The sequence below is a fragment of the Rhamphochromis sp. 'chilingali' genome (assembly GCF_963969265.1).
Source record: "Rhamphochromis sp. 'chilingali' genome assembly, chromosome: 11".
Taxonomy (NCBI): Eukaryota; Metazoa; Chordata; class Actinopteri; order Cichliformes; family Cichlidae; genus Rhamphochromis; species Rhamphochromis sp. 'chilingali'.
Genome location: NC_137938.1, coordinates 30,569,602 through 30,713,780, shown reverse-complemented (window position 1 = coordinate 30,713,780; position 144,179 = coordinate 30,569,602). Strand labels below are relative to the sequence as shown.

The 144,179-nt window shown below is 38.3% G+C and overlaps 9 protein-coding genes and 1 long non-coding RNA gene across 17 annotated transcripts in view; 4 read left to right on the top strand and 6 right to left on the bottom strand.

Moving 5' to 3' along the window:
• Positions 1–16,814: 16,814 nt before the first annotated feature.
• Positions 16,815–25,513, bottom strand: rhbg (Rh family B glycoprotein). Its single transcript, XM_080895892.1, has 10 exons — positions 25,160–25,513; positions 22,346–22,532; positions 21,427–21,577; positions 21,135–21,282; positions 20,677–20,843; positions 19,565–19,702; positions 19,135–19,268; positions 18,384–18,505; positions 18,021–18,094; positions 16,815–17,462 (listed from the first exon to the last, which is right to left on the bottom strand). The coding sequence occupies exons 1-10, from the start codon at positions 25,335–25,337 to the stop codon at positions 17,370–17,372; spliced, it is 1,392 nt and encodes a 463-aa protein (XP_080752018.1). The 5' UTR covers positions 25,338–25,513; the 3' UTR covers positions 16,815–17,369.
• A 13,337-nt stretch (positions 25,514–38,850) lies between these two features.
• On the top strand, positions 38,851–45,130 carry hapln2 (hyaluronan and proteoglycan link protein 2; the record flags this gene model as incomplete). The annotated part of the gene is made up of 6 exons (XM_080897523.1): positions 38,851–38,884; positions 39,040–39,144; positions 39,833–40,189; positions 40,554–40,670; positions 40,761–40,943; positions 44,577–45,130. 6 exons carry the CDS (start codon positions 38,851–38,853, stop codon positions 44,852–44,854), a joined length of 1,074 nt encoding a protein of 357 aa, XP_080753649.1. The 3' UTR covers positions 44,855–45,130.
• A 2,060-nt stretch (positions 45,131–47,190) lies between these two features.
• bcan (brevican) lies at positions 47,191–74,201 on the bottom strand. Of its 3 annotated transcripts, none has more exons than XM_080896358.1 (15): positions 74,033–74,201; positions 65,032–65,114; positions 62,101–62,493; positions 59,749–59,923; positions 59,188–59,315; positions 57,775–58,068; positions 56,681–57,553; positions 55,280–56,020; positions 53,695–53,937; positions 52,584–52,688; positions 52,314–52,472; positions 50,678–50,760; positions 50,359–50,503; positions 50,061–50,243; positions 47,191–48,429 (listed from the first exon to the last, which is right to left on the bottom strand). In XM_080896358.1, exons 1-15 carry the CDS (start codon positions 74,035–74,037, stop codon positions 48,314–48,316), a joined length of 3,726 nt encoding a protein of 1,241 aa, XP_080752484.1. In that variant the 5' UTR covers positions 74,038–74,201; the 3' UTR covers positions 47,191–48,313. The 3 variants fall into 3 exon arrangements, with proteins under 3 accessions (XP_080752484.1, XP_080752485.1, XP_080752486.1); XM_080896359.1 differs by having other exon boundaries at positions 53,695–53,934; XM_080896360.1 differs by having other exon boundaries at positions 62,101–62,460.
• Positions 74,202–80,292: 6,091 nt separating this feature from the next.
• On the bottom strand, positions 80,293–85,129 carry isg20l2 (interferon stimulated exonuclease gene 20-like 2). Of its 2 annotated transcripts, none has more exons than XM_080897632.1 (4): positions 85,060–85,129; positions 83,123–83,850; positions 81,922–82,122; positions 80,293–81,523 (listed from the first exon to the last, which is right to left on the bottom strand). In XM_080897632.1, the coding sequence occupies exons 2-4, from the start codon at positions 83,726–83,728 to the stop codon at positions 81,404–81,406; spliced, it is 927 nt and encodes a 308-aa protein (XP_080753758.1). In that variant the 5' UTR covers positions 83,729–83,850; positions 85,060–85,129; the 3' UTR covers positions 80,293–81,403. The 2 variants fall into 2 exon arrangements, with proteins under 2 accessions (XP_080753758.1, XP_080753759.1); XM_080897633.1 differs by having other exon boundaries at positions 84,788–85,103.
• A 587-nt stretch (positions 85,130–85,716) lies between these two features.
• Positions 85,717–94,492, top strand: mettl25b (methyltransferase like 25B). Its single transcript, XM_080896044.1, has 8 exons — positions 85,717–85,836; positions 87,004–87,122; positions 87,407–87,623; positions 87,708–87,770; positions 87,985–88,122; positions 89,008–89,822; positions 90,684–90,868; positions 90,956–94,492. The coding sequence occupies exons 1-8, from the start codon at positions 85,735–85,737 to the stop codon at positions 91,042–91,044; spliced, it is 1,728 nt and encodes a 575-aa protein (XP_080752170.1). The 5' UTR covers positions 85,717–85,734; the 3' UTR covers positions 91,045–94,492.
• A 5,422-nt stretch (positions 94,493–99,914) lies between these two features.
• LOC308405616 lies at positions 99,915–100,945 on the bottom strand. Its single transcript, XR_013973367.1, has 3 exons — positions 100,922–100,945; positions 100,274–100,427; positions 99,915–100,165 (listed from the first exon to the last, which is right to left on the bottom strand). It is a non-coding gene; the product is annotated as an uncharacterized lncRNA (long non-coding RNA).
• A 4,204-nt stretch (positions 100,946–105,149) lies between these two features.
• On the top strand, positions 105,150–112,500 carry LOC308406557 (uncharacterized protein). Its single transcript, XM_080897637.1, has 11 exons — positions 105,150–105,648; positions 106,313–106,672; positions 107,503–107,859; positions 108,716–109,069; positions 109,198–109,215; positions 110,185–110,248; positions 110,339–110,382; positions 110,717–110,867; positions 111,203–111,316; positions 111,614–111,681; positions 112,364–112,500. Exons 1-11 carry the CDS (start codon positions 105,259–105,261, stop codon positions 112,385–112,387), a joined length of 1,944 nt encoding a protein of 647 aa, XP_080753763.1. The 5' UTR covers positions 105,150–105,258; the 3' UTR covers positions 112,388–112,500.
• A 943-nt stretch (positions 112,501–113,443) lies between these two features.
• On the bottom strand, positions 113,444–130,140 carry LOC308406556 (NACHT, LRR and PYD domains-containing protein 3-like). The gene is made up of 12 exons (XM_080897636.1): positions 130,067–130,140; positions 128,544–128,634; positions 127,042–127,149; positions 125,561–125,668; positions 124,871–124,934; positions 123,696–123,924; positions 121,420–123,217; positions 121,157–121,330; positions 120,633–120,806; positions 118,721–118,894; positions 118,483–118,529; positions 113,444–113,974 (listed from the first exon to the last, which is right to left on the bottom strand). The coding sequence occupies exons 2-12, from the start codon at positions 128,618–128,620 to the stop codon at positions 113,448–113,450; spliced, it is 3,480 nt and encodes a 1,159-aa protein (XP_080753762.1). The 5' UTR covers positions 128,621–128,634; positions 130,067–130,140; the 3' UTR covers positions 113,444–113,447.
• Positions 130,141–136,701: 6,561 nt separating this feature from the next.
• Positions 136,702–141,338, top strand: LOC308405626 (uncharacterized protein). Its single transcript, XM_080896323.1, has 6 exons — positions 136,702–136,869; positions 137,306–137,514; positions 137,965–138,130; positions 139,097–139,708; positions 139,845–139,912; positions 140,423–141,338. The coding sequence occupies exons 3-6, from the start codon at positions 138,094–138,096 to the stop codon at positions 140,513–140,515; spliced, it is 810 nt and encodes a 269-aa protein (XP_080752449.1). The 5' UTR covers positions 136,702–136,869; positions 137,306–137,514; positions 137,965–138,093; the 3' UTR covers positions 140,516–141,338.
• Positions 141,339–144,014: 2,676 nt separating this feature from the next.
• The window catches only part of LOC308405112 (uncharacterized protein), a 5,778-nt gene continuing 5,613 nt past the window's right edge, over positions 144,015–144,179 (bottom strand). For all 5 annotated transcript variants that reach the window (XM_080895539.1, XM_080895542.1, XM_080895541.1 and 2 more), the window contains one exon: positions 144,015–144,179. This exon is cut by the window's right edge and continues 86 nt beyond it. In XM_080895539.1, the coding sequence (XP_080751665.1) occupies positions 144,057–144,179 (123 nt within the window). In that variant the 3' untranslated portion in view covers positions 144,015–144,056.

Below are 144,179 nucleotides of genomic sequence, written 5' to 3'. Positions count from 1 at the left end.
CACGGTTCTTTGAATCAGCGTCAATTAGGGTTATGTGGGAGGAGTGAAGGGCCTCTTACATATCTGTGCCCAAGATCCCATTGTCTCATAGGCTGTGCATGGTGCCAGCTAGATAAAGAGTATAAAGACTTTTTTTCTTTTTTATATGTTGTTAGCGTACAACAATACCTCATTGTGAGTTGTTTTAATAGGAAATAATACTGATTTTTTTTAAGAAAAGAAGAAATATAAACATTTCAAATTTCATAAAAATAGCAGTTTGGGGGGGAGGGGGGGTGGAACTTAACTGACTGAAGACCACGCACTATAGAAAGTATACTGCTGCTACTAGGTTATATGGCCTTGTACAAAACACACTATTATTGTTATTATTATAATTTACTTATTTAATTAATTAATGTATTTATTTATACAGAATCGGTTTTGACTCATATTTACCTGATTTTGTCACACTAAAAGACTGCCATCCGTTCGTATTCACATGGGTCCTGTTTTAGCGGTTGTGGCATTCATATGTTGTGAGTCTCTTGAGTCTTTTTAAAGCGTGAACTAATCCAATAATAACCAGAAACACATTCGTTATGCTGATCACGACTCATCAGCAGCACCAACCTGCTCCATCATGCCTCCTTAGCTAAGACGACGGAGGGTCGTACTTTTTGCTTTTGTGGAAAGTTTAGCGTATAATGTTTTGCGCATTCATGACCGGAATTGACTGATTGGTTGATTGATTTCTTCCCCCCCCCTGTGTTTATTTATTTAGTTATGTCCTTGACCTTTATTCACTGAAACACTGAAGCCCAGAAGTGATTTGAAGAAGGCATTTAATTTTTATTTATCATTTCAAAATAAAGTACCCGAGACTTTTTATTTTGAAATAAAGTTTTAAACGATAATAAGGATTAATTCCGTGTAGCAACCCAAATGTAAGTAGATCTCCAGCCTCCTCGTTTTATTCAGTCTTAATTCCTATTTTGCATCATCCGATAGCTCATGTGTTGGTATAATATGATATCGATACTTCAGAAATATAGTAGCAGGGTACTACAAGTATTAAGATTTTTTTTTTAACTTAAATAGAGGAGAAAAAACTAAAAGTTTATCATAAATCAGCTGCTGGGATTATGAAAATTCATCTAGAAAAATGAGTTAACTCTGTCCTCTCTTAGGTTGGGAAATAAGTTTTTGTCCTACATTTTTCAATCAGTAAATGTGCTTAAACTGAATTTGCGTCACATATTAATTTTTATGATGTTACAGTGACTGTAAAAGATGAAAAGATGAAAAATGAAGAAAATATACATTTTCCAATGAGAAAAAGATAAACTAGAAAATGATCATTTTTTATTAAGAATAATGATGAGTGAAATCTCCTGCTTCGGGCAACAGGAGTTTCAAGCAGCTCCTTGTGTACTAACAGAGCTGATCTGTGTGTCCTGTAATCTAATATGGCTGAAATAATCACAAAGATGTATTCAAATGTTCAAAAACGAAAAAGCGGGCCTTTATTTGTGATGGTCACCGGACAGGAGCTCTTCTCTCAGGGCCTTTTCTTTCTCTTTGCAGGCCCCGCACTCTCCCCATCTCTCTTTCTCTTGCCCTGTCTGCTGAGGGGTGTCTAATCAGGAAAGACAAGCGGCTGACGGAATGACGATGCTTAATTGGCATGGAGTCGTGGGAACGCGTAAACAAACAGCTGCCATTTTCATTTTGCTTGTTTCCCCCTCGTCCCTCTTCCTCATGAATAAAAGCCGCCGCAGAGAAGAAGTGGAACAGCAACCTGGCAGCTGCAGAGAGGCTGAACTGAAGGAACGAAAAAGAGAAGAAGAGGAGGAGGAGGCCCGGATTGGAGATTAGCTTCACTTTAATCCGCCCTCAACCTCTTCCAGTGATGGGAGGAAAAGAACACCGCACAGATATACCTTTCTGAACAACAGAAAAATCTCCTTTTTACATAAAGGGGAACACATTTCCAAGAAAAGTCCTGCATGTGATTATCCCTCTTTTATACAAGCACAGATATGCCCTGTAAGGAAACAAAATACCCCTCTCCCCCCCCAAAAAAATAATCAAACATTTTTCTCAAGAGCCATGAATTGCTCCATATAAATATAGCGTATTGTCTGTCCTCATGGCGCTATATTCCTTTAATATCTCTGTTATAATGGGACACACAATTTAAGGTCATCTTTTTATACTACACATAAAGATTTTAATTGCTCAGACAACTTCAGTACACAAAAATTACTACAATAAATTAGAAAATAACTATAAAAGTTTAAAGATGCATAAATGAGGTATACATGAACAAAAATGCCAACTTTTCTTTCACAAAAAGAATGTTTTGTATGTTTTTTTATTTATGTATTTTTTACATTGAATACATTTTATTGGCTATTTAACTATAGTGTCCACCCAAAATCTGTCAATTGATTTATTTTGTGCCTGTGAATTGATCACACTAATAAACAACAGCCAAAATGATCCCATAACAGATCAAAATGTACAGAAAAAAGTGTACAACTTAAAAAAAAGTTTACATATTACAACTGTTAGATTTAAAGTTCTGCATCAAAGGTAAGTAAGTACATTTTATAGTCCTACATAACTCTTAAAAACAAATATTTCAAAGTGCTGCATTGAAAATAAGAAAAACACCAGACTAATAACAGATGCAAGTGCATTTCACCAAAGAGATATGATGTAAGCCAAAAGACCAAAGAATCATATGAGAAAAATAAGGAATTTAAAAAAATATTTAAATATTATTGTTCATGGTAATGAAGGAACATGCTGACCAGTTCAGCAGTGGACCAAGTGAAGTTTTTAATTGTTCTATGCTCCTCAGGGACAATATATTTCTCTGTGGTATTCACTGGCAATTAGAAAAATAAGGTAGATCACCGATTTAAGTTTTCTTTGCATGACTTCTTGCTTCTGTGAACTGTTGTCCCTGATGTGAACTTTAGCCATTATAATGCAAACATACTAAACTTTACAAATAAATGCATGTTATCCTCCAGCACTGAATATATGAAAAGGACCTGTAAAGGTCTGACCTTCTATACATGTCTCTTTTCTGCTCTTCAAGCTTTAAATCACATTGGTCAGTTAAAGAAGAAACATGCATTATTCATCTGAGCAAAAGTCCACTAACATGTCCTGCTTACTTAAATTTATCAACATGAAACCAGCGATTGGAGACGTCTTCAAATTCATTATCTCCATTAACAATGCCATTCATTCGAATGGAAGCTGCCTGTTTCTTTTCATAATGTGTTTTGATGGAAATCCTGTAATTTCATCAACTTAACTGAACTCTGAATAAAGCCATAACCGCATATTAAAGTTAAAATGTCACATAAAGAATATTTTACCATCCATGTCTTCTGCGAGCCAAACTGACAACTGCACACTTATGGCACTAATTTATCTCTGAAACATGTTATTCAACAGTTAGTATAAATCTCCACATTAGCTGCTCTTCTTCTTTGAATACATTCTTATTAGCATTTCATTTTCAGCTATTTAATCCCCGCATATGTTCTATCAGAACGCCATATAGTGCCGAGCAGACATTAAGATTAAGCCTTGATTAAAAATGAGAATTAATTAATTCTTTTGAAGTTACACATGTTCTGATTGGCTTTTGTAGTGAAGCAAAACTTCATCCTGAAATGTGAGATCTGCTCTGACAGGGCTCTGCAAAGGTAGTACAAACAGGAGAGCAGTGCACTAACACAAATGTGATATGTAGACTGTATTTATAGAGAAAATCAAAGCAGAAAAGAGATATCCAAAGTTTCTCCTTGCTTAGCAGTTGATGCAGTTTTACACAGCTTGTCTATCTTTGATAGTGCCAGTTAATTAGCCCACTTAATATACACAAAAAGGGAGCTTGTGCAGTGGGATGGTCGAGTTAAAAGTCATCATGACTGATTCCTTTCTTTATTTTCTATCTGGATAAAATCAGAGCGAGAATCTGCACCTTCAGGGTTTGATTCTAATGTCTTAACAAGCTTAATGCATATCAAACTTATCTTCCTCAGCAGATGGGGTTTGCATAGCTTTTACTTTTCTGAACACTTAAACAGCTTCCAATATTTTGTTTGTAGTAGTTAGAAGTGTTTTACACAAAGAAATGTAACGCTTACAACATGCTGCATTTTCTATTACTTAATTTGTATATTACTATTACATGAAATTTCCCCTGTCAGAGGGGGCGATTAGAAATGTGACTGTATGTTTGGGATAAATGCTGTTTGGCTTGTCTTGTAGTGTACTATTCATCTCTGAAAAGGCTTATTGGTGGACATGAGAAATGTTTTTGAAAAGGAGTCCAATCAGTAAGCGAACTCCCACTGCTTGAAGCCAATGATAGGTGGGATGAACGGGGAGGGACCGTAAGCAGAGCTCTTCTTGTAAGGATTTAAGAGTTTGACGCACCTTTGATATGTTTCTTTAAATATAAGGGAGCATTTTCCTTTTTTTGTTTCCCGGAGTCGTATAATTGAGTACGGAAGCAGAAAGGGGACACCTCTGCAGAGACACAAATTACACCATTTGCAAAGCTGTGCTGTATTTTCTGCTCATAAGAACATGAGGTGGTGTTGGGGGTGCAATAGGAGAAGAAAAGCAACACGACCACAATTGGACCAATGAAGCATATCACGCGCATTCACTTTGCATTTGCCACTTCCTTCGAGACTTTTCTTTCTTTGATTTCTTTGATGCACTGCGGCACTCCTCACAAGCTAATAATAGACTTGTCCATCAACTGTCCCCACCCTTGGAGTTAATTGGCGTTGTGCAAAGGGAGCCAGTGTTGCTCTGAAGTCGGGCCATCATTAGATCAGTGGATGCTGACCATCCTCTGCTCACATACATCGCTCTGATCTGCACACGCTCCCCCATCTCTTTTTCACCACCCCACCTGCTCTCACAGCATGCCCCCACCCCTGCAGAGCTGACCCTCCCTTTTGCCATCCCGTGGTGTCTTCTGAGAAGGTCTTGAGAAGGCCGACCTGGCTCTTTTCACATCTTCGTCTCAGATGCTTCTGATCTGATCTCACTTTAACTAGATAGCTCTCTTACAGTACCCCCACACCCCCCTTCCCCCAAAAAGCTAGAAGAGGGTACTCATTCTACAACGGCAGCTTGGTTTTACCTTCATAAAATTCTCTGAAAATGCTCTGTGTTCGTCCGTCAAATTTTTCCATTCAAAGTCTTATTGGATCACTTGTTTCTCTTATTCTATTCTCCTTCTTATCTTACATAAAATCTTTTGCCAGTTTGTTGAAATTACTCCCACATATTCTTACTGGTTTGGTATGACTGGCTACTTTTTTTTCTTTTTTTTCTTTTTTTTTTACCATTTTTTTACCCTTTCATTGAAATGATTGATTAAAAAACGGATAGTTAGATTGATTTTTCTTCCCATGTTGAAAAGCAATGCTTACAGAAGTAGCCATGACATAAACACACTGACTGCCAAGTTCATGTGTGTGTGTGTCAGTGGGTGGGAGTGTAAACATGTGAACCTTTGGTGCACACAAATATACACAATGCATATGTGTGCCAGCAAGTATCGTCCTTGTTTTTGGCTTCTACTGTGATGTGTATGCACATCTCCAAAAGTGTGAATCTTCACTGGCGTTTCAGTGATTGATATTGGTGTTTTAGCAGGTTATGGTGGATCATTATTTAAACATAGAAGAGATGTGGTGGTGTCCACACAAAGGCAATGACTGGAGTAGTAAAACAAAACAAAACCCTCAGAAGAAAAACAGGAAAATGTGAGATTTTCATGGAGTGAAGAATTTGGACATCCAGCATAGGAATAAATTGTTTTTACAGTCGTTTATTTTATGATATTTTCTTTTTTACTCTCATTGGTTTATTTTTTGTTATTCGCCTGCCACTTTCATGAAAAGAAAGAAAGGAATTGAATCTATGCCAATAACAAGTATTTTATTTGTATTCAAAGCCTAAAATATCTTGCTTCTCTGTGCCATCGAGCTCCATTGTTGTCCAAAAGCACATTAAAAACACATCAGTGAACCATACTGTTGCATTGGGTGACATGATCCTTCATTACCATGAGAACGCACAAATCTTTTTCTATCCCACATGCACTGCGTTGCACAAAAACACTCCGTAGATCACTAAATGTTGATTAACGCACAGCTGATAAACCCAACAAATGTCTTTCTGAGAAATATGTCACAAAAACTGCAACAAAAATGATTTGGATTTTTTCTATGACAATATATAGATTTCTGTAGAAGATGTTGGTCTTTAGTAAAATAGTAACTATTACTGGCTATTAACATGTTGTTGGTCCCTGGAATTTCATTATTTGAATTTTATATGGCAACAAAAGAAGGGAATAAGATCAGTGTTTTATTCTTAATATGTGTGAATCTGTGGGGTTGTATTTAGATAGGCGGTTTTTTGAAAAGTTCCATAAGAAATGTGTTAATAAAAAAATTGTGCTGAATACAGAATGAAAAAATAATAATTCAGATCTTTGTTAGAACAAAACCTCTAACAGCTAATGCCTAAAATATTGGCACTAAACTTAAAAAGCCAGCAGTAGCTGAACCCTGCTACATACATGCAAGCCCCAATTTGTGCGTGCAAGAGAATAAATGTGTCCTTTTGGGAGTTTGTGTATGTATATGCACAGCAATGAGTTTCGAACACAAAACACTGCCTCATGCCCTCTTTGTCCCATCCTCCCCTGCCCTGGCAGCTCTCCCAAGATGCCCCTGCCCCCGGCTTCCTGCCTCTAATGGCCGTCTCTGTGTGCCATCTCGGGAAGCCTGACATCCCCTCCAGAGGCCGAGGGCCTGGCGTTAATGAAAGCCATTGACGGGCGAAGAAAGCCTCTTTTGTGGTGCCGGGGGCAGGCGTGGGCACCCGTTTGCTCAAACACAGCTTCCCCTCCGCACACACTGGGCCCACCGCTCAGAACTGAGTGCCAAGAGCGGAGATCGAAAGACAGGAGAAGCAAAGTGCCCCCTTACCAGGGAAATGGCAGAAAGCGATGGGTAAAGCCGAGGGAGAGAGGAAGGGAGGGGGAGTGCTGGTGAGAATGAGAGAGGGAGGGTGAAAATGACAGGGGGTTGCGTTGGCAAAGAAGGGGAAAGCAAAGAGGAAGGGATAGGTGGGGATAGGCCCGAGTGAGAAGAAAGGCCGAGAAAGAGCATTAGAGATTAGCCCAAGAAGACAAATTCAATTGGCGCATAGGAGGAATGAATAAAAAAGGGGAAATGGGGTACAAACCTCGCAACCAAACACAGAACACCAGAGAAAGGAAACCTGGAGAAAAGGGAAATTGAGCAGCAAAAACAAAGAAACGGAGGTTGGACTTGTCCATGTAAATGAAGCTGGGTGGCCTTGAAGGATAAAAAACAGTGGCAGGGTGCTGGAGGTCTCCCTCTGCCACTGTACAGCCTGTCAGCTTCTCACTAGCTCACACCCCTTTTGGTGATTTATAACACCTGAATTGTTCTCCTTTAACAGAGTTGTGAATGGGAGAGAAAGAAGAGAGCTGCCAGCATGCCAAACAGTCGCTCCATTATTGATAACCAAACAGATGTGTCCAGTTTGGATTTAACATCTGACGCTAAATCTGGGCTAACGGTTTTTGTTGTCAGGGAAATACTGTAAACTGGCACCCAGACGCTCAACAGAGATGCAGAGTTATAGTGTGTAATATTGGCTTCATTCAGTTCAAATCAAACCTGTGTTTGCTTGTACATTGCCTTGCAGGTGAGCTCCCTTCCTTGCTTCATTGTTGGCTGTGAAAAGCCTTCAGCAGAAATCTAAAATACACCTTTTTGATTACGTTTATTTAATGACACCTCAGGTTTGAATGCACATTTTGAGGTTTATGCATGGGGAAAAAAGAGCTTTTGTGCAGCTTTAAGCTTCTTTGACTCAACATCGCCACCTATTGGTTTGACATTCACCCCATCAGCCACCTCTTGTCTCCCTGCTGTGCAGCACACAGCCTACTGTATTGTTCAGGCCACTAATTCATCCCAACAGCTCCTGCTGCTAATTTCCAACCACTGGCAAAATGCCATTGGCGGAAGTGGCAGTGTGCACTGCCTGTATCCATGCGCCACCGTGGGAGAGCAGCAAGAAAGTAGTGCCATATTTGTCCCAGTATGTCATCTGTTTAACACGCCTGATTGGCTTTCACACCATAGCCTTCTAATTAATATGCAGTGGCCCCTCGCCCCGCCTCTCCTTGCCATGCCCTAAGACAAAAGCGTATTGTGTGAGCACCTCCTGTTTTAATTACGCTCAAAAGGGAGCTGTGTGAAGGTTTTCAGTGTGTGTTCGTGCTGCATTTATGAATGCATGAGCAGCACTTGTCCACTTGTTTGTGTATATGTGTGTGTACACACGGTATGAAAAAGTACAGTATGTGCACCAAGGGAATCATAAAACAAGCACATTCGTCGTCATGTCATCCTGCACGTATGCTCCTGCTTGTGTGTGTGTGTGAGTGTGTGTGCATACTAAAATGAGAAGAATTGCAATTCCATTGCTAGGGGAGGAGCTGCTGCTGTTCTCTCCCACAGGAGAGAAAAAAGTGTTGTTGCTTGTTGCTTTTATGCAAATAGGCATCCAATAAAGGTTTTTTGGGAGAGCCACAAAGAGGGTTTGTGATCGGAGCACTGGGGAGAATGGGAGAGGTTAGGAGGGGTTATGGGGAAAAGACAGGGACAAAATTCCCATCGGCGTACCCAGACCCATCATGTTACATCTCTTCTCTGACTTTCTTTTTCCTCCTCTTTCTTTTCATCCCTCTTTTCCTCACATCCATGACCCAGTTATTAATTTGGTTGAGATTAGTCACTCGTTAATTAACGCACCCCCCCTCAAATCTTTTAGTCTTTCATTCTTTCCTTCTTTTGATTGTATCAGATTCTGGCTATTTTCTTTTCCCCTTTTTTGTCTTTTCGGTGATGAGAATGAGGTAATGCACGGTGTGAGGGGAGTAAGAGAAGAGGCTCCTCGATTCCATCAGGGAGCCTTTCCAACACAGATAGTGAACACTTTAAAATAGGATGGTCTGAACTACTGAATTTAAAATTTGATTTCATAGACAGCTGAGATCTGGACTGATTGCTTAGATCTTCAAACAAATTCACTGAATTTCATCCTGGAAAATGACACACAGAACACGTTTCCACCTCTAAAAAGACCTTGTCTTGTCTTTATTCTTTTGTAGCTCTAGGATTTAGTGAAATTGAGCTCAGGGGTCTCTAATATGAGGCATACAATAAGATATATGCAGTAGTATTGAATAAATCGAGTCTGCTGTGTAAACAATTAAACAGTGAATAGTATGACCAGGAGCAAGATTCAGCTTGGAAAATTTTAAATTTAAACCCCCAGAATCTAGCTGGGAATATGTGTGGTTTGGCAAAAGTCTCTGACATTGTCCTGATTCTTCTGATTCATGTATGGCTTCCTGTAAAGCGGTTGTCTTGATGTCTTCTTCAATTCTCATGAACCAGCATGTTTAGTTGGTAGATTATGTATCGTAGTATTTCCTTTTTGGTTAAGCATATAGATGATTAATATTTCAGGCACACCCTTATCAGTAAGAACTTGAAGAACTAAACATTCCAATAAGACAACATTTTTTCTGAAACCAAATACAAAACGTTCCCTATGGACATAGAAACAATATTGTTGTACGCTATATATGTATGTATGTATATATATATATATATATATATATATATATATATATATATATATATATATATATATATATATATGTTTTATTGCTTAATTGAACTTTTTCCCAGTCATCTACTGTGTATATCCTGTGTGCAGTATTCAGATGACTGCTGTTCTTCCAACTGTCTCAAGCTCTTTAAATTCAGGTATTCAGTAGTTTTTATTAACATGTGGCCAAGTTTGAGGATCAAATGCTGAATACTGAGCGTCATGATAACTTTAGACCGAGACCTGAGGTCAGCATTATTTACTTATATTAGCTTTTTACTTTGTTGTTAAAAGTCAGGCACAATAAAATGTTTATTATCCAACAAGGTGATGTTATTGATAAGGTCTCAACAAGAACGTCTTTACAAAGGAATTTCATTTAGAAAGGGCAGGTAAAAATAAATAAATACAAGAGTTTCTTTTATATCTGGATTCATAAGGGCCCAAATTAACATTAAGCTCAATACTGTAAAAGCAGACAAAACTAGAGACGTGATGGGTTCTGCTGTTCATTCATACTGTCATCTCTCTCTCTCTCTCTGAGCTTTTCCTGCTCTGCCAGCTAAACTAGCGTGACTTCATAGCTGCTCTCAGCCCCTGGTCTGGACATGCTGAGCCACATGCTCCCTCAGTGGCTCACTCAATTAAAAGGCCACAAAGCCCCCAACCTCTCCGACCTCTGCCGACCCCCTTGTGTCACGTATGTCCACAATGCAGCACAGTGGGATGCGTGCGGTGGAAGTGGCTGATCTGGAGCAGAGGGCTCATGAGGGGGTTGGAGGTTTGTGGTGCTGGGGTTGGTCAGTCCGCTTTTGTTCCAGTGGTGTCCAGCTTGCCCCCCCCTTCACCCCTGGTGTCTTTCATAAGGAGTGTGTAATAACTGCCTTTGTTGGTTTTTCCTCTTGTAATGGGTCCAGTGGGAGGCCTTGTTAGTGCACAGGGTGCTAAGCCAGGGGACCTCGCAGGAACTCTGGGATTAGAGGCTGCCCCATTCTGCCCTAAATGTGATCCTTCTCTGTCAGAATGGTCATTCAACCAGTGGATGAATGTTATTCTTTAGATCTTCCTAATTGCAAAAGCCTTTTTTGTTCTATCTAAAGGTCTTACGTTTCAGTTTACTTAGTTATCTAAGGGAGAATTAAAGGCCCAGTACGCAGCCTGAGGAAGGATAAAGAGAAGTATGAGTTATAGAGTGGCACATCAATGATATACTGACCTCAAAGAAATGAAGTAATAGAGACTTGTGGAATGAGGTCATAAGAAAGCTGTTTAGTAGCAGTAGCAGAAATTGACTTGCTGTTTCTGTGGATTTGAGATAAGACTTGGATGCATTTTGGTGTTGATGGGGGAGGGGGAGGGGGTAATTCCAGCACTTGGGTCTTAGTTTTAAAACAACAAGAAACTTTGGTTTCAACCACTTTTTATGTTTGATAACATTTTTTTCTTTTTTTCATCTAAGCTTGCTTTAAAATGACTTAAATGCCTACTTTAATTGCATTTTAAATAGTTAGCAACACTCTCAACTCTAATATCTATAAAATGGTGTTGAATTGATACAGTTAATTTAATCGTAAAAACCAAGAGGATAATAGTATTAAAACAGTGCTAAATAATGCATCCCTAACAATTTGCAACACCTCTATTTTTGAATCAGTTGCTATTAAGTTGCAAGTGACACAGTGATTATAACATATATATCAGGTATTTGAAGCTAATGATGGCTAAAATATTTATCTTGGTTGAGAAAATTTTAAAACACACTTCCCTTAATTTCCAAAATGCCCGGGGATAGGGTGAGATAGATAGCTACATGTGCCCTACAAATTCATGGTGAATTTCTAACCCATGTTTGCATGTAATTTGGGCCATTATGAGTTCAACAAATCTTGAATTTTGTTCAAGAGAGAATATCTTCAAATCAGTATTTGCTCATGCTGGACTTGACGGGAGGTCCAGGTGTGACGGGTTGCACTCTGCTTTCACACGCAGGATTTGTCGACCACAGGCAAGCTATAAAAGAGGCCCATATTTGAGGGGCCCGAAATTAACACTGCCTCTACTTTTGTTGATTTGGCATTCATACAGCTAGCCATTTTTCAGGGAGGAAATTCAAGTGAAGCACTCCCATGTACTTGTGAAGCACACTGAAGGCAATTTCCCCTCAGTCAAGAGGCTAAAACCCACTCAAACTGAACTACTTCCTGCATTTAGTCAACACCCCACCACCGACACTGCTGCTCCATCATCACCCTGCTTAGCTGGCATCAGTCATAACCTCTTACTGGGGCTCTGCTCTTTCCAGAATGGTGACAAGGAGGCTACAACAACAGCTTTGTTTCTGAACCTAAACCACAATCACAGACATAAATCTCAAATGTGCATTTAAGTTTAGTTTTTGCATTACATCCTATGGTTTGTTTTCCCCTGCGAAGATTTTAAGTTGTAACGCTCAAGCAAAAATGTTTTCTGTGGTGTGGTGATTATACACACAGCTGACAAGTGCTGATTGGAGAGCTGATATGGCTTTTGGGATGACTTCAAAATTATAAGTGTGTGTTAAATTAACATTGATGAGTGTACACTTCTAAATGTACCTACAAAGTGTTTATATTTGTACTTGTGAGTGCAAATCGCAGCAAGACGTTTGCTTTTGAGGGTCTCAGCAAAGGCCATAAGCAGATGGAATAATCATGCAATCAAAAGATTATCACTGTAAATTAAGAAGTTAGGTAACCAAAGTGCATGAAGTTTTGCACTTTTAGATTTTACTTTTTCACTCAGGATTCAGAATTCATCATGGAACAAAGAAAGCACTGCGGGTTATGAAGAGACTCATCTCTGTGCTTGTCGTGTTAGGCCTCAATGCAGTAGTGCTCAATATTGTTGATTTTAATACATAGACTAAAATACACTATTGTTATCAAAGTAAATGCACAACAGTGGTTTGAATTATATCCATCATTCACAGTTGCAGAGTTCCACAGGTTTCTGTACTGGGACCAATAGTTTTTACATTATACATGCTTCCTTAGACAGTATCATTAGGAAACAATGCATACACTTTCATTGTTTGCTGATGATGTCCAGCAATGTCTAGCTATGAACCCAGATGACAAAAATCAATTAATTTAATTGAAGGGTGTCTTAAAGACAAAAAGCCCTGGATGTCCCACTATTTTCTGACAAAACTGAGCTTCCTGTTCTTGGCCATAAATATATTACAAACATGATGTCTAACCAGGTACTTACTCTGCATAAAATTACTTTGGCTTCCAGCAACGCTGAGAAATCCTGGAATCATTTTTGTTCAAGATATGTCCTCCAGTGTTTACAAACAAATGTAGGTATCGCTAAAATTAGAAACATTGTGTGTCAGAGTTATGCTAAAGAACTAGTTCATGCATTCATTACTGCTAGGCTAAAGTATTGCAATTCATTATTATAAGGTTGTTCTAAAAGTTCCCTAAAAAGCCTGACAGAGATATACACTTCTCCCATACATGCTTCTCTTCATCATCATCATTACTGGCCAAGGTGGCTAGCAAAACGACACTCATCTGTTACGATGATGTCAATGAAGCTCATTTATTTGCTAATGCTAGCTGTGTTTCCACGCAAAGTGCAGATAACTGATCTCAGAGCAGTGAAAGCTGAGCCAGAGGCAGTTTGCCTTGCACACTTGTCTCCTATCAATTTACAGTCAAAGACAGGAGGTTTATCCACAACATGCATCTACAATCAACCAGAAAAATGCTACCTGCCAAGCAGCTTGCCCAGCTCTAATCACTGTTAACAGGAGACCGACACGCCCATACGACAGAGAGAGCGATAGTTCCTATGAGCGTGAAACACGTGCAGTTTCCAGTGACAATAGCTGACTGTGGCCACATGATGGCAGTATTTTAAAGGATGAACTTTATTGTAGCCCTGTCCGAGATAAGAGGAGAGAGAAATCAATTTACTTTGGTATGTTAATTTATGTCTGTTGTTAGATTTAGCAAGGCAAGTACTGCTTAACTTGCTTGTCCCACTGATTCAGAGAATTTGTAATTAAAGAATGGGAGGTAAAGCCAACAGCTATTAGGCCATTTCCTGTGACGCCAGCTCCCAGTTTGGATTAAAGAGACAGATATTCGTTATAATTTTCAGATTAAACTCAAAACTTTACTTTTTAAAAAAAAACAAAAACAAACAACCTTATAGTTAGACCTGGATCAGATAACCCTAAACTATCCCTTGTTTTTCTGCTATAAACTGACCTGCTAACCTGAACCTGAATTTTTGTACAATTTTTGTATTTATTTTATTTTTTAAATTTACATTTAACTACACTGGATTTTACACTTTTACTGCTCTATACTTCTGGATGTATTCCAAATACCACATTATAAAATTATCAAACTCTGATGGCCTTGTTTGCGAAAAACATTTTGAATTTCATGAATTAATAATTTGTGGTTTGAGGTACATTTCATGCTATCCCTTCATAAATGATGTATTTTCTTATAAATCTTATCAGGGTCTGATATCCTGTCAGTGTGTCAGATCAATATAGCAGTGTAAGCCTTACCCCATTATGGCCTCCACAGGACTGCAAGCAGACTAAGGGCTCCCACAGGGGACCAGGAGATCCTGAGGGAGCCTATTAATCCATTATGTTCACCTCCAGAGCAGTGTTAAGGATAACAATCACATACGAGCCGGAGGCAGGGCCACAGGAGGCTACAGCTGCTTAGGATGACCCGTGTTGCCTGGGGGGACTGATCAGCATCATTCCCATGCTGTGTCTTGCCCAGTGACCACATGTAGAGAAGTACAGTTATAAGGTCAAGAGCATATTATTTGTAGAAATTTGGATGAGATGTTATACTGCAAAGTGAAAAATCATGTGTTTTTAAAATTATATTTTACTGCTATATCAGAAAAAGTTAATATATTTTAACAATTTTACCAAAAAAATTCCATCATCATAATAATTATAAAAATGAATGAAGACAAAGACCTAAAATGTCCCAAAAAAGGAGAAAATATGGCCTTTCCTGTCCAGGCTTTATTTAGATTTATTATATATTTATTTATATACCAGCTCCCTAAAGGATCTACTTTGGGCAGTAGAGATTTAGTATCACCATTTTTTTTTCTATTATAATGATAGCTTTTGTACAAGCTTGACAACCTCAAAGGATCTTTACTTTTTTTTTTTTTTGTCATTGTCTTCAACATATTGCAGGTATGATGCCAAAGAAGCACATCACCAGAAGACATATTAGACAATAGAATAATTACCATAATCATGATTATTTTTCCTTGCATTTTAATTAGCCCTATGAAGCTCAATTAAGCTCTTCACTATAAGCGCCTATTCAGTAAACAGCTGTCCACCTGTCTTCTAGTTCTTGGGAAAAGGCTGTGGTGCCTGTTCACGCCAAGGAAACCATCACCAAACTGGGTGGGGGGTAAAACAAGGCCCCTGCAGCCTGTAAGGGGCCTCTTATATGAAGGGTGATTAATGCAATACAGTGGCAGGAAAACAACAGGGACATGGACTATATGCATGTATATAATCCAGACTGAAATTTGATGTGACTGATCAGAAAAAAAAAATTATAGATTGAATTTTGCTTGTTTAAACAAGCAAAAAGTGTTCTTGGCAAAGTTATCGGTTTGAAGAATACAATAAAATAAAATACATATATTAAAAAAGAATTAAATATTTTTTGTGAAATAGTATATAATATGTAACAATATGATCCAAAAAAATAAAAGTTCCACTATAGTGGACATAGTTATTATGATTGGAGCAAAGGAGGAAGTTGGGATGTGGTCAAACATTGGACTGGAGGTGGTCAGTTACCTATGTCACTTCTTGTCTAAAGCATGACATAAAGCATGTTGTTCTGTTTTACTTGTAATGTTCTAACTTGTTGGAATAAAATCAGGTAAAGTGGTTATGTTTCTAGATATAAACCATACTGCTGGAACATCCATACTAGCATCTCTTAAATGTATTGATGCATAAAATGAAGGCAGAAAAAAACCCCATTGTAGCTTCTGTTTGTATTCTTCTTTCCATTATTTGTAATAAACCTGTGTGTGGTTACCATCAATCAGTCCTGCAAAGAAAATATAAGGTTGCTATTTTTGTATATGTGCATTGTGAAAAGACACGCTGCATTAGGTACAAGGGTTCCTCATTGCATTCTAGAAAAAGAAACAAAGATGTGTACAAGTATATCTTAGGCACTGTAGACAAAGTTTGATAGTCACAAGGCAACATTTAAAAACTGATTAAAAACCATACAAATAAGAAGAACTCTGTTTTTTACATGATATACCATAATTATATTTATGGACAGTCATCTCAATGGACAAAACTGGATACCAATTGATAACTGATTCTACTGACTGGGGGCTGATGCAAGGGAATAAGTTATTACAGTATGTGTCCTTTTTTAAAAGTTCTTCATCACGATGCAAATCCTGTCAAGTCTTTGTTGCTGCCAACAATAAAACAAAGTTTGCACACATGCTTTGTTTTTGATAGCGTTTCTGTACTTCTTTAGTGGCATTAAGCACCTCTCATACAGAGGTGACCATGTCTTGTGAGGACACCTGCTTTCTTTGGTTGTTTCATCCTTGAAACAGAAACTGTGTAAATTACTTGTGAGAGACAAATCCCATATGAATTGAAAGCATTAACCCATCCTGTCATTATTGCTATGCAGTCATTAAGCCTTCAAGACAAAAGAACTAATGATGACTGGCCTTCATCATAATAAGCAGAGACTTGATTACATAGCTCCTTGCCTTCCTACCATATTCTATAAAATTACTAAATCTTATAAGAGGCTAAAGAGAGCCAGACCTTTCTATGTTTCATTCTGATGGCCATTTTTTGATTATGATGATCAATAACTGAATGCAATTTGTTTTTATCCCTATTGTTTTTGACCCCATTAACAAAAAAGTGCACCCACGTAGTCATAAATATTAAATGAGACACAATGCACATTTGAAATATTTATTTTGCCAAAAATATTACGATATTGCCTTTCAACTTCAGATGTAACCTTCCTTAGGTCAGTCTCGTAAATGTTAAAATGTGTGTCATACTAACCAAATAGATGTACATAACTATAAAAAACAACATATTGTTGAAGAATAATAGTGGTAATAAGTAATGCTCTGAAGGTATTTTTTATTAGATGTCTGTCTTTGGTTTGGATTGTCTGTAAAACTTGTATTTTGTAACAATACCTTGCTTTAGGAAACAATTACAAAGCACCTTTCATCAAATGGACACCTCATTTGGAAATGCAGCCTTTCCGCAGGCCAGTAGCACACAGTGATGGAGCTCTAGATCGACATCTAGTGGTTGAAACTGTCTAGATTAAATGGACACTTGTGTTCTTTTTAGTTTTAGTTTTTTGGGGATTTTTTGAAAAGCAAAGATGTGAATAAAAATGTAAAGCCTTCTAAAACAGCACATTTTGACAAATTTACATTAACATTAGTACAACATAGGTAGCTTTATATATTTTCTTAGAAGGGTCTAGGTTGCTATAATCTCACAGTGTGTGTGCCTGGTTCTGTCTTTCTGTGTCTTTTTGTGTCTAGTTGAGCTTCTCAGTCTCCTCTGGCTTTGCGAACTCTTCTGTCTTCACAGTGGTCAACTGGCCCTCATGACCTTCCTCGTCCCCTGGTACCTGACAGATAGCAGGAGATTATTGAGTTTCCAGACTTACGATATCAACTGGTCTCAAACATCCTTCCATTTCCCACTATGTCACGATTCAAGGCACTCATTAGTAGCTGCTTCTTGGTTTAATGGTATTAATTGTCTACTGGTTCACTGTATCTAAATGTCAGATGGATTGCAAAAATGGAACAAATTCTTTTAAACGTGTGGTAATTCAAATATTCATATACACAAACTCAAAAGCACCAAGGGCAACACAAATCTAAATGACGTCAGCCCAAAGTAATCAGATTCTGTGTAATAAACCAGGCTGATCATAAATTGTAGTGGTGAATTTGCTCCACCTGGTGATTCAACAGCTTTACTAGCTATGAACATATAACCGTCTTTGACATCTGATTGTTGGTGAAACACTCCCATCTTGTGGCAAAATTAGGTACTGCTCTGTTTGCAGCAGGGAAGTCTGAATCTTAAACTCCACGTAGCCTGTAGTATAGTTGCAGTGTTTCTTTGGCTGTGGACAGATACAGAGTTTAGAAGTTTCTAAAAGCTTCTTTGAACTTACTTCCCAGTAGATGCTGTCCTCAAAACACGAGGCGTCAGAAGGAGCTCCATAGATGGGCAACTTCATAATGAAACCTAAACAAAAGATTATCTGTATTAATCTTTTTTTCTTAATTAAGATTTTTAAGAAGTTATTAAGATATAAGTTGAAAGCAAGGTTTTGGGTTTCTGCTGACTATTAAATTATAAATCTTGAGATATCGTTTACATAACATTTTTTGTTTTTTACTGATCTGGTACCTCACAGGTCACAAAAGTCCAGTAGATTGTATTTTATGTTTTGTATCAGGTACTTTAAAAGTACCTGATATTCAATCAAAGGAGTATTAAAAAAAAAAAAACTAAAGGAGGGATGTGAACCTACCAACAAGAAGCCCTCCCACCAGGGCCATGCCTAAAGTGACAGCAAGGGAGATGGCCTGAATCCCGCCTTGGGAAGATGCGCTTCTCCCATCAGGTGCCACCATAGGGAACACGTCTTCCAAACTAAAATTGGCACAGAGGAAAAATATCAAGTAAGTTCACATTTAATTTATAGAATGGCTAGATGGATTTTTCACTCTAAAAATCGCACACCTCCACATCCAAAATATTTCCACCCCATTGCAATCCCCAACAATGAAAGGAGCAGGTTGACGAAAGCCTTCAGTTTTCTGCATGATGATTTCTGATTTGTAAATCATCAAAAGAATGATTAATATGTATATATGATTACATTTTATATATATATAACATTTTAAATCAAATATTTTTAATGTTCTTTTATATCCTGGTCTTGACAGTTCATAACTTAGAACATATGCTAAAGTACATATTTGTTTTGTATTTGTTCTTACAAAATTATGTTTCAAATTCTATTTTCACTCGTGTTCTTTGCCATATGCTCTCAACTCAGATCGCTTCAAGATGTTTATTGGTAGTGCTCCTTTTTTCTCTATACTAGTAGAAGTAAAAAATTAGATGTTGCTGTGTTCCTTTAAATCAACATTCTGTATTGTTATTTATGTTCTCCCTTATCTTTTATTGCAATATTCTTTGCGGGGGGAAAGGTCAACATAATATTTGACCTTACACCTTTTTCTTTTTTTCAAACAAATACAAAAAGAAATTTTTACCCGTTGCCATAAATCTCCTTGGTAGCCAGAGAAGCAGTGACCGCTCCCACAATAGCGCCCATAACACCGGGCATACCATGTAGGTTGTGAACCCCACAGGTGTCTTGGATCTTCAGCTTGCTCTCCAGGATGGGCTGATGGAGAGAAAACAAAATGAGAGGATTATGTGGCAGTGTTTGTTTTGTGGATGAAACTGTTTTGTGGATGAAACCCATTCAAGTTAATAATATTTTCAGTAAAAATGAATTCATTTTAGTGTTTTTTAACCCACTTTTTTAATAACCTGAAAACATAAATTAGCACATACATATTTTTGAAAAATTCACCAAAATTGTGTGTTTTAGCAACCAGTTTTTGTTTCTTTCCCTTCCACAAGTACATCACAGTTCCTTGTCTGATTTATTAAACATGAAAACTGAATCATCCTTACTGAGAGGTACTTGTAGCCCAGAACAGAGATGATACCAGCCAAGAAACCAACAATCATGGAGCCAAAAGGAGTCAGCATCATTTCTCCAGCTGTTCCTGCTGCCACTCCACCGGCCAGTGCAGCGTTTTGAATGTGGACCTAAAATAGTGACAGAAGGACTTTTAATAATGCATCACATAATGCAGAATGTAAAGATTTTAATATGTGTAGAAGAGACCTACAAAATAATAAATGAACAGATGAGACCATCAGACGTGAGCACCAAGAACTGTAAGATAATTCATCTTTCTCTAGCATACTGGTTTTGCACCACGTGCTAGTAAATAGGTGGACGATATTACAGACAAGCTGATTCCTTCCAGTGATTGGTTTGTCTTTACTGTCAGCAGGTTGTGTGGCATGTCTGTCCCCTTTGTCAATTTCACGAGCTGTTTATATTTCCCTCTTTGGTTTGATTCAAATCAGCACGGGAATGTCTCGCCTTGACTTCTTACTGTTAACAGATGGGCTTGACAACAAGCACATGTGACTAACTGACAGTGTCATCTTTGAGGAGGGAGTGTACCGTCAGCTGACACGTTTGTCAGTTTTTATCACAAGTGACTCTGTCGTGACCCGGATCAGCTGACTTTGACATTGCTGACAGGAGGGAAAGACCTAGTTCTTTCATTACTTTGTCTTGACCACACCCTCCCTTCACCGTGTTAATACTGATTGTGCACTTCTTCTGACCTCTACAGATGTTAAGAATATTTTTAATTATATTTTTTATTCTTAAACCTTTACCCCATAAAGAAGACATTTGACAACCTCCCCTAAACCATTATACTAAGTTTCACACCTTAGTATGGATCAATAAAAATGTGGATTGATGTCCACTAGACTGCTTTCTGTGTTTTACTAAGGGTAGCTGCATAGGCAGAGACCACCCAGGCTAACTTCTAATGCAATCTCAGTTCCACATCTTTGTTCCAAAAGGAGGCCTGAAATATGACAGTTTAGAAATAAGCTTCAAGGGAAACTCCTATTAGGCTTTCAAGTGGTAAAGAGTTAAGGTGAATTGCTTTTTGAAGCTACAATTCAAGTCATAAATTATAATTTTGTATCCTCACCATGTCCAGTTTGCCATCATGAGCTGTGAGGGCAGACATGGCATAAGTAGACAGAGTGCAGGCTGCCAGGGAGTAGTAGGTGTTCAATGCTGTACGATGCTGATCGTCTCCGTGAGCTGTGATGGCAGAGTTGAAGCTGGGCCAGAACATCCACAGGTAGAGAGTACCTATTTACAACCAGTATAGAAAAGACAACATTTTAATATTTCATCAATACAGTAGTTTTGATTTAAATATACACTTTGAAACTACTCAAAATATAACTGTTCCTGTTTCAAATACTATAGAGTGCTTCTATGTGTTGTTATTTGGGTGATTACAGACAGTTCATGATAATAGCGCCTGGCAAGCACCTGGCAGCACAAGTGACCAAAGAGTTACTATTAAATTAGACAACTATACATATAATAAGGAACATTTAGTATTTGTATTTCACAGAAGTAGTTGCAGGTGTTTACCGATCATAGCAAACATATCAGAGTGGTAGACTGAGCTGTTCTTGTGTTTGCTCTTGTCCAGCCCGGGTCGGTACAAGACTCGAGCCACCATCAGGCCAAAGTAGGCTCCAAATGTGTGAATGGTCATCGAGCCACCAGCATCTCTGGTCTGGAACAGGCCAGGAGTAATAATGATGAAAATAGGTGACAATTCAGATATGCATTGTGCATTTTAGGCCAAAGTCTTCAGTCCCAGTCTTTAATTATGTAGTTAATGTTTTCATAATATGAATATCTTTATACAGTAACTTACTCCAAGAAGGCTCAGCAGGATGAACTCATTGACTGCAAACAGTGTGACCTCAAACACAGCCATAACAAGCAACTGGACAGGACTTGTTTTACCCAGAACAGCTCCAAATGAGATCAGCACAGAGCCGGTGCAGAAATCAGCGTTGATCATACTGAAAGAAACAAAAATGTAAAAAAAAAAAACCCAAAAAAACAATTGAATTCATTCAAAAAATGAATTTCAGAAACATAAACTTCACAGCACAAAGACAACATAACAAAATACAATGCATCTCTTCTAATCCACAGATTTATTTTGTAATTTGCATGATGTGACATATTTTGTAGCATTCCAGTTTTTCTCAGCATTTAGAAAACCTTTTCAGTATGTTCATACTCAAAACTACTCTTGCTACCTAGAGTAAATACCAATTTTTTGTTTTGTTTTGGGTTTTTTTGCATTCATCAAGTGATAAGAGTATTGACAGTTTACTACATCCAGGTAACCAAAGATGTATTCAGGCTGCTTTAAATGCAGGATATGCAATTGGTCACACAGTGAAGGTGAACAATATTTCTAGGAATTGCTTAACCATGAGGCATTAACACTGCAAAAGTAGTTAGCCACTCCTATAGTTTTGACAAAGAATATTCTGTCCCCCTTGTCATAAGAAAAGGCTAAAATAAGACCTTTATTGCCATTATTTTATAGTACACAATGTGCCAGTCTCACAGGCAGAAATCAAGACTAGCTCTAGAATAACAAATGAAACTGATTTGTTTGTACATGTATTTGCACGGGTTAAATTGTTTGCACTCGTGTTTATGATTGTAACTAAGAGGATTAAGCGTCAAGAAAAAATTCTATCCTTATCCTATGTATTTTGCATATTCTGTATGTGTTTGGGTGCACATTCATATATGCATGGTTATCCACATACCTCTCCACTCCAACGTGGATTTTGCCTCCATGCATACCATGGAAGAAACCCTGCATAAGTGTGGCCCACTGTAAGGCTAAAGCTGCAATCAGGAAATTGAAACCAACACTGCTGAAGCCATAACGCTGGAGGAAAGTCATGAGGAAACCGAAACCAATGAAGATCATTACGTGTACATCCTGGAAACCTGGAAAGTGTGGATGAAAAGAGTTAAAAAATGAGAAACCAAGTGGTGAAATAACGAAGTACCTATGGCATTTAAAACATTTTCCCCTCATGTTTTTTTTAAATCAAACTACAATTAATTTTTTGTTGGTCAGAGGAATTCCAACAGCACTTCAGGGAGGATATCACTCGCTTGGATTGGTCTGGAATGTTTTCCTCAATAGCTACTCTCAACAAACTCACTCAATCATTGCCAGCGACACTATGACTCGAGGGCTTTGTAGTCTAGAAAAAAACACAAACTGAATGGCTACTTACATAAGCTTTGGTTAACTGGAACAACAGGTTAAGCTGTGAAACATCCTACTGATTCTTGGATCATCACTTTATCACTTGTATTGTGTGAAAAACTAGCTTTTGCGACAAGAGAGCATATGAAACTGAACTGTCTAAACTTGCACCCGGGTGTTTCCATGTATGTTTATCTATTTGTCTGATATTCCCAAACACAAAATTGCACTGTGCTTTGCCTGCTGTCACTATGGTAATGGTTAACTGGCAGGACCATGCAGAGGTGTTGTCTTCATTGCTGTTTTGGCCCAGATGCAGTTCTCAGTAGTTCCTAGTTGACGCCATACAGTAAAAGCAATAATACGCTTCACTGGGTTGAGTTAGATTCTATTATTTGGCTTCTGCTTAACCTTTAGTAATAACTATATAACCCAGCTTATTTGTATGTTTCCACATTGCATTGAATTCAAAACGCTAATATTGTCACTCATTTATTTATTTCTACTTTGGTTTAAAAAAAAGAAATAGTTCAGGTAAACTATTGCACAAGAGTTTGTTCAATAGCACAGTTCTCAACTATAGTTCCTCGGTTAGATCATTTCTGTTTTTTTTCCAAACCTACCCATGCAAGTGTTTTTCCAGTGAAACTTATATGTCACTGGTTTTCATAAGAGCATATTTCAGAGAAAGTCCACATTAGGTCTTCATTTTAACTATAAGTTGTGACCTGTGTGTTTGTCTTTCTGGAGGACAGTCCAGTAAAACACAGGCTTTGTACAGTGTAAACTTCTATGTTTACTGTACATTTTTTTTCCTAAGAATGAAATAAGGGTAAACCATGTAGGTTTTCCATACACACAGGTGAAGTTTTCTTTCATCTCCCAGGATATTGAGGGTGTCAGACTTCAATACACCACTATGAACCTTTTGTCTCTGCTTATTTTTCTTATTTTATGAATTTTAATCTATTAATCCTGTACTGTTTGAGGCAGAGCTGAAGAAAATAGTTGTTATTTGGTCAAAGCTTTGTTAAAAGTACAGTTTGTAATGTTTCATTTTGTCCTGCGACATTTCACATTGATTGATGTGTCAAAATGCAGTGGCTATGCTAACCAACTGACAACAGTCAAGTTATTAGTTTAGCTCACCAAACACATTTCCCACGTGTGGGACTAATAAAGGTGTATCGTCCAGTGCAAAATTAGAGGGTCATGTAATAACTACGTAAAAAAATATTGCTGACCTTGTGGCTTTATTAGTTCCTGTAATTCAGTTTTGAAGTCACATGTAACCTAATTCTGCTGCAGTAGGTTCTGAAAGGTGACTTACTAATAGGCCAGGGCAGGATCAACACCCAAGTTAGCTGCCTGCAGGTGGGAGGTGGCTTGTAAAGACGAGGGAATTCATCTCCCCAGATTCTCTTCGCAGAATGCTGTCTGATTTGTTAACACACGCCCAGCCTAACACAAAGCTCCATCTTAACGAATATGCCCAACTGCTAAGCTAGAACTTTGTGCTCCCTGACTTCTAAGAACTTCAGTGTTAAGTTTACCAATGTAAATGAAAGAAACAAAACGCCTATTTTCCATTATTAAGTCTACAACATTTCATTTTAGGTTCGGCTTAAAATATAATTCCTTCCTGGAAGTCCTATATATTGTCCTCTTGTGATAAGCAAAATGTGTATTTTATTATGGCTTCATGTTGATTAAATATAAATAAAATTAAATGCAATAAGAGTGGAAATACAATCATTTTAAGTTACTACTTAAAACTGACCACAAATCTATACTTTTATGTATCCAATGAGTGCCCCTATAAAAGTTTTTTGTTGTTGTTGTTGTTGTTTTTGCCACTACTGGGCAACGTAAATCACAAAGTTAACAAATAGCGAGGACAATGTTTTTGCCTGCATGCGACAGCAGTGGACTGGAAGACATTTCCATGAAATGTTCACTCATAATGAATAGGACTCTTCCAATTAGGGAAAAGAGAGCTGGTGAAATGCAATTCAGCAGATTTTTCCCCTTTAATGCAGATGAGAACATTTGTGTTTTGTTGAAAAAACAGTTGCATGCAATGATGAATTACGCAACAGTCCTAAAATAAGTGCACAGTGAGGCCATGTCTCAAAACAACAGGTAACAAAGAGAACCACTTTAACATATATCGGCCTTTGAAACTCTTAAATAAATTGCCGATAGGCTTAAGAACAAGGCAGAGGCAAGCTTACTATTACTACAGTATTATTTCGTTTTTTGGTTTACACTAATCTGTAATATGCTATGTGCAAAAATAACGTTATATTAAGTAGGAGCAATGCACAAATTTTCCTTTCCATATCTACAAAACACTCACTTGGGTAGCGGTAGTAGAAATCGTTGTCATATTCACTGTGGTTCGAATGGTGCCACTTCTTTGCATCTGTCTCTTTGTCATACTCCACCAGCACCCCAAAGAGGATGATGAGGATGATCTCCAGGATGAAGCAGGTGATCGGCAGTTTCAGCCGCATGTTGGTATTTGTGTCTGTCATGTTTTCTTTCCGGTGAGATGAAGACGAGAAATTTAATGAGGCTTGTTCTTCATGAAATTAATTACAGCTCTAGCACAGAGCGTTGGACACACTGTCTCTCTCACACTCAGGGGCGTCCTGCAGAGACAAGAGGATGTTTTGTGTGAGAGTGGAAGAACTAGCTCACAGACAAACACAAACGCTGATGTGTTTTTCATCTCTTGGGACACACCTACCGGACCTAAAATGGCATAATTAATATTATTCCCGCCCCCTTCTACTTTACTTTTTAAGGTGGTTTGAAGTGCTGGAGTTCAGCAAATACGTTTATAATAAGTAATAATCCAGTACTTTTGATAGATACAGCTTGGTAATTTGTGTTTCTAGTGTTTTAGACACTAATTTATGGCTAATAAGTTTAAGCTAGTTTAAACTAGTAGCTTAACACTTAGTTAAACCACTAGTTTATGGCTGCTGGATTACCACATTTTAGCCAGCAGCATGAGATTTAAGTGTCATTTTTATTTTCTGTGTGCACTTGCCATCATATATTATTGCAATTTGGCAGCAGCCACTCCTTCATTCATACAGCATACAGTTTGAGACAGTTTCTGTTCTGTATTTGTGTTTCATGCTAAAAGCAGAGATAATGCATGAACAAGTTCCTGAAAGTTCCTGAGACAATTCACTCACACACTCACTCTGTTTGGATAGGTTTGCCCACAAAAACTACTTTGCTGTGGTTACTGAAAAAATATACCGTTTGGTTGTGAAGCACCCCAATTAGCATTAAAAAAATTAAGCCACTGGAGTTCCTGGATTAGCCACTTAGGGCTGACTCATATGTTTACAGATGGGTAAAGAAAAACAAAAAACAACAAATAAGAGGTGACAAAAAGTCCAGACTTAACAAAACTTAAAGCACAGCTCTTTTACTCAGTGTGATTGTTTTTAATGTGCTCTTAATTTGATCTGTTATTGTATATTTTACACATGTTTGTATGGGATATTGTATTTGTTTTAAATGTTATATACCTATGTGGTATGTGACTTTTGTTGCTATGATGCCAGGTCTCTCTTGTAAATGAGATTTTTAATCTCAATGAGATTTTTACCTGGATAAATAAAGGATTAATAAAAAAACAGTCATCCTGTCTTTGAGGATGCACAGCGGATCTTCTGTTCTCTCAGTGATCAAAAAAACTGTAGCCACCACAGCCTACTACTCATACAACTGTCAATTAAAATCACACAGGATGAGTTCAGAAGGAAAGGGGCAAGAAGCCAGAATCAGCAAATACATATAGGGTTTTATCATTTAAAAGATTTGTAAATGGTAAATGGCCTGCATTTGTATAGCGCTTTTCTAGTCCTTAAGGACTCCAAAGCGCTTTACACTACATTCAGTCATTCACCCATTCACACACACATTCACACACTAGACCATTAAAAGAAAAAAAAAAAACTTATTTGCACAAAGTATTAACACCAATTGCCCTGATTTAATTACAAATCCACTATAAATAAATGGGATCCCACAGGAACTCAACACCTCCCCACTGCAACTGTTGCTAGCACTGCAACCAAATTACACAATCCTATACACAGAAAATCCTTACATCACGAACAATTATACAAAGCACAACACCTACATGGTATTAGCTCCAACTCAGGAATTGCGCCATACCCAACTATAATATTGCACCATTGCCAGGTGACAGAAAAACAAACCAAAAAAACAACATCCACAGTAATAAAACAAGGGCCTTTTAGCCTATAAGTATCATATAAGTATCACATAAATTATGTGTCATATAAATAAATGACACATAATTATACTTAGTAAAAAGTATACATGACCTAAAACATTCATTTTGCACCTTAAACCTGTACTGAAAGGTCTGTATGGCAATCAAATCTTCTCTAACGAGTCTCTGTTTGAACACTGCTGAGATAAATGCACATAGTAGAAGCAATAATCGTGATATTCTCACGTGATAAAGCTACAGTTCTTCAGCTGCTGCATTGCTTATCATGACTTTGTAGCATCCCACAAGCACATTTGCGCATAACCACAGTTCTGCATCAGAACAAGAGAGAAACGATGAGCCTCGCTACTACTTCCAATTTATACTATTCCTTCTATCTCCTGGTTCCAAATAGAGTCTGTTTTGAAAGGTCACTGTCCCTTTGATAAGTTACAGCCAGGGCTTAAATAAATGTGGGACCATAAAAGTACTGACACCATCAAGGATCAGTGGGTTTCTAGTTGGGCCATCTGCAGTTTTATTTACACAGTGGAAGATGAAACAGATTACAGTGGTTTCCTGCGTGGCGTTCTCACTTGGGGTTGGCTCTCACAGTGGTGTTTTTGTGTCTGCTTAGGTGTAGCAAACTTAATTAAAAACGTATAGATAATATCTTATTTCATAGTGTAATCTTCACATTTTTTTTATCCAAACACAATCTCTGTTGATTCACCCATTGATTATATTCACAGTATGGCCCCTATAGCCAGTGTAGCCAAAGGTAGTGTGGCCACTATTAACTCTTCTCCAGCAGATTGTACCAAGCAGCAGGAAAAACCTGATCACTAGGTGCCCGTGAGGAGGACGTGTAGTCCTAAACAGAGGCCCACAGCACACGACCAACCCATTCATGTCTCTCATCCTTGTCCCCCAGTCTGTGACACACCCACTGAAGAGACGGTAACCATCCTATTTTGGATAGAGCAAAATGTGACTAAATAGTTTAGACCAGGAAGCAAATGTAACAGTGTAGTATTATTCCACTTGCCACAAATGTTACTGCAACCTAGCCTCACCTAACTGGCCACACCAGGGGGTGTGGCCAGTTAGGTGAGGCTGGCTGCAGTAATCGCTGCCAGTCTGCCGTAGCCGTACGACAGTGTGCTATGCGGAGTGGTGTGGGGTCAGCCCTTTGATCTGATACAACACCGTTGTGCCCATTCAGGAAATAAAGTAGCAAGGATAGATCAGAGACTCCTTGTCTTCTTAAAAACGCAACACAACGCAGAGTCGAGGAGTCTGTTTGGGCTGAACTGTTGCAGCGGGGTGAAGCAGAAACCGGTTACACAAAGTTGCAGTCTTACACGCCTCTCTGCAGCTTCGTTCCTCTTGTTATTCCCCTAAAACCATATCCCCTTAGAGACTGTGTCTGCTCTGAATGTGTGCTAAAGAGTAAAACAGTAAAATGTGAAACATTAAGCATTAGGTCTCTTTCTTCTGAGTCCTTGTTAGTACAAAAACGAATAATCTCCTGTTACTGCTGCTTAATGCAATTTACCGCAACACTTGCATGCACGTACATTTCACACTTTAAAGAGGTCTCAAACAAAGACCTGCTAATTCACTTCTTATGCTTTTGGCATCCTACTTATGTTGCCAGACTTTAATCACATACAAAAAGACAAGATAAGGCAAAATGGCAATGTCCATCTCCGCCTGGTGAGACATCTATAAACTGGTGCTCACTGCTTTGTACTTTTAATGGATTAAAGTTTAGTAGACTGCATCAGTTTGTTGGAAGATGTAATTACACACTAATCAATGTATGTTTATGGGAACAATATGACTGATTGCACCTAAATAGCATCATACCTTAAATTTATGGAGTGACCATAGATATCAGTGCTGATTTTTTCCCCCACAATTGCAAGTTTTCTTCCTTTTACAATAGAATGTCTGATATCTGAAATGAGAGAGTTCAACAGAAACAACAGAAAATGAATTCACCAATGTTGGTATCACTCTTTTTTATGTAAAAATCATTCCCATGAGTGTTATCACTCAGGCATTTTTTCCCAGAATCAGTAAACTAAAACCACAAGAGCATAGACCATTTGCTATGCTGTTTACACTGACAGAGCTGTGACAGACACGAGAGAAAACAGCTATATATTTGTGAAAGGACTGGACAAGCTGAGGTTGTACAAAGCTAAAGGAAAATTTCATGTGCCTTCTCTTCCTCTTGCTATAATGTTTCATAACATATGTCACTCACACCTGTATCTTCATCTTCTATCAGCACAGGCTGCTTTTTCTTTGGAGCTGGCAAGAATGCAGTTATGTTTTTGAAGTATTTAAACTATTACCACGAGACACCAGGAGAGTCAAAGAGAAGCCATAAACTATGCAGATACAGATAACTCTTTCTGCCAGGTTCCTGTCACAAAGTCAAAACATCACTGATCGGTATTCTCCTGCATTTCATTCAGTCACATGATGTCATGTGACAAATTCAACATTATATAGTAATATAAGCTTTATGTCAATGAAAATATTTAAATTAACTGTGAATTCCTATGTGTGACATAATATTATTTATTATTCCTCTGTACCAAAGATTTAATCTAATATGTTGCTTTTTGAGCTGAATTCATAGAAAAAAATATTATATTCACAAATATGCACTCTTTAATGTGTAATTGAGTCTTCCAACAACTAATCTTTTTGTAAATTTAGAATTAGTGGCAGTGTTGGCCCGCAATCTTAAATGGAAAATCACCATTCTATTTGGCTTTTATGTGTGTGGCACCACACACATAAAAGTTTTGAGTTTGTGTGCCATGGAGGTCTTTTTAATTCATATCTGCACCTCCAGAAACCAAATATGAAAGATCAGGCTTGCAACTACTGTTTCTATCTGTTCATGTTTATAAAGTAGAATCACTGTTGCAGTCACTCTGAAGGCTCTTTAGGCTGGTTTCCAGATTTGCTTTGCATTTTTGGCTTTATGTTCATATGTAACAAGTACAAGAAAGATCGTATCCCCCTTAAACTTTAACTTCAAGTTTAATGTGTAATACATTCCTTTCTTTAATTTCGAGCCCAACACTGCTCTGAAATGAGCTTCATGACTCATCAACTTGGTTTCCTTTAAAGCCTCCTCCAGAGTAAATAGCTAAATATCTCCTTTTGTACCTTCTAACAGAAAACAGAAGAATACATTTAATTCAACATTCAAACAGGTATAGTGTTGTTTATGGGGAAAAAAACCCATTAGATATGTCATGTTTTATGATTTATAACCTGAATGAAACATAAAACTTCAGAGATAAGGACCTACATCCAGACATGCCTCATCTTGTCTTTGCTCTTGAACTGATCCTGTTCCTCATCGCTTTATCTTAGCCATTAGAGGCTTACATTTAAAATCAACAAGCTTTCTAAACTTGAAGCTCAAACTTTGATTAAAGTTCACAACTGCTGCTGCTGTTAGCAGGAAAATGACAACATAGAGACCTCTCAGCTATATGAATGTGATGAGTGATGTGCAACAGTCTGAAACAGAAACTGAATGAGAAAGATCTTGTTAGAAATGTAAAAAAGAGAGGGTTGTTTAGATATCACAGGGAAACTGACATCTATCTCAACAAATGCAATCTAAACCTGGGACAGCAACAAAGAGACATAAAAGAAAATTAAAGTTTTATATAATACAAACAAGGAAATGATTTACAACCAATACAGGGAATGAATCCCCTTCTCTAATAAGCATCCATTACTTTAGAGAAAAAAAATCATTATTTATCATGGCAGTGAGATCAATATCAGTAAATCAGTATTTATCACATTTCTGTAACTCCTTGTATGTTAGTGTTAGCCAGTCTTCCGTGTCTCAAAATGCTGCTGCACGACTTTTAACTAGAACACAGAAGAAAGAGCATGTTACTCATGATTTATCCTCACAGCAATGGCCAGCTTTCCATTTTAGAGTTCATTATAAAATTATTTTCTTTGTTTTAAAGTGTATAAATAGCGTTGCCCCCATCCTACCTCTTTGAGCTGCTGCACTTCCACTCTCCTTTCCAATTGCTCAGATCAGCTGACCAGCTGTGGATGTGCCAAGCAGACAGGGCTTTTGCTGTATAGCAGCTCCCCAATTCATTTCCATTTCACATTAGACAGACCTCTTCATTTTCAATTTTTAGATTTGCTTTTAAGAGCCATTCTGGCATTTATATTAGATTATTCTCAACCATTCCAAAAATTCTTAAAATCTCACATTAATATTGCAACACTTAAGATACTTAAGATAATTTTACAGTTAAATTTTGTGGCTCGTGGTCCAGAAAGTACTTAAATGTTTTGACGTCCCTGACTTTGGATTTCTTACACAAATTAGTTACTCCAAAAACACAATGAGTAACGATTTTTTTATACTGTTTGCTGTAATACTGTTTTTATCAATAGATAATACAACGTGGCACAGAGCAGGTAAACCCAAGCTGACATATATCCACATATCGCTCTTCACAATCAAAACATCTGGATAATCCTTAGCCTTGCAACTTTCAGTGTTTATTTAAATGGGATTAACCTGCAAGTGATGCATGTGTAAATCTCACTCCAACAAGTGCATCTAAAAGTGTTGAGGGAGGGGAGCCACATGTAATGAATGTTGTTACCTTGCTCAGTCGTGGATCTAGAAAATTTTCCAGGTGAGGGGGCAAGACGTCTAGACAGGGTGGCACATACCTCTTCAGTGAGGTATGTGAAAATCCCCTATATGTAAATGGAGTCAACAAAGTACCCACAAAAACACTATTTCTTGAATCATCTAAGAAATGGTCTGTATTTGTATAGCGCTTTACTAGTCCCTAAAGCGCTTTACACATTCAGTTATCCACCCATTCACACACTGGTGATGGCAAGCGACATGTAGCCACAGCTGCCCTGGGGCGCACTGACAGAGGCGAGGCTGCCGAACACTGGCGCCACTGGGCCCTCTGACCACCACCAGTAGGCAACAGGTGAAGTGTCTTGCCCAAGGACACAACGACCGAGACTGTCCAAGCCGAGGCCACCGGCAACCTTCCGATTACAAGGCAAACTCCCAACTCTTGAGCCACGATCGCCCAAAGGTTACAAGCGGCATTTGTACAAACAAGCAATTAGTTATTAACACCCAAACACTTTTCTGACTGAAATGAGTAGTAGCAACAGTGCTGTATAAATAAAAATGAATTGAATTGAATAGCAATAAATAGTAACTTCATTGTCTTCATGAGTAGATTTAAGCTAAATGCTAACTGTGGTGTGACAATATGCCCACAACCAGCTGGCCAAGTTCAATGCCCTATCGTGTAGTTATAAGTGTAGTGCAGTGTAGAGAAGCTCTTCCTCAACCATGATTTGATCAAAAATTTTGGCCAGTTAGCTTTCCTGTCCCCTGATGTCAAAACAGACAAACCAACCGACAGACAAATGGGCACCAGACTTAAAAGATACCTCAGCTGCACTTCTTCAACGATAAGGCTGAAACGCTGCTGTGTGAGATAAATTTAGAATGTTTGATATCTTTTCCAGATCTTACAGGATAGAAATGCATGTGTGTCACCTGACTCATTGTGAATTAGCCCCAGAGGTTCAAGCATGCATACCACAGTTTGTTTTGTAGTACTGTGTTACTATTGTCATTCAATCAGTGCAGTACTGGCTGCTCTGATGCACTGATAACACAATCTCCCCATCAGAGGCAGCATAGTAACAGCAAACAGAAAGAGCTCCAGCACCACATGAAAAGAGATAAATGCAAGCCTAAGCTTGCCTGTTATGTAAGACTGAGATAGTTGACAGTGGGAATCTATACTGGTACTTCACACTTTTATACTGTACTCTGGGAACTTTGCCAGGTCTATGTGACCTTTTAAGGTGCATCTATTAATTGATCTTAATAGATGCATGAAGTTTCTTGTTATAGCGTTTTTGTTATAGACACAGACAGTACCTGAAAAAAAAAATATAGCTTCCTGTACAAAATGCCTTAAAATGGCATGAACACATATGAATTCCTAATGAGTTCATAGTGTCATTGCTGGTTTCACATCTTGTTGAACACAACATAATGTGCAGTTTGAAAAAGAGGATTCCAGTAAGAATAAAATAGTCGACATAGTATGAAGCAGGGTATGCTTTAGGGTGTGGCTATTTTTGATGGACAATCTGCTGCTGCATGAGCATGCAGTGCTCCTTGGTTTCTCAGTCAGATCCACCTCTCACGCATCACATCCAGCTTTCGAGACGTCAAGGTGGAAATGACCAGAATGCTCAACTTGGTTGACATCACACTGGCTATTTTCATTGTTTAAATTCAGTCCATGTCACTCATCTGGATGTACAATATCATATTTTGCAAAATCTTCAATGATTTTTTTCTTTTTCATTATAATACCATGTGTTATACCTGCAGCACAAAATGTCTTGTCGCAGTGTAAAAGTGACAAAATATATGTCTTTAAATAGTAGCAATTAGTGGCAATCATTGCAGGAAATACTTAAAGGTTAAAAGGTAAATGATTGATATTTGAGCTGAAAATATCGACTATATATATACTAGTTACCTAAAGAGTGTCCCTACACACACACACACACACACACACACACACACACACACACACACACACACAAATAACGATTCTGCACTTTGTTGTTTTTGGTTTCCAGTTCTGGCATGAAACAACCTGGAGGTGCTCCATGCTCAAAGGGGGAAAAACATGTATGGGAACGTTAAGTTCTCTCTCTCATCTTTGCTGTGAGATTCATATCTACTTCTATGACTGTCGTATGTGTGTTACACAACTAACTCAGCTTGTGCCTCAGGCTCATTATTAAATCACTCCATGTAAAGGACAAGGGGTCAAACAACTCCTGTCGTTTTTAATATATTTATATTTAATATATTTTTTGTTGTATTATGTACAATGCTGTACAAAAGTATCCCCCCCCCCCTTCTTGATATAATGCAGATAAAATGATAAAATGTCATTTTTAAATTATTATTTCATTTATGTTTCAGTGGTGAGGCTTCCCAGGAGTGGCCAGCTTATCAAAATTACTGACACTGACAAAATCCAGTGCTGATCAAAAAGAACACCAAGACATATCTCACATTTGTCAAACAAACAAACAAAAAAACCCTTCTTCATCTTGATGTTCCTCAAGACCTTTGGGAAAATATTCTGTGCAGTGCAAAACAAAAATTGAATTTTTTGGAAGCTTTGAGTCCTATTACATCTGGCTTAAGAACATCACACCAACACGCAAACATGGTGCTGGTAGTGTGATGGTGTGGGGTTACTTTATTGCTTTAGGACCTGAATGACTTGCTCTATCAGTGATTGGAAACACATCAGCAAGTCTACCTCTTATTAACTTCAAAAAGCAGTGTTAAGGACTGTAACAGTGTGTGCAGAAACTTGAAAATGTCTTTATATAAATAAATAAATGTGTAGCAGTTTTGTTGAAAGATTTTGTTCATCAAAACTAAGGAATGTTGAAGTGTGATAGGGTATGAGTACTCTCATTAGAATGAGGTATCTGAGCAGCCAACCAATGCATGATCCGCATCAGTGCTTCGAGACTAGCAAGTGTCACATGTCTTATATCGCAATAATCAGCATACCATGAAAACGTGATTTGTAGAAAATAATGGACAGAGTCAAATGACACACCACACCGATAACTTGACAACCATCAGCGTACTACAGAAGTGGCATTACGGGAATGTTTAAATGCTTACAGCACGCTACTTAAATATGACACTATCCTATTGACATTCCAAACGCAACCTTACACAACGTTAATTTGTATTGATGTGAAACAGTAACATCAGTGATAATGTGAAAGGAAAAATAAAGACACAGTCAGCGCGACTGGCACAGAGAACAAATATCCTATTCAAAGTCAATGTCGTTTTTTTTTTGTTTGTTTATTTAATTTTTACACAGTGCAAACAACAAGAAAATGCTGCTAAATGTTCACTGGTAACATTTGAGTCAACTGAGCATGGAAAATGTGAAGGGATGTGAATGGGTGAATGATAAGTATACAAAGATAAGTAAAGGACTGATAATAATGACTGGTGTTTCCATCCGGCAGCCTGCATGGTGTAAAATGTGTTTTGTTTCATGTAAAAACATTTGCCCTTACTGATGAACTCATCTAAAATTACAACCTGACTCTGTAGTACACCTCAGCTCTACATCTTACAAGCTTGTGTTTGTTTTAAGTACCAGCAACTTCATTTTCAGTGTAACAGTCAGTTGACATTTCCTGATAACTGTTTTCTAAGAAACAGTGTGTGCCCATATGGGGTTTATGGTTACAAGGACGGTGAAAGTTTACAAGGACCTCTGAAAGTAACAGGGAAAAAAACCTACATTATTTCTCCTAACAGCTGTCTGTGAAAAAGAGACATGTCACTTTTGGTCTCACACATTTCTGCTGTAAACTTATGCACATTACTTGGTGTAAAATTATACTAGCGCAGGAAAGGAGTGGAAAACAGCTTTCACATTTCTTATAAAAGATCATTATGCATTATGCCTCATAAGAATCAAAAGGTCAAAAGCTTTTATTTCAGACTCCTGGTACTTAGATGAAATGCAAAGACAAAAAAGCCACCTACACACAAGGAAGACACGGGAAACCTAGTCAGACAAGGAAGTGCCTCCAGTGACTCCTTAGCATTGGATTTTTTTTAAACTGTAAGGAAGGTAAATCTGTCACAAACTGTCACTCTCTGCAGTGGATTCAAGAAGAAGGGTATTTGTAAGTATGTTAGAAGTTAGGGTGATGTGTCTTTACATGAAGTTTCAGAAATGTTGGCAAAAAGTACATACTTTTACCATGAGGCACTTTCATGACCTCAGCACTTTTTCACAGATTTTGTCAACAGAGTCACGCATCAGTACTACATCAGGGCTGCAGGCAGGTCGACCAGCTCTCATATTAGCCCCACTCATCAACTCTAGATGGACTGAGTGGTTATCAAATGTGTAGAGATTAAAATGTTGAATGCTTTTAACTGACTCTGTGATTTGCAGCCCTGCTTAGAGCTTCAGAAGTAAATTGCGAAACACCAAAAACACATCCATCAACAAAATTGAAATGAACTGTCACAGAGTGCAAGAGCATTTACCTGCAGGCTTTAATAAGTAGCTTTGAGCCTTAGGCAGCTGCCGAGTATAAGAAAATGAGCCAAACAGTTGAAAAGTGAAAAAAAGAACAAAAATAGTTTTGTGAGGCTTTTTGAACTGTATATTTTTCAATAAAGAATAATTTAAAAAAATGTTGAAAAATATAGATCACAGTTTGGCGTAAAAAAAATGTATTAAAACTACCACATGATGGCACTATGACAAAATAAAGTTACTTATTGTCGTTATTATAGTTAAACTGCAGAGGGCAACATTTCTTTCTATGCAACATAAATTCACACTAACAGCACAAAGCCCTGCAAGCAATATTCAGCTATCTGTTACAATGCAACCAGAATCTGAAGAACAAATATCCTGATGATTTTTGATTTTCTGTTCTATGATAAATTGGTGTAGCTGCCCCAAAATGGCATAACATTGTGTTTCTATTCATAGACAGGAGATCAACACTCACAAAGACCATGAAAGGCTGCATTTTCATAGGAGTCCATACGCTTGATTAGCTGATCATCAACAAGTGTGATCTCCTATATATACTGTAAGCAGGAGTATATGTAGTTTGCTGATCTGGAACATTCAGGTCTGTGTTAACACAATGCAAGACTCTTCATAGGCAGTTCACCCAAAAGAGGTTCTACAGCAGCGGTCCCCAACCCCTGGGCCTCGGACCGGTACCGGTCCGTGAGTCGTTTGGTACCAGGCTGTGAGAGTTAAGGCTGAGGTATGAAATGTATGGTTTTCAGGGTTTTTATCGGTTTTCAGCGTTATTTTGTTATCGTTTTTATCGTTAACTCGGTTTTCCTGGGTCTTTTCACGTGTGTTATGAATAAATCTTCTTTTTTTCGGTACCGGTACTAGTTTTATTTTGTTGTATTTATCCGCGACACCTTAAAGGCCGGTCCGTGAAAATATTGTCGGGCATAAACCGGTCCGTGGCGCAAAAAAGGTTGGGGACCGCTGTTCTACAGGATTTAGTTTGAATGCTAAATATTAAACCTATGAGAGAACAATTATAAAACAAGCCTGAATATATTGGACTTGTTGGAAGGGTTACCAGAAGAAAGCTTCTCTCTATTAGGAGCATGACAACATAGCATAGATTTGAAAACTTTGATTTGAATAAATCAAAAGACTTCTGGAACAGTGTTGTTTGGGGACACCAGCCACAGGACACATTGAGTCAACCATGAACTCTTCTGTATACCAGTAGAATGTGAGGCCAGGTAAAGCTTTTTTTTTCAGCAGGCAAAGTTACTGAAATAAGAAAGAATCAAAGAGTTGTAATCATCCAATCAAAGTGCAGAAGATAGCTGTGCACAAAAGAATACCTTCAAACCTTAACAAACTGAAGCAACGTAATGAATGCATTGGTACTGTATATGGAGAGAGTTCTGTAGAGCCACTTGGTTGTTGTCACCTAGAGGTGTTTGTGCGAATACTAATTGGAGGACATGAAAGAGTCCCATTGATGACGGAGCACAATAGGGAAGCAACACCAGCAAAAACAGAAGAATCCCATCATTTAATCTTTTTTTCCACATTGGACGCTGTTTGTGTGTCTCCTGCCTGCTGTCACTGTGTGGAGAACATAACCCTCACAATGCTGCCCTTGTGCCGAGGACCGTGGTGGAATAGGAAACTAGGTCCGACACAGCTTCCTCTCCCACTGCCCCCAGAGCCATGTGGGCAATAACAAAGATGGCTCAATCCGCACTATAGTGCTCTTTGGCAACGACCTTATGGGAAAGGTTAGAATACACAGGCTAACTTGTTGTCTACAGGGTTCAGAGATGGCTCATCACTCGGTGCACTTTATTGTACAATATGTTTTTTGACAGCACAAGAGAATGTAAGAAAAGTGTGCAGATTTGATCAAAGTTAATACTTTTCTTTGTTTTAATGTGTAATATTAAGGTTCTCCTTCTTAAGTGTTCTTAAGAAGCAACACACAAAACTTATCTTTGTATATATTCATTGTTTCTTCAGTCATCTAAAACAGGAATTGAATAAGATTATAGATACTTTGCTATCTGGTAATTGATCAATCAAGACATTGATGGACAATTAATAAACAATTCATTTATTCATGTTCTAAAGGTAACGTCTACCACTGACAGATTTAGTATGTGTCAGCTCAAACAAATCAGATAATGGCATGTTTTACAAATCAGTGTTTGCACCTTGACCTGTAACACCAAAATGTAGAATTTTAGGTGCTAATGCTGGTTTCATTCATAGTTATAATCCTCTGAGAAAACTTTTTGTTGTTCATATTTTGTCTCACATTTAATAAAAACAAAGAAAAAAAGACTATTAACGAAAACAAACACAAAAGCTTGTGAGTATCAGATCTTCGTATGGTTACAAGAGTCACACTGTCGATTACAGAGTGGACCATATGACCAGAGCGAGGGAAGAGAGGGAGTAAGAGTTAGAGACCGATGACAGCTGAACATTTGATGATTGGACAGAGAACCCAACAGAGATAAATAGTAGAGAAACAAAGTCAAGCTTTATCCAGAGAATTTTCTGATTGGACACTGAAAACATTGTGCTGGAGGATGCTGGAGGATGACCGAACGGCTGTATCTTCTCAATTACGCAGGTTTTTGTCTTTGTCTTTGCCAATTTCCGATTTAAAATTTGGGAAACATATTGGACTGTAAAATGTACCACAATTTTTCTTAACTTAAAGTTTTATTGATGATGCCAGGCCATCTGTGACAACAAAATATTATTCTGTTTTCTCATGAAACACAGGAGGAGGAAGAGTGACACCCTTCATAATGAACTGTGCAGTGATTCTTTTATTGATATCAAGGTGCTTCACCTGGTCTTCAGCTTTATATACACCTGAGAGAGCAGGTAAAATCCCATTACTATCACATGATGGGTGATGTTTTGGCAATGGTTTGCAGTTACATATTCATGTACTGACCTGAGATTACTTTACATACTTGTTAATTTACTGCCTAACGTACGTCATGTTTAATGATGCAATCTGTGAATTTATCTGTGTAACAGAAGAAAATGAATTCATATTTGATGATGTTACCAATATTGCCCAGTATTGAACTCCTGATTGGTTTGTCTTATGTAAAATGCAAATATAGGCTAAATTTCATCTTCAGCACAGTATTTATTATGAGGAGAATATTTTTTATCAGTGCAGTGAAGTAAAGAAAAGAATATATGTTACTGTATACAATGTAGATGGCTACTTCTAGTCATAGATGGAGTGGAACTCAATCAGAGCACTTAAAGCGCATCAGGGAGAACTTGGGGGTTTAGTATCTTGCTCAAAGATACTAAACTTTCTGGTTGGTACTGACACGCTATCAATGCAAATATTTTTGCCAAAAAAAGTGTCTTGTGAAGAAAATTTTAAAGCTTTAACCTGAAAGGGTAAAAATCTAACTTTTGCACTGCAGAAAAATTACACTGCACTGCTCGGTGTAGTGCAAACAAGTTGTTCTTTTACCCAAAAAGGTTGTCACATGGGAGGCTGATGTTAGTGTTCTATTTATGATGTTCGATTTTCTTTTGCCCACAGCTTCCAAGAAACTAAAGTATCTTCTTGAGCCGCCTGTGTCTGCAGACGTCACTGGTCAAAGAGGAGATAATGTCACCTTACCATGTATCCTCAGAACCAAACCCAGCCATTACAAGGTTAAATGGACAAAAATTGAACCAGAGAAGGTTGGACCAGAAAATATTATCATGATATCCAATGCACATGCATTCAAGCCATACGGCCATCTTGGACAGCGAGCTTTTCTGCGTAAGGCTCATGCCATGGACGCCTCCCTGCACCTCGGCCGTCTTGAGCTGGAAGATGAAGGCACGTATCGCTGTGAGCTGGTCAATGGCATTGAGGATGAGAGCGTCACCATTACTTTGAGGATTGAAGGTAAAATATTTTTTGTATCTGCTTTTTCAGGATATTGGTACATGTCTGATTATTCGTGTGGTATACACTAGCTAAAAAAGGCTATTTCTGGTAAAATAGTGGTTTGAGCTATTGGTAGGTCATGGGGCAAAAACACACACATGAGAATAAAAATGATTTTTTTTGTAAAGAAAATAAGGTTTACCCATGTTTTTATGGTTCAGCTTGGATATTTTTTTCTCCTGCTTATCAAGAAAAATAGTCTGAGAACCGCTGATGTGAAAGATATACAGGCTATTTTGAAATGTTGTCATAGCTTCATAGGGGCACTCATTTTGCATGGGCAGAGAAAAACCAGCACTGACAGCGGGCCTTCTCTTTGTAGGTGTGGTCTTCCCGTATCAGAGTAAAGATGGCCGTTACAGATTCAATTACCAAGAAGCAAAAGAGGCTTGTGCTGCACAAGATGGCACATTAGCCACATACAGCCAGCTTTACAGAGGTACCCCACAAACTGTTCAAAGCATTTATTCCGAATCAACAAATGCTATCTACTGCTTGTCCAGCTTTATTATTTTGTCTCTTCCTGCAGCTTGGACTGAGGGTTTGGATTGGTGCAACGCAGGTTGGCTCCATGATGGCACTGTTCATTATCCGATTATTCACCCACGACCAGTTTGTGGAGGCGAGTTGCCTTCAGGCATCCGCAGTTATGGCCCAAAAGATAAAAACAATGATCGGTTTGATGCTTTTTGCTTCACTTCGCAGACATCTGGTAAGTTAGGAAACAAACTTTTCTACTCTTCCAGTTTTTTGTGTGGTTAAATATTTTTCAAATCTCAAACTGTTTGAAATATAGAATCACTGATCCAAATGCTATTATTTATTTATGTTGTAATACACTTGTTTAAAATCACAGCATCCTGCGTTTCATTTACAATCCTTCACATAAATTTCTTTTTGGGACACTGTATCTTCAGAAAGAACCAATGAGCAGAAGCCGAGAGAGTCACATAACAAGGCGTGGAAGTATTGAGAGGCTAGTGTGTGTTTGGTCTTCACATGGGAGTTCTTCAAAATAGAAAAGGAATCAAATAATACTAACTCTTTAAGAAATAATTTAACACCAGATAAAGTACAGAATGTCACACAATAGACTGTTTATAAAAGATGGACATAGACATTGTGACCATACCCAGTGGTTTTATATCCTCATTAGCCTTTTGACTCCTGGAATGTTGGTTTTGTGAAACCTAAAACAGCCTATTTTATTTGTGAGGGTGGAGTGTGAAGTTAATTTAACTCACCAAAACTAAAAAACAAGCTTCATGTACCACACAGCAACAAGTTATATTTTGTGTAATTCAATAAAAATGACCCAAGTTGTCTATATCAACACTTAACAAAACAAGTAAATTACTAAAATAGAAAAAAAACTGTCACTCATCTTACAGCTGTTACCAGTTGAGAAACGGCCTTGTGTGACTTTTCCAAGAAATGCAGGTTTTAGCGCTTTTAAGCTGGCTTCCTCATCCTGCCTTAGGCACTCCTGTAGGCTGTATGCACTCTTGGTTACACTCGTAATTATGAGAAAACAATTCTGAACTTCTATGAGTCAAAGTGACAAAATAAACTGACTCAACCCACAGTACTTTTGATGAATCCTTAGAAAATATAATATTTTTTGTATACAGTTATACAGTGTTTAACAAATTTATTAAACCACCAGAGAAAAAGTCATAAAAACAAGAAAATTCAAAAATCTATGCAGTGATCATTTTAAAAAAGAGTTCCCCCTTTAGAAACCCGAGCAGTGCACCTCAAACACACCCAGATCCCAGAAAGTCACCACACTTTGGATTTCTTGGTGACGCCAGTAGAGCCATGGTCTACAGGGTGTTGCTTCTTAATTTTTTATTGATGATTGTTTATGTTTGAGTGCAGTGATACTGAATCCAGATTCTCAGTAGAAACAATCTGCCCTTTAATACCTACCACACAAAAGCAGTATTGATAGTAGGTGCTGTTGTGACTAGTGATGGGTGAATGAAATGGCTCTTAGAGCCGGGTCTTTGAAGTGAACGATGCGAGCCGGCTCCTTATTGGGAGCCGTGGGTTTTTTTCTTTCTCTTGCCCTCTCTTTCACTTTTTTTTGCTTTACGCTGCAAGTCACCCTTGTGTTTGCGCTGAGCAGAGACGCCAAACAGGGACTTGCGTTTGCGCCCCTCTGCTCAGCGCTGAGCTGAGCTGAGGGGGCGGGGACGGTAGTTACACTCGCAACAGCAGTAGCACACAACAAGAGCAGGAGGGAAAGAAAGACAGCCGGGAGCAACAACAAGAGACAACACCGTCACATTGGAAAGGTACAGTAAAGTAAATGAGTGACACCAAGAAAAGAAGCAAAGTCTGGAACCATTTCAATCGTATTGACAAAACAAAGGCAGAGTGTAGAGTCTACAAGAAAAGGATATCATATAGAGCTCCACAAACAACATGCACAGGCACCTAAGAACTGTCCACCCATCAGTGCAATGGGAAGATAAAACGCAGTCAGTTGAGTGTGATATTAATATTTCTAAATGCCAACCTTTCCCTTAATTAAAGATCTGGGCGTTCTTTTTTTCCCCCTTTTTTCCCATATTTTAATTTATATTTTACTGTGTTGTGGTTTGCAGTGTTTTGTGTTGTTTCACTTTAAATTTGTTTAAAAGGAAAAAGCTGAAAATTTAAGTAGTTAAAAGTTGAAATGTATGAAATGTAAATAGTTGGTTTTTGTATTTTATAATTTATTTATTACATTTTATGTGGAGTGAATAAATAAAAGTATATTTACAGTGGCCCCTAGAGACAAAGCACGTACAAACTCCAAAACACAACGGAAGTGCTCCAGGATGCTAGGAGCTGTGTTGAGCTTTTGTTACCTAGTGGCTACACAAGCCAGGAAGTACCAACAATCGGATTGGGTGTGTGGTAGTAACAGGTAAATGAACTTTTTTTTTAAAAAATATATTTTTAAAAAAAAAAAAAAAAAAAAAAATATATATATATATATATATATAAAAAAAAAAAAAAAAACACCCAGCACGCCCCTGCGGGCGGTTTATCCTTCAAGCTCGGGTCCTCTACCAGAGGCCTGGGAGCTTGAGGGTCCTGCGCAGTATCTTAGCTGTTCCCAGGACTGCGCTCTTCTGGACAGAGATCTCCGATGTTGTTCCTGGGATCTGCTGGAGCCACTCGCCTAGCTTGGGAGTCACCGCACCTAGTGCTCCGATTACCACGGGGACCACTGTTACCTTCACCCTCCACATCCTCTCGAGCTCTTCTCTGAGCCCTTGGTATTTCTCCAGCTTCTCGTGTTCCTTCTTCCTGATATTGCTGTCATTCGGAACCGCTACATCGATCACTACGGCCGTCTTCTTCTGTTTGTCTACCACCACTATGTCCGGTTGGTTAGCCATCACCATTTTGTCCGTCTGTATCTGGAAGTCCCACAGGATCTTAGCTCGGTCATTCTCCACCACCCTTGGGGGCATCTCCCATTTTGACCTCGGGACTTCCAGGTTATACTTGGCACAGATGTTCCTGTACACTATGCCGGCCACTTGGTTATGGCGTTCCATGTATGCCTTGCCTGCTAGCATCTTGCACCCTGCTGTTATGTGCTGGATTGTCTCTGGGGCATCTTTACACAGCCTGCACCTGGGGTCTTGCCTGGTGTGATAGACCCCAGCCTCTACATCAGCTGCTGGATAGCGTAGTGGTTAGACTACACGCCTTTGGAACAGAGGATCGCAAGTTCGATTCCTGCCTGGGGCGTCTGTATCCAGTAAGGGTCCTAAGGCTAGACCCCCTATGCTAAGCAAGCCTACCGCAGACATGAGCGAGACAGATAAATATATATATATGTGTGTGAGTGTTTGTGTATTAATATTGTGCTTTGGAGTTTGTACGTGTTTCGTCTCTAGGGGTCCCCATAAATATTTATATATAAACATACATAAAGAAAACCACGTTTTTTTACATTACTAATTCCTTTTGTGCATAATTTTATATTGTTGTTGATAATTAATTAATTAAAGCAACAAAACAACCTGAAGAGCCGGTTGGGAGCCGAAAGAGCCAGCTCTTTTTAGTGAGCCGAGCCGAAAGAGCCGGATCTCTAAAAAGAGCCGGAAATCCCATCACTTGTTGTGACATGATGGAAACATGTTCAGTGGGAAAATGCTCGTTTGTCTCTCCAGCTGGAAAGCCCTACTGATACTCCCACTCTTACTGTTGAAAATATGACAGACATGTTTGGACTTGTAAAACAACAAGGACATTTAAATAGTTGCATATTTTCTTTTTGTCAGCATTTAAATAATTACTTATTCTTTATATCTCCTACAAATGTTTCCTGCTCCCACAGGCTCCGTCTTCTACATAGCTGGGGCTTTCTCCTTCGAACAGGCCGGACACACTTGTAAAAATCAGGGAGCTGAGATGGCATTGGTCGGCCAGCTTTATGCTGCCTGGCATTTCCATAACTTTGACCAGTGCGATGCCGGTTGGTTAAAAGATGGCAGTGTTCGGTTTCCCATCAGTAACCCCAGGGAGCGCTGTGGAGGCATTCCAGAGGCAGGAGTACGGTCATTTGGATTCCCAGACAAGAACACACATGTTTATGGGGTCTATTGCTATAGGTAATCCAAAAGCACGAGCAAGAAAGACAGAGAGACCTGAGAGACCACAATACATGTGTATACAGCTTTATATACCAAAAGATTGTCCCAAATAAGAAAGTTCATATCTGAGGCTACAGACACGTTGCACTATTGTTATTTTCAACATTATAGTAAAGTAACTATGAGTGGGTATAATAATGATTAAAAATAACTAAAAGAATGAAAGTTCAAGGAAAGTTCAACAACTAGTAGATTGCAGGTAAATGTTATAAAATAATGTTTATATGCACAATCATCTATCACTAAGCCTTTAATAATAACAGCTCTGCAAACACGTGATGTGTCTACTTAACATAACTCTTGCTTTTATATGAGCATACTCTAATGAGAATAAACACAAAGGATAAACTGATTTATGTGTAAATTAATGACACATAATTTAATTTGCTGAATAAAAAGATGACCTGTTATCAGTTTGGATGTTTTTGTATATTTTTTTCCTTACTTTCCAAAAATATCTCAGCTGCTGGAGCCTCTGTCCTTATTTATCATAGAGTGCCTGGATGTAGCCTAACTTTAAAATACTCATTTTTGACATGCATCTAGATGCCATCAGTCGTTGGAATATAAATGAAGAAAGGAGTAGCCTCTTTCTAAACTGCACAGATAAGGTCATGATGTCAAGTTGTTAATGATTTAAAGTAGCAGCAACCAGTTAAATTGCAGTTTACTGTTAAGTTTTCAGTTTCAGTTTAGCTGCTAGGTTTCAATGTGGGTCCAAGGGTGCAAGGGAAAGCTTCCTGCCTCAACAATGCATTGAAAGAAAATATTAAAGCAAGGAGGGACTTATTTAATGAGCCTTGCAATAGAAGTTAAAATAACAGGAATTATACATTTTTACACATATTTATGAAAAATATATAAAATAAAATAAAATATAGCAGTGATCTGCTTTCCTATTAAATCTCTAATGAGTACCGAGACAACCTGGTAGCTTTATGCATTTGTCTACATGAAATTTCTCTGATTTCAGGGTTGGTACTTTCCCTCATCTAAAGAAATACCAAAATTAAAGGGAATCACTGATGTCCCCTTCAAGAAAACGTTAACATAGTTTCCACATGGTGTTTAAATCAGTTAGACATGTTAGAAAACAAAACAAACTGCATCTGATTAAATCTGGAGCTAGTGTGACTCACGCTTTAATGTGACCTTATCTACATGTAAACTGTATCTATACATTCTTAAGTGATATAAAAAGAAATTTCCAAAGAAGTTCCCACCTCTTCCTCTTATCTCTGCCTTCAAGCAAGAAAACAACAACAGATGAACCAGTCCTGTGAACACAGAAGAAAAGGAAGAGCCCAAACAAAAGGGTTACTCCAGGACAGTCCCACTGTCCTGGAGTAACCCTTTTGGCCCACAACATATTACCCACAACATAATCGTGTTTCACCTTTATTAAAGGTGGCCCACAACATATTACTCCATATTGTTTGGATCAATGGATAAATTTGTCATCAGTGGGCAATCCTATGGCTACAAATGAGAGAAACTTAAATATTCACACTGTTTTTGAGACATAACGTCTTTAGCAATAAACCACTTGACAACAACGCTGATCATGTTTGGGGTTTTTTTTTGTTGCTTTTTTATGTTCACTGTATTTAATGTTGTGGTTAGTTTCGTTTGCTATTATAACTAATATTACATGGAAGATATTTCTCAGTTGCAAGATTCTTCAAATTCAAATATTGTATCGCAAAATATACAGTTGACTCACAGTCAAGTGAGTAGCCAAGTCTAAGCAAAGAATTTCCAAATCTTCGTTGCAATCTTGCTTGTTGTGTTGACAATTTAATCACATTGTCTAAAGACTAACACTACACATTGCCTTGACTTACCATTTTTAAGTTTGCTTTTCAAGCCCACACATTTTTTTGTAACCTATAAGGATCTTGCTACAGAGTATACCACATAATTTCCTTTTATCTGAGATGCACTGCAATTTGAGATCTACTACCCACTTTCAGTGAAAACAGAACGCACATGAAATCCCTTTTTTAATAAAGGTGAAAGGTGAAACAAGATTGTGTGTTTGGAAATCAGCAAAGTTATAGCAGCTTCAAGAGCAATTTATAAAAGTAAAAAAATGTGTCCATTTAATGAGCAGTTACATGCTCTTTCTCCCAGTAAAGAAGCATTGTGCTATATTAGAACAGAATAGCAGCACTTCCTCGAGTGCAGCTACTCTAAGACCTCATTTGAATTTCTTTGATCGTTAGATATGTGTGAGCTATCTTAGGTTTGACACATCAGGTGGAGTTTTCAATATTAAAATTCACAGAAAACCTTCACTCATAAAGAAAAACAAGAAATCCATCAGACTGTAAGAACAACAGATTTTAGTGAATGTCAGACCAGCTGATGCTGACAATCAATTCACACTTTGCTACATTTAACACCTATCAGAAACTCATCAAACTATCATGAACAGCAGTTTGTTACAAATATGTTAAAATTACAGTGTGTGGTAGCAGCAGTCAAATTCAAGAATTCAACATTGTCAACAGGTTGATTTCAATGTCTGCTATCGTCACCTAAAACACAACAAAGGCCAGCTACAGAACGGCTGATTGTGAAAGTAAGTTACATCAGTAACAGTGTTACTAAGTCATAACTGGCTACAGTTACTGGTTCATAAATATTCCTTGATCTCTTAGCCGCCCATATCGTATTAACAGCTTGGGTCAAAAAAAATCTTTCTATATCATCTACTTGGTACTTGGTTTCCATTTGATTTGGTGTATTTCAGGTATTACAGGCTAATCATCATACATAGATACGCAAGACCTAATTGTTTCCATAATCTACAATTATTGTTCTAATTATACAACAGATCTCTCATCTTCTAACTGATTCTAATTGATTTGTATAAAAGTTGTCCACCTGCTTAAAAGTTGTCCTTCTGTATTAAAAGTAAGAATGTATTTCTTCCATACATACGCTAGCAAAAAATAGATTTTTTTTTTCTTTTTAAACAGAAACCCATTTATTCAAAAAAGGAGGCGGATGATTGTTGCACCAAAGTGTCATCTACTGATCCAAAATGCGTGTTGGATCCTACTTTATCTTTTGATAAGGTTCACTGGAAAATTATTCTGGGAATCATATTTTTTTCCATGCATGTCTAGATCGAACTGCATTTTTAAACAATATGAACAGATTTTCCTTGATTTCACAAACATTTTAGACACGCTTTGGTCAACACTGTAAAACGCATATTTAGATTAGAGCACTTTTCCAGAATTGTCCATTATTGCAGGAACTGTAACCTTGAGATGATGTTAAAATGAGCAACTTGTTTTATTCGGGGCAATTTAATGCAGAAACTGGGCAGGACTAACTTATAAGAAACAAGAAAAGTGTGAAAACAGGAGAAGGAATGTTTGATTTTTGCTTTAAATAAGGCAGGGTGGCTTTAAACATTCCAGTTAATGTCCCAGTAGAGCGGGGCTGCTTTCTCTGTGGCTGTACCCATGGCCTCCTCGCGCTGCTCAGCATGTACGGTAACTAGGTCCTCTTCTTCTGAATGAGCTAAATGTGTAAGGAAACAGGGAAAAAAGAAATGATTGCAGAGATTAAAAGACTGATTTACCATATTTTTAGGACTTTTTTCCATGTAAGTTGCTTTAGATTAGTTTGCTCTCTATAATCTTTGTATAAATGAGCTTCCTGTACTCAGCTGACACTCCTACAGCCTCATAATTAGGGATGGGTATCAAAAACCGGTTCTCGTTGAGAACCGGTCCCACTGTTTCAATTCCTTGGAATTGTTTGCCATTTTTGCAAAGGATTCCCTTATCAATTCCAGTCGCCCCAAATGACGTCACCACATTGCGGAGCATCATTTACCTGGCAGGAAACATGGCGGCTCAAACGCTCAAAAGTTTGATTATGCTTTACGAGAACGGATGACATCAGGGCAACTTGCAATACTTGTAAAGTAGATATTTCATTTAAGGGAGGAAACACTACGAATATGCAAAAGCATTTGCTCACAAAACACGTGATGACCTTAAATGAATGTCATGTTTTTAATTCCACTCCGGACTCGTGAATCTCAACCCAGCAGCAGCGGTAACGTTTGCACGTCCTCTCCCGTTAATGTGGCAGGTAAATAATCAACTAACAGTGCATATTATGTTAGCGCGATCTGCCTTATTACAAAACCTGCCATTACTGTGCATTTAGGTGACCATGATGAGAGAGACAGACAGAGTCTGGCTCAGATGCTGGCAGTTCTCGCTGCAGTCTACCGGTAGCGTCTCCTTTCAGGCCAGGATAGACGAATGTCACCGAGCAGTGACTAAGTTTGTGCTTAAAGGCTTGCACCCATTTGCCACAGCAGATGCCCCCGATTTTCGGTAAGTGAATGTGTTTAATTGTAGGCAGGGACATTACTGGATATTCTTGTGTAATTGCTACAAAATAATTTATGTTATACTTTGTTATTGCTACAGAAGAATATTTATTTTATTATTTTACATTTACAATTTTTTTCCTGGGGACCCTGTGACACCCCATTGAAGAGCCACAGGCTGGATCTCTTAAGATCTCACTGTTGGGTTTGTAAGGCCATGTTACTCCTAAATTTCTATCTTATTCAAAGAGAAGATATAAAACAAAGTTCTAAGCTATTCGACCTTAGTGTTCTCCTTTTTTAAAAAGAATCGATAAGAGAATCGATAAAGAATCGAATCATTAAACAGAATCGAAAATGGAATCGGAATCGTGAAAATCTTATCAATACCCATCCCTACTCATAGTGGACAGTCTCAGCTGAATCTAAGATATTCTTTCTTGCCCAAAGTTGGTATGTTCAGTACACCTTAACACCTGCAGACACTTTCTTTTAGTCCCACTCTTGGCCATTATGTCACGTTACTTCTTGTACTACAGAGGTCAATACATGCATGTCTGATTTTCTATTATATTGTTCACTCAGACTGAAAAAATATCTTTTTTAGGGACTAAAAATAGAGCAATATTTCACTGATCTGATATCTGAAGATATTCTGTTGTAAGGCTTTTAGGTAAAAAAAAAATATCAGAAAAGTGCTTTTGTATGTAATTTACATTATAGTCACATATTACATTGCAGAAGCACGTGACTGTTTTATAGTAATAGGTGTAACTAATCATACTCAGACATATGATGGACTTACTTGGCATGCAGGTAATTTGAGGCTCTTCCCACTGGCCACCTGGCAGGCATTTAATGACAGGATTCATTTTCTGGACAAAATCCTCTTCACAGTAGTATCGCACTTTGGTGTTTGTCTCGTAACGCAACCGCTTTTTCCCAAACACCTTGGCATGGGGAACATGGGGGGGCTCACCACAGGAGGCTGTTGGAAACCACTTTGAGTCTTAGATCTTTACTCTTTTTTTTTTCTTTTTTTTTTTTAGAAAAGGAGTTTAAAAAAGAAGGAATTAGGGGAGATTAAAATGAGGTGAACTCACTGACGCCCTTCTTGCAGGTGTATGACAAGTGGTAGTTGCATGGCACGTCGCTCCAGCGGCCTCCATCATGCCACACCATCACCGCACAGTCCTCACCAGACAGGAAGTAGCTGTCAGGCTGCCCTTTGTACCAGTTTTCATAGAGCTGACAAAGAGAAGTGAGCAGATTTGAAATTACATAGTAATCTGGTTGATTGTGCTCTCATTCTCACAGTCATAAATCAGGTGACTAAACAAACCAAATGTAAGAAAATCATGTTAAACAGCTGATAAATCCTCTGAATCTCAAACATGTCAGGTCAAAACTAATAAAACTCACCAGTGGGTTTCCATCTGACCAGCGGAAATCTCCCTCAATGGTTCTGTCATTTAGTCCAATCCACTGATATTCTCTGTATTTTTCTAAAATTAGCATAAGAATATATGTATTATATATATTGTTTATTAAGTCATTGCACTTTTTTAGGACAATTTGTAGACAGTTTTCTGTTTGTTGCCATTTTTTTTTTTCAAATTAGTAAACCCTATTTTTACTTCTGAGAAACACTGCCACTCTAAGATGCTCGTCTTATATCCAATCACCTTTTGCCAATTAACCTAATTAAATTATGTTTGTCCAGCTGTTTCTGTGTTGTACTGTGAATAATGCACTTTATGACATTTGCAAATCATTCTGTTTTTATTTGCATTTTACACAGCATCACAACTTTTTGTTGTGATAAAAAAAATGCTTCATGTTCCCAATGTAACATTTATCCACAGCATGTAAACAATATACTAATATATTTTCACACTTAAACTGTTTGTCAGCAACAATAATTTGAATTAAAGTATGTTTTGTGAGAAAATTATGAAAGAAAAAAATCTTTTGTGGTACACATTCCTGCTTTAAAGTTCTCTGCTGTTTTGGGAAGCCCGGCTGCTTTTCACATCCTTACATAAGAGTATCAGTTAATAGGATCAGTGCCCACTGCCTGCCGAGCACAAGGAGCCGCCACCACAGCGATGTCAGATAACGATGTCATCGCCCCTTAGCAAGACAAAATACCAACAGCAGCTGTGAGTCACTGCCATGTTCTTGGAAAGAAAAACAAATTCCAAGTGATGAAAGACACGAGAGGTTATTGTTGTGTCTTGTCTGGAGAAAATCTCAGCGTCTCGTTCCTAAAACAAACTCATGACTTTTCATTTTTTAACAGTTTGACTCATGTTGAAGCATGAAAAGTGACTGGTTTGACACCTGCCTCTGCATGGCAAGGCACAAAACCCAACTGCACAAAACCCAAAGAGAACTCAGCTATTAGAAACAACAAAACTCATACTGTCCTTTGATTGGGAATGTGACTGTTTTTTACAATGAATTTTAGATTTTATGCGTGGAGAACAAAATATATTATGCATTACTGACCACTGTGCCAGCATCTACCAACGTTTCTCCACTGGGATTAGGTTACGGACATTTGAAACAAATGAACAAAAATATTTGTACTTATTTCAGTAACTAAACTTAACAAGTACCATTAAGTTTTTCATGGGAGCAACCCTCATACTCAACTCTGCTGCTCAACCCACACATGCGGGGAAATAAACAGGTTTTCCAACTGTATAGGACTTACTGCCACAAAGCATTATTACAACAAAGAAATAAATGACCAAATACATACTTTCTTACTTTTTGTGACAGGTTTATTTTTTAATGTTGTGTAATTCAGTGTATGCTTCTTAGACATGAATTGCATTTTTCAAGTAAGTATTTCAAAGCTTTGCAAGATTACCCAGTGCAAACATTAAAAATATACAGACAATCTAAAACTTTGTCATCATTATTTGTGTGATATACTTGACGTTTCTTCAGCTTCAAGAAGTAACATTTAACTCGTGCAGTCAAATGATGTTTTTGCTTCCTGATTACAAAATCTTTGATAATCATATGAGTCACTTGAGTCATGTTTTACCATTGATGTAGTCCTGCTCCTCAGGAGTCATGACAGAGAGCAGATGCCCGCCGCACATCCGACAGTGCTGCTCAGCTGCCTCCCAGCTCTGCCGCTTGCTAAAATGACGATAACAATATCCTTGAAATTTCTCCCAGCCTGGCTCACACATCTCCAGGTCTGAGACAGAAGAAAGGACAGAAAAATATCAAGAAATGTATTAAGTCTGAATAAGTAGAAAGGTTGGCTTATGTTTGGAAGATTGTACATCTGTATTTTATGGTGCTATACCTTTCTGGCAAAAGTCTCCTCCATAACCAGGTAGACAAAAGCATCTTAACGATTCACCGTCAACACAAGTGCCTCCATTCAAACAGGGATTCTCCAAGCAGGAGTCTGTAGATATGAGAAATGACAGTTATAACAGAGATCCAGAAATATTTCAGATGTGTGCATTATTCTGTATCTGTGAAACTAATATTTATGAAATTAAAAAAAACTGCATACTTTATTCATTGTATTAAATTGTCAGAGTCCATGTATACAAACATTAATTTCCCAGCTGTTTTCTATGTTAATGGGGATAAAATTGCATATATGTGTCTTATTTTATTGACAATTATACAACTTATTGCTTAAAAACTCAAAATACACTTAAAAAAAAGGAACAGATTATAAAGATAAAACTGCTCAATTGACTAGTAGGCTGTCTGATTTTCAAATGTAAAACCCCTTCAAAGACACACCAGCAGAGGGAGCTGTTGCCTCAAACATGGTTTCTCCAAATTAGTTTCCAGTATTTACTCTGTTAGTCAAATTTTAATATTGCAAGTCATTTAATGTCATTTTAAAAATGGGTTTCTTTTTTAAAAAAAACAAAAACAATCTAACATTTTTAATTCCCTGAAGTGATCCTGCACATTAAGAAAGAACATCCTTCATTCCAGACTTACACATGAAATACAATATTTGAACTATAACTACAACAAAATCAACTCAAGGGATTTATGAGTCCGTGATGACATGACCTGGCTGTTCTTTACACTAAAATAACGAAATTATGTAAATAACAAATCTAATCTAAACTAATAACTGATCCATCCGTTGAGTTGTGTCAGCCTGAAGTCTTAAACCAGCAGTATAGGACTGGGCTATTTGATGAAAATCTAATATCGATATATTTTGGGGGGCTCTATCACAATGCACGATATATATCGCAATATGTCTTGAGCCGCAGCGCCCCTGGTACCGGGAGCAAGCGGGAAGCTACAGTTTAACCCTCTGTGCAGTATAAAATAAAACTCCACATTTGGCATTTTCCTAATCACACCTTACTCTTCCCAAAACACTGATAAGCATCAGCTGCTGTTTCTATTTGCACTTCTTTCTGGAGTACAGATACCTGAAAAGCCTCCTTGTCCTGCAGCTGAAACTTTGGCAGCAGGCAGGGAGGCAGCCATGGCAGTCTGCTCGTTCCCTTCAAAATACACAGGGTATATGGTGGGAGCAATGATAGTCATATCACTGTTGTCTGTGGTCAGTGCTGAGCTGGAGATCTCCTCCTCTTCAGGACGCCATGTGCATATTTTAACTGAAGGCTCGTCTGTGCCGGTCACCTCCATACTACCATGGGATCCATGTTCTGCTGAGACATTTCACAACATGTTCACAAGTTAATTTTAAAATCAGACAACAACTTTCTTGGAGTTTGTGTAAGTTGTCTAGCTCTCCGTGAGTAAATAAATATGTGGCTTATTAGAAACAGATATGTCCAGACTTCAGTACAACGCACTATGTAAGACGGTAGAAGAGGTTACTGTTAGATAAACAAAATATTTTTTGTGAAGTATCTAATTAAGACCTTTAGAGGAGACATATTATTCACAATCTACTTTGCCACTGTTGTGTGCATAATTAGGTATCCCCAATGTGTCAAGACACATAAAACATGAGAAAATAATATTTCTTTGATTTCTTTCATTTGGATCAGCAATCATATCTGTGGACCAATAAAATTTGCAGCTGTGGTGGCAAGCACAGCACTCCATCCATAAATAGATATGCCTGAAAAGCAAGAACTCATAAATGAAAGACAAACTAAGGCAGTTTGCCACTGTTACTTCACTGCTACAGCCACCAGAGCATGTCAAATGCTGTGCTTTTGCTGAACGAGCAAAGCTGGGTCCAAGTATTTGGAGGACATTTGAAAAGAACAGAAGATTCATTGATTTACTATTATTTTGATAGAAAATGGAAAATCTTAAGTGTGCCATTACCTTGATAGGCCGAAGATATGCCAAAAGAAGTCAAGAAGCAGGTTGCAAGTTTTTGCTTAATAGGTTAATAGGGCACAAAGTCCTGCTGTTAGAGTGATGTTACCAAGGACGAATGACCCTAAGGTTCATTGATGCTTAGATAGAGTGGCATATGCAGTAGTCACATCCACATGAATGCCAGTATCTGAACTGTCAGAGCAGAACATTGCTTGATCTCTTCTAATAGAGGTTTTCTCATCTACATTTTTTTCTTAGTTTCTTGTGACTGAAATGTGACATATGGTCTAATTAACCACCCAGAAGCCGCTTTCCATTTTTCTATAATAATACTATGTCTCACACATGACTTATGAATGACAGTGATTTCATACAATGGTCACTTAAAAAGTAAAAGTTTGTCATTAAAAGGTTACCATTTCCATCAATGTCAACTGACTCACAGTCAACTGAAGGAGCTGTTACTCCCGTTTGCAGCTCTACTGTGTCTGACAGAGATGTTATTGTAACAAACAGCAGCTCTTTTGGAGTTATAGCTAAAAACATGTTAAAAAAAACCCCAACAACAAAAACTGGATGGTACAGGCCTATAAACAAGGGTTTATGAATGATCTGCATGGTTTCTTCAGCTAAAACTTACAATACACATACTGGGAACATGTGCGCCCTACATTTATTTGTTAGAAAGGGGTGTCGGACCCTTTTAAACTTTACCATTAATGGTCCCGGTGTTGATCTCTTGCTCGTTAGAAGCATCATCAGTTTCCTCAGGAGCAGCAGGAGGCTCAGCGCTATATTCTCGATCAGACCGAGACTCCTGTGGTGTGGCAGGAGAAAGCTCAGGTTCCCAATTGGGTGTGAGTGTTAAATGAGGGATCAGAGTGATTTTTATCTCTGAATGAGGTGGATTCGTGCCAGCATCACCATTAACTCCTTCTGAATTGGTGTCCCCTGAGTTTTCTGGGTTTTCTCCTGACGATTTACCTGGTCCTTCTGTGACATCTTTATCGGTCTCCTCTGGTGCAATATTTGTGATATTTTGGGCTGTATGGAGGATAATCACTGAGCTGTCTCCTAATCCCGCCATTTCAGGTTTATCCTGAATGTCGTCCAATGGCTCAGCCCCAGATGAAACGTTGCTTTCTGGTATGTAGGTTATTATCTCTGAACTGGCTTCAACTTCAACAGGAGGAGGAGATAAGGTTGCAGAGATTGGGGATCCCAACAATAAGACAGGTTGGTTTTTTAGAACAGGAGCGTCGATGCTGAGGCCTGTGTCGTCTGAGAAAGTGATGACCTCCGCAGTTGAGATTACAGTTGGAGGGTTGTGTCCACTCTGCTCTGCCAGATCATCTGTTGCCACGTCTCCTGAAGTGCTACTCAATTCCTCAGCGCTATGCTCAATTGGGATGGAGGACTCCGTTACATCTGAGTGGGCTTGAGTAGGATCGTAACCTGCAAACAAAAACAAAAAAAATCTCTACACTTCTGAAGCAATTTAGACTGATAATGGGGAAACACAATGCATGGTATAATGCTAAAAACTAGTAAAGTAGCAAAGAAAAGTAGCATTTTGGGTATTGGAAATATAAAAACCGTTTACAGGCCTAGACAGAAAATTGTGTTTAAGATATACATAATGTCACTGTGGGTCATTTGGGCAACTTTTTGTTGGATGCAGATGTGGACAGGCAGGTGGGCTGACAGTACCATTTAATGGTGCTCAGAAATAATGTAGCAGTGTGCAGAACAACATACACACACACAATCTCTACCAGTAGATGAAATATACAACCTTTAGAACTCTAGAAACTCTAGAAAGAGTAACTCTTAATGAAAATAGACTGCCATTTACTCTGAATGACTAATCAAACAATTTAAACTACAGCTCTTATTTAACCATGTACTATTTTTTCTATATTTTACATATTTAACCACATCTAATCCATGGCTAGTTTTAGAATCACTAGTTAACACTTTTGGGAAGAAACCCCCAGACACAGATGGAGAATGACTGCAGCCAGGGTTCAAACCTTCCTGCTGTGAAGGCACAGTGCTAATCACGGCACTACGACCCGTCTTATGGGCTAAATTTCACATTTAAATCTCACTTACTTGAATCAAGGTTTGACTTAGTGACCACTTTGGTTATGGCAGTGGTGTCCAAATCGACTGTCACAGAATGCTCCTGTTCTTCATCTGGAGAATCATCAGCTGTACTTTTATCAAAAGCAAAAGCTGGCATCGGTGAAGTGGCAAGAACATCTGTTACCTCAGTGTGGAGTGAAGTCATTGCCACTGATATCTCCTCAATAGTACCAGTGCTGGCTTCTTCTGGCTGTTCTGAAGCATCATAAGAGGTGCTCACATAGACAAGCTCAGTCACTGAGGCATTTTCCTCAGGGACATATGGAGTGTGGTCCTTTTGCAAAACAGGTAAATCCCACTCTTGATGCACCTCATCAGCTCCAGATGTGGCATTACTAACTGGCACATCTGGATTTTCAGTCATAGAAATATGATGCTCTGTGGGTTCTCCACTTTCTGGATCTGCCACATCAGTTATGGGTATAATGGAGTAATAACCAACTGTAACTACATTATCTGTGTTTGGAGAAGGGGATGAAATTATATACGACTCCTCGTGATCTGTGTCTGGATCCTCTTCGGGTGCTGGCTGATAGGACTCAGGGTAGTTGGCTTTCTTTACCAGTTCCCAAGTGTCATTGGTGGACATGTGCTCTTGGTGATCAGACAGAGGAGTTGCAGTCTGAGGAATGTCTGCTGTCAATTGTGATATTGTCACTGTGTGAGCATCGACAGTACCCTGCTTTATTGGATTTGTAGTCTGGGCAACTCCATCTGTCATTGCTTCACTTTTGCTGACATCCTCCTGCGAGGACGTAGTTACAAAAACAATATCTTGGCCAATATCCTCTGGCTCAGTGGCTAAAACCTGGGGAGAATCTGTGTAGGGGCCATTATCACCTGGAGAAAGAAACATAATTTGAAAAAAAAAAAACTGAATTCACAATATCCTTATGTTTACTGGGATCTTCATGGCAATAAATGTAAAATACCAAGTTGAATTTTACGTAATAAAGCTATATTTCTTTTCTGTCCTTTTATCCATGAAACTACCTACAAAAGCACCGGCACTGAGGGGACAGAATAAACTCAAATAGAAATTACACGACTTGCTCTCTTACTTCTGAAGCAGTAGACATCATGTCGAGAGTGGGTCTCAGGAAAGCCCGTCTGGTTGCTGTATCTGTAAACGGTTCTGACCCCAGGTTCACCACCTCCACAGCGCTCTCTAGGGGTGACAATGGGGTACCGCACACTCCCGTCTGCCAGCCACCCTGGGCTGCAGTGATTTAGTCCGTCATTCCAAGCTGCATAAAGCTGAGCAGTGGTGGCCAACTCTGCACCATGACTGAGACAGTAGGCCTTTGCCTCACCAAAGGTGAAACGCTGGGGGGTGGAGCCATGGAACACCTCACCTTTCAAACAGAGAAACAATAATGTTGACATGTTACTTTTGCTACATTTTTACTAGTGATGTGCGATACCACTATATTTCCTTTCCGATCCGATACCAAGTAAAATCCAGGGTGGTATCGACGATACTGATCTGATACCGATACTCTGTACAAAAACTTAATGCTTCATTGTATTTCATAATACAATATATAATTGTATTATGTAATTGTAATAATAATATAATAATATAGCTTCATAATGATTACAGGACATCAGACTACTTGTTCTTATTGCTTAATAATGCAGAATTATCATATAGAAATTCAGTTCGACTCAACATAAGCTCATCATATTCTGTGATATGATTTACTCTGAGGTGTTTGACGAGGTCAGTGGTGTTGCCACAAAACCTCACTGTCTTGCCACATATATCGCAAACCATGTCTTGGCTGTTTGTGGCGGTAAAATACGTCCACACATAAATCAGTTTACGCTCAGCTATTGTTGCGAGTGCGCACGACAGGGGCTGTAACACATTTATACAGCCATATTTCACATATGACTATGAAAGGTGTAAGAAGTAGTTCCTTCCAATTTAGACGATCTGAATGATATAGTTTCTTTTCACTGTGTTCCTGTTGATGAAAAACTACAAATTTACCCCAAAGTACTAAAATATGAATATTTTAATATGAGAATCGATTCTAGAACATAAATTGTTGGTATCGGAAGAAGATCCGCACACCACTAATCTTTACATACTATGTCTAATAAAGCGGGCAATTGCCATAAAGGTATTTTTGATCATTAAGGCATGCTTTAAGTGCAACTAGGCGGCGATATGCTTGCTCAGATTTAGCAAAAGTTTTTACCAAAGTTTTGAGAACCCCAGTGATCCTCTAAAAATAAATTGTTACTAATCATAGAAATCGCTTTTATGCTAAAAGGAAAGAAACAAGCAGGTTTTACACATTTAACACATCACAGAACCATATCATATTACTGAATCTGCAGTTATTAAAACTGGTGACAAAATATACAAAAAGAGTACAAAAATAAGACACAGGTTTTATCATAAAATACATTTAACATTAAAAACTTGTGAAATGCATTTTACAAGTTTTTAATAGTTGTATTACCATGAATATTCTCCACATAGCAGTACACGTCATATAGCTCATCGGGCTCTAATAGTCCATAGTTCCTCACTCCTGGCAAGCCATCCATGTCTCCAAAACAGCCCTCTCTTGGCATCTGAATGGGGTATCTGTGGATGGAAATGCCAAACATCACTGAAGCACCTCTTCTTCTCTAATGGCAGCACTCTAAACATGGCACTTGTGTAAGTACATTTGTGAGTAGGTCTTGAAGAGCTGAAATGTCTGGTTTGAGATCAGATGAGTGACTCTCAGGTACTTGACAATCTCTGTGTTATAATGTGGAGAGCATATCAAATATTAGCTATCTGAGTGGAGCACTATCATCCCCCGAATGACTGACCTCTACACTAAATGCTCTTTTTTCTACATAGAAAACAACAAGTCAATCTACAATGTCAGGCCTGATGTTTGTTTGGAGCTGAAGAAAGGATTTGGATTGATTGCAAATGTACGCTGAAAACAACCTTGAATTAATTCACATAAAATGCTTAAAAGGCCAAACATTGCCAAGTAATGTGCCCTGTCCTCTCAGGTCCTCACCTCACAGAGTGGTCTGAGAGCCAGCCTGCATCGCACTGCTCATATCCGCTGTTATAAGAAGCAAGTAGCTGCTCTGGGGTAGCGATGTCAGCCCCGATGTCCTCACAAGCCTCTTTAGCCTGCTCAAAGGTAAAAGCGTAGCGGCTGGATGCATCGCGGTAGTGAAACACCACACCTGCAAAAAAAAGAAAAGCTTTGTGAAATCTGTGCAGATCTTGTAAAACATGTAGTACTAAACAAGCACTCACATAAACAGATATCACAAAGAAAAGTACATTATTGCAGAGCACATTATCAACATGATAAAATCAAATCATAAAATTATAAAAAAAAAATAACTTAACTAACTGCGATAGAATGCACTTTGCAGTTTAATCTTTTGACTTAGCTTTAAGATTCCTGTAATGGTTTCATTACTCCATCGGTGGCTGTTCCAAAACACAAGTATATTTAAGCGTAATTGGCTTCAGCTGAGCATATGCTGCTTGGCTACCTGCTGAGAATGTCACCACTTAAACAAAAGATGGGCTGCATGTTGTATTCACCGTGATTGGGATTCGTCTTGTATATTAGAAGGGGACATGAAACGCTATACATATAAAGGCTAATATACACCATTGAGCCTGCTCTTGAAAAACAGACATAGGTGTAACATTGTCTGTGAAGCTGGATTTAAGAAATAAGTGCTTAAAGTTTTAAAAACATGTTTACGACCATCTTGTGTCTGTGAGTGTGTCATGACATCATGTGTTTGGTTGGTTGCGGCTAACAGACTTAGTTTAAGCTAAATAGTGATAGAATCAATACCTCAGTGGAAAACAAGGACTAATGTAAGTCTATTAGCCGCAGCCAACCATTCAACCACATGACGTCACGTCCCCTACTGACAGAAGACAGCAGTAAACTTTGGCTTCAAGGACTTTTCCAGCTTTAATCCGGCATTACATCTATGTCGGTTTTTGAGAGCAGGGCTCAGTGGTGTATATTAGCCTTTATATGTGTAGTGTTTCATGTCCCCTTTAAATTAATTAAATGGAATCTGAAATGAATTCCTTTCTTCTGTTAACTACAAGAAGAAGTTGGTTTATTTCCTTAAATTTACATCCCAACAGCCCAACCTTATTGTGACCTTAGTGAGCAATACAATGGAATTCTTGTCATTATTTAATGCAAACTTCGTGAAACCAGCATTCAGAGCCTGATATATTAGCTCACAAATTACTGTGGTCAGAATATCCATATTGTATTGCTTTGAGAGGGCAAAGTCATTCATCACACATGCTGAAACTGTGCATACTATTGATACAGAAACAGGAGAGAAACAGCAGCTTTTCTTTTGTTCTTTAGGGAACGGTTGACCTTATTCCTTTTCATCGTATTGACTGGGACACTTTTCTTTGACTCGGAGTCAAGACACACCTGACTTACACCACCGACTCACTCATACCTGGGCAAGGCCATTTCACTATTTTACTAAGTCATTGTGACATTATTGCTTGTGGAATAACTACATGATGTGGTTCGCTCTGTTTATTTTAGTACGAAAGGTGGCACGCATTGCTTTTTTGTCTGTGTAAAAAAGTTGTGCTTTGAAAAGCATCATGCACAGCAAAATGCACTAAAAAGACATTGAAGGAGATTTTGCCATTCATCTAAAAGAATGTTGATATTTATTTGAAAAGGGAAGGTGAAAAACTTTCAGGTCGCTGAAAACATCTCTTTACATAAAGTCAAACTCCACTACAGGCCTGTTAAATAAACTCCCAGTGCACAGATTTCTTGATAACAGCTAGATATAAACTCCAAATCTGCTAAACTTTCACCTCTGAACCAAAGTTAACCTGATTCTAGCCTTAAATGATTGGAATTATGTTGAATTCAATCGTTCCCTGTAGTGTTTCAGACTAAAGACCAGATTTAGCCCAGAAAACAACATTCATGGACAAGTGATGCTGGAGGTATATCTGTGTAGTATCTATCATTATACTGTTAACAGTAGGAACATTTCACAGCTAAACAGATAAAAACAGATGTTTTAAATCTCAAGTAGCAAAACCTTGACCATCAGATGTATAAATAAGTCAGTTTCTAATAGATTCACGACTATCATTGATAGAAATTACATTTGCGTGTTATTCACTGTGTGAAAGCAGCTAAGAGTAAAGTTTCTAAAATGATTCCGAACTCACTGCACATGTTCATAGTATTTGGTCCATGGCCATTAATTCATAAACAATTTAAGTGTAGCTTAATTTTAAAAGGGAAATTCTTAGTATGTTTATTTATTGACCACATTATATTATGTTGTTGACTGACAGTCTGATAAAAAAAATATATATATATATGTCTCACCTTTGACCTTGACCTGCACAACATCATTAGCATCCTCGAGACCTTGCTGCACCTCACAGCGGTAAAAACCAGTGTCGTTCTGCCTCACGCTCTCAAGACGCAGGGTGAGGTCAGCGGGGGAGTAGGCATAGTTGAACAGAGAGGCCCGTTCCTTGTAGGCCTCACTGACCCTCACTCTGTCACCACGGGCCACCAGGATCTCTGTCTCCATGCCATGATTCAGGATACTCCATTTAATCCGGGGGACAGACAGCACAGCGTGGCGACCATTGGTAGAGGGGGATGGCGGCGGGTGTGCCAGAGACACCAGGCAGGGTAAAGTCAGAGAGCCACCGAGCACCGCAAACACAGGTTGGGTGGCTGGGATGGTTACATGGAGAAGCTTCGAATCATCTGAGAAGAGGCAAGCTTTAAAGTAACAAGCGACCTTTTGTAATGCACTCTAATTTTTTATAAGAATCAGATGAGAAGGTCAAGACCACTGTCATGTTTGTGTGTTAAGTACATATCCAAACCCTCACAACCATGCCTTTCTAACTTTCTCTCTAAAATGCTCAACCTGAGATGCCCCTTATATACATTCATATCTGGTCACTGTACAACTCTGCTACCTTTAGTTTTACCTCCTGTCTTTTTGCTACCATATCCAAACTAGGCATCATAGTGTAGGTCTCACTGCCACCTTCTAAACTGTCCTTTTTCACACTTGCTGCTATCCTTCTGTCACATATCTTCACCTCTTTTATGCACCGGCTGACCCCAGGCACTCATTCACCTTCACTACCACCATATTTGCATTATCTACCACTGAAGCAGTAGAGAGCAGTGATGTGGCTGTAGTGAACACGTATTTCAAGGTGGATTCGGGGGGAAATGTAACTAGGCGTAGGGTGACCTTGGACGGGAAGAAGAGGTAGTGAGTGAAGGTAGATCCAAGGATGAAATGGTGGAAGTTGAAGAAGGAAGAATGTTGCAGGGAATTCAAGGAGGAAGAAATTGGGCGATATGGTAGAGTTACCAGATGCATGATGAAGGAAGCTGCCAAGATGGTGTTTTGTATATCCTATGGACAAAGGAAAGTGGATAAGGAGACTTGGTGATGGAATGAGAAAGTACAGATAAGCATTGAATGGAAGATTTTGGCAAAGAAAAAGTAGGATAGTGAAGGAGTAATTTGAGGCTGTGGTTTACAGCAAATAGAGAGGTGGTAAAAAAATGAAAAAGGCTTATAGTGATTTGTATGTGAAGCTGGAGACTAAGGAAGGAGAAAGAGACTTGCAGCATTTGGCTAGATAGAAAGACTGAACTTGAAAGGATGTGCCGGAGGTTAGGATGATTAAAGATATAGGTGGTAACATACTAACAAGTGAAGAGAGTGTATTGAGAGTGTTGAAGGAGTCGTTTGAGGAACTGAGGAATGAAAATGAGAGAGAGAATAAGGCAGATGGAAAAAACGGTTCCTACAAAGCAAGTGAGGGCAGCTTTGGAGAGGTTGGAACTAGGAATGTGATTTGTCCAGAGGATATGCCTGTGGTGGTGTGGAGATGTCTTGGAGAGAGCGTAGTGGACTATTAAACCAGATTTCTGAACACAAATTTGGAGAGTGAGAGGATGCCTGAGGAGTGGAGAAGTGAACTGGTACCGATTTTCAAGGACAGGGGTGATGTACAGCGCTGTAATAACTACAGATGGGATAAAGTTGATGAGCCATATCATGAAGATATGTGACAGAGGTGTTAAAGCTAGGTTAAGCAGAGAGGTGACGATCAGTGAGCGGTAATATGGCTTCATGCATTACAGATGTGAAGTTTGCTTTGACAGGAGCTGCGCTGTTTCTTTGCGTATCTAGTGAAAGCATATGATTGGGTGCCAAGAGGGGAACTGTGGTATTGTGTGAGGAAGTTAGAAGTGACAGAAAGGTATTTGAGGTTGGTGCAGGACATGTATGAGGACGGTGAGACAGTGCTGAGGTGTGTGATAGGAGTGACAGATGAATTTCAGGTTAGCACGAGATTACATCAGAAATTGTCTCCAAGCCCTTTCTTCTTTGCGATGGTGATGGACAGGCTGACAGATGTGGGCAGGCAGGAGTCTCCGTGGACTGTGATGTTTGCGGACAATGATGTGATTCAGTCACTGGTAAGTTCAAAATCAAACTCTGGTGGGTAAAATATGAAACATGGCTGAGGTTTTAAATAACAGTGTCGGTGTCCAAAGCAGAGGAAAGTTGACTTAAAGAGAGGGAGACATTACATTTAATTCATGTTTGTCAGACAGTGGATGAACCGAGGGTGTGCACCAAAACGCAGAAGGAAATGTGAATCACATAAAATTACTCTAGAAGAGCCCAAGAATAAGAAAGAAATGAAACTAGAAATGAGCATAAAAGGTCAATTTTAATTAGCTACTTCTTGGGTTATTATACATACTATTCATTGATGACAATTGTGTAAATATTTGTGTTTTAGTAATATTATATAAATTAGGGACACACAAACATGGCTCAGCCACTTCTCTTAAACGTAGACACAATGATGTTTCAACAAAATCTAATGTTAGCTAAATACAGTTACAGCTTTCATCCTGATGATGGTACTAGATGAAAAGTTAAGGGATTGCCTGTTGATATACAAAATGAGCCATTTGATTACTTTTTCTTTAATTTTCTTATTCTTTTGCTGACACAACGAAAGAGCTACATTTACATAGCGGCATCAATTAACCTTGATTTTTAGCTGGAACACTCAGATACCTTTGAGCATGGCTTCCACAGGGTGCATGTCAGCAAAAACAATAGATGACATCAAATGATTTAAGAGGACCCTACTGCCCTAAAATGTTAGAGGTCAGGTGTGATTTAATGAAGCTGTGGATGTCAGTAGTGGATGGCAGTGGTGAAAGTGACGGAGATAGAAAGGGAGAGGTGCATACCAGGCTCATGGAGGGAAGTAGAGGGCGATAGCAGGACAAAGAAACAGATGGCGCACAGCAGCGCACGCAGAGGCACATCCAGCCTGTGGGTAAAAGACAAGAAAGGAGACAGAGGGACATAATGTGTGAACCTGAATATGACAAGGAGTTCTCCAGTTTGAACAACATGTCTTTTAGGCATACTACTTCCTAATACCCTATCTTCACTTTCAGTTATAGTACCCAGTGCATTAAATTTAAATCCCTTTTCATCAAACAAACAAAGAAAAAATTCTAATTAAATTAAAAAAAATAAATGATGAGTTGAAGTGCAAAAGAAGCAAAGGTTCTGTCACAGGAAGGATTATTGTCATTATTTTTCTTAATAAAAACAAATAAAACATATTTTTTGTGTTACAATATTGTGAATTAATCTAATGCTTTACATGTTATCATTTGTTTCTCAATTTTTGTCCAAAACCTGCTAAAATACATCACTGAGGCTTCCCAACAACAACAGTAAAAACAGATAACTCTTCTCTCTGGATGATGTAACATTCAGAGCTACTTAGGTGCTTGCATGTCTTTGGTAACTTCAATTTCACAAGCCGATGAAAAGCCTTTTTTTTTTAACATTGACACTTTTTCAGTTTTCTTTCTTGTTTCTATTTTGTTTGTTGTTAGGTTTTTATTTGTTACTAAAAATGACAACTGCAGTCACCCGTTTTTGAAAGGGTCAAACACTTTTGATGTCAGCCGCTGAAATGCAGCTTTTAAAGAACTACAAAACAGTGTGAACTTGACTTCTTGTGCCAATGATGCAGCCTCACTGAAAAACTTGAAGGCAACTTTTTAGAGTGCACTACTTTTATCCTTTTTTAAGCATTCTTGGTTCATGACATTGTAGACAGCTGCAGCTGCTGTTCCACAACACCTGACAGCAAGTATCTGCAAATATGAGTGTCTCACTAAGGAGAGAATAAAAAAGACACGCACTGATTTGAGAGATTCATCAAACTCAAAGCAGACAGGTAGTGACACCTGCTTTCATATCATGTTTAAACTGTCTAATAAAGCCAGTGAGCGGATAACATGAGCATCTTTGCAGGAAAAAATGAGAGAATGATGAGCGTAGCCATCAAAAGTAATGCTGATACAACCACAAAAGATACAATTTAGAACACTGCAGATAGGAAACACAAAGGACTTTTTATAATATTATTAAAATAACACCTTCAAGAATAAACTAAAAGCCACGAGAGGCTAAGACTGGGCCTGCATACTTCAGTGATGCATTATCCAAGAATAATGATTCACTGAGATAGAACAGCTTCAGCTGTTTCACCTTACTGACTTTTAGTTAATGATTTCCAGCTTTTTTCATTACTTTAGCTAGCCAGATTCATTGTGTTTATAACTAATAGTTTTATTTGTTTACTCTAAGAAAATGATTTTCAGCTGTTAGCCATGCATTTAGTGAAATGCTTCAACCATTATTTACAATTTCTGACTACATTTTCTATTGACTATGTGGGAAAAAGAATCATGCTATTTGTGGATAGAATCAGAAAATACAGAAAAACAGAACAAATTTATTTATTATTTAGCTCATGATATTCATGGGAAACTACACCCAGGTGTTCTGAGAAAAAAAACACAACCTTGAGTCATGATAAATAATATTAAAACAAGTAGTTGTGCAGATTAAATTTTTATATAAATTAATTATGAACAAGTTTGTTCGTGACCGGCTGTCACAATCAAATATTTTCATCAGCACTGTTGTTTGTGTTACTAATTTTTAGTTATATTGGGTAAATATTTTGAACTTGTATGTGTGGGTGTGTGTGTGTGTACAATTATCATTCTTATTCTTAGTTTGAGCTTGATGTGAGTTTAGTCTTCAAATTACAATTACAATGGCAACCTTCTCACAACCCTTTCGAGGCCTGTTTGAGAGTTAAAACTTGGTTTTAGGGTTAAAGTTAGGATCAATTTTTAACAGACTTTTTTTCAAGTCACGGTTAGACTGTTAGGTGTGATAGTTAAGGTTATTTTAAGGGGCTATGCAATGTATTATGTGAATGAATGTTCCCATAAAGCTAGCTTTTCAAACATACCCGGGTGTTTTCGCTTTTGTGTGTGAGTCTGAGTGTGTGTGAGTCTGAGTGTGTGTAGGAGACAGAGAGAAGGACTGCCTGTGTGTCCTTGGAGCTTTGTGGCTGCTGTGAGTCAGACTTCAGGAGCTGTGGAGTGTGAGCTGAATTCTGATTTCTAGAAAACTCCCCGGAGGGTCAGACTGAAACCCAACCTCCAACTTAACTAGAGTTACCATTATTAGCACCCGTGTTACCCTGAGCATATTGTCTTTTGCTTTTGGTGTCCTGTTTTCCTTTGTTGTATTTTTTGGTAGTCCTAAGGGTATGTTACACCATTTTATGTTATCTCCTATCTGCTTTTTCTTCACAATGGCAACTAACAAACAAAGTGTGAAAGGCTTTTATCCAAGAGGAAAAGGCCTTTATATTACGAAGAGTTGCAGACAGGCTGCCGAGCTATAATATTACATTCTTTCCTCAAGAACTCGTCATGCAAGTTAAGACCAAAACTCAGTCAGTTATTGATTATACTTTAATTTCTACTGTAACAGCTTGTGGCCTTAGGACTTAAAATAGTCTTATAATCTGTTTTTTAGTAAAGAAAAACCTTCATGAGTTTGTAATTTATTTCTAAAGCTACGTTGAGAATAAAAAGCAACAATTAAATTCAAAACCTCTTCTATCTCTTTTTTCTTTTTTTTTTAGTTAGAATTATCAACAGATGGCAGATTATTGGCCAGATGATTCAACCACAACCAAGCAAAAACCGAGCAGGTCACTCCTTCCCACAGGGGACAAAACCTGACAACACTTCGCCGGTGGGTCTGCATTAACGAGAGGTTCAACAGGAGGAAATAAATGAGGCTGAATGAGAGTAAATGGTTCATTCAGACTCTTAGATCTTTTATGCAAGCTCTTTTTACAAGTTGCCTGTGGAGAGGAGAAGAAGGTGGACTGTCTGTCTGCCTTAGCTGAAGATGAATGTGCAACTCTGGAATCAGACAGTTGTGTCAGTGAACGTTTCCTTTTGACTGAAAGGAGTATTAAACACGTGATGACGAGAGAAACTGAAGTTTGTTTTATAGTCTCAGCAGAGACAGACTTCTAATCAAAACAGGATTAATAAATAATCGCTCAAAGGCTCTTATAATGGACAAATATGAAGGCTTTGAAGGCTTTGAAGGGAGAAATGCCACATGGGATAAAGCTGGCCGTTCAAATCAATTTAACCGAACAGAGATTTAGACTGACAGGTACCGATATCCACTAAACTTAAATGGGAACGGGCTAAAGAAAAGAAAAGTGAAATTCACTAAAAATTTGTCATATGAGAAAGAGTGCCCTTGAGAAACATTTACATGTTACATAAAGATTACCAAAGTACAGCTCAGCACATAAAAAGGTGTGGGTAACAAAATAAATAAATGTAATTTAGACAATTCAAACAAGTTTGATTTTACATGAGTATTTTTATTTTATGCAACTTAATATTTTACCACAGAATTTACACGGTCCCTTCCCCTGCTTTTGTTTAGCGTACATCATCACTATAAAAGAGGGTCTCCAACAGCTGCTCCTCAAGAAATCCCATCTGTCGCTGGCATCAGCATTGAAGCCTGGGCTGGCTTCAGTGTCGATGCCAATTACGAAGCACGATACTCAGTTCTGTCTATTCTATTGCACCAACTATTGCACTTTTTACAAAAAATAAATATGTGGACTGATTGTCTGCTTGATTACCAGCTATAATCTTAAAAAGTTTAAACATAGTTGCACAAATGAAATGCTGATGTCTGATGTCTGACACCTTTTAGTCAATTAGCTTATTTGACTGGCTGACTTCAATATCTCCTGGCCAAATAGATAGAACTCAATTCTATCAATGGGAATTTTGCATATGTAATATTACTAAGTGTTACTGTTAAAGAGTTCCCACATTTGATGAGCAAAGTAACCAAAAGCAGAACACTTTGCATGACACCTTAAGGCTGTCAAAAGCAAATGCATTTCCAATTTCACCCACAATCTTACTGGTTGCTGTTTTTTTTTTTTTTTTTTTAATATAACTGGGATGTCAACATCTCATCTACAAAACTAGGATTTATTAAATGAGCACAACACCAGCTAGCTTGACTTGCTGATAAAATCTGAGACGCGAGAGATTTAGATGTCTCACATAGAGTATCAATGAATAAAAAGCAGCATACAAATATGAAAATATTGTAAAAACAAAAGAAGAAGAAGAAGAAGAAGTTCTTACACATAAGTATTCACACAAAGAGATATTTTATTAAGATCATTTCAAATTCTAACATTAATAACTTCTATAATAGTTGAACAAGCTTGAATAAATAAGACAGTAATTGCATCTTCCATGCTCATTTTATTCATCTTCAGGTCACACTGATGTGAAACTTTCTGCAAACTATCAGCTATCTGTCTCCCTCACTTGATAATTCAGCTCCTCTGTGGGCGTAGCCTCCCACCATGACCACATTTCCACAGGGCATGAAGTTTATAGAGACACACAGAGTGAAGGAGAAATAACAAGAGAGAGAGCTCTTTTTTGCCAGGCAATGGATGCATTCTGGTCAACAACAGAAGTGCAAAGTCAGGCATCACAAGTGACTGAATAGTCAGTGACTTCACCTTAAGGGAAATGCAGTGAGGGCCAAGAGAGAGGATGTTTGACCGCTAAGTATGCCAGGAAAGGTCATTTGAGGCTGGAAGGGAGGTAGAGGGGGTGAACTACATTCTTAAGGACTGCACCAGCTTTGTGAGAGTTTGGCCCATTTGTCACTTTACCCAGGATGTGATGAGAGGGCTGATGCTCCAGCAGAAAGCTAAGTGCAGCACACATGCTGACATTTCTGTAAACGGGTTGACTGCATTACTGCATCTTTAGAGCATCAACCACAGTTAAGTGTTTGCAAAAAAGAAGACATTGGAGTTCTGTCATTGTGAATTTCAAGGAAAATCTACCTTTAGAATTACACTAAGCTTGACACACTAAAGGTTTATGACAGCAGTGCTAAGTTTACAGTTTTTAGAATTATTTCACACTTTTTCACTTTTTGGAGTTTTTTTGAGTGTTAGGTCTTAGAATACTGCCTCAGATATTTGGAAATTATGTGATGCTCTTAAGTTCATCAGTGCTCCAGCCTGATAAGATTATGAATACGAGGGGTAAAAATTAGCTTCCAAAAGGTGTCTTAGTCTCACCCTTACAGATCGTTTTCACTTTGGAGAAAGAGTTTGTATTTCCCGAAAAGAACTGGAGGAGTTGGCTGAGGAGAGAGCGGTCTGGGCTTCTGTGCTTGGACTGCTGCCCCGGTGACCCAGATCTTTACTGGCAGTACAAAGGGGATGGATGGATTTAGCTTTCCTTAGCTCTTTTATTTACAGTAAGGAACATGCAAATCTACTTATGTTAGTTAGCATCAAAGCTGTAAGAAGAATTTACACAATAGTGAAGATCAAACAATTTTTTCTCTTACTGAATCATATTAAAGCTGTGGTATGTGTGCTTTAGTGACCAGTAGAAGAAGCTACACTTCTGAAAGACACTAGGACCTTGAGTTGTAATACAATCAAAATCAACTTAGAGGTTGTTATTTCATGTATCTATATAATGTCTATTTTACTACTGTAAAATCTATATTTTACTACTGTATTTTTACAGCAAAAACATCCTATTGTAATAGCATTTACAATAAAGTCGCTTTAAATTTTTTTCATTGTACTGTAATTTCATTTGCAAGAATTGTATTAAAAATAAAAACATATTAAAAACGTGTTAACATTTTTTTTACAGTATCTTACTGCTATCTAGCCTCCAGTAAGTTACTGCTGAACTTATGATAACCTGTTCACAGTTTGTGTACAGTTTAAAGTTACTGTCACTTTTTTAAAAAAGTATTTTCATATATATATATTTATGCTAACCGACATCAGAAATTAATTATGAAAAAAGAAGAAGTTTAAACAGAATTTATAAGTACTTTTATTAAAGGATTCGAAAATAATAAATGCAAAGGAACTCAGTAGCACCGAAAGCCTTTCACCACACAGTCTAAAACTGCCTCTTTTTGCTGCTGTCATTCAGATTTAAGAATGGATTCAAAAACTACTTGCCAGCCCATCATTGGTCAAACCTGACCTCCACTGTACCCCTCCATTTTCTCTAAGAAAGGACCCCCACAGTAAACTCCTGTCGCCCCTCGGCAGATCCTCACTACCCCATCCCACCAGTCCCACATCACACCACCTAGAATGGATCAGCCTGCCCATCTCCAGGGGCAACCTGAACACCCCCACCTCCCACCCCGAATAGACACAATCTGACAGGAAGCAAGGAGCAGCCAGGGAGGGCTGGAAGCAAGAAAAACCTCAAAGAGAATAGGGGAGGCAGAAAAGAAGAAAGAGGCTCCATACAGCATGACTGAGTGCTGAGAGAGATGTTAAGTTCACAGGAATGATTTGGAACAGCTCACCAGGCAGCCTCAGGCAGCAGTCATGTCTTGTTAGCTGTTAGCCGCTGACTCTGTGCGCTGGAGGGCAAAACTTTTAAAGCAGTGACAAAAGCCATAAGCTACAAGTCTCTGGGTGTTAGCTACAGCAGCCGTTAGACTTGTGTGAGTTTGTGTGTGTGAGTGTGTTGTAGTCTGTGTGCCACAAGCCGATTAGGCAGATCTGCTGTGAGTTTTAAGGGCTTATGCCTCAGACAAAGTGAGAAAAAACAACAGCACTGGTTTCATTATATACTTTTTGGAAGAGATAGAAACTTGCTGCTGCTTTAGAGAAGCAACACCTTTTGAAGTTATGGGAAAGGGCAGTGAACACAATGACCTGATTGCTTATGGCCCCCACAGAGAGCCAGCTGTATCATCTGTTGCTGAGAGCCCACAACTAATTGATTGAGTTAAAATTTACCCTATTGGAAAACTCCACTCGCCACATGCTTAAATAGAAATTAACAGCAACATTTACATTACATTTACCATATCCACTCAAAAAATGAAAGGAAGTGATCAGATATGCACCAAGATGTAATGCCTTTTACGATTCTAGAATAAAGTAAAGCTGATCAATACAAACAGATTAGCCAAGTCAAACCTTGGTCCTTACATAAAAGTGGTTATATAAACATGGAAGGGTTGTTACATTCTCTAAAATCTATTATGTGCTGGGTTTGTACAGATGCAGTAATTCCATTTGTATAACAGCCATTTCCTTGAGGCAATGTGTGAACATTACATTTAAAGGTCAAAAGAATAAGTTTCTTAGTGACTCCCATATGTGCAGAGCAATCTGCATATCAAATTTAAGTTGATGAGTTTCTGCAATGTTCAGAGATCAAATTGTTGGTCTTAATTTCTCTGCAACAGGTTTTTAAGAACAGTGCGTAATATGGTCTGTGATCGTGTAAGTATGTGAATCAGTATGTAATGGATTTTAACAGCGCTATAAATTGTCTTTCCAGAACTCTGTTGATCTACTGAAACCTCTAAATTTAAACCGCTGGATCAGGCTTCACATATAGAAGATGAATAGACAGAAGTAAAAAAGTTCACGGATTATGATACTGTACACTTTAGATGTTCAGAATTTGGAATGAGAAATAGATTCTGTATAAAGGATTGTTGGTTACACAGAATTCAAATGAAGGACTGTTTCTTTTTATTTTTTAGTTATCGAAAAGGTTTGACTTTGGAAAATGAACTTAGTAGTTTGTTAATATGTAAATTGGCCCCTAAAATAAACAGTAGATCTGCATGAGTTCTGGTGCTTTTCTTTTCCCGATTGCAAACGTTCACCTAACTGCCCAAGTTTAAATCACCCTATTTGAATTCCTATATATGAGACTGACAAGAAAAGACATTCAGTGATGCTGTCTGAACAAGTGCAAGCTGACTTATATTATAGAGAAAGGTATTTTCAATTATTATATGAATATTCAAATTAAGGCCTGTATAAGTAAACAAAAGCGGAGAGCTGCAGGATAACAACCAGGTAACAATTCAAACTTTTCTCATTGAGTGTGAATGTAAACCCAAGATTCAGCACTTTACATAAATGCTGAATTTTGTATTTTTGTATTTGTAATTTCTGATGCAGCACTGAAAATTGATGCATACACTTGTACATTGTGTTGAATATATGTGACGTTTTTACAGCTAAATGAGGAGAAAACACATCTCAAACCTGAACTAATTAACTTTGAAACTGTTTCTCCAAAGAGAAAATAACAAAAAAGGAAATACATCAATAAATAAATAAATTTTTAAAACTTTATTTCTATTAAGGTATTGATTGCATGTTAATGGCACAGTTATTTCCACTGGCTTATACTTTTTTCTTCTTTTTTTTTGTGCCATAATTGATTTATTTACTTACTTACTTACAGGTTACATATATTTATATCTACCAGGTGCAACATAAGGATAACAAATTTGGCTAAATATATAAGACACAAAACCCTGAAAACAAGTAATTCTGCAAGATGGGCATTTCACCTTTGATGCCTGATGCACAATGTGCTGATTCTTTTCCTTCTATTTCTAGCCTATTTTTAAATTGTGCTATCACTACTTTTTTCTTTACAACATCCGATTATTACATCTAGCTCTGCACATGCTATCACTAAACATCTCTGGGGTAACGTTGTGATGCTGAGGTTGTTAAGTGATGCTGTTAGCGCACTACTTTGTATTACCAAGCTGTATCACTCATTGTTCGGCATTTCAAGTGTAACGATCCCAAAAATTCGTTCCATAGAAATGCAAACGGTGTTTCGAAATAAAATGCATGCGTAGCAAGGTCAGAGGCTTAAACAAATATCAAACACGGCACAAAAAGAAGTCGAAAACCTAAAAGCGCGTTTTACACTAATGAAATTCGCAAAACAGATATAAAGGACTTACTTCATGTTTAGACTTCTCGGCTTGGTTTTGCAGAAATTAATCGGCGTCTCTTCTCGAAGAAGCCTCGGCACAGGTGCAGGTGTTTGTATCTATTTCCCGACCGAAATTCCTCCAGGAGTCTCTCACTGCTGAAGCGACTGCAGATGAGAAGTAGAGATTTTCACTCCCGTCCTTCCCCGCCACCAAAATGAGAGGAGGTGGAGAGAGGAGAAACTGGGATGTGAGCACTTTTAAAAGCCCAAGAACTCCCTCCTCCTCCTCCTTCTGCTAAAGAATGAACAAATGAGGATACTTATCATCAGTATCATAAGCGGGTCGTCCCCATAGCCCATAATTTGATGCTGGTAAACTAGTTCATGCATTCATTACATCTATAAGACTATTGTCATTCAGTGTTATCTTTCCCCCCCTAAAAGTTTCCTAAAAAGCCTCCAATTAATCCAAAACGCTGCAGGGAGAGTGTGACCAGGTGCAAGAAAGAGAGGTCATATTTCTTAAATACTGGCTTCTCGTCATTGGCTCCCTGCTAATTCCAGAATATATGCTAAGTTTAAAATAGTTCTCCTGACATATAAAGTGTGGTCTCAACTTTTAAGACTTAAAACTTTCCTTTTGATAAAGTTTATAGTTAGGGCTCAATCGGGTGAGCGGAATCATACCTTACTTATGCGGGACTTCACGTGATACACCATGCAATTATTCATCTCTTACCTCTTTTCACCCCACTGCAGCATGACATTAAATGTTCTTCTTCTCCCATAGCGTCGACGGTTAAAGAGTCAATAATTGACATTTATGGCCACTAGGGGGAGGAACAATTCCATAAGAATCTGACAAAATGCTCTAATATATAATGCCCTTATTAAGGCCTAATGCCTGCAGTCTAACCCAGATTTCCAGCAGACTCAATAAAATTAGCATTCAGCTGTAGTCTCAAAACATTACCACTCACAATCATGTCTGGATCTCCAAAGAAGGAAAAAAGTGACACGTTTTCTGATGATTTATGCTAGAATCTTGGGAGATCTGCATCTCATTTCACAAACTGTGTGTCACATAATTACAAGATAACATCTCAAAATATAATTAGTCAGTATTCTTGCATAATGATATTGTGGTTATCTGACTTCCTGTTGTTTGTTTCTTCACTTTAGACACAAATTGATGTGACTAATTCATCAGTGGCAATTTGAATGTCAATTACAAATTGCAAAGTCCGTCTATGTGCTCACTAGCTAATTTGGTGTTTAATAAATATTTTTCTCTGAGCTTTTGTTTTGGCAAAGAGCTCAAGAGTAGTGATGTTGAGCCATATAGTAATATGTGTATCAAAACTAATGCTGTAAGAGACTAAAGCGCCACAAAGCTGGAATATGATTGTAAATGTAACTTTAGCGACCAAATATTGAGGTAAGCTGGTAGTTTTAGCATGTTATAAGTGCTTGAAGTCATGAGATCACCATCCAAAAATTAAGCAATGTTCATGGAATTTGTAATTTCTAAAAATAAACATGTTTGTTTATTAGTTTATTTATAAGGAACCCCATTAGCTTCCACAACAGTGGTTGCTAGTCTTCTCAGGGCCCAAACCATCAAATACAATCAAATAAAATATTACACAAAAAGTGGATGCTAAATATCTGCAATAAACAATAATAAACTGTTAAATAAGAAAACAATCCAAAGGTCATATAAACCAGTTTTTCCACTCACAGGTTAGCTCTTTGACCCTAGAGTCACCTAGTTCATGTTGCATATTTATTAGCGAAGCTTATACATTTAATTATTCTATGAGATCTTTAAATGTTACAGGGGAGCAGCAGTTAAGAACAACTTTGTATTCACTGCTGGGTACTTGAATGTCACTGGACACAGTAAAAACCATTAATGTGAGATAAAGTGAATGAGTGAACGAGTTATAGGGAATTCAACCCTATTTTATAGTGTATTTTAAACAGATTTGTAATAAATCTAGAAAGTTGCTTATTCCAGAGATTTCTATTTCCTCCCGCATAGTTTTCATAACCCACATGCATGACACTATAAGAACCTAAGCTTCCACATATCCTGACCCTGCTGCCAACCCACTGTATGTACTGTAGGTTAACTACTGTAGAAATCTGCAAAACAGACAAATTCTTGATGGCTTGGACGTGGGCAATAAAAACTGATTATGCACATAGAGCTGAGGCTGGGCCATGACTAATATATTTGCTGTGTGATATGTGTCTGAAAAGGGTAATCTGCAGAGTCTAGCTCCCAATAACTTGACCCCGGGGCAATAAATTCCATAAAATCCATATTGTATGGCATAATGACACACACCGTGGTCTTGCATGTATTCCAAGCTCTAATTAATCCAGCAGGTAGTCACTTAATCTTCTTTAATTTCAAAATTCAAGAATAATTTAAATCAATAATGTGCAATCACATTTAAGAAAGGGAAATGTTGACCAAAAGAATCAGTGAGCCAAAAGTTGTTTCTCATTTGAAATGGTCAATATAAAAAAGATTTAGAAAAAATATTAGACTTAATACAGCTACAGAAGAAAATCCAAAGCCTCTTTAATTTAAAGCTCTGGCTTTCACTTTTGAATCTAATAACAGGGAATAAAATCAAAGTATTCACATTATTGGCCAGACGCAAAGAGATTAAGAGGGGATAAACAGCAGGGGATAATCTAGAGAATGGATTAAACCACATGTCGCTTCACAGCAACAAAGGGGCTGTACGTGGTCTGCAACTATATTTACAGTAGATGGATGATAGTGTCAAAGTTACATCCACATGAAAGCCAAGGCCCAAAGTTTCCCAGTAGAACAAGATGAGATGAACGATATTCATTCCACTTGTCAATTATTTTAATGTTCTGGCTGACTGGTGTACTTAATTACAGTGGTCTGTGGGGGGGGCACCTGCTTTTTGGGACATTGATTGATTTCCTCTCACAACTTCTGCTGGTTAAACACTGTTATCCTACTCTGTAATGTTACTTATGTGCTTTTTTGTTGTAGCAAGTGTCTTAGCCTCTGTATCTAAAACATGTATTAATATACACTCATTATATTTGGAGTATTGTTTCTTGGTTGGTTCTGGCCTTCTGATATCTATGTCTCAGTTTAATATATTTGTTGAAAATAGAGGAGAGAAATGTTATGTTATATTACTTTCATGATTTAAATAGTTGTGTTACCAGTTGCCAGTTTTAACAGTCTTACATTTTCAAATGTAAATTTCCCAGCATTGCACATGAATTGAATAACATTAAATTTGGCAGTTAGGTCAGCAATAGTTGTCTTGTTTTGCCAGAATTTTCCAGATACAAAGTTATGAGCTCAGTTTGCCAGCTGAGAAGCCAAAACAGCTGTTAACAGATTATGAAAAGAAGAAGAGCAAAGAAGGACGTGAATAGCTTGGTGTTAACTCGTCTGCCATGGATGAAGTTTTTTCAGTGTTACATCCCTGCAAAATTATCGAGATAAATTTGATTAAAAACCTGTTAAAAAAAACACATAACATTAAAATTTCAAGTTAGGACATGAGTCTTCAAGGCTTCCTGCTCCTTGTGAGTGCCCTTGTGCTACCACAATCACATTAAACAGATCTGACCCACTGTTGCTAAGAAATTACCCCAATTAATACCAGTATAAAACAGAGGGGATGTGTGCTGAATCCAATAAATCTGTGCTGCTGAGCTCTCATGGTGTGACAGCATGGTGTTTTGGTGTATGTAGAGATTTTCTAACAAAGACCTAGAAAGTGTTGGTGAATCACTGTTGGTGTTTGTGTGCAGTATTACCTGTGACGTTTGGTATGTTCTTACTATTTTAATGAGCTTCTCTGCTATAGCAGATGTGTCTGGTGTTGCTTTCTCAGGAAGGATGGCATTCTGTATAATTAATTCACTACAGCTGAATTCACAGTGGGGAAAAAAATGCTGATACGTTCACCTTTAAGGACAAACAGCTGCCAAAGGGGACATAAAGTGGAACAGTATGAGACTGTGGAAGAATCGTATGCTTACACCAGCAAAGTGGTGTAAAGTTGGAGGAGTAGAAATATGTTGATGCAGCTGCTGATGTGCTCTGTGGAAAGGCTAGCCTTCAATAAAACAGGGAATTCATACGCTTTGTGCCATTTGTCAGATCTGACATTTGACCAAGGTCTGTTCTGTCAAAAGACTTTTAAAAAGGGGTGAAATCTGAGACGAAAAGTAACACTAACAATAAGTAATCTCAGAACTCAGCTATCAGGCCATTGGAGCCATAATGATTGCTGTTTTAGATATAGACATCAATTCTATGCATCTGCAGGAAGTACCAGAATGCACTGGAACATACAAAAAAGAATAATTATTTTAAATTTTGTTCTTCAATCTTTGTTTTGGTAAAAGAATCATCAACTGGCAGCGATTATACTCTTGTAGACCTTTGACATTCAGCATGTAATTTATTGAAGGAATCTGGAACAACATAAGTTAGAATTGCTGTGCTCTGCTTTTCATTTTATGAGTTTTTTTGTTTGTTTGTTTTTTTCAAATTAAAAGCCAGGATATGTGGAAAACAATGTTATGCATATATATGACTATGCCGTAGACACTAGAAGTCCAGACGCTTTTCTTTTCAAGCTCCTTAGACTACGATGACCTGGACTGAGAACCTTCACAGACATACTGTAGACACTATTGACAGAACATGTATGCAGTATATGGTGGGCTGGTTCCCAAAAGTGCTTAATGGGGTTGAAATCCAGTGACTTGACTCCAATACAAACAGAGTACCAGCCCACAGCTTCTTTACATACTTTTTGCATCCTTTGGAGCTTTGTCATTGTCCTATTGGAAAAACAAACCCGCTCCAATCAACTAGCATCCACACTGAAAAATAGTCAAACTTTCCTTATCATGATGCCTTTGATCATGCAGAAATCTCTCACTTTGCCTTTATATTTCCCCACCAAAAGGAACTGGAAATGTAAAGGTATTTCCTGACAAATGGCATCTAGTCTTATAAATGAACCCGTTAACCCAAAATCTTATTTTCTTTTTGAATTTACCTTGCCCAGTGTTTGCACATTTTTGCCCATCTTAACCATTCCCTCTATTGGCTAGGGCCAGACAGGTCTTTTTTTTTTTCTTTGCAACTCTGTCTACAAGGCCAGTTTCCCGGAGTCGACTGCTCACTGTTGATTTTGAGACTAATGCTTTGTAGAGGGTAATGAAGCTGCCAACAGAGGACCTGTGAGGCATCCGTTTTTCAAACTGATGTACTTCCTATTCCTCAGTCGTGTATCAGAGACTACCATAGAGCTCATTTATGCTGTTCAGATGAGGAGATAGTATCAAAGTCTTTCTAAAAGAATTTTAGAAAGGTGCAGACATCAACAGACACTTCCAGGCACCTTTTTTGGGAAGCAATTTTAACCTTTAGTTTAAATAGGTCATGAATTCACTGGGACAGGAAATCTGCATTCACAGACTCACTAGCTTCATGGTCATATTTGGGGCTCTTTATGTGCTGCCACTTATGAAGTTTCTACACACTGATGCAAACGGGCACTACAAAGACATCTTTCACTACCTCAAATGGCCACAGATGGCACCGTTGCTTGTTTTTTTTCCACATTAAAAAACGAATGTGGAAAAAACAGCGAGGAGTGTTTCAAACTGAAAAGTTAAACAGTGTTTTGTGCACATAAGTATTTGAACGTTATCTCAGTTTTGTTGGTTTCTTTACACCCAATTACAGTAACGCCACAAAATTACTGCTGTAATGATTTATAGATTTTAAAATCAGGATGACAGTAGAGTGAATAACATATTCCAACAGACATTGCATAGAAAATTGCACAAATTCAGAAAGTCACCACTTATGTTTCTTGAACTTGGTGGAAAAGAAGTTGAAAGAGGGAAGATGATTAACTGGGCACTCAGACCACTCCTGTAACAGGAGAAATGGAAGATCAAACCAGTGGCTAGCAGTGTGGACCCTGAAGTCTAAACAGAAGTATTTTGGGGAATGGGAATGAAGTTGATCAATTCTTGATTTTTGTGTTTTTTAATGATAACTAACTCCAATAAATTTAACAATGCACGCTTTATAGATGTCTGTGATATTAACAATTCGGTCCTTAAAACATATTAATAAAGTCTACACAGATGACTCAGGGGTTAAGTCTTTGTTCTATGGTCCTGAATAAAATTAGATGTTTGACTAACGCTCTTTTAGTCAGGGCTCACTTTCTTTTTCACTGGCGTTCACATGGTAAGAATATAAGACCATTTATTTGCAGTGTTTACATGACTCTTGATAAAATGCGGTCCTACTACAGCCCAGTGCTGATTTAGTAAAAAAACAACAAAAAAACAAAAAACATGTGAAAAGCTAGAAACTGTTTACATCACATAATAATGTTCCAGCAAAGACATGACTGCCCCCAAGTGGCATGAGCACCATTTGAACACAGTGTAAAACCCTGACACAAAATGTAACTACTGCAATTAAAGCTTGATTTATAGTCCTGCACTGAATCTCTGCAGGACCATAATGGCCATTGCAGCTTTTGCATGTTTACTTTTGGAGTTTGGACAAATGCGTCTTCATTACTCTTCCATTAAGGATGACACTGAGCTCATCTTGTTGGACTTGCAGCAAATACATATAAAACACTCATCTTTACTGAAACAGAAAAGAGAAGTGTCTTCAAAAACACCTGCCTCTATACCAACACCAACGTCCTTCTAGAAAGTCCCAGCAGTGAGCAGACTCCTCCTGGAATTTACTTGTGCAATTATTTACAAGCATGTACAGAATTACTTCTTACATCTGATTAAACTTAATTTAAAAGCCTTGGTAGTTATACTTCTACCAATATTTCTGCTGCAGTGCTACCATATATTTCAATGTAGGCTTCTTTAGGTCGATAATATATCTGTCTGTATACAGACTTTCATGGTTTAAAAAAAAAAACACTGGCTGAAAACTGGCAACTGTGTTAGCTTTTTTGAGAAAGCCAGATACAACACATTGTTTCAATGAAACAATATCATTGTGTGACTCACATATTTTACTATCAAATGGACCAATCTAGATACACTTCTGGGACGATACAGATGTAATGGTAAGGCATAGATTTCATCAAGTAGTACAAATCAAGCTTAAATTGATGTAGAAGAAGTTTCAGCTCCAACAGATATTCACATTCTTCCCCTCCACTGACAACAGTACAGTTTTATTTAAATTCAGGCAGCTGGTAGAAGGTTATCCGGTTTGTTGAATGAGCAATTGCAGTTCTCCTGGTTTGGTTATTCACACAACAATGGGACAGTTAAATTCCGCTGTCCAAACTGCATGCCCGCCATATCAAGTGTTTTACCCCAACATGGCCGTTGAGTTAGCAGCAAGTTGCGTCTCCCACTCATGTTCCACCACTTTGTAAAGCTCCATAGTGGCTCTAGCATCCTCCACAGAGGAGTGGCCTTTGTTCCCAGTCTGAGGACACAAGAGAGGACATGTTAAGCATTATGTTGGTCACATTTATATAATCATGATGACATTACATGATATTAACCTTTTAGTTGAAAAACTGGTTTTCTACCCAGGTTTCAGTTTAAATTTGTCATTGACAACAGCCCACTACATGAAAGAGGATTCCAGGGTAAAAAAAAGAAGAAAATAATTCAAAACCAAAAATCTTCTATGGTAAATATTTGTGTTGAATTCGATATAATTCTGTGAGAAAAACACTGTTGTTAGTGATTCACATAAAAAAAATTACTGGTGTCCTGGTGTGTAATTAATGTCAATTATTATAATTTCTAATAAACTAGCTCCACTAACTGTACATATCTTCCATTTTGTATTCAACCAAACAGAGAACTCTGTCTTACCTGAATGTCACGGTTGAAAATGGCCTTCGTGAGCGTCTTCAGTGAAGTGCACTTATTCCCTTCAATGCCGGCCATCTGGTTCAGGAGAGGAATTCGAGAAGTGTCCCTGGTCAGCTCGGGGGGATGACAGTAACCAATCACCTTGAAGTCATTGTGGATGGCATGGCCAACCACCACCTTACCCTTAATCAGCGACAGTATCTGTAGTACCAACGGATAAAAAAAAACATCTTATTTACTAAACTCATATGGTTTATACAGAGTAATGGACGCTGCAAAAATCAAATCCTACAATGGAATGAAATGATGTCTAAATTAAAGTTAATTTGGACATCTTAACCCAGTTGTGATTCTTTTTTCAAATTAAGACCATTAAAAGGAACCAGTAAATAAATTTAAACAGTAAAACATATATAAATTAACAGTTGGTTTACCTAAACAAATTAATTAATATTAGCACCGGTCTGCATGAAACTGTGAAGTTCCTTTCAAGGATACCTTACCTGACCATAAGTGTGCTCCCTTTTTAACAACAGCTTTTTATAAAACTAACAACAAATACATTTAACTACCATAAGTGTTAGGAAACTTAATTATCATTTCATTTTATTTTTGTATTTTTAATTTTCATTAGTGGGTCCATACTCCAAACGCATACATGTTAGGTCAATTGGAGATTGTATTTTGTGTGTAAATGGTTGTCAGGCTCTTTGTTGTTAGCCCTTTTAAAACCCTGTGATAACCCTGTGATAGCAGCTAGACAGCTACAACAGGCTCCAGACCAACTGTAACCCAGAACAGGATAAACGGACAAAAATGGATTAGGATGATAAATTATTCCTGCAGTTGTCTTTAATTGCTGTTATTTACTGTGTCTTTACACTAGCTCCAACTTGTATGGTACCTCACACATGTTGTGCGTTCATCCGGATTAAAATGTGTTTTATCTGACAATATATTTTAGTGCTGGTTAGCTGTCAAATTAATAACTATATTAACTATAACTATATAAATTATATATTAGCTATAATAACACTGGTACTTACATATCTTCCAGCATCTTTGCAGTTGTTGAGTTCTCCTTTACATTTAAATTCAATATTTTTGCCCAAATCTCTCTCTCTTAACTCCTCTGATGACAAGCATTTTACAATGTAAAAGAACATGCTAAATCGTTTAAAAAAAAGTACACTTTTCTCACCTCCATCCTGGCCTTGGTGAATGGCATGGCATTGACGAGGTCACGGCGTCGGATGCCGCTCCATCGAGTGCGATAGTCTGTGACTCGTGCAGAGGGCTTGATAAACTTATCGTAAATCACATCTCCTTCATAGGAAACTATACTGCAGCGTGCAAGCTCACTGAGGCTCTTTGGTCCTGTGCCAACCATCTCACAGTCAATAGCGACATACTTAGAAGGGTTCCCTGATGACATGGTGATGGGCTTACAGGTGCTTGATACTGAGGAACCAGGGCTGCTGGCTGATGATTTCAGGGGCTCCTTTGGTTTTTCACCACATGGAGGCATGGAACTACTGTGTGCACTGGCCAGATACGATAAACTTTTGCTTTGTGTGGAAGTGGAAGCTGGTGGGCATTTAATGGACGCACCATTCTGAAGTGGTGTTTGGCTCTGTCTGAAGTCTTGCCTATACTGGTTGTTCTTTTGTTTACCTTCCCTGTACCCCTTTGCTCCACGGTTGTGCCTCTTTCTACGCAGCCACTCTTTTTTCCTGTTTACCTTGCCTGCTAGAGCTTTTTTCGGTGCAGTTTCATCATGAGATAAATTAATCCAAATGTCTGACATGTTTACATCAAATTAAATAATTTCAAAACACACACATTCCCACAAAACAATCTCATAGATCTGCTTATTTGTAATCCTTCAACAGGTCCTTGTTGGGTTTAGTCCAGTTTAGAAGTCTCATCCTGCAAGGCAAACACAATATTATCAAACTGTGCCTGGATTTGCAGAATTATAACCAATCAGACCGAGTGCCTGAAAATGCCTGCAAATTTTCAGATACTTTTCTAGGCAAAGAACACTTCAGGAAATCATTGTTACTGTTCTCTGTGGAACTGTCCAATAACTCTTCTTTCTGTGAGGTGAACACACTTCTCAGGCACAACATTTTACAGATATATCTCAGTATTTTACTGTTATACAGTCGTTTGTTAGATTTGGAGTGTATATATCATTCACTAATATAATTTTCACTAATTTCTTGCACAATCTAAGTCTTATCTTTACTTTTTAACTCATTTCATTTCTTAAAATGCTCTGTTTTTAATCCCTGTAGTATATATAAAAATTTGTGCACTTTTTTTCACTCAAGTTGTAAAGTCATCACTATGAGCATGTAGCATTTTGGCTTCAACTATGTTGCTTATAACTGTAGACTGTACTATTTTTATTCTTTATCCTGTTGTTATAACACAATAATTTTGCTCGTAAAATTGAATAAAGTATCCATATATCTAATTATCTAACCAATTTGGGGACGTAACATCAATCTGGACTTGTCCGGGAAACTAGAAAACATTGAAGTTGCCAGATTGACAATGTAAACATTGGTACTGTTCCATCCTTTCACAATAGATGTTTTCTGTTTTAATTGTTTACTTTTTGCGACCTGATAGTTTGTGGTCGTGGATGGAAGGGTCAACACTTTTCCCAACTTAACATGGCAACCTGAGGGATTCTGGAAATATAAAATCTTAAAGCTAACTTTATACGGGATTTATAAGCAACTGGTAAATGAGCAGGCACAGTAACTGTCCCATCGTGTCGCAGATTCAAACTTTACAAACCGTATTGTTTATAAAGTTGGGGAAACCTGAAGGTAAGGAAACCTGATTTCCTTACCTGGATGACTGAGCAGGCATCAGGAAACCTCATCAGCTGCACTTGGTGGATGCCACTACTGCTAATACTGCTATATCTTCTAATACTAACATTAGCTAATAACTGCTAAGGTTAGCCCGCTAACGCTAACGTTGGACACCAAACACTGTTTATTGACAGTCTCTCTCAATGGACAGTTTCTCTTTCTGCTTGTGAACATTTGGTCGGTCGATAGCGATATATACCCTCAAAGGAAATGTCTAAAATTAACTTTTAGAAACATAAAACCAGACCTGCTACACGTGAACCGAACGAATCCTCCTGCCCAGAACAGATGATCTACATCCGGGGCATGTTGCCTTTGGATACCCTTTGTTCATCTTGAAAATTCCAGATTGGTTTGAATACTTTTATCTCTGGTATCTCAAAGCCTCTCTATTATATTTCTTTGAAATCATAAAATATTTTAAAACTGACATGCACAATAACTTTGAGTAATATACTAAACTAAAACTCTTTAAACGTCTTTTGTAGTATCCTTTCCACTAATTCCTAAATAATGTACTATTTGCTCACAGTAGGGAGTGATTTATTATAAGTTATTAATAAAACCACATATCAGATGCATATAAGGAACCAAGTAGAAGACTGTTTTCTAAAGTTTAAAATTAAGATTCTAATTTTAAAAAAAATTTGTGCACTTGTGTCTAAAATTACGGCGAGTACCTAAATGCATCACGATTCTATTGAAAAACGTGAAAGTTGTAGGTAGCGACGGAAACAAGCTAGTGGCTAAAAGCAATTATCAGTTCAGACATTTAAAGGAAATACTTTTAACGTTAAAATTGTATTTTATAGAGATGGTTGTAATAGTTTTGGTATTTCAGACACACTCGGTCTTAACTAGAAAAATAAAATAAAACGACGTTAACGAGCTAACTTGTTAGCATTACCTTCAGGATGTCGAGATGTTTACAACACGTTTCACAGCGGAGCAGCAGAGGGAACTAGCCAAGCAACTGGCCACCTTTCTGTCTCAGTACAGCCACCTCTCCGACTCCTACATAATTGTGCGTATCGATAGATATTTCTGAAGTATGCAGCTTGCCCAGTGGTTTTGTTTTTTGTTGCGTTTGGAATAAGTAAATAACCAGGTCTCTAAAACTAAATGTTATTGTGCACATTTATTTACTTGTTTTGTATATGTCAAAGCCAATAGTGCCAGCTAGTGACGAGTGATTGTTTACCTTTGCGAGACAAGTAGATCAGTGAAACTGGGGTTTGCAAGAATTTCTTTATGCAAAACTCTCTTAAGGCTCTATCACAGCATTTCATTCAGGTTGAGGTCTGGACTTTGACTGGACCATTGGAACACATTGATCCTTTTCTTTTTCTGCCATTCTATTGTAGATTTGCTGAGGGCTTGAGATCATCAGTCCCTCGCATAACCTAGTTTAACCCAGGCTTCAGCCGTCAGACAGATGATCTGATAGTTGGCTGTAGAATACTTTGGTATACAGAGTTCATATTCGATTAATGACTGCCCAGATCCTGTGACAGCAAAACAAGTCCAAATCATCATCCCTCCAGCACGGTGCTTAGTAGTTGGTATGATGTGTGTTGTGCTGATAATCTAATGTGGTGCTGTTCATTAGGGCCAGCTATCTCCACTTTGGTTTCATTCATATGTCCAAAGGACATTGAGGAATTTTGTAGAGATCCAGTTTTGTAGAGATCAAATTCTGCAAAATTAAGTTGTTAATTTTCAAAACAAGTGAAAAAATTACTTGTTTTCAAACAAGTTAATACTTGTTCAGTCTTTTTCTTGTCATACTGACATGAGCTTTAACATTTAACATCTTAACTGAGACCCGTAGTCTCACTCTAAGATGTAGCTCTTGGGTTTTCTTGGGAGTTTCTCTAAGCACCGACCTCAAAGTGAATTTGCTGGAACGTCCACTCCTCGAAAGAATGTAGATTACACCTAAATGCTCCAGACGAGCAAATTGCCAAAACCTCTGCTTTATTAAGGGTGGTCATGCTTGCTGATGATCAGTTAATCAAGTGCATTTAATTAGCACTGAGTGGCTGTTGTGTACCCTTCTAATTTCTGTGGACGTAGTAAGGGTTTACTTAGTTTTTCACATGACTGTAAAGTATGGTATATGAATTGTAATCAAGCCTTATTTACACAGTGCAACAGCTGGATTCTTATCAGTTTGTTATCCCTTCTACAGGAATTTTTCACAGAAGATCTGTGGCACACATTACCCAGCAGCTGGCAGCCTGTGTTGCAGGACCTGTCATATCCACAGATTGCAGACCTATTGCTGGATGCCACTCATGAAGACAGGAGGTACTACTGGATTGTTATTAGGCCCTTTATATATCCTTAAAGCAAGGTTGCAAATATCCAAATCAAACTCAAAAAAACTAAAGAATCAAAAGCAAAGTTGATTTTAGCAAAGCCCAGAAGGTTTGGTTGCCTTGTTTTACAAAATTGAATTAATTCATACATTCATTTGTTTATTTAGGCAAAGTAAGCATAAATTAGACATCCTGTGCTCTTCATATAATATCATATCAATAAAAACATCCCCTTATTAGGTAATTAATTGCCTAAAAACTTTCTCATTACAGATATCCTTCAGTGTGGCCTCTGACTCTCTTGGCTTTCCGTGCCACAGCCCATGCCCTGGCATTTCCTAGGGAGAGCAGGAGTGAGGGATGCAGAGTAGGTGGGTCAGTGAAGCCAAAGGAGTTCCTGGAAAATCACAGTCAGAGCTCCCTCCTGGGTCACATTTTCAGGAAGCATGTTAAACCCAAGAAACAGCATGAGATTCGCAAGCTCGGCACAGTATGTATGCTTACAGGTGGCTGCTTTAGCACGTCTTGGCTTTTCTGCTTAGAATGTTTTTAATATATATTTTTATATTTGCAGCTGGTTAAGCAACTTTGTGAGCAGACTGATTGCAACAGAGTGGTCGATGTGGGCTCTGGGCAGGTATCACTCATAGTCGCATGATTTTAACCCATAAGCACATCAATACATTTTTTAAGGTAGCACTTTAATGTTAATGGGAATGGAATTAGATTTCATGCTTCTGTAGTAAAAGTCTATAAAATCAATTTTCATGCAAATTTTTAAGAGTTGAAATCAAAAATAAAGCAGTAAATCTTGCCACAGTAAACCCTGAGTTCCATTTTTGCCTAACCAGGGTCACCTGACTCGTTTCCTGTCCTTTGGACTTGGACTTTCTGTGACTGCTATTGAAGCTGATCCAACCCTGGTTACTATGGCATCCAAGTTTGATGGACAGTTGGTGTGGGCCTTGGAGAAGGAGAAGCAGAAAAAGGTTAGTGATTTTCTAATATTATTGCACACCTATAAGTTTCTAAATAAAGTTTGGATCTCAGAGAACTCTAAATGTCCTGTAAGGTTAATAGAATACTTAAGTATTTTGTGTAATGCTCTACCATTGACTCTTCCTTATTAATTATTATTTACTATTTTCAAACATAGTTTTTCCATGTTTTTCCTCTTTATAAAAAGCTTGTTGTCAAGAAGAGCATTCTGGGTCCAAAAAGTCCAAACCTATAAATAAGAACTGAACTGTGTTGAGTTGACAAAGCACTGTGAGTTAAAGTCGGCATCCTCCGTGATGTCTGTTCAAAGGCAAGATTAAGCCTGACACTTCCATTTTTGCCACTTGGGGGCAGCAAATACAAAGTGTAAACACTGGCATATCACCCTTCTGGATAATTTGTTGACCCTCTTAGCAAACGGTGGGCTTTTCCACCTTTAGCAGACGCAGGGCAACATTGCCATTCACCTGGAATTTGTTTATTTCTACCTGATAAATGTAAGCACAGTTATTCACTCTTTAAAGTTGTAGTTTCCTCTCTATCAACTCTTGGAAAAATATGAGCTTCTTTACCTGTTAGATACCCTCTTCACTAGCTAGTCTCAAACAGTAGTGGTTTCTGGATGCTTTTTCACTGAAAAGTAAGACTGGATAAAAACACAGTTAATGATCAAGCTTTAAGTTTGAAATGTTGACCTCAGATTTGCGTAAACGCTCTTTAAAGCCTAGGGGAATAACATAGTGATGATTTAGTGATTTACCAATCAGTGACAGTTTTAATTATGATTATATTTAATGAATCCATTGTATAGACATTTTACCTCCTACTATAGTGCATATCAACAGAAATATTAATGAACATCTTTTGCTTCCTAGAACTGCTCCTCTCACATTCCAGCACAAAATTTTCCTCGCCACATCGCCGGTTGGGTAAACCCGAAGGCATCGTGGGAGGCTTTCATCGGACAGCTAAAAGCTGCAGATCATGTCAGTGAAGGTCCCCCAACTCCATCTGGACCCAGCAAAAAGAAACTGCGAGGCTCTGTGCAACAAGGAGGCCTCCATGTAGTTCAGACTTCTTATGCTCGTTCTGATTCTAACTCTCAAGAGTCTGAACTGTCAAAACAACAAAAGTCAAAAAAGATGTCCGGAGTGGAATTCATTGACGAAAAATGCTGCTCATGCATCCACTCTGACAGTCACGAGGGGGTATACTCTGAGGAAGACAGCCTTCAAGGCTATCCAAACTTTGTCCTGACTGGTCTCCATGCCTGCGGTGACCTCAGTGCGACCCTCCTCCGCCATTTTGTCAAATGCCCGCATGTGCGCGGCATCACCTCAGTGGCATGCTGTTACATGAAAATCACAACCAAAGAAAACCCCACCCCTCCAGGACTGGTCATACCGCCTGCTCCACCAACACTGGATCAAGAGTCAGTTCAGTCAGAGTTTGGCTACCCGATGAGCTCCTGGGTGTCAGGGCTGTCGGGACATCAGTTGTCCTATAAGGCCCGAGAGGGGGCGTGTCATGCTGTTGAGGACTATGTGCGGCGACTCAGGGAAGAAAGCGAGTTGCTCAGGTCGCACTGTTACAGAGCGATGCTTGAGACCTTCATCAGAGACACAAGGCCAGATCTGCGCAGGGCAGGAATCCAGACCATCAAGAAATCCCACCTATTACCTTTTATAGAGTGAGTAAAAATTGCATCCATCAGGTATTTACACAGGTCTTTCATTTCAGCTGATATGGTTTGTCAGTTGTCTGAAAATGCAGCAATAATTGGTACAACAGGAGGAGGGTCACTAAATTCATAATAACAGTGCATGCCCATGTTATAGTATTGTTTGGCCTTTCAGTGCGTAAATGCTAAAATGTGGTCATTTTTGCCCAATGCTAGGTGGTTGCTAGGCAACATGATTATAATGTTTTACTATATGAAGTGTAAATCCACTTTTGTGGATATAAATAAGATGTTATAGTCATGAAATGTAAGTAATACATTGTGCTCATATTGGTTTGTAAAGGCAAAGTAAAATTTATTTATACTGCACATTTAAAACAACTGTTGACCAAGGTGCTGTACAATTAAGATAATCAAGAAAAATAAAAACATAGGAAGACATTATAAAAGTTAAGAAAAAGAAAAGTAAAGCCGTGAAGGCTAGAAAATTTTAGCCTGCTACTAGATGGTTGCCAGAGAACATGATGGCGACATATATATCTTGCATAGTTCAACTTTTGTGGATGTGAATTATATGTTATTGTGAAATTAAAGTGACATGAAGGTGTTATACAGGCCATGAATTGGTAATTTAGCCCTGTTTGCTCAGTAGTTGCTAGGCAACTGGATGATATCATAATATGTGATATAGATAAAAACCTCTTAAGAGGCACATGTGTTTGGTTGCTCTGCCCCTGGAGGAGTACTGGACAAAGACAGGCAGAGATTTGGTGTCATTTCTGCATGTATAATTTGCGTTCTGTAAGAATCATTTTAGTTTCTGACTTAAGTATCCTGTCCTGTTTTGTCTACATTTGTTATCCCTCCCAGATATGCTCGTTTGGGTCTGGCTCGGGTCGGACTGCCTCCTGAGTTGCCCCTGGACCTGGGGCGAGTGGAGGCCATGTTGAAGGAACAGGGCAGGGTGGTGGTGTACTTCAGCTTGTCCCTGCTGCTGGCCCCTGTGGTGGAGACAATGGTGCTGCTGGATAGGATGATCTACCTCCAAGAGAATGGTTGGACAGTTGATGCTGTCACATGACTTAAATATTATGTTTGCGTGGTGTAGCCATTTATCTCAAACCTCTACTGTCTCTCTACAGGTGTGAACAGTCAGCTTGTTCCTCTCTTCAACCCAAACTTCTCTCCAAGAAACTTTGTGCTGGTGGCTCTGAAGCGTTTTGGACAATGACAACAAAAGGAGAATTCCCACTTAACCGCTCTTTGTTTTTAGGAATTTTAAATATTAAATATTAAGAAAGGTTTTAAGCTTTTAATCCATCTGAACATCATGATCCTGACACATACATGTACCACTGTTTATCACTTAAAGCCTCTATGACAGCTTAGAGACATGCATGTGTTAGGTATCAATTTTCTCTGTATAGACAGACATTGTGTTTGTGGTTTGTTTTTATTTATTTTATTTCTTGCGCCATTTTTAGTAAAGGAGAAAGGGAACATCATATTTTACTGTGTGTAAACAATATATCCATCCATCTTCTTGTGCTTATCTAATCCAGGGTCATGGGGAGGGATTAAGGATAGATGTGGGCATCGTCATCACCAAGAAATGTTAAATCCTAGAAATTGTGCCAATAAGCTGCTTTAGAGCAGGTTATGTTCAGGATAAAAGATCAACAAGTTGCAAAATCACCTCTTACCATCTCAAAAATAGAGTCACCATTCTTGGAAGATCACTTTGATCTTGGTGACCAAATAGTAACATGACCTAAACATTTTTACAACCATATAAAGCAGGGACACTAAACTGATTTTACATTGTGGGCAACATACAGCCCACTTTGATCTGAATTAGGCCGAACCAAAGAAACTCTTCTTGCTTTAAGTATAAAGAAGTTAAACATAATGCATTTAATCCCTGCAAAAATTGTAATATTAAAAAAGAGCAATTTCAGCAGTATATCTCAGTTTTTCTACATGACAAAAGAAATGCGCCTATAAATCAAAAACAAATCTGTCACGTTTGTAAAGTCTTTAAAATTACAGAAAAAGTTGTAATAGCTCAATGCTAAGAAATGTTGGGTTTTTCTATAGTAGACAGTGAAAAAATAGAAATTTTTCTCATATTTATTATTTATTTATTATGTAATTACTTTGGTGTATTAGTAGGAATGGGAGAGGGCTTTATGAGTTATGTTGTAAAGCTTGTGAAAATACAGTAAAAACTTCAAAGTTTATGTCCTCCTTAATATTTCCAGTGGGCTTGATCAAGTCTTTACCAGGCCAATTCTGGCCACTGAACGTCTAAGAAATATAGATATTTTTTGGAACAGCTTTGTTGATTTTTTCCCTCCTGCAAGCAATTTTAAAACAATTTTGTTTTTCTGTAGAAGTTAATATACAAAAAAAAAATACCTGCAATACCTGTTCTTACTGTTCGTACTTAACTTTACATTAGATTTGCACTAAATTATAATTTAATTTATATTTATTAATTCTATATGTATTCTTTACTTTTGCTCAGTGCTGAAAGTTTGAAACTGTCTTACACAAATATAACCATTAATTTAATGGAATAAGCAGGTCTAATCTGTCAGATTCTCCCATGTCTTAATCGTAGCGCTGATACTCTACTCGCGCCCTTGGCGTTATCAGCACCTGCAAAGGGAGTTGTTGTCTTCAACTATTGAGGCTGAAATAAGTTCATGTAGTTCTAGACTGTTCAGTGGAAGTTTACATTACAATGCCACACCTGAGCATGAACACAAGCATTTAAGCAATTTGAATGAGAATAACAAATTTTCCATTACATTTCCAACCTTTTGATCAATCACACTAAATGATACAAAGGTAATTTCTAGTCTAACATCATACAATATCAACAACATTGCATACTCAGAGAAGTTTCGCGATGTGCATCATTCTACAGTATCAGATACAATTTTACACTTAATGTTCATCCCACTCTCACTATGACCCTTTGGTCATTTATAATCGTTCTTATAGTCTAAAATTTGTATGCAAAATAGCAGTAATGATACAAAAATTCCAAAAATATCAGATTACACATGGAAATATGAAATAGCATTAGTTGTTCAGCTTTATCACTTTAGTTAAATTAAGTTGTTCATTTATGAGAAACTGTTGTTAAGATAAGGAAGCCATTTGGTCTGAGACATGTTTCTCAAACTTCATCATTAAATGCATCAGGCAATGTTTGTAATTTAGTGACTGTTTCTGTAAAAGAACCATTTTCAGCAGTATTGTTAGGGATGGAGTTACACATGCATCACCAAATATCACACACACTCCTTTGTGCTGCTTTATCAATCACATTTAGCTCTTTAAGAAGAAGTTCATTCTCTGGGTCCTCAAAGCATGTTCTAAGCCCAATAAAATTCCTTAATGAAGTGGAATGTCTCCAAAATCCTATTTTTAGGGTTTCAGGTAATGTGTCAGAATTTAGTAGAAATGTCAAAGGAACTTAGAACTGTTGCTGCTATATTTACTAGGGTAATGAGGATCGAATGCACTTAGGTGTCAGGAACTGGCTTACTAGAGAAGTGGTCTAGCTGCCATACAAAATGTGCGCATGTCAGAGAGGGGTCTCTCTCTTAATCGTCCCCTGATTGTCTTCAACTTACAATGGCTTAACTGTGTGTGTGGAACAAAGCACGAAACATATGTGATGTTATCCTATATGTATGTAACTAAGTGACAAAAAAGTAATATTACTATTACTAAAGTGATCATTTCAGAAAATGAAGAAATTTCCACACTGGCCATTGAGTTGGCAGCAAGTTGCGTCTCCCACTCATGTTCTACCACTTTGTAAAGCTCCATAGCGGCTCTAGCATCCTCCACAGAGGAGTGGCCTTTGTTCCCAGTCTGAGGACACAGGAGAGAACATGTTAAACATTACGTCGTTCACATTTATAAAATGAAAATGTGACTGAGCAAAAAATGAAAAATCTTAAATGTTCACGATGTTGAGTAAAACTGAAGGACGAATGAAAAAAATCAAGTGCCTTTCTTTTAATTTTAGGATCCACTTCTAATAAACTAGCTCCACTAACTGTACATATCTTCCACTTTCTACTCAACCAAACAGAGAACTCCGTCTTACCTGAATGTCACGGTTGAAGATGGCCTTCGTGAGCATCTTCAGTGAAGTGCACTTATTCCCTTCAATGCCGGCCTTCTTTTGTTAATTTGGCCATCCTCACCCACTTGTGATTCTTTTTCACATTAAGACCATTAAAGGAACCATTACCGTATTTTTCAGACGCACTTTTTAATGTAAGGATTTTAAGGTGCACTTCAAATCCTTAACCCCTTTTAGCAACTGTAAATGAGGACGGAACAAATTAGTTTAATTTGACCGTATTCACTTGAAAAACTATTCACTCGTCAGGACCTGTTCATGGAAAGAAACAAAACACTATGTTGTTACCAGTGTTGGGCAAGTTACTTTGAAAAAGTAATTAATTATAGTTACTAGTTACTTCTTCAAAAAAGTAAAGTAAGTAAAAGAGTTAGTAACTGAGTTACAATATTCTAAAAGTAATTAATTACTTGAAAAGTAACTATTGCATTACTTTAAAAAAACGTTCACCCTCTGGGGTCCAGGGTATAATTGGCCATTTTTAACTACTTTTGATTTTCCCTCCACATTTTACCTTTAAAAACGATTTACTTTGCCTTGTTTGGTATCGTCCTTTTCAGCACAACCTCACGTGTCTGAATTTACAATCATGTTTTCATTTTTTACATACTGTATTAACACAATTGATCTAAAATCAGACAAAAAACATAAAATCACAGTAGAAAAAGTTATATTTTTTACTGTAACAACCACAAACATGTTTAATGAATCATATTTCATAACTTTAAATGCAAATATAAATTGTCAATTTTAAAATCATATGCACAAGTTTTACAAACAACAAAGTTATTTGCAGCCATTTACATTTTACCCTTTTTTTTTTATAACCACTTCAAACTATTTACAGAACAATCAGCTGTTCTGCATTCAATAAGATGCCACACAAATTATTTGTGCCACTCCAAATATTTCTGTCCACTATAAAGGAGAACATCAGCCTGATACCTGCAGGTCTGACAGCAGCAGGTGTATCACTCCTGTTTCTACCTGGAGACAGCAGTCTCCTCATTGTTCTGACACACAACACAAAACTATCCACAACACTACACACTAACTACACAAGACAACACATTAACTACACACCCCAAACACGCTAAACGTCACAAATCTCTCACATCTCAAAACTCCCTCTCTCTCTCTTTTTCTGCTCTCTCTCTCTCTCTGTCACTCCTAAAACGTCCCCTGTTTTGTTTTTTGTTTTTTGTTTTGCTCATAAGCAGAGCGTGCTTGCTAGCGCTGTCCTTAGACAGTAAACGTGACGAAACTATTGAGGAAAAAACACACGTATATATTGTTTATCATGACTCTGGTTTTACGTGGCCTATCAACACAGTTTAAAAACTGGTATATATCACCTTGTTGTTTTGTCTTTTAGTGGCCGTGTGATTGGCTTACCACGACTACTTAATTCTTCCTCAGTCAAACAGCAGCACTCATGCCATTGTTTTGCCCCCTTAGCTCCAGGTGTTGTGCTAGACAGTGATTACCGTCCGCAGGAGCGTGCGCAGCTGCTTAAAGCTGTAGCATCCAGATTACTTACAGCTACTTCCGTGCAACTGATATAAGATGCTGAACCAGCTGAACACAGCTTCAACCGTTTGTTTGCTGAAAAATAGTAACGGACCGCATTTTCTTGTTAGTAACTGTAACGGCGTTGTTACGATATAGTAATTAGTTGGATTACTCTTTAGTTACTGAAAAAAGTAACGCCATTTTTCCCATCACTGGTTGTTATATCCTGCATACTGGAATAGGTAACTGAAATCTCTGATTATGCTTGTGTAAGCTTGATCTAGGTCAAAGCTAAGAGACAGTCTGGTACATCAGGGGAGAACAGAAACTGAAAATGGGGAAGATCTTAGCTTGACCTTGTTCAGTGGAAAAATACCCTCTATTCAACAGTGTGAATGTAATTTTGTATTGCAATGCAGTTTAAAGTATAAATGATTGTAATCCCAATAAAATCTAGGAGGCATCCTTGCCTGACTCCCAAACCACTTCAACTGGCTTCTAAGCTTTTCCTGTGTGGATCTGTCCTTCACAAGGGAGAGACCAGCTGCCCTTCAGATCAGTCCTCATGGCCACCATAGCTGAAGATAAGAATGTCGACTCATCTGCAAATCTGCTGATTTTCAAATATGGACATATTGTCAAAGTCAGCCAATGCATATGGTGTTGGTACAGAGAGAAGTGTATACAGTATACTGAAACTAGGTGAACAAGGGAGCCTTCTCTTCCATAGGGCCACCTTAAGTGAGATAGTATGTGACAGCTGCAACTGTATAAGTTTAGACAGGAGAGTTTGCCTTTATTCTGTGTTTTAGCAAATGAGAACCCACACGTGTAACAGCATCATGGACCGACTGGAAGTCTGTTTCTTTATTGTCTCAAGGATGGAGTAACACACAACACTACAAAACAGGACAACTGGATACCTGGTGAAAGAATTCAATTTTTTCCCTCTCCTGGAAAACAGCATGCAGAAGAAATCTTGGCAGTTAAGCTCAGTTCAGAAATGCAGAAAGCAAATAGGACATTTGAGAAGAAGCACATTCCTGCTGCTGCTTTCACTACCCACAGCTCAGAGTCACAGTGAAAGTACCCAACTGAAAATAGCACTAATCATTTTTTAGTTTGCTTTATTAGAAGTACATTAAGTGTGCTAATTAAAAAAGCAATGTTGATACAATGCCAAACTGTATTATTGGAAAATTGTGCATATAATACCAAAAGTAAAACTAATTAAAAAAAGAAAAATGTTTCCCATCATTGTTGAATGGCTATTACTGCTGCACATGTTTACATTGCGTTCACTGTAATACTTTATATTATATCCTATTTATTATATTTGATTTCAAAACAATTTTATTTATATAAAGCTTATCTTTAAGTTCAATAAGGAAGATTTGTAGTCACACATCTGTCTGCTTCCCATGTGTTGGTGGCTTATTTATGCCACATCACTTCCACTTTCCCATGCTGTCAAGCTCATTGCGACATCACTGGTGTAGTCCAATCATCTTTCCACACGTCTTCTTAAAGGCATTCAGAACTTTTCCCTGCTGATGTTTTTTAACTAGAGTATTTAATAATTGAAACTATAACCCATGTTTCCAGAACTCTGGTGTCAGTCTTCATTTTATGTGTCATGACAAAGTGATGCACTCTGGAGATTTACTGAGGTCTTTCAATACAATCGGGTCACAGGGGTAAATTCTTTCTGTGTTCCTAGTGCTGTGTTATCTCCAAAAGTCTCTCCCCTTCTCTTCCAGAACAAACTCATTTATTTTCTGTAGTTGTGTAACTCTACTCTGTCCAACAGAAACACAATGTTGTTATAATATTGTGCAGCATTCCAGCTGTCCACCGGAAGTGACAGCTGGAATCTCTCAGATTCCCCTGTGTTGAAGCCACAGAGATATCCTCCTAAGGATTGGCTTCAAAAAACCCTACTATGACTATCCTTTCCAGCCTTACTGACTAAAGTGCTCAAACCTCACAGATATAACATGTGCTATCCTAAAGCTGTTTGGTTGGTTTTTTTGTACAGCTTTTGTAAAATTACACATTAAGACTTTTTTTTTTTTTTTTACTTCACTTCAGTCTTATATACTAGACATATCATTCATACCGATTGTGTTTTTCTTTTCAAAATACACATTCTGTAATGTCAGTACATTGTTTTATCGTGTAACTATAGTCTGACACAATCACAGCCCAACAAAACACAGTGTTAGCTTCAACCACTTGCATAACCACCTTTAGCAGCAATAACTGGAAGTACTGGTTTTCTGTATGGCTTTATCCATCTCCAACATCATTGTAGAGGAATTTTGTCCTGCTGTTCTTTACAACATTTATTTGTTTCACTGAGGTTTATTCATTCTAGGTTCTGCCACAGCATTTCATTTAGGTTCAGGTCTAAACTTTTACTTAACCACCATTGCAACTATTTGATTTTTTTTTTATCTTTTTTTTTTTTAAAACATTCTGTTGTAGATTTCATATTCAAAACAAGTAGAGAGACAAGTGATGGAGCCACCAAACAGCAAGAAAAATAGAAAAAAAAACCCACATGACAGGAATTAATGTTGTGAAGGAGGGCAAGCATAGTTTTTATGTGGCAGACGAGGGCAGGTATGAGGTGTTTTCGTTGATATGCAATGATTTTCTCCAAATATGGCACTGGCCAAACATCTCTACTTTGGTCTCGTCTGTCTAAAAGACATTGTTCCAGAGGTCTTATGGTGTTCTAAGTTGCAGCTTTGCAAACCAAAACTGTGCTGCCATATTTCAGAGAGAAACAGTCTTTTTCTGGCAACTCTACCAAACAACCCATAATTGTTCAGTCTTTTTCTGATTGCGCTGTCGTGAACATTAAGCATGTCTCCTAAAACCTGTCTGAGATGTAGCTCTTGAGTTTTTTGCCGCTTCTTTGAGCACTGCACAACTTGACCTATGTTTTGAATTCTCCTGGGAAGACTGAAAACTGTCATGAAGGTTTTGGTGAACAAAATCTTGTTCTTCTGAACAATCTGCAGAACGATGAACCCTATAACACTTTCGAGGTTTATGCAATTCAAGGTCGTTGTTGAGGTTTTTCCTCCTTGGCACTGCAACACAAACATCAATGCTCCAGACTCGCAAACTATCAAAGCACTGCTTTTATATGTCTTGATGGATGCTTAATTATCAAATATGTTATTTTCATTCAGTACTTTAAGAAGCTTTGTCCCACCAAACCTGTCATGGAAGTTAAAGCTATAATTTGTGAGGGTGTGTGTGAAACGGCAAATATGATCACCTATGTGGTTTATTTTGTTTTTTTATTTTGTTGTTTTTGTTATAACAGAATTATATTCGTTCCATCAAAATCATTTTTTCACATAATTTTTTGCACTGATCTCGTTTTTTGGTTCATATTGCAAGAGACAATCCGACTAATTCTCTTAACGGTAAAGCAGCGTGCACTTGTCGAAATAAAAATCCCATAGACCCAGCTGTTTTTGTAAAGTATGTCAACAGTTATATGTTGTGTGTATGTATATTTCAGCTCAAAATCTAATTTATTACAGCATTTTTATGCAGCACATTCTCAGCCCCCCCAAGAGACCAATAAAGCACATAATCATAACCACATGTTGTTCTTCTATAGCTCTTAACCTCTACGATGTAAGACTGCTGCTCTGAGACCAGTTTGGTTCTCATTTTGTGTTGAAGTTTCACATGTGGTCTTGGCATTGCTCCTAAATCAGTTTTGTTTGTAGAAACTCCATTGGTGGAGTCGTACAGAGCCATGATCTGTGCTTAGCACAATGAGATCGAGAGGCAAACCACATATAATTCATTCATTATTTATACCCTTTTACTTATGGGCTAAATTGGACCGCAATGACATTTTTAGTGCATGTGGTTGTGCTCATAAAATGGAAAGTATAGAGAGTTCTATTAAGTGCAACAAAATATATTATAAACATATTCATTACAAGTACACTTCTGTTTTGGTAAAACCTAAAGGTAACTACAAAAACTGTAATAATTTAAAGTTACATTTAAATTAACAATTAGTGCATTGCCAGAGCATATACTTGAAACAAGTTTAAGCCCAAGTTCCACTGAGCCTTCAGTCTCAGGATCATTAGAAGAGCTTTTATCAATATTATAATATTTATTAAATATTTGTTTGAGGTTTTACCCTAATCCTCTTCTTAATCCAGTGTCATAGCACCTCTTTTGATCAGCAACAGCACTGATTTATTATAAAAACACACAGTAGAAAACATTTCAGAGACTCGTTACATCAACATGATTTAAAAAAAAAAAAAAAAAGACACACCGACCAGATTTAAATACACAACTATATAAACTCTGAGAGTTTTAATAAATTCACATTTATGTTATCAATCAGTACAAAGGTGAAAGAGTTGCTGTAATGACAAAAAAATGATATTAACTGGGTTGAGAGGACGATATTTTCTACTGAACACAGTCAAGCTAAGATCTTCAATTCCAATTCCTGTGTTAGAAACAAGCTGAGAGTTACAGTCTATTTTTGTAAGAAGTAATGACCGCACATCATCAGTCGAGTCACATAGTAAACAAACTCCTCAAAGTTCACACAGTCGTGTGGGTTTTCATCCAGCTCCTTCAAGATGTTGTCACGTTCTGTCTTATCCTTGCAGTTCTGAAAAACAATGGTGGAACAATGAAGACTCAAGGACTGATAAGTATATTTTTCACATCATGACTAGATTTGGATTTATGGTGGATATACAAAGAGAATGAGTTGTACCTGCAGCCAATTAACCAGCTCTGCTCTCAGGGTTCTCTTCAGATCTTTTTTCATCATTGTTTTGCTCCGTGTGCATTCCTGTTTAAATATGCCAAGAACTTCTTCCATTGCCTCTTCCAGTTTGCTCATTTGTGTATCCATGGCAAATGTCCTACTGAGAAAGTCCAAGGGAAGTGAGGTTAGACACATTTGAATGTGCCTGTGTTTAAATTCATCCACTGAACACTGAAAGTTTTACAATGCCTCAAGTATCACTTCTATTTGTAACTGAATACAAAAATGATTTACATTAAACTCCATTTATGCCATATTTTTTTCAAAGGATATCCACACAGCACATAAATAATATTATATATTCAACAATATTGTGAAAACAAAAAAAAATAAGAAATGCAAAACACAAGGAGAGTGAACGATAGTTTCAGTATTAACATTTACACCTAAACACGAGTCTGTAATTTTGTTCTGAATATTGTTGACGGTAAACTTTTCTTCACATTGAATTTATTTTACTGGCTGAATAGACAAATAACCCTCATCCCCAGTGATAAGCATTTCTGGACATGACTAAATGTTAACTTTTAAAACTTTTAATTAGTAATCTGGTGATCTAAAGTGTCATATATTATCTCAAAATGATATACTCACCTCTGCAAAGATGTTGAGGAAAATCTGAGGATTTGAAGATATAATGTTCAAGGGCATCTCACTGTTTTTATAGAGGGAGATAAGAATGAGGGCCGTCCTTTTGGGTGTTGCTCTAAGTGTCATCATCATCATCATCAGATGTAAGTGTCATATTTCAAATGCAAAGTTAAATTTATTCATATAACACATTTAAAACAAGGGTTGTTGCCCAAAGCGCTGTACATCTAAAATAATCAAGTAATAATAATAATTAGGATTATTAGGACTTTACTTAAACGTACTTATTGATAATTTGAATTGACGTCTAAGCCAGATTGATAAAAGAATAATTCAACAATAATAAAATATTTTTTGTTTATACTTTGTTTATACTTTATTAATCTTTTATTTATCTTTTACTTATAAATAAGTAAAGAAATACCATGTTGCAGTGATGTGCAGTGACATTTATTAAAACTCAAGAAGAGACGATCTATTTTCAAACACACACAAAAAAAAATCTTGGTAAAAATAAAAGTGTATTATAGGAAAATTGTGCATAAAATATAAAAATATATTTTTTATAATAATTCTTTATATTATATTCTATACATTATATTCAATTTCAATTCAGTTTTATTTATATAGAGCCAAATCACAATAGTGGCTAAATATTGTAAGGTAAAGAGCTTACAATAAGAGGGAGAAACCCTAACAATCAGATGACAGTGAGAAGGGAAAAACCTTTTAATTGGAAGAAATCTCCAACAGGACAAGTCTCAGGTTAGGTGCAGCCATCTACTGTTTGGGACTATGTGGGAGTTGGGGGAGAGAGACAAGCCAAATACATGATGTGGAAGGGTTGGTGGAAGAGAGCTAAAGGTCTATAATAACTCATAATTCCATACAGAGTAGTGTATATACACATAATGTGTGAAAGAAGAGGAAATGTTCAGTGGACCATAGTAAACCCCCAGCAGCCAAAGTCTATTGCAGCATTACTAAGGGTTATGTTGCAATCGCAACTTTATTCTAAACAGGATCATCTGACCCACTTCCTGCTCTTTCTTTCCCATTCTTTATAAATAAGTTCCATTTATTACTTATTACATCCCTCTGAAAAATCCCTCAAGCTGCTGTTACAACCAAATTTCCCACAAAGGGAAATTTGGTTGTAACAGCAGCCAAAAAGACACATATACAAACAAACAGTACACAGGACACGGAACAGAAACATACACTATTTTTCTTACATATTTACATACAAGAAAGTATTTAGTCAGCCACCGATTGTGCAAGTTCCCCCACTTAAAATGATGACAGAGGTCAGTAATTTGCACCAGAGGTACACTTCAACTGTGAGAGACAGAATGTGAAAAAAAAATATCCAAATGCCAAATTACAGTTATTTACTTTCTTGAAAAGAAAAATCAGTTTTAGTGGTTAAGTGTTATACTTGATTTACTTCTAACTTCTCAGGGAGGTCAAGTGTGTTTAGAAAAAAAAATGGGTATAAAAATGTGAATTCAGAATTCAGTTATTTGCCTAATATAGGTTTATGGCATACTTCTAAATTATTTGTGTTTTCTTCCTTTTATTCCAGGTGGTCTAATGACTGTGTTAATTATTGGTTGTCCATTGAATGATATGAAGAAGTAAATAATCTCACAGAAAACACTCTAAACAGGGTCATCTGACTCGCTTTCTGCTTTCTGACTTTTCATTTCACTCAGTGACTGCTACTGAAGCTGGTCAAACTGTAGTTATTATGGTGCCTAAGTTTTCTGGACAGCTCCTTGTGGGACTTGGAGATGGAGAAGAAGAAGCAGAAAAAGGTCTGTGATTGGCTGAACTCTTCCACGCTGTCAGTCTGCAGTATAGAGAAAGTTAAAGGTGGGTTGAAGTCCAGCGCTACTCTAGCACTAAGTGTTAATATAAGTGTTAATATAATATGTTCATTATTTGATGCTCGCCTCTATCCATAAATGACATAAACATAACTAAATATATATACATACATTTCTTTCTGTTCGCACCACAAACACATGACCCTATACTGTGCTCACTGCATCATTCTATTTTTGCACTGATCACCACCTGCATTCATGTATATATCTACCTGCTTATCACTTTTAATTTTAATTTTTGTGTTTATTTAAGCATTGTCTGACAGTATCTTTGCACTAAGTACCACAGCAATTTCCTAATGTTGTAAACCTGCTCAACATTTGGCAATAAAACCCTTTCTGATTCTGATTCTTCTTAGAACTGGCTCAGCTGTTCACCTTCCACTGGACACCCATTCATCAGCTGGCAACAATTCTAGTGTTTGTGAGAGGGAGTAAGAAGTATTTCATTGTGATTCCTCAAAGTTTAAGGAAGCTTATCAAATGTGATGTAAACCTAAACACAAAAAGACATTTTAGGGCAGGGGTCCCCGACCCCCGGGCCGCGAGAGTTGAGGATCGGGTGTGAAATTTATGGTTTTCAGGGCTTTTAATGTTCTTTAGCGTAATTTTTTTAAATCGTTTTTATTGTTAACTCTGTTTCCCTGGGTCTTTTCCCGTGTGTTATTAATAAATTGTCTTTTTTGGTACTAGTACTTGGTTTAGTTGTATTTATCCGCGACACCTTAAAGGCCGGTCTGTGAAAATAGTGTCGGACATAAACCGATCCGTGGCGCAAAAAAGGTTGGGAACCGCTGTTTTAGGGAACTTAGATATGATTAATACCTTTGTCACATTTGCAAGATTAGCATGCAACCATTAGTCAGCTCTCGGGTAATACAGAAACTTGGGGGGGGGGGGGGGAATAGTGCAATTACTCTTTTCAAAGGAAAAAAAGGAGGTTCTAAAAATAAAACCAAGGAAAAGAAAAAACACACAATGTTGTCAGAATTTGCTGACATAGTATACAGGATGCATGTCCCTTTTTAACTTCGGGACCCGGAAATCCCGAAGTTAAAATGGGACATGCGTTGTTGAGAATCACCAATCAAAGATCCTGTGGGATTTCGAAATACACACGGAAAAATTCATGATAGCTAACAAACCGCCCATGGCAGTCATGGACAAGCAGAGGAAGAAGGCCGTAGTGATAAATGTAGCTACACCAAGTGATAGTAACATCAGGGAAAAGGAACACGAGAAGCTGGAAAAATACCAGGGCTGAGAGAGGAGAAGAGAAAAGATGTGGAGGGTGAAGGCCTCAGTGGTCCCCGTGGTAATCTGAACACTTGGGGCAGTGACCCCCAACGCAAACAAAACACAAACAAAATACAAACAACACATCTGGACAACTTCTCAGACTTCCGTTGATTGAGTGAAATTGATGATCTTTAAAGACAGACAATAACCTGACAGGTTGTTTCATCAAGAAACCCATCCATATTTTGCACTGATGTCTTTTTCTAGGTCATATTGCACAAGACTATCAACTAATTGTCTTACCGGTAAAGCAGTGCGCTCTTCTCGAAATAAAAATTCCAGAAATGTCACGTGTTCACAGCTGTTTTTGTAAAGCAGTTATTATTTTCTAAAACATTCTGAGGACATGTTTAGGTCAAAGTCAAATTTATTACAACAGTTTTATACAGCACATTCTCAGCCCCCGCAAGACACCCATAAAGCACATAATCATAACCACGTGTTGTTCTTCTATAAAGCTCTTAATCTCTATGATGTAAGACTGCTGCTCTGAGACCAGTCTGGCTCTCATTTAGTGATGAGGTTTGTATTCACATGTGGTCTTAGCTTTGCTCCTAAATCAGTTTTGCTCGTACAAACTCCATTGGTGGAGTCGTACTCCACCTCTAAGGCTTACAGTAAGAGACACGCTGGTTTTAACATTTGTTTTCTTACCGTTTTCCTTCAAGTACTAGAACTAATACGAATTTGATTCTTAGGCTATTCAGTGACATCGGATTTTATATTGTAGGCTGTGTGATGAAGTATTCTGTTATTTATCTGGTAAAATCAAAACTTGGAGTCACAATGACAGTAGAGTACAGTAAAGTGTTCACATTCACTTTGTAATTTTCTGACCAGATGTCAGGGTTATTGTGCCAGCGTTTGCCAATACACTCTCACCCCTAGGCGTGAAAGCACATAAGTACAAGCAGATGTTTTTCTTGCAACTAAGCTCAGAATCAGTCTCCTGCTCTGAGATCAGTTTGGTTCTTATTTGTGTTGGGCAACCTGTTTAAATGTGACCTTCACAGTGGTCCTAAATCAGTGCCTTGTTTGTAGAAACTCCATTTGTGGACTCATACTCCACCTCCACATTGGAGACACACTCATCTCAAACCTCCTAAAGCTTTGCTAAACTATCCAGGGCAGTTTTCGAGCTTACTACGAGCCATGAAGCATTTGTTTTTGGCGGTTTTGGGTTTGCTGTCTCTTCAGTGGGTACACAGCAGGAGCGATGACAGGACAAACTGCAAGCCATTTACAGCCAGCTTTTGTCAAGGTGTGGGGTACACCACTACCCTTCATCCAACGGGAGTTCAAGGCTACAACCTGCAGCAAATTGGTCAGATTGTGGAGACTGCTTGCTCACCGCATGTTGCCAAACTTATGTGTCGCATTGTTGTGCCTGAATGCAGCTCAGAGGACGATAGCAGGTTGAAACCATGCCGAGCTCTCTGTGTACAAGTCAAGGCAGACTGTGGATCCACCCTCAGAGCAAAGTGGTTGTCCTGGCCTCTAAGGCTCCGATGTGAGACTTTACCTGAGAGCAACTGTGTAGGGGTGAGTATAAAATAATAAGAATGTAATGTCTTACGCTGTCTGGCCAACGTAACGCAATATAGCTGACTGAACTCAACAGTCATAATCATGAATGTTTGTTTTTTTTATTATTCAGCTTTTAGCATCAATATCACGGGATATTCAATATTAAAACTGCACAGTCTTTGCTACTGTGGATTTTTGATGTTTTTTTTCCTGATTATTAACTGGAAAAAAGTGCTTTTTGTTTAATGTTTCATGCATCACCTCACATGTGGAATAGAGCACAAGTTAAAGCATATGAAAGGTCTCATTTTCACCCAATTAATTAATGGATTGCTTCACAATTTATTGTTGCATTGTCTGTTCAGCTTTGGCATAGCCCTTTCACTGACATTAACAAACTTTAAATGGGAACATCCAGTTATTGTAACACTTCATGGTATTGTCCTCATCTCCTGGCTAATATTCAGCTCATCTGTTTGTGTTTTTCACAATTTGTCAATTCATGCAGTCATTCCACAAGTATGTAGAAATGAAAATGCAATGCCTCTTTAAGACTCTTCATTTCATCAGATTTCATGTATAAAACCAAATGCACCAATACCAAAAGAGAATGCATGCCTTTATACTCCCATTAATATTAAAAATATAAACTAAAAGATTTATGTTTGTGTTCATCCAGGCGTCATCAGTCATCAGTGTTATTCAGACACCCCCTTCAGCATGTCAGCCAATCACGGTTCCTTTCTGCAAAGACATGACTTACACAGAAACTGTGCTGCCCAGGCAGGAAACCCAAGACAATATAGCCTTAACAATAAACCGGTTTAATCCACTTGTGACATCAGGATGCTCCCCTCATCTGAAGCCATTCTTATGCTCCGTCTACGTTCCCAAGTGTGTGTCAGGAAAACCTCGTCCACCTTGCAGAACGCTCTGTGAGCATGCAAGGTCCCACTGTGGAGCACAGATGAGAAGTTTAAGTTTGGAGTGGCCCGAAGCTCTCAAGTGTGAAGCATTTACCACAGAGTCCTGTGAACATGTAAGTAATATGAAGATAAACAATATTCACAAAGACGCTTATACACTGTGATGAAAGCTCTGACTCTTTCACTTGCCTTTCTGGCTGAGTAGCTCAAATCTGTTTCAGCTCTGCATATGTTTGGGAATATGCTTTTTTGTACTTGTAACTCTATCAAATAGTAAGTGCTGGTTAATGACAATAAATGATAGTACATTTATTCATCCATTTTCTTCCACTTCTTCAATGTGGCAGGGGGGGAGTAGACCCTGGACAGGTTGTCGCAGGGCTTCCACAAAGAGACAGACATCCAGTCACAGTCACATTGACACCTTTGGCCAGTTTAGAATAACTGATCAACCATTACATTCCCCCTTTACAACAGTCAGCTTTTCAATTGCCTTAGAATGAAGACATAGTGAAGTCACTCTTCCAGCATGCTCTCTAGTTAGCCAAGTTTTGGCCAAGGGAAACTTTGGCAGCTCACAAACCCTTAGACCTGATAGAATAAGACAGACAAGTATCACAGGATGGACAGTTTGGATATACTCTCTTTGGCAATAAGAGTTAAAATGAGCATGCAGATTTGTAGCTAATTAGCAATGGCATTGTTCATTCATTCTTCTAATCATCCACTTCATTACCTGTCTATTATTATTATTATTATTATTATTATTATTATTATTATTATTATTATTATTATTATTATTTACCAGTTCAGGTTTGTGGGTGGGCAACACAGCTACACACTTCAAACCTGAAATCCTCTTACTGTGATACTGTTAGCCACTGCACTACTGTGCTTCCCAGCATTGTTGACATTTAACTAATTTCTGTTTCTGTTCATCCAGGTTCCAGTCATCAGTGTTAGTCAAGCACCCTCTGCAGTATGTCAGCCAATCACTGTTCCTCTCTGCAAAGACCTGCATTACACAGAAACCGTGCTGCCTGAGAAAGAAACCCAAGATGTTATAAGCCTGAAGATAAATCAGTTTTATCCACTAGTTAAAGTGGAGTGCTCCTCCCACTTAAAGCCACTATTGTGCTCTATTTTCGTTCCTGAGTGTGTGTCAGGGAAACCTCGTCCTCCCTGCAGAACTCTCTGTGAGAAAGCAAAGTCCGGCTGTGAGCCACTGATGAACAAGTTTGGCTTACCATGGCCTGAAGAACTGAAGTGTACAGCATTTACTACAGAGTCCTGTGAGCATGTAAGTCTGACACAACACTCTAACACTTTTGTGTCAAACTCAATTTAGTCATGGGCGACCTATGACCCAGTTTAGACCAGTAAAACCAATGCACTGTATTGGAATACATTCTGAGATCATTAATCTGACGAACAGCCGAGATTTTTTAAAAAGCTGAAACCATAAGAGCATTAAGACACCCAATACTTTACATTGTTAATCATTTGCAAGACAACAGAATCTACTATTTCCTGTGAAATTATTTCTCGTTTAATAAGTTTACATAACAGATGATGTGCAGCCCTTAGATGCCTTAAGAAAAAAAGTGCAAATTCAACAGATTATCTCATTTGTCCCCATTTATTATGTAAAAGTATTCATAGTAGTATTTGTCCATTTTTATGGCTCAACCAATCTACTGAGATTAAATTTTTTTAAATACTTTTCATACTTAAAAAAAACATCTTTAAGGCCACAGGGTGTAAAAAACGTTTTGATTGTAGATTTGTACAAACCAGAAAATGTCAAAACTAATGAGTCCAGGATTCAGAGTGACATACAACAAAAACAGATTTATTTGGACTTCAAAGACAGTTTTTAACAATACAAGCAGAAGTGAGTTACAACAGCACAAGATTACCTTTCGTGGTGTCTTGTTCTGCTGATGTGTCCATTTTTTTCTGTCACCATACTGATATTCCCCTCATATTTGCAAGTCTATGTATAATTTGGTATTTAAAATTTTTTCAGGCTTTAGCTGGATTTTTGTGGCACATATTTACGTAAAGACCATGTTTCACTATAAAATTATTAAAGAAATGTATCACATGCTGAAGGTAACCAGAGCTGGAATGACACTGTGTACTTGTGTCTCCAGTATGGCGTGAGCAGCAGCGGTGGGGTCTGTGAGCCAATCACCATACCAATGTGCCAGGGTCTGTCCTACAACCAGACCCTCATTCCAAATCTTCTGGGACACACAAGCCAAAGAGAAGCATTCACGAAGATGTCCTTCTTCAACTCCATGGTGCAAACCGTGTGCTCGGTGGACATACGCGTCTTCCTGTGTCGGGTTTATGCCCCTCAGTGTGAGGCAGGGCAAGCGCAGTGGCCCTGCAGGTCATTCTGTGAGAAAGCCAGACGGGACTGTGAGGGACTGATGTCCAATTTTGGCATTTCCTGGCCAGAAGAACTGCAATGCAGCTCATTCCCAGAGGAAATGTGCATATCAGTAAGTAATCGACAATTTGTTGATGACCAAAGAAACATTAAAAATGTAATTTAATGAAGTAAAATGAGTTATTTTTCTTTTTCAGTTATTTATCTTTACTTGACATCTTCCTTTTTTTTCTTTCACAGGAAGAAAAAAGGTCTAAGGTATTTCAGTTCTTCAGAAATTTAAAGTAAATTTGATAACTTTTACTTATTGCTTCTTTTGTAAGTGGACAACTCAGGGGGTGTGGGGCTGATAACAAAGTTTTAACCTGCCAGTGCTGATTTCAATTTGGTTGTCCATCTCAGCAAAAACAGATAGGTGGGAATCCAATGATGTCATCAGTGCTGCTTTAGTGACGCCTAGTGGCTGAAGGGAGCTCATCACCATCACCAAAGGCATTAATACTCTTTGCTTCCTTAATTTGAGTCAAAAGAGACATAAATGTGACAGTGGATAGGAAATAAATGAATAATAAATAAACTTTGATAAATTACAACAAAAAAAATCATAAAACAAATAAAAAATAAAAACTTTAAGGGTCTCTGGTGTCGATGAATACATCTGTTTGTAGTCTAGCAGGATTTGTCCAGCAGTTGATAGTAAAAAAAATAATAATAATAATGACCAAACATAAAACCCAATTTCCTTTGGGGTCAACCTTCAGGATCAATAAAGTTTTATTGAATTGAAAAGTACACAGGATTCAATCTTTTAAGTAATCTCTGATACAGAATGTTTTATGATGAAGGGAAATTCTTTCCACATGTTAAATGTTTTGGTATTTCTGAATAATAACAGATGTTTACAGTACAGCTTTACAGGGTGTCTCTAAATGATTTCCACCCATCAAAAGGAGACTTGTGGTTTAGTGTGTATGACTAATACAATCAAACTATGACTGATTATGTAGATCATAGTGGTTTAAAGACAAAAAAAGTTAAAAACAAATCCATGTAGTACATTCAACTGACACTAAAATAAACTGAAAGTTGCTTTATAACTGAGGTTGTGGTGTGCATACACATACCGCATCTTTGGGATGTAATTATTCAATAATGGTATAATGGTAATGGTAATGGTATAATACTGCAAAATTTCCATTACACGACCACTTTTGTCCTTGTTTGCAGATGTTGAACGCTGAAGATGTCGCTGCTAAACTGGAGGCTGGTGGCTATTCTGTTCATGGAAAAGGTTTGTTTCATTTCCAACACCAACATTTTCAATAATAATTGAAGAACAATATTTAAATTCATGTTTTTTTATTTATTTTTCGAAATTTAGCTCTTACTCTCAGTACTGCTCGTCTGCTGCTGACTCTCATGGATGTATCCTTTTTTTGTGGCAGTTAGTAGAACCAGAACTACAAATTCTAGCCAACAGTTTAACACTTAAAGAAATAAGAAGTAAATAATTTGGGGAGGGGGAACCTTCATGTGACTGATTTTACACTTAATGACTTCTTTTTTTTAATAGCAAAGGAAGTAAAGGCTTGTGGGTAGTGTAATAGTTAAAGCCATGCCAACATGATGCATAGAAAACATTAATATGGAAACCTCCCGTGTTATAAAATTATCCATTTGGCATATGTTTCCATTTATTGCAATTATGTGTTTAGCTATGTATATTGCATGCTTCATGCTCTTTAACCAGCACTTTCAGGCAGACCAGTCTGGAGACCTGGATGTGGTGGAGTTCTTCAAACTGGAGCGTTTTGTGGGCGCTATCAGGAGAGAATACGTGGAGAGCTATGGGAGCAGGAATCAACCCTCTGTTACTGAGAACCAAATGAAAAAGGCTTTGGTTGCCCGTGGTATGACATTATTTCTTTAAAAGTACAGTAAAAATACATCCATTGACATCCATCATTTCTCCTTCATAACTTTGCTGATAAATCAAGAAAATATACAGATATTTCTGATATCATAGTTGCGCACTCAGCTGTGTTCAGCTTACAGTACACACTGGACACATTATACAGACATAAGCTGCAAAGTCACAGAAAACCAAACTGTACTGTATATTATATTCTTGATGCAGTACAAAAGGTTTGGATGTGTCATTAGAAAGATTCAAAACATTTAAGAAGCAGTCATTTATTTGTAAAAATAAAATAAATAATCGGGGAAAATTCACTGATTATTGCAGAATTTCATTTGGATGACGAAACCTTCAGAGTTCTGTGGCAGGAATATCGCTCAGAGGGTGGGATCAACTATGATAAATATGTGGCTGCCCTGGCAAAACTTCAGATCCTCAAAGGTAACTGCAACTGTAACACATTGACACTGACTTTAAGGATATACTCCAGTTCAATATTACACAATGTGTCTACTACACCAGATATGATGTCTAGAACTATTTTTTTTAAGTATTAATGGGGGGGGGGGAATGTGATGAATTAAAAGTCACTGAGTGCAAACCTTAAATTAATTTGTATCTATTCCCCAATAACCTTTGAATTGTTATTAATTTAGTTGCAATCATTTTTGTAGTTTTGATCCTTCTACAAGCTTGAAATGGTATTTCAAAGTTTTAAATATATGCCTCCTGTCTCAGATCGTTTCAAAGCCCATCTGCTGAACTTGCCCTGTGACTGTCAAGTGGCCAGCTTCACCATGAACCAGGTGAGTTTTCATGTTTTAAATAAAACCTGTGTAATTTAATCTAGCAAGTTTTTACATGTTCACCTATATGGAAAATTACAGAAAAGTGTAGACAATATTAATAATGACTAAAAAGTGTGTTAGTATAGATTATGCATGTGTATAAATCCAAAAAAGGCAAAAAGACTAAATATATAGACTAAAATACATTAGGCTGTAGTTGTTTGCAAGCAAAGGAAATTATGGGAGGTAATGAGATGAGATGAGAGCCTTTATTTGTCAGTTGCAGGTCTTTTGCCCACAACCGAGATGACAGACCTTGCCGACCGTATATACAATACACAAACATCACATTGGGGAGACAGGTCAGGCTAGGTAGCGAGGACAAATACAAACAGAAAAAATAGCAACAGAGAGATTTATTCTGAGGTCATTGGGTGATTAAGGTGTAAAAATCTGCACTTTGTTACATAAGGTAATTTGGGCTTTCATTCAGAGGAAAATACATGCATTTACTTTCTTTCTTTCTTTTTTTAAAGAGGTGAAGTAAATATTTATCTGTTTGATGTAAGTAGTAAAAATAGACTGTTTTCTGTCTTCTTTGCTACTTAGCCTAATAAGAGTTAAATAATAAAAAATATCTACATTTTACTGTGCCTATTTATTTTTACAGTTGCATTTTAAAGACTTGTTTTCTTTTCAGTTTATGAAGACAGCCATTGTGTGAGGAGCAGAGCTGAACTGACCACAAGAGGACTGTACGTAGGAAATAGCTGCATATCAATTTAGTGATGCAGAACTCTGCAAATATATATATGACTGAAATTTTCTTTAATGACAAACATTTATTTTTAAATCACAGCAATATTAAAGTGACAATAAACACAGAAAAGAAACAGTTTTCAATGCCTGAAGTCTGATTTCAGTGTTAGTTTTAAATGTACTTCTGAATCACATACACATTACCATTTTGCTAAATCTTTACATGCTCACAATAAAATATTGTGAAAAATGTTCAAGAAACTTTTTCTGAACATTCTTTGTTGACATTTGGAAGTCATAATAGGTTAAATAAAACAAAGCCTACTGCCTTTTTTACTTTCCATACAACTAATGAAATTAAGAGAGGTTTACATTGTAACAGTTACAGTATATTTACAGAAACTTCGTGCAACTTGTACAAAATTTACAGTCTCGCTATGGTTGAGTGAATAATCTCACAATTTAGATTTTTTTTTCCTCAATTTATTTATTACTTTTTTGAAGTTCAGAATTCTGATAATTTTGCAAAATATACAAGGAAACATCATTGAATAAATGGCTGACTTTGTAAATTTCGTACCCACACCTCAAGAGTCGAACTCCACATTTTCGCTGCTGGAGCCAGCAAGTTCCACACTTGCACAGCCAGCCAAAGTCAAGCTGCCCAGTGCTCTAACCTCATCGCCACCGTACTGAGTGATGAAGATGCTGTTGTCCAGCCTCTCGAAGGTCCTGCACCGCAGCCAGCTCCAAGCCAAACATTCACTTCATGAATGTTCCCACAAGCCAGCTAAACTTCAGGCTGTGAATTGTGAATGGTGGGCCAGCTAACTTGAACTAGCCTGACCTAACCCTAGCTAGACTCAACTGCTTGAGACTTCTGTGCCAGAGCAGGCCTCTTTGATTAATTACTCAGACTTGCTGAATGGTCAGCTACTGGAAAAGCATTGGTGACTTTAAACTAAGGCCCTGATCTGTCGCCCTACTGCATCTAAGATGAGTTCCAAACAGATTTAAAGATTTATCTAACACAAAGCCAGCGATGAGTTAAATGGATCAGTCCTGACCCTGAAAGCAGGGTAGACTGGCTCCTTGAATTCATTATGGAAGGTCTGGAGGTGGATCAGTTTGCCAGAGGAGACATTAAAGAAGGACAGAGTGCCGGCATGCCAGTCCAGGTATACCCCTGTTCTGCTGGTAGCAGTTGTACGGATGGATCTTCTTTTGTTACCATGTTGGCAAGAGTAACCACCATTAGAGCACATCAGGGTCCAGGACTGATCATTGCATCCAAGACAGCTGTCATCCCCTTGCCCCTTCCTCTGGATTCCTTTGTACGTCACTCCTAAGTAAATATGTCCTTCCCATTCAACCTCCCAATAACAACAACCAGACAGACCCTCTGTACACAGCACTTGTTTCCAGTAGTCAAACCTCTCTGGGTGATCAGGATATGACTGCTTCTGTCTACCCATTGCCACTTTTCTGTTGTTGTTTGACATTACAAGGTTTTTGTTTGCAGTGTTTGGGTCCAGTGTGAGTTTACGGGCATCTGAAGGAAAGATAAAGCAGAACAGCAGTTTATTGTCTTCCTCTAACTTAGATGCTGTTTCAATTTGGGGAGATTGCAACACGTGCTTTTTTAGGTGCACTTTACCGATTTACTTTTAAATCATCTCCAGGGAGTCAAAGGCCTGTTTGAAGGTTAAGACTTGGTTTTAGGAAAAAGCTGAAATTACTTTCAATTAAGGGCTAGCGTAAGATTTTCACAATTCAAGTGGTAATTATACTTTGTCATGGGTTTGAATACAGAGTTGTTCCTTGAACTCAGAGGATGAGTCCATGCAGTTACAAAAAATGATCAAGCATGTGAATGTCTGCATTTGCATAAACCCAATCAAACACAGGCAGACATGAAAACTATAACGCATGCATTCGTTGGGATTGTTATGAAACGTTATGAACAGAAAGCAACTATTAGCTAAAATATTAGAACCAACCACATAGTGTCAAACTTCAGATCCCAAATTTTTAAGTTGGTCATACACAAACAGATGGAGAGAACAGATTGACACACATCTGGATATATTGCTGGTCCGATTTTAGATATAACTGTCAATATTCCCAAATTGATTGAAGAAACATTTAAAAACAGTTCCTTGCATAAATCACAAAAAAAAGGTTTGCTAAGATGTGGAAAGGTTTACTGTTAATTGTTCTCTGTTTAACAACATAAAGAAGTATATCTCATGTGGTTAAGAATGTTTCTGCTTCCAGGGTTAATACTTTTGCTGTATAAGGTGGAGATTTTATCAGAATAAGCTTAATACAGCCCACATAAGGATGCATCTTATTTTGGGTATTGCCAACAAGTTACTTTTTACAATGGATTTGCAGAGTCTCAGGCTTTTATTCACATTCATAAACATTTATTATATTTATATATTTTTTTCCTCTCTTCCCTCTAGCTTTGCCTCTCTCACATACCATAAATGTCTGTTGAAATACATCTCTTAAGTTTATTAGATTAATGATTTTCTGTGAGAAACACAAGTTTTTCTTCTTCAGGCTCAATCTGCCTACCATAGCAACAAAACAACAGACCACCCTTAATGCTCCCATTTCTAGAAAGGAAGTACTAAACGCTGTAAAAACTTTAAAGAACGGAAAAACCCCAGGACCTGATGTTTTAGTAGGGAATTTTATATTTTATTTTATTTATATTAATTTAGTAAGCTGTTAATACCCATTACTTAATATGTTTAATTATTCGTTATTGCATAATAGATTACCTCAGACTTTAAGGGAAGCTAATATCTCTTATTTTGAAGAAGGGGAAGTGTGCAAAGTCTTGTTCACCTTATAGACTGATAGCTCTTCTAAATGTGGACCGGAAGATACTTTCTAAAATATTAGCTACCCGACTCGAAATTATCCTGCCTGTAATTATTAAAGAAGATCAAACAGGCTTTATAAAAGGCCGTAATTCCTGTAATAATGTCAGGCGCCTTCTCAATCTAATTAAGCTGCTCAGCAAAGGAACATGGGTGGTTTGGTGCTTTCTCTGGATGCTGAAAAAGCTTTTGACCGGATAGAATGGACTTAGTTATTTTACACTTTAAATAAATTCAGTCTTGGTGATAATTTTATTAAGTGGGTAAAAATTTTGTATGATAATCCTCAGGTGTCCATTTTGTCTTTTTTTTTTTTTTTTTTTTGCCTGTCCCGTTTGGCTCTTTTGCCATCAGAATTATTGTCTAAAGGCAAAGAAAGTTGCCCAACGCCCATTTTGTCTAATGGACTGAAATCAGATAGTTTCCCATTGTTTAGAGGAACGAGGCAAGGCTGCCCACTGTCACCTCTTTTGTTTGCTATTGCCATTGCCATCGAACCGTTAGCCAAGGCGATAAGGACAGCACCTAATGTATGGGGCCTGCGAATCGATTATGAGCATAAGATCAGTTTATATGCAGATGATGTTTTAATATTTATTTCTGATCCAGGGACATCAATACTGGTTTTACTTAAGGCTATGCCAATTGGGAGCCCTAATTCAGTGCCAACTGGACTGTTTTCTTTCCCCTTCAAGCGGTCCACCACAGGTTTTGTATACTTAGGGATATTTATAACTCCAAAATTTAAACAAATGTATAAAGCAAATTTTGTCCCTCTGTTCGAGAAAGTAAAGCAGGATTTGGAGAGATGGAACTACCTACCTGTTTCCTGGCTAGGACGTATAGCTTTGGTTAAGATTAATATTTTGCCTCGACTGTTATTATCCTGTTCAAAGGATTCCAGTTATATTTTGAAATAGGGTGATGAAGCATCTGAATGGCTGGCTAAGCTCTTTTATATGGAGCAAACGCAGACCAAAGCTTAAGATGGCTACAGTACAGCTCCCAGATTCAGTAAGGGGTCTAGATTGACCAAAAATTAGAATATATCAATTGAGTACTCACATGTGCTATATTCATGACTGGGTTACAAATAATTCATACTCTATCTGGTTGGAGATTGAAACCTCTATTTCAAAGTATCCATTAAGGGACTTACTGTTCTTTAAGAACTTTAAAGATATTAGATCGAGCTGTGATAATCCAATCACACTTAATACACTTAAGGCCTGGCGGTCAGTATGTTGAATTGAGGGAAGGTTGAAATTAACATTATGTTTACCCCTATTGCGAATAATCTTGACTTTCAACCGGGGATGTTCGATATAGGTTTTAACGAATGGAAGAACAAAGGAATTCACAGACTGAGGGACTTATTCTCCGACAATGTGGTTATGCCATTTGACCAAATGGTTGAGAAATATTCTCTCCCCAAACATGGCTTTTTCTGTTATTTACAGATAAGGCATTATATCTTGCACAGTACTAACTTCAGTGAGAGTCATGAAGTCTCTCCTGATGAGAAATTATTATTTTTAACAGATAAAGAGGTACCTGTGAAGATATTTTATAAGGCTTTATATTCTGTACCGTCAGTGATGTCACAGAGGCTTAAAGGCACATAGAAAAAGGAGTTAGGTATAACAATTGATGATGAAGAGTGGAAAGATGTCTGGAGTTATGCCAAATCAATCTCAGTTTGTAATTGTACCAAAGCAATACAGTTAAAAATCATACAGAGAATGTATATATCCATATTTCGCAGACATCAACATAATCCTACCCTTTCACCCATGTGCCTCAAATGCAAGACAGAAACTCACAGCTTCTGGTCATGTTTGAAATTGCAAGAATATTGGTCTAATGTGTTATCTGAAATGGAGAAGATTTTGGGCTGTGAATTAGAGATGGACCCTCTGTCGCTCATACTGGGCCTCCCCAGCCGGCATTTAATATCAAAGAATAATAGGAGGTTGTATTGTATTCTCACCTATGCGACGAGGAAGAATATTCTACTCCAAAGGATTAATGAAAAAACACCTGCTATTAAAGGTTAGCAAAGAGTAGTTTTGGACCTAGTGCCATTGGAATATCTTACATGTGTACTGCAGTCAAAAACAGGCCAATTCTTCAAGGTGTGGAACCTGATGTCTCTAATATTATGCTACAAGGATTCTCTTGAATATTCAAACGGCCGCATTCTACTGGGACCACAGGTACTGTATTGTATTCTTTATTTATCTTTTAGATGGATCTGAGCTGGTGTTTTGTTTTGTGCTTAGTTCTCAGTCTGTTTGTTTTTCTTTTTGCTTTGTTTTGGGGTTGTTTGTTTATTGATTTGTTGTTGGGGGGTTTTTTTGGGGGGGGGGGGGGGGTGTTTGTTTTTTTTGGCTCTGAACTGTACACTTTATTATGTTATGTAATTATGTACTATTTGTGAAAATGGAAAAAATAAAAAAAAATTAAAAAAAATACAGTGGAACCCCGACTTACAAAATTAATTCATTCCGGAGGGTCTTTCGTAAGTCTAAAATTTTCATAAGTCGAAGCACCTATCGCGTCTTTTGAGTGAGGCAATGCTGAATGACAGGCTATAGGCTAATTGCTAACTAGAACAACAATATGTCGTTCAAGTGGAACAGCGAAGCACAAGTACGAAAGCCAAGGGGTTGTCACATGATTCAGAAGGCATTGTGGGCATTGTAGGCTCAGCCAATCAGAGCCAGTGGCTTTCATTACTCGGGCATTTTGCTGTAACACGGGCAGAAATACTGCCATTCAGTGCCTTCCTAACTTGAATTTTTCGTTAAATAGGGTATTCGTAAGTCGGGGTTCCACTGTATATAAAAATATATATTAAAAAAAAAAGATATATGATGTTGACTTGAAAAGCTTGTTCGTTAGTATATCATATCAAATCAGGGCAAAAAGCTCTGAGTTTTTGCCCTGGTTGTTTGTGATGCTGGTAAACTGCAGTGGTACATTATAGAAATAAACTCACTGTGTCTTTGGTTAGAAATTAGTTAAATTAGTTCCATGATAGTAGGTTGAATACCACAAAATTACATAAATGAAATGACCTGAAGACTGTTAACACTTAACACTAACAACCAGTGCTGTAATTTTATTTAATGAAAAAAAGAAAAGAAAAAAAGAGCATACTTACACTTCTGCAGAACAGGTTTTATGAACTGTGATCCACGGGGTTCAACCCTGGTGGGTATTGAAAAAGCAATTAACAGCAATTAACAAGGATTGATGTGGACAAAGTTGTTGTTTTTTGTAATCATAACAGTAAGAGAAATTCATTTTAGTTGCTTAGAAATTAGTCTGGTTTCATTTTTATGTTTGTTTTTTCTGAAATATTTTAAAGAAAATCAATTTACACCTTGGTCTATTCATACCTGAGATCATTCAGTGCCCAGTTTGAATTCTCTCTTCCAGCAGAGAGCAGCTTAACTCCAGATTCTCCTGGATGATTGTAACTCAGATCCAACAATTTCAGGTGAGCTGGGTTAGAATTTAGAGCAGAAGCCACCGAAGCACAGCCTTTCTTTGTGATCAGACATCCTGACAGCCTACACACACAAAAAACACACAGAGATTTCTGAAGTCTAAACAGCAAAAAAGTGTCAAGACTAACACAAGGAAGAGCTTTGAATGTTCTTCAAGAAGCCAGAGGAACTATTCCTTAAAACTACTTAAAGAAATTATAAGAAAACCTGCAAAAGACAGTTCAGGCTATTTTAAACAAAAAAAGGTGGTCACACCAAATATTGACTTTCAATTGCACTTAATCAGTCTCTTTATTTGACTTCAATTCAATTCAACTGAATTTTAATTATACAATGCCAAATCACAACGGTTTATATTGTAAGGTAGACCCTACAATAATACAACAGAGAAAACCCAAACAATCATGACTAAGTGATATGAGCAAGTGCTTTGGTGACAGTGGGAAGGAAAAACTCCCTTTTAACAGGAAGAAACCTCTACCAGAACCAGGCTCAGGGAGGGGCAGGGCCATCTGCTGGTGTGAGGGGGGAGGAAGACAGGACAAAAGACATGAAGAAAGCCAGAGATTAACAATAACTAATAACTAAATGCAGAGAGGTGTATAAGCACGTAGTGAGTGAGAAAATCTCTTATGTAAGACTGATAACCCATATGGAAAAGAAATAGTAAAAACTTATAAAAGACTTGCATAAGATGTGGCCTACTTCATAAAGTGAATCATATAAGGCTTATATGATTTACTCATGAAAGTGGCCACTTTCTCATTACTTTCATATATTGTTTTAGTAAGTATCCAAAACATACAAGTTTCATTTATATAATTTTTCAAGGGATCTTACATCTGTTTTCACTCTTGTATGCTTTTCATACAAGTTTCACACAAGACAGATACAAACTTTATAAGATTTATATATATATATCTTTTCCATATGGGAAGGAGTGGGTAGGGTTGAGCCACCATTTATTTTTGTTAACGTTTAACCTTCTGGAGTTAAGACTATGTTGTTGATTTGATACTTACAGGTTTTCTGAGCTTGTGTTCTGTTTTGTTGTTTTGTCCTTAACTCACCGTGAGGATTTAATACTCCTGACATGATTCCTGTTAATTTGCTGAATAATAAATACAACATTGGTTTATGCAGATAACTTGTTTGTTGTGGCTGCTTGGGTTTGGTAAGTGGACGCCTATCCCGTGTTGTGTTCTGGCCCCCTAGTCAGGGCATAATAATAATCATATTAGTAGTAGTAGTAGTAGTAGTAGTAATAATAATACATTTTATTTATAGGCGCCTTTAAAGACCCTCAAGGTCACCTTACAATAGTACAAAAAACATAAGGTAAATGAATTATTTTTTTTTTTTTTTTAAAAGCTTGAAAGTATAAAGGTAAACCAGGCGAGTGCTGTACCATTGATCCTAATAGATGCTAATCTATGAAGAAGGATGTGGTGAGAGACAGTATCAAAAGCTGCTGTCTCACTGTGACTCCAGTCAGCTGCAAACAGAAGATCATTTGTTATTTTTACTAGAGTTGTTTCTGTACTATGAAATGAATGGAAGCCAGACTGAAACTGTTCATACAAGTTATTACCAGTGAGGTGTCTATGAACCTGTGCATTCACTATCTTTTCCTGAATTTTGCCTGCAATAACTGAAAAGGTGACCCCTTGATACTGGCCTGAAAGGTTTGATGGAAAAAAAAAAAAGGGGGGGGGGGGGGGGGGGGACATATGAAAATATGATTTTTTTTTTTCTGCCTAGATCATTTTTAAAGAGGCTGAACAAATGGCTGTATCCTGACCTGAGAGTTTCCAGTCTGCATTCTGGGCTTTTTAGTCCTTCACAGAGCAGCATCACAGCTGAATCCTCCAAGTTATTGTTACTCAGGTCCAGCTCTCTCAGACTGGAGGGCTTGGAGCCGAGAACAGAAGCCAGTGCCTCACAGCTTTTTCCTGACAGGTTGCAGCAACAAAGACTAAAAAAAGGAACAAGTAACAAAATAGTGTGATGACAACAACTCATTGTCCTTAATATGCAGCCGTTTTCCACTACTGCCAAAAAAAAAAAAGATAAGCATTTGAAAGATATTTTGTTAAGTTACAGTTATTATAGAATCACACATATTATTACATTAGCACCATTAACAACAGTGGACCCTGTTAAAGAGCCAGTTATTGCAAATAAATAAATAAATACATACATACATGTTTTAATCTGATAATAGTCCGTTATAATAAAGAAATTATATTACTGATTACACATTTGATGACATGTATTAATGCTAAAGTAGGTTTTAAATAACTATTTGATTCTTTTAATCCTAACCTGAGTGTTTCCAGTTTGCAGTGTGGACTCTGTAATCCTTCACATAGCAGCTTCACTCCGGAATCCTGTACGTTGTTGTAATTCAGGTCTAGTTTTCTCAGACTGGAAGACTGGGAGCTAAGAACTGAGGCCAGAGGCTTCAAACTTCTCTCTGACAGGTCATGACAACTCACCCTAAAAGTATTTGCAACAAAAAGTATTTGAACTGACAGATCTTTTTATACACCTTTATACATTTGATTTATACAGGTATTTTAACCTACACAGCTTTAGTAAATGCTTTGACCACTGGCAGCAGCCTCAGAAGAACCTCCTCTGAAGTGGAGTATTTATTTAAGTCAAACACATTCAGCTCTTCTTCTGATGACAGTAAGATGAAGACCAAAGCTGACCAATGAGAAGTAGACAGTTTATCTATGGGCAAACGTCCTGAGCTCAAGTGTTGTTGTATTTCTTCTGTTAGAGAATGATCATTTAGCTCATTCAGACAATGAAACAGGTTGATGCTCTTCTCTGGACAGGAAGTGGAACTGATCTTACTCTTGATGTACTGGACTGTTTTGTGATTGGTCAGTGAGCTGCTTTCTGTCTCTTTCACTAAACCATGTAGCAGTCTCTGATTGTTCTCCAAAGATAAACCAAGGAGGAAGCGCAGGAATAGGTCCAGGTGTCCATTTGGACTCTGTAAGGCCTGGTCTACAGCACTCTGGTAGAGAGATAGTGAATCAGGTTTAGCTTTAAACAGTCTGGACCACACTGAAGTTCCTTCTGACATCAAATTGACTCCAGAATTGAAAAATGTCAGATAAACATGAAGAGCAGCAAGAAACTCCTGAACACTCAGATGAACAAAGGAGAACATCTTGTCTTGGTACAATCCACTTTCCTCTTGAAAAACTTGTGTGAATACTCCTGAGTACCAAGAGGCTGCTCTGATATCAGTGCCACCCTCTGTCAGATCTGATTCATAAAAGATCAGGTTTCCTTTGTGCAGCTGCTTATATGCCAGTTCTGCCAATGACTCGATCATCTTTCTGGTCTCTGGAGTCCAGTGTGAATCTGTCACAACTCCTCCATCATACTTTATGTTCTTCAGTTTGCACTGAACCACCAGAAAGTGAATATACATCTCAGTTAGGGTCTTGGGCAGCTCTCCTCCTTCTTTTGTTTTTAATACCTTCTCCAGAACTGTAGCAGAGATCCAGCAGAAGACAGGGATGTGGCACATGATGTGAAGGCTTCGTGACCTTTTGATATGGGAAATAATTCTGCTTCTCTGCTCTTCTTCACTAAATCTCTTGTGGAAATATTCCTCCTTCTCCATGTCGTTGAAACCTCTAACCTCTGTCACCATGTCTACGTACTCAGGTGGGATCTGATTGGCTGCTGCAGGTCGTGTGGTTATCCAGACACGAGCAGAGGAAAGCAATTTTCCACTTATGATGTTTGTCAGTAGCACATCCAATGAGGTGGACTCTGTAACATCAGTCAGGATATCAGTTTTGTGGAAGTCCAGTGAAAGTTGAGACTCATCCAAACCATCAAAGATAAACAAAACCCTAAAATCCTGGAACCTGCAGATTCCTTCTTCTTTCATTTCAGGAAAGAAGTGATTAACAAGTTCCACCAAACTAAACCTTTTCTCTCTCAGCACATTCAGCTCTCTGAAGGAAAATAGAAATATGAATTGGATATGCTGGTTGACTTTGCCTTCAGCCCAGTCCAAAGCAAACTTCTGTGTTAAAACTGTTTTCCCCATGCCAGCCACTCCCATTGTCATGACTGTTCTAATTGGTTCATCTTTTTCAGTAGAGAGTTTAAATATGTCTTCTTGTTTGATTTTTGGTTCAATTCCATCTGTTTTCCTGGATGCTGCTTCAATCTGTCTGACTTCATGCTCAGAGTTGACCTCTGTAAATCTCCCCTCTGTGATATAGAGCTCTGTGTAGATCTGATTCAGAAGAGTTGGATTTCCTGCTTTGGCAATCCCCTCAAACACACACTGAAACTTCTTCTTTAGACTTGATTTTAGTTTATATGGACACATGGCCCCAGAAGCTCCTAACAAGAAAAATGATAAATTGTATTAAATTAGATCATGGTACAGGTATCTCAATTTCCCTACTTTAAACCAAAGACAAATTAGGTGACAGAAAAATAATAAAAAAATGACACAAACAAAGCCACATTTATCTCTTAATGTGATGGTAGAAAATCCTTTCTTTTGGGGGATTTTGGTCCACATGTTAATTTTATACACATGTGATATTGAAATAATCCAAAATTTTATAAGCAAAATAATCAACTTATTGTCACTACTGAATCACTCACTGGGTGATTCAGTAAAGAATTTTACTAATAGAAAAAAAATGTGATTTCTACTACCCAGACAGAAACTCTTGATGTACTCTAGTATGCATAGCTAAGAAGACCTTTAAAGATGTAATGTTTTGTATAGAAGATTTTCAGCACCTCAGATTTTAATTGTTTTGGCTTGTATGTTTGTTTTGCTTCATCTACTGTATTAAAAACCTCTTACTGTTTTGCAGAGAGTCAGCCAGCTCTCCATGTTTCATTCGTCTCATGACCTGCAGTGTGATTTTCAGAAAAGCCTCTCTGCTCCTCCATATCTGGTCTTCATCTTCACTATTATTTATCTCCTCCTCCTTAGCTTGACTCTCCAAGCATTTTGGGTAATCTGGACTCAGCAATTTACGGAATGTCTTCAGCTCATTTTTCACAAAAGTAACAATGTTCTCCTCAACAACCTGTAATACAATAAAATTTCAGTTTCAAAAGCAGAAATGTATCTCTGTCAAAAGCTTTGATTCTTCATTTCACAGACCACTGTCCAAAATGTATTATTATGTACCTTCAGTTGACTCCTTTCTATCTTCTTTCTAAATCTAGGGAAGAGCCATGTATACAAACTCATTCCACCCACATGTACATATTCTTTTATTCTTTTAGTTTGTTTGTAAAGTTGATGGTATAAAATGCTAAATAGTTTCACCTCAGTTCTTTCTTTACCACAACAGACTGGTGCAAAACACTGCAGACCCTGTGCCAAGCCATTTGTCAATCCCACTCTGTACTTTTCCCCCCATAAACAAAACCCAAGATACCTGAATTCCACCACTTGGGGAAACAGCTCCTCCCCAATTTGGAGTGGACACTTTCCCCCTTAAACCCTTAATAAGAAACACTGCTTTAGACTTGGTGCAAATTCTGATTCCAGCCATTTCATAATGAGTTTCAAGTAGAGGTCAATACTTGATGACACCAAAAGGGCAACATCAAAAAAAAAAGATGTGATCCTGAAAGGTTCAGCTATGTCAATCAAGATGGCCCAACAACATCCTAAGACTTCAGGAACTCAGGGTTAAACTCATTCAGTCCCCCCCCCCCAGAAGGAGCCCACATTACATTACATGAAGTGTCAACCATCTGGTTGTGTAAGTGCCACCACAATAGGCCACAGCCAGTTTCCTACTGCTGACTCAGCAGTAGAAGCGTGGAAGATAGTTCATATGGACTGAATGTCCCCAGTTTTTCTCAGTGTTCTGCAAAATGCGGAAGTTGAAGATTTCCTGGATCAGGACCTCCACCACACACTCTCAGAATACACTCAAAATATGTTTTGGTGAACTAGACCAGTTAAAGTACTCTGTTTCTTTTATTTATTTACAGAGGGTTGCTTATACAGTTACTAACCAGAAATATGGAGTCCAGGTCTGTCTGATGATGGGTGGACCCCTCTGACACCGTCTGGTGACCTCTGTGGGCAAAACATGACTAAAATTATTGCTAGGGAACTGCATCAGGTTTACTGCTAGGGAGTCAAATAACACATCAGTAATGCCACTCACTAATCACCTCCAGGTCACACTGTATTGATGCAGTATTTTGTGGTAAAGAAGATGGAAATCCGTATGGAATGTTAATGAACATACTTTTCAGATGTTAAGTAATATACGTTATGTCTTGATTTGAATTTTTTGATTGATCCAAGTAAATATTCCGGAATAATAGATTTCTGATTTGAATGAGCCGTAAGCCACAGTCATGAAAATTAAAACAAAAAGGTCATTACGTAAGTTTAGATTAGATAAAGTATTTAAAACAAAGAAAAAGGAATAAGAGAACAAAATTATTCTGTATACAAAGAGGAGACATATTTGTATACGTTACATAACAACACAACATTTTTGGTTTGGGACAAAACACATTAAAACAAATGTGCATTTAAAAAAAAATAATAGAAGCTACATTAAATGGAGCCCATGGTACTTGCCTCAGGAAGTCTGTGCTTACTGACTGACACACTTGATGGCAAGAGAAGCAAACAACATAGATCTTAATACCGATCTCACAGTTATGCTAAAAACTGCTCTGCTGACTTACTCTGTAGCTGATTCTTGTTGGTTGAAACTAATCGGGTAATCCCTGGATCTCTGACTCTCCATGGATACACAGCTTTGTGAAGTTGAGTTTAATTGTTCCTGCTTAGTCCTGAAAGAAATGGACAACACAAAAAATTCAAAGGATAAGTGTTACTAGTTATGCTCCAGCAATGTCATGCTCCACAAGTCTGGTGGAGCATGACATTGTTTTAAGACCTGATGCAGCTGTGAAGCGTTTGAGTTACAGGATACCAGAACACTTCCTGGTGGAGCTAAAGGAGGAGGTGGACCTCATGCTGTCTCTTGGAATCATCCAACCTTCAACAAGTGAGTGTTGCAACCCTGTTGTCTTTTATGAGCTCAACATTTATTACTTTTGTAAATATGATTTTTTTGGGTTAAATAAACGGAAACCCTATTTTTCTAATAATTCCTGTGACTCCTCCTGCTTTTTCAGCTCAGTCCATCACAATATAAATAAACAATGTTTTTAAAATTTTTAATCAATTTAATTCCATTCAATGGCTTTCAGAAATATTCACCATATACAGTTAGGCCAATATATATTTGAATACTGGCACAAGTTTTGTTTTCTGTTTACTGAAACATATCCCAGTTGTAGTTATATAATAAACATGAACAGAAAGTGTAGACTCTCAGCTTTCATTTGAGGGTATCCACATTCAAATTGGAAGAAGGATTTAGGAGTTTCAGCTCCTTACCATGTGCCACATTCTTTTTAAAAGGAACAAAAATAATTGGACAATTGACTCAAAGGCTATTTCATGGGCATGGATGGGCAATTCCTTCGTTATGTCATGTAGGATCAGTTAGGGAGATAAAAGGCCTGGAGTTGATTTGAGCCGTAGCGCTTGCATTTGGAAGATTTTGCTGTGAACAGAACATGCTGTCAAAGGAATTCTCCATTCAGGTTAACAAACCATCTTTAAGGAGTGAAAACTGATTTTAAAAAAAAAGCCATCCGAGAAATTGCTACAAGATTAGGAGTGACAAAATCTACAGTTTGGTACAAAAACTCCATCAGACATTCTTGATTTGATTTTTTGATTGATCCAAGTAAATATTCCGAAATAATGGATTTCTGATTTGAATGAGCCGTAAGCCACAGTCATGAAAATTAAAACAAAAAGTCATTACATATTGAGACAGAGGCAAGTTTAGATTTTGGCTTTGTAAAGTGTTTAAAACAAAGAAAAAGGAATAATAGAACAAATTTATTCTACATACAAAGAGGAGACATATTTGTATACATAACAGAACAACACAACATATTCAGTTTGGGACAGAACACATTAAAACAAATATGCATTTTTAAAAAAAAAAGCATTAAATGGAGCCCATGGCACTTGCCTCAGGAAGTCTGTGCTTACTGACTGACACAGTTGATGGCAAGAGAAGCAAACAACATAGATCTTTTAATAATAATTTCATAGTTATGCTAAAACTGCTTTGCTGACTTACTCTGTAGCTGATTCTTGCTGGTTGAAACTAATCGGGTAATCCCTGGATCTCTGGCTCTCCATGGATACACAGCTTTGTGAAGTTGAGTTTGAATGTTCCTGCTTAGTCCTGAAAGAAATGTACCATACAAAAAAGTCGCACGGGAGTTCTATAGACTTCAGTCACTGACAGGAAAATGGTAAGTGGTACTAGTTACCATACATAGCCAGACATATTAGAGGAAAGGTACTGACCTCATACCTTATACTGTTTAGGATGTTGGAGATTTGATGTTTTACTTCATGATCACCAAGTGATTTATTACTTACTACTCATATTTTGTTATATATTACTTTGAATATTATTTTTCAACATGCTTCATGTTTTAATTCAGTTTATGGTTATACTTTTGTACTCTGGTTTGTGTGTGCTCTGAAAATGTCAAGATGTGACAACAGAAAGCTAGTTTGCAAGTCGAGGTTATATACATCTGTCCAAGAATGCTACCAACATGTTTAACTGCTAACCAATGTAATGTCTTTAACATCCATGTGAAGAGTTTTACTGAAAAAAATGAATTATTTTTAGAGCATATTGGACATGGAGTATCAAACAATATATAACTCTGTTGATTTACTGCATTCTTATCTTTCATGATATAAATAAACATTTTTTAAATAAATTTTATTCCATTCACCGGCTTTCAGAAATATTCATTATATATAATTAGGTTCATATATATTGTGATACTGACTCAAGTTTTGTTTTCTGTTTACTGAAACATATTCCAGTTAAGAACAGAAAAAACCCATCTGAGAAATTCCTTGATGCATGCTCAATCATCCAGGTAAGTAAATCTCCAAAAGCTGATTCTGTTCATCTGGACGTAGCTGACAAAGCTATATCCAAATGAACAGAATCAACTTTTGGAGACATCCAAGAAATTGCTACAATATTAGGAGTCTTCAGTTTGGTACATGCTGAGAAAGAAATAAAACACGGGTGAACTCAGCAACACAAAAAGACCTGGATATCTACAGAAGACCACATTTCCATGGTGAAGAGAAATCCTTTCACAACAACCAACCAAGTGAACAAGTGAGGAAGGTGTATCAATATCAAAGTCTACCATAAAGAGAAGACTACGTGAAAGTGAATACAGAGGGTTCAACTCCAAGGTGCAAGCCACTTATAAGCCTTAAGAATAGAAAGGCTAGATTGGACTCTGCTAAAAAAAAAAAAAAAAAAAAAAAAAAGGACACTTCAAGTATTTGGCTTTGACTATTTCCTACATTTCTAAGTACAAATATCCCTTCTATAGTTCCCTGAATGATCAAATTCATAATAGTATATACATTATCTATATTCAGTCTCTAAAATGTCCAAAAGAGCCCAGTTGAGAGGTAAAGGATGTGCTTTTTTAGAACAAGGGACAGAACAAAAATACCCAATCCCAACCTAACAAAACATTATCCAAAACTTTAAATCGGAGGATTTTGAGTTGAAAGAGATTTCCATCTTACCTCTCGAGGTCTGCCTGGCTGCCATGTTCCTCATTTGAGGGCAGCAGTCCCTCATCTTTTTCCTCAGACTGACTCATAGGACAGTTTTTACCTTTACAAAAAAAACAAACCCAACATGTTCCATTATTATCAGGACTTGCTCATAACAGGGTTGTTAAATAATTTAAGGAGGTTCATTAGGTTCGATCCCTGGGCTCTCTGTCCTGGTCGTTGTGTCCCTGGGCAAGACACTTTACCCTACTTGCCTACTGGTGTTGGCCAGAGGGGCCGATGGCGCGATATGGCAGCCTCGCTTCTGTCAATCTGCCCCAGGGCAGCTGTGGCTACAACTGTAGCTGCCTCCACCAGTGTATGAATGTGAGAGTGAATGAATAGTGGTATTGTAAAGCGCTTTGGGTGCCTTGAAAAGCGCTATATAAATCCAATCCATTATTATTATTATTATTATTAGGTTCATCTTCCTGCCCACCTTCTTAAAACCAATTACCCTCCAAGCACCATATTTTAAATCACACTGCTCATCTTTGATTTTCCCTTGCAGAAACCTATGTGCAACCCACCTCACACATGTCATTTCATCCAAGCCTCCATCTTATTTTCACCACCACCAGCATCTACCAGAGGGCCCTGTCTCAATTCCTATCACCACTGAGATTTCACTCTGTGAGGAGCCATCGGAGTCTAATCAAATCTTTATTTAATTCCTTCTAATAATCTGGCCTTATTGAACTGCCAGCGGCTGTAATCAATATTATTTGCCAGTCAAAGTCGTCATTGTTGCTACTGTTTGAATACAGTTTGAATCGATACATTCCACCATCATCTGATTAAGATAGCTAGCTATGACTGAGATGGATGATTGTAAATAACACTGGTGCTCAAAAGAGGGAGGTGAAAAGAGAGCAGGATAAGTACAGTGCCAGGGCTTTGGATTCGAGCAGTGTTGTCACTGACTTTGCTAAGTGCAAAACCTAAAAGATGATGTTCTGATGGGTGAGTAGTTTGTGTTCTTTCCTGAAAGCAAACTGAAATAGTTATATGCTGAAAATATGTGCTCATATTTTAAGTACCTCCCCCCGACACCCCGGAAAGGAGATGCCTGTGCCTGTCAGCCTTGTATGCTTCCAGTAGTCCTTTTTAACCCAGCTAGTTTCACTTCCTCATAGCACTAAATTGTATGACGTGTTATCTAAGTACTATGATCACCAGGGTAGAGTTAGTCCGACAGGAAAACAACAGCGGGCCCCGATCAGTTCTTAGGTTCATACTGATGTTCACACGGTGTTTGTCTGCTTTTTATTACCAGTTTCATCACGTAAATAATAAAATTTTCCCGATAAAGCTTTCTAATTACGTCCTTTCGGCTATGTAGTCGAAATGGTTTTCAGTTTGCTTGGATAATAAAGACAGACTATTAGAGATATTTCCGTATTTTGTATATACTCGCTAAACGACGCCGTACACTTCGATACAGTAGAAATGAGACGTAACCTCAGACTTGAACAGCAGTTCTGCTGACCTACCTTTTATATGTTACCGAGTTATCTGTTGTGGCGAAAAAGGAGAAGCGAAAGTGTGAAGTTCTGTTGAAGTCAGCTGATTACGTGCAGTTGAAGTCAGCTGATTAGCCTACGTGCTGTTTAAAGAGTTATTCCCTCTATATCCAATGATTGAAACGTTCGTAGAGTTTTACAGAAAAATGCAGACTAATATAACCCTTTAGAAGAAGGAGAATAATATGGGCTACAAATAAATCATTTTCAGGCGGGGAAGCTGCTCAGTATTTCATACTCTATTTCAACATTGTATTATTGTTAAAAGCTGAATTCGTGTAAACTTAGTCATCTAATCGATTTCGGCATCAACGAGAACGACTAGGCTTGGTATCAAAATATATTCTGATAAAGCTTTACCCTGAAAATTCAGTTACAGCTATACAAAAATACGTATTTCTATGTTGATAAGTGCTAATTACGATTGGCAGTGAAGGCAGCACGAGCATAGAAGCGGGTACATATATATAGCTACATACAAGCTTAAGCTTCATCTTAAAGCAGAAATGAAAAACAGAATTTAAAAATACCACGACACCGCTTCTTATTTGAAACATTAAAACTCCCGATTTTGCTAGTTTTAATGGCATAATGTTTTGTGTTTAGATCAGTCTGTGTGTTTCCATTCATTCCTCGTCCAATCGTCTTTTATCCTGCCTGGTTTCCACGTCACGTTTCCACGTCCTACTGATCTACAGTACGGTGTTGTGCCAAAAAGTGACATTGGAAATCAGTTTTTGGCAGGCAATCACTTTTTGGCACAACAGGCAGCAGTGATCAGTGCTTGGCATATACACTGCTCAAAAAATAAAGGGAACACTTAAACAACACAATGTAACTCCAAGTCAGTCGCACTTTTGTGAAATCAAACTGTCTACATAGGAAGCAACACTGATTGACAATCAATTTCACATGGTGCTGTACAAATGGAATAGACAACAGGTGGAAATTATAGGTATTAGCAAGACATGTCCAATAAAGGAGTGGTTCTGCAGGTGACCACAGACCACTTCTCAGTACCTATGCTTTCTGGCTGATATTTTGGACACTTTTGAATGCTGGCTGTGATTTCACTCTAGTTGAAATCACTTGAGATGGCGTTTACAACCCACACCAGTGGCTCAGGTAGGGCAGCTCATCCAGGATGGCAGATCAATGCAAGCTGTGGCAAGAAGGTTTGCTGTGTCTGTCAGTAGTGATGGGCAGATGAAGCTTCATGAAGCACTGAAGCTTTTCATCCAATTGGTTCATCCCAGCGCAAAGCTTCTTGAAGCTTCATTTGCTCTAGTAGGACACCTACTGGACGTAAAAATATTAGTTGGCATGAATTTGAAGAGTGTGGCCTTTCCACACAGCCTGTAAATGTCAACAACAAAAGGAGTGTGTAAAACATCTATATTGTAGTGATGGCAGTATACTGTGTATATTTATACTGGCAGTATGGAAAATGATTATTTGGAAATGCTTAAAATGGAAATGATCATTTACTGTGAGGTGAGGTGTGGTTGGGGTGTGGACAGTAGTTGTGCTTTTGTAACGTTGAGGTATGGACAGCTACACACTGAGGCGTCAGTCCTGCCCATATTTTATTCAGTAAAAACTAAATTTCCACTGCTTTTATAACCTTTAGTGGGGAGAACATAGCTAGGATTTAATGATTTAACAAATCTTTTGAATCCTTTGTCCTCCACAATGCTAAATGGCTGGGAGTCCTCAATCACCATGCTAACCAGGTCTTCATCTATTGGAGATTGTTCTCCTGAGGAAAGACAATAAAGACAAAGCACAAATATAAATATCACACACGTAACTTATTACAGCTGTATAATATTGTTATATCATTTACTGCATGCTATATTATCATGGCATTTGATGGCTCACCTGGTCTTGCTCCACAATCGGCGTTCCCCTTATTCTCATGCAAAGCTCTGTAGTGCCTAAGCATGGATGAGGTGTTGTTGTTATATCCCAGCTCCCTGGCACATAGCAAACACTTCACCTTGTACAAAAGTCAAGACAGCTTAACATAAATTGTATCAGCACTCTGAGAAGATGCAGCAGCAGATCTCAGAGAATGACTCGACCTCTGTGTGGAAAGGTTTTAAGAATATCACGAACTACAAGCCTAAAACCCCCCACTCCACTGATGACTTACTCTTGGCCAACACCCTTAACGACTTTTACTGCCGTTTTGACGAGCCATCAGGCAGCCTTCACACCTCCAACGGCCCCAACAATAGAGGCACTTTGGACACTAATTCCCTCACCTCTCCCCCCTCCATAGAGCCATCACCACCTTCAAACTGTTCACCTACAACACCCCCCTCCTCACCCCACACAAAAGAGGATTTCACACCACCTCCTCCCACCACAACTCTTCATATTCATGAAGCAGATGTGAGGAAGCAGTTTAAGAGTCTGAATGCTCGAAAAGCTCCCGGCCCAGACGGTGTGTCTCCTGCCACCCTCAGACACTGTGCAAACGAGCTGGCCCCAGTGTTTTCTGGCATTTTCAACTCCTCACTGCAGGCATGTCATGTGCCTGCCTGCTTCAAGTCCTCTACCATAATCCCTGTCCCCAAGAAACCTAGGATCACTGGACTAAATGACTACAGACCCGTGGCTCTGACATCTGTGGTCATGAAGTCATTCAAGCGCCTAGTTCTCTCCCATCTCAAGACCCTCACGGCCCCCCTCCTGGACCCCCTGCAGTTTGCATACAGAGCCAACAGGTCTGTAGATGACGCCATCAACATGGCCCTACACTTCATCCTGCAGCATCTGGACTCCCCAGGAACCTACGCCAGGATCCTGTTTGTGGACTTCAGCTCTGCCTTCAACACCATCCTTCCAGACCATCTCCGAGGCAAGCTTTCCCAGATGAATGTGCCTGATCCCATCTGCCGGTGGATCACTGACTTCCTGACGGACAGGAAGCAGCATGTGAGGCTGGGAAAGAATGTCTCGGACTCTCGGACCATCAGCACCGGCTCCCCTCAGGGCTGTGTTCTTTCTCCTCTGCTCTTCTCCCTGTACACCAACTGCTGCACCTCCACCCACCAGTCTGTCAAGCTAATCAAGTTTGCAGATGACACCACCGTTATTGGACTCATCTCGGACGGGGATGAGTCTGCCTACAGGAGGGAGGTTGAACGCCTGGTGTCTTGGTGCAGCCACAACAACCTGGTGCTGAATGCCCAGAAGACAGTGGAGATTATTGTGGACTTCAGGAAGCACACAGCCCCACTCCCCCCCATCATCCTGACTGACACCCCCATCACCTCTGTGGACTCATTCCGCTTCCTGGGTACCACCATCACCCAGGACCTGAAGTGGGAGCCCACCATCACCTCCGTCATCAAGAAAGCCCAGCAGAGGATGTACTTCCTGAGGCAGCTGAAGAAATTCAACCTGCCAACACGGACGATGATGCAATTCTACACCGCAATCATCGAGTCCATCCTCACCTCCTCCATCACTGTGTGGTACGCTGGAGCCACTATCAGGGACAAACAGAGACTGCAGCGTGTTGTGCGCTCTGCTGAGAAGGTGATTGGCTGCAGACTCCCATCTCTGCAGGACCTGTACACCTCCAGGACACTGGGGCGTGCAGCTCGGATCTCAGCTGACCCTTCTCACCCTGGACACAGTCTGTTTGACCTGCTCCCCTCAGGCAGGAGGCTCCGGTCCATTCGCACCAGAACCTCTCGCCATAAGAACAGTTTCTTCCCCTCTGCTGTTGGACACATGAACAATAAACGTACGACTGTTCCCACCACTAACATATGACCCTACGCTGTGTTCACTGCATCATTCCATGTTTGGCACTGATCACCACCTGCACTCATGTATATATCTTTCTACGTAGCACTTTTAATTCTTATTCTCATGTATATATCTCATGTATATCTCATGCATATATCTTTCTACGTAGCACTTTTAATTCTTATTCTTACTTTTATTTTTTCATGTCTATTTAAGCGCAATTTTATGACAGTCTGTTTGCACTGAAGCACCGCAGCAATTTCCTAATGTTGTAAACCTGCTCAACATTTGGCAATAAAACCCTTTCTGATTCTGATTCTGATTCTGATTCTGATTGCACCATCAGTATTATGAAAATACATCTTCTGTAGAAATTGACATACCTTGCTGGGAGGAATAAAATCAAAATGTTCCCACACAGGGGAGGACATCCTCCTCTTCTTAGCTGGCTCCATTCTCTCCTGACTTTCTCTCCTCACTCTCATAAACCTCCAAACTGTCTCCAAACTCTCACTAACCGCAACTCTCCATCAAACACCTACATTTTGAATGAAGTCTGAGGGGTTTATATCGCTGTCATATCTCGTGGCAAAGTTCGAACCACTTCATGAACCAGTCACGTGGTACAGCCGGGCAGCGAGGCTTCGGACGTCATCATTTTCAGCTCCTCCCATAAATGAAGCAAGCCTCGATACGCGCATCGCGAAACGCTCCCTCAATTACTCGACACAAGCTTCGAAGCCTCGATACAGAACGTCAGATCACTATCTGTCAGCGTAGTGTCCAGAGCATGGAGGTGCTACCAGGAGACAGGCCAGTACATCAGGAGATGTGGAGGAGGCCGTAGGAGAGCAACAACCCAGCAGCAGGACCATTACCTGCACCTTTGCGCAAGGAGGAACAGGAGGAGCACTGCCAGAGCCCAAATGACCTCCAGCAGGCCACAAACGTGCATGTGTCTGCTCAAACAGTCAGAAACAAACTCCATGAGGGCTCGACGTCCACAGGTGAGGGTTGTGCTTACAGTCCAACACTATGCAGGATGTTGGGCATTTGCCAGAGAACATAAGGATTGGCAACCTCGCCACTGGCGCTCTGTTCTTCACAGATGAAAGCAGGTTCACAATGAGCACATGTGACAGAGTCTGGAGATGAGGTGGAGAACGTTCTGCTGCTTGCAGCATCCTCCAGCATGACCGTTTGGCAGTGGGTCAGTAATGGTGTAGGGTGGCATTTCTTTGGGGGCCCGCACAGCACTGTGGGACATCATGTCTCGCTCCATCCACCAATGCCACGTTACATCACAGGCTGTCCAGGAGTTGGCAGATGTTTAATCCAGGTCTGGAAGGACATCCCTCAGGAGACCATCCACCACCTCATCAGGAGCATGCCCAGGCATTATAGGGAGGTGTTAAGGAGTTTTACACATTAGGGTGGGTCCTGACCACACACCCATCAACTCACATGACAGACAACGCCAGTCTGCATGCTGTAGAAAGCGAGGACTGACACGCATTCTCATTACAGTTACTTCCAGAACTACAAAAGCTACCCACAAAGCTGTGGTCCACAGGATCAGCAGATGTAGGTTTGATTAAGGGAGCAGATCCCGTTGTAGTAAAAACTACCACAACTTACAGGCCAGTGAAACCACAATATCCCTTAAGCACAGAAGCAAAGACAGGGATCCGGCCAGTAATTGCAGATATGGAAAAAGCAGGCATTTTAGTAAAAACAACTGAAGTAACTTGTAATACTCCGATTTTCCCAGTGAAGAAAGCAAACACGGGGAAATGTCGCCTAGTACATGACCTGAGAGCAATAAATGACATAACAGAACAGATTCCACCTGTGGTAGCAAATCCACACACCATTTTAAATCAAGTAACACCAAAGGAACAGTGGTTTTCTGTAATAGACCTATCCAATGCTTTCTTTTCCGTACCACTACACCCTGACTCACAAAAGCTATTTGGATTCACTTTTGACAACCAGAAGTATACCTATACAAGGTTGCCTCAGGGATTCCAGAATAGCCCCACTCTTTATGCAGAAGCTCTGAGAAAATCCATGTCTTTTTGCCAACCCGTTCTCACTCCCAACGCGTAAAATAATGACGATTTGTCACGTCCCTTAACTTCTCATGCTGACGCCTAAGGTACCCTTCCACGTTTTTATGTGACGCTGTGGGTTGTCAATTCATTCCAATATGAACCTGCTCGCGGCGATCAGAGACGCTTCGAGCAGAGGCTCCAGCCATCCATTTACTCCAATAATAACCCCGTCACGGCGAAACATGACGCCGTGAAGCACAATCTAACTGGAGAACCGGGGACCCTCTCCGCGAACGGGTTTTTCTCCCTAATTTAATGCTTTCTTTTAATGACATCGTTAACATTTCTCAACAAAAACACGAAAGTATCACTGATAATTCAACAATAAAATCGCTTCATGTTGTGGCCATCACACAGTGTTTTCCAAACTGATTCACGATCTGAAAGTGCGCAGATTTAACGTACATAATCCTTCGTTAGGTTTATTATTTTCATTTCACACGTAAAACACATTTATAGATTCATTCACCACTCCTGCTAGTTTTGGATGCGCTCGGCTCCAACCAATCAGACCAATTTACGCAGACGCACTAATCCCGTAACTGCACACTACCCATAATCCTCAACCGCCGTCGCTATGGAAATGAAGATGACAACAGCTTGGTGCTACCCGTTATTCCTTTATTTACTCTAAAATAATAACCAGCGATAATACGAAATTAAACTGGCCCAGTGTTTAATTATGTAATTAAAAAATGCAAATTGTAGTATTTTATTTTTTACAAATTGCAATATTTATCTACAGCGCGCCTTTAGCGACACGTCAACAGATCTTAAGCAAGGCGATTGGATGGTTTTTACTGCAATGCATCTTGGGAGTCGTAGTAAATGTATCTTTCAACTCACGGTCCTGCAGCGAAGTTTTCGACTGGACACGAGGCAGATCCTAGCTAAGTAAGTTGTGATAAACTGTGGGTAATTTGCATGTTCACTGAAATATTAATTTCAGTGATATTAAACTGATATTAAACTTGAAATGTTTTCACAGAGCAGTCTGTGTACCAAGAGAACTACTTCTGCAAAAGTTTATTTAAATTTTTTTGTGATGTATTCTCATGTGTAAGACACTTGCTTGGCCACCCAGCTAATGTTAGTACTGCTCTATTTTAGCAATGTATCTTTTCTGTAATCAATTCAGGTTTTTTTTTAACCCTATTCACGTAATTAACTCAATATTAATGACTTTAATCTCGTAATTGATTTTTTTTTCTAAATATGGTGTAATACTGCCTCGTAATATAAGTTATTTCTTTGGTCATAAATTATTTTTGTAATCGTTTCACCAAAACAGACCTGAAATAATCCCTACATGTTCCATTTTCATTTGCAGAAATGACAAAGCCAAAAACCAAACCATGCCCTTCCTGTCAGGCCCCAAACACCTGCAACAGGAAGACATGCAGTGGATGCCTGGGCAGCCTGAACCTAAAGGAGGGATTGAAAAAAAAAACAAGAACAGTTTAAAAACAGTAACTGGGCTGCCTCTGTTAAAAAAAAAACAGAAATGCGAGCAGGGTGGTTAATTCAGCCCAGTTGTCAGTAAGTTTAAAAGTTCTGATCTAATAAGTGGTTGGTCTGGTAGACAATTCTTTATTAATCACAGTTGTCAATGTTTTCTTGTATATCATGAAGTAAGAAACTAACAAGACATGTATATACACATAAAATATTAATTTATAAAAGAGCATAAATAAAAAAGTTATTCACATCAGAATAACATCATCACACTAAAGACATCCAACTAGAAAAAACTTGTTAAAAACTATTTTTATTCAAGCTACTTCTGATTTTTAATTTAATCGGCTATTAACTGAGAGACAAAACATTTCAAGATGGATTTTATCATACATTTACAGGTTTGGTCACCATAAATACTTTTTAACTATCGACAACAATAAAACAACAAAGATGTGAAACTTAAAGGTTTGTTATACATCAATTTGCTTACATGAAAGACTGGCTGCATGTTTTTCTTTGTTGTTCTTGCAGGTTTCAAAGCTACATGCCCTGGGCTACCAACCAATTCTGTTTCTTGGACAGTTTGACCGTAAGGGCCGTATAGTAGGGGACGTGATCACTCAGATCGAACCAGCGGAAGGTGCTGCACGTGACATCCTCATGAAGATGAGGAAGCTTTATGAACACCTTCTGAGAAGTAAGATATGCTTTGTCCATTATCTGTAACCAGGTGTCCTTATCAGGTAGCCTATCCTAGCTGTCTTTGGGTGATACTCATGGTACACCCTAGATAAGAAGGCAGATCATCACGGGGTACATAGAGACAAACAAGATGGTGAGGATGAGGATAGTTAACAGTCACCAGCTATTCTGTTCTACTCTACTCTATTCTGTTCTATTCTATTATTCAGCCAAGGTTCAGACCAGTAACCTTCTTGCTGTGAGGTGACAGCTGCCCTACATGTCCTGTTGCTAACATGAAAATAGTGTTATATCTGCCTTATTACCTCCCCATGTGTCGGTCACATCACCAAAGCTAGCCATACTGAACCTCTGGTGTTACCCACCTGAACAATTTTGTATGTGTGTGTGTATAGTATGGTCTTTCACATTCATGTATATACAAATGTAATTTTAAAAATCTTCACGAAAACCAGACCTGATAATTCTCTTCGAGACTTTCTAGTATAACAAATGTTATATAATGTTACCAATATGAACACCAAGATTCTTAAATAACTTATATACTTCTTAAGAGGTTACCTGATTACCTCCCTGAGGTAGTTAGCATCACCATTGTACAAAACTCCTAAGTCACAGTACTAGCTTGAAGTGTCAAATGTTATTCACTACAAAGTCAGGAAAGTAGTGTCATCAGAGGAAAAAGTCATTATCTATCTGGATTTATAGTCACACTCATTAATTTTTTAATGTACAATGTAGAAAAGCACTACAGATGTCACACTACCCTAGAGGGCACTTGTACTGAATTATTTGGGTCAGTGAGTGTGCGAGATGACTTATTTGATGCCAATATTTACCAGTTGTATCTTTAGTAAAAACTTAACTGAAAACATGCAAATCACTACTTATTATGTGTTTATGTGTACTGTACATTTTTTCAACCCATTTTAATGAATGTTTAATATTTAAAATTTTTCAGAATTACAAGCTTCACCTCCTGCTAAAAGTTCTACACCAGCAGCTGGACCATCCTCTGCTGACAGTGTCGATGCTGGACCAGTCCCAGACCCAGAGGCTCTAAACGAGGAATTTATTCTTCATTTAGAGCCTCTACCAACATCTTCCCTCTGTCAGCCTCCTGCATCCTCCTCTTCATCTCTGCTTCCTCCTGCATCCTCCTCTCCATCTCTGCTTCCTCCTGCATCCTCCTCTCCATCTCTGCTTCCTCCTGCATATTCCTCTCTGTCTCTGCTTCCTCCTGCATCCTCCTCTCCATCTCTGCTTCCTCCTGCATCCTCCTCTCCATCTCTGCTTCCTCCTGCATCCTCCTCTCCATCTCTGCTTCCTCCTGCATCCTCCTCTTCATCTCTGCTTTCTCCTGCATCCTCCTCTCCATCTCTGCTTCATCCTGCATCCTCCTCTCCATCTCTGCTTCCTCCTGCATCCTCCTCTCCATCTCTGCTTCCTCCTGCATCCTCCTCTTCATCTCTGCTTTCTCCTGCATCCTCCTCTCCATCTCCACATCCTGCATCTCCCTCAATTTCTACGGTGTACACCTCGGATGTCCCAAACAAAAAAAGGACAAGGAAAGGTTAGACGTTATGGTATTGTAAATGTACGAAACACATGACATGTTCGTTAAGTTTGTTAAGATTTCTTTTTCTTAATTTTTGCATTTTTTCCAGTTTTACAGAACTCATGTAAATATTTCATTTGTTATTTTTCAGAATGCCGAAAACACCGTACACAGAAGATTTTCAAATATGAAGAGATAGTAGACAGGAGAGTTGTAAATGTAAGTAATTTAGCCTGCTGTTGTGCAGATTTGTTTGCATCTTTGGACTTCCCGGATTTGAACTGTGCCTGACTGAATATCCATAAGCTTTTGTATTTGATGAATCTACACTAATTCAGCCACTGAGTCAGGATTTCACTCCAAATAGGACATTAAATAAGAACAGACCACCTGATACGACCTGGTCATGCTGCCTTCCTGATGTTTACGTTCTTTAAAGTCCTCCTGACATCATGCTCAGAAGGAGTGATTGATGTGGAGGTGCTCCTTCCCATTCAGTAACATCTGCTTCAGTTAGTTTTGCTTGTGAGCCACAATGTAAGCAGTGTTGCTTTGCTGACATGCACTCGATGCTGGCAGTACAAGCATTGTAGTGGTTCTTATGTTTTTGTAAACTAATTGTATAATATATTGAGCCATTCAATAGTACACAAATGTTTATAAGCTCCTTTTTGTATGCAACTTGCATGTCTTTCTTAATTAATTGTTTGTTTATATCATGTTTTTCAGGAAAAAGAAGAAGTTAAAGTCAAGTGGAAGCCTTGCTCAACATGGTATGTAGTAACAACTTTGTTGGACGGGAACAGACATTCATATTGTTGATAAATAGTTATCAACTCAATTTGAATTCATGTATTTGGACTAAAGTAAATTGGGAGCTTTTAGCTATCGAGCTCCTCTTCTGTGAGGAGCTTGATAGCTGTCCACCTCCAAAGTCCATTATGAGTTTTGGAGGTGGACATGGTCAACACTTTTAAGAGTAGGCATAAGACTTTACTTCTTTATAGAGCTTATAGTTAGGGCTGGTTCAGCTCAGCCCTTAGTTATGCTGTAATAGGACCAGACTGCTGGGGGTTAGTGTCCCCCCCCTCTCTCTCTGTCTCTTTCAGGGTTATGCAGGCTCAGTATTGGTTGAAGATGCAGTCACGTCTCCTTTTACTGAAAACTCTCCCCCTCTCCCTCACCACCATCTGTAAACATACATGTCTCAGTAATGCAGTTCATGCATGTTACTAACTAAACTTCTTCCCTGGAGTTTCTGTGCTCTCTCATCCAGCAGGTTCCAATGGATCGTGGCTGCTGCTGTGGTCCTGCTTGACATCTACTACATATATTAATACTCTCTGACTTGATTTGATTAATTTATATTACAATGAAGGTGTATAAAGCATGACATGAATATAGAAGATATTTCATCCTAAAAAATTGTCATATGTCACAACCTAAATTGTCCTATTTTGTGTGTGGTTGTCGTTGTTGTTTGTTATGTTTTTCTCCTGACAGTGGCAAAGTGTGGGATGACACATGGGAACCTGCGCAGTTTTACACACAGTAAACCAGGCACCACAGGTCGCAGAGATCGCACAGTTCACAGCTTGTAGTTCAGCATAAAAGTTCAAAATAAAATATTTACTATACATTTCAACCAGTGTCAGTCTCTGTTTCACTCTCTAATTGTGGCTTAAGTACCTAACATATTCATGAATCTGATCCATCAATAATATCTTCCCTGCACTCGACATCTCATAGTTTTACATATCAGCCAACATTATTGTCTACATCCTCATAAATATAGAAGTGACTTGCTTATTATAACATATTACAAGGTAAAGTAATACTGCACTGCATGTATAGTAAGTAACACCTACTGTGTATGGGAGCCTAAAGCAAAGTTAACTGCACCAGTACCAGCTTCAGAACATATTGTATATTATATGTTTCTACCTTTTTGTAATATGTCATGTTTAGATGCAGTGACAATTGCACATTTGGAGTTGTGGTCATATGTGGTCTTTATATACAGGGTATTAAAAAAAATTGACATATTTTGCTATTTTTCTTGTTTGTTTGCACAATATTATTGTGTACATATTACATATGTAACATTATTGTTAATATTATTATTAGATATCAAAGATACAATTTGATTGAGGGTTTTCCTGTCATAATTTCAATAAAAATGCAATTACACACGTAAACAATAGGATCAAAATAAACTTTTAAAAAGTCTGTTGATCAAATGCTGATTTTCAAAACATTCTAGAGGAAAACAGAGATAAAATAATCTGAACAGTAACAGTGATTGTGGATGATGATGGAGGCTTCAATGGATTATTCTGTTTCAATCAATAGGTTTGTATCTATGACAATAATTTGATAAGTTTAACAGGTTGGTTTAGGCCTGGCAATACAGCAAATATTCACAAACTTTTGTTTTTGAAGAATGTTTATCTTTTTTGGGATGAAGCTATCTGGCAAAATGAGACAACCCTTTTAACCTAATCTTTATGTCTTTTTTGTGGCTATGATACTGGATTTTGGTTTGATGCATATGCAGGTTACAGCTGGGGAATGGCAGTATGTTGTGGATTGATTTGGCATGTTCAACCACTGTTACACCAAACTCTCTCACTTATAACATGATAAAGGCCTCTTACTCAGTGTCATGGATTTTCTATACTTTTGGGGACACAGGGCCAAAGTCTGAGGCAATAAGTCAGATCAAAGAAGGCAATGATTCTAAAATGGGAGTTTACTTATGTCATTATATATATCCAGGAATATGTGCCAGAGGATAGTTGTCATGAAATCAATATTAAATCAAAGTATTCCTTAATTACCACAGCTGACACGAGTTCTCCATAGCTGCCTGCTGTCTCAGGATCTGTCTCCAAAAAGGACCAGGGAGCGCTAACATGTTATGTTCTAAACTGATGAAGAAAATGCACATTAAACATAGTATAAACTTACTGAGTGAAGTAATGTCAAGAGGATTCCTTTAGCTCCTATTGGGTTGGTTCCTTGATCAATGCAATACAGAATCATTAATCTGGTTTTATGTAATGTCCTCAAAACATGTCAAAATGAGGCTCACTAGTCTGTGTGGCCTCCACATGCCTGTATGACCTCCCTACAACACCTGGGCATGCTCCTGATGAAGTGGCAGATGCTCTCCTGATGGATCTCCTCCCAGACTCCAGGACTAAAGCATCTGCCCACTCCTGGACATTTTGTGGTGCAGTTGGTGGATGGAGCGAGACATAATGTCCCAGATGTCCTCAATTGGATTCAGTTCTGGGGAATGGGCGGGCCAGTCCACAGCATCAATGCCTTCGTCTTGCAGGAACTGCTGACACACTCCAGCCACATGAGGTCTAGGATTGTCTTGCATTAGGAGGAACCCGGGGCCAACCGCACCAGCATATGGTCTCACAAGGGGTCTGAGGATCTCATCTCAGTACCTAATGGCAGTCAGGCTACCTCTGCCGAACACATGGAGGGCTGTGCTGCTCCCCAAAGAAATGCCACCCCACACCAAAACGGACCCACTGCCAAACTCATGCTGGAGGATGTTGCAGGAAGCAGAAGGTTCTCCACGGCGTCTCCAGACTGTCACAAGTGCTCAGTGTGAACCTGCTTTCATCTGTGAGGAGCACAGGGCGCCAGTGGCAAAGTTGCCAATCTTTGTGTTGTCTGGCAAATGCCAAACATACGGCACTATGTTGGGCTGTAAGCACAACCCCACCTGTGGACGTCGGGCCCTCATACCACCCTCATGGAGTCCATTTCTGACCGTTTGAGCGGACGTGCACATTTGTGGCCTGCTGGAGGTCATTTTGCACAGCTCTGGCCTTTCTTTCCTACCCCACAGTACCTTCCCTTACCATTTGTTTCCTACTCTTTTACTTCTTCTTTGATGACGGTTGTCTTTCTAGATAAGCAATTTCATTTGCTCTGGGGCGAGTCAATGGCTCGGGTGCATTCTGGGACTGTCAGTTCACCAGTGTGCTGGCATGCTTCTTAACAAACACACCACTACAGCAAACATCTCAGTTGTACTTGTTGATTTCTTCGACAAAACACTGAACAAAAAATTTACTTGTGAGTGTGCTGCCTGGTGCTTTTAAATTTTGTGATTATTTGAGCAGCCCAGAAAGCATCCCATAAATTAAATTATGCTATCGTATCTGAACATGTACACTAGTCATTAAATTAGATGGGAAATAATGATTCAGGGTAAACAACTGCACCAAGGAAATTCCATTTTTCTTCTCAAAATGTAAAATGTCTGTTGAAAAATCACATTGAACAGAGATGTGATTAACTTTTTATTTTACCAAACATAACATCAATGATGACACAATCAGTCTTCATCAGAAGTGCTCAAATCACTCTCAGTGGCATCGTCTGGAATGTCCTCCTCCGAGTCCATTTCCAGGAGTGGTTGGTGGCTGAGGATTCTCTTGTACATGTCCTTTACTTTGAG

Bases quoted from the DNA above. Each gene is read 5' to 3' on its own strand.
- LOC308406557 (XM_080897637.1), top strand. From the start codon at position 105,259: ATGAAGCATTTGTTTTTGGCGGTTTTGGGTTTGCTGTCTCTTCAGTGG. The intron at 110,249-110,338 runs GTTTGTTTCATT...TTCGAAATTTAG, and splicing joins CTATTCTGTTCATGGAAAAG to CTCTTACTCTCAGTACTGCT. The intron at 110,383-110,716 runs GTATCCTTTTTT...CAGCACTTTCAG, and splicing joins TGCTGCTGACTCTCATGGAT to GCAGACCAGTCTGGAGACCT.
- LOC308405626 (XM_080896323.1), top strand. From the start codon at position 138,094: ATGAAGATGAGGAAGCTTTATGAACACCTTCTGAGAA. The intron at 138,131-139,096 runs GTAAGATATGCT...AAAATTTTTCAG, and splicing joins TTATGAACACCTTCTGAGAA to AATTACAAGCTTCACCTCCT. The intron at 139,913-140,422 runs GTAAGTAATTTA...CATGTTTTTCAG, and splicing joins TAGACAGGAGAGTTGTAAAT to GAAAAAGAAGAAGTTAAAGT.
- isg20l2 (XM_080897632.1), bottom strand. From the start codon at position 83,728: ATGTCAGACATTTGGATTAATTTATCTCATGATGAAACTGCACCGAAA. The intron at 82,123-83,122 runs GTGAGAAAAGTG...TTGGTACTACAG, and splicing joins TCACCAAGGCCAGGATGGAG to ATACTGTCGCTGATTAAGGG. The intron at 81,524-81,921 runs GTAAGACAGAGT...TTGTGTCCTCAG, and splicing joins TTTTCAACCGTGACATTCAG to ACTGGGAACAAAGGCCACTC.
- LOC308406556 (XM_080897636.1), bottom strand. From the start codon at position 128,620: ATGAGTCAGTCTGAGGAAAAAGATGAGGGACTGCTGCCCTCAAATGAG. The intron at 127,150-128,543 runs GTAAGATGGAAA...CATTTCTTTCAG, and splicing joins AGCCAGGCAGACCTCGAGAG to GACTAAGCAGGAACATTCAA. The intron at 118,895-120,632 runs GTCAGGATACAG...TTGTGTGTGTAG, and splicing joins TGCAGACTGGAAACTCTCAG to GCTGTCAGGATGTCTGATCA.
- mettl25b (XM_080896044.1), top strand. From the start codon at position 85,735: ATGTTTACAACACGTTTCACAGCGGAGCAGCAGAGGGAACTAGCCAAG. The intron at 87,123-87,406 runs GTACTACTGGAT...TTCTCATTACAG, and splicing joins GCCACTCATGAAGACAGGAG to ATATCCTTCAGTGTGGCCTC. The intron at 89,823-90,683 runs GTGAGTAAAAAT...TATCCCTCCCAG, and splicing joins CACCTATTACCTTTTATAGA to ATATGCTCGTTTGGGTCTGG.
- rhbg (XM_080895892.1), bottom strand. From the start codon at position 25,337: ATGACAGACACAAATACCAACATGCGGCTGAAACTGCCGATCACCTGC. The intron at 22,533-25,159 runs GTGAGTGTTTTG...CACACTTTCCAG, and splicing joins TTTCTACTACCGCTACCCAA to GTTTCCAGGATGTACACGTA. The intron at 19,269-19,564 runs GTAAGGATGATT...TCTCTCCATCAG, and splicing joins TGGGCTACAAGTACCTCTCA to CCCATCCTGGAGAGCAAGCT.
- bcan (XM_080896358.1), bottom strand. The intron at 59,924-62,100 runs GTGAGACATATA...TTTTTTTTGCAG, and splicing joins TGTGCAGGTCAAGGTCAAAG to GTGTGGTGTTTCACTACCGC. The intron at 52,473-52,583 runs GTATAGCACCAT...CTTCTGTCTCAG, and splicing joins AGGAGACTTTTGCCAGAAAG to ACCTGGAGATGTGTGAGCCA.